Genomic DNA, 144,179 nt, shown 5'->3' on the forward strand with positions numbered 1-144,179 from the left:
TAAGTGACTTTAATACAACTCTCAAGGCTAATAGAAGATAAACTACCTAATCATAATTCCTGAATTCCTAATGATTTTCAGTGTCCCATATTTACCTGACAGAAAAATGATTTTCCTATGAAATACTTTGAATATTTGGCCAAAGAATGCTCTTGCCAACTTACTCTTCTTATACAATGCATGAGTTGTTTCAAAGAGTATTCGATTTGGTTAGTCTCTCAGTTGTGACCAACTCTTTGTGACCTCATGGGCAGTAGCCCAAAAGGCTTCCCTGTCCATGTGGGTTCTCCAGGCAAGAATACTGGAGTGGGTTGCCAGGCCCTCCTCCAGGGGATCTTCCCAAACCAGGGATCAAACCCAGTTCTCCCACATTTCAGGTGGATTCTTTACCAGCTAAGCCACCTGGGAAACCCAAGAACACTGGAGTGGGCAGCCTATCCCTTCTCCAGGGGATCTTCCCAACCCAGGAGTTGAACTGGAGTCTCCTATATTGCAGGCAGATTCCTTACCAGCTGAGGTACCCGGGAAGCCCATATTCAGTTCAGTTCAGTTCAGTTCAGTCGCTCAGTCGTGTCTGACTCTTTGCGGCCCCATGAATCACAGCACACCAGGCCTCCCTGTCCATCACCAACTCCTGGAGTTTACTCAGACTCACGTCCATCGAGTCCGTGATGCCATCCAGCCATCTCATCCTGGGTCGTCTCCTTCTCCACCTGCCCCCAATCCCTCCCAGCATCAGAGTCTTTTCCAACGAGTCAACTCTTCCCATGAGGTGTCCAAAGTACTGGAGCTTCAGCTTTAGCATCATTCCTTCCAAAGAAATCCCAGGGCTGATTTCCTTCAGAATGGACTGGTTGGATCTCCTTTCAGTCCAAGGGACTCTCAAGAGTCTTCTCCAATACCACAGTTCAAACGCATCCGTTCTTTGGTGCTCAGCCTTCTTCACAGTCCAACTCTCACATCCATACATGACCACTGGAAAAACCATAGCCTTGACTAGATGGACCTTTGTTGGCAAAGTAATGTCTCTGCTGTTGAATATACTATTTAGGTTGGTCATAACTTTTCTTCCAAGGAGTAAGCGTCTTTTAATTTCATGGCTGCAATCACCATCTGCAGTGATTTTGGAGCACCAAAAAAATAAAGTCTGTCACTGTTTCTAGAGTTTCCCCATCTATTTGCCGTGAAGTGATGGGGCCGGATGCCGTGGTCTTCGTTTTCTGAATGTTGAGCTTTAAGCCAACATTTTCACTCTCCTCTTTCACTTTCAGCAAGAGGCTCTTTAGCTTCTCTTCACTTTCTGCCATAAGGGTGATGTCATCTGCATATCTGAGGTTATTGATATTTCTCCCTGCAATCTTGATTCCAGCTTGTGTTTCTTCCAGCCCAGCGTTTCTCATGATGTACTCTGCATATAAGTTAAATAAGCAGGGTGACAATACACAGCCTTGACGTACTCCTTTTCCTATTTGGAACCAGTCTGTTGTTCCATGTCCACTTCTAACTGTTGCTTCCTGACCTGCATACAGATTTCTCGAGAGGCAGGTTAGGTGGTCTGGTATTCCCATCTCTTTCAGAATTTTCCACAGTTTATTGTGATCCACACAGTCAAAGGCTTTGGCATAGTCAATAAAGCAGAAATAGATGTTTTTCTGGAACTCTCTTGTTTTTTTGATGATCCAGCGGATGTTAGCAATTTGATCTCTGGTTCCTCTGCCTTTTCTAAAACCAGCTTGTACATCAGGGAGTTCACGGTTCACGTATTGCTGAAGCCTGGCTTGCAGAATTTTGAGCATTACTTTACTAGCATGTGAGATGAGTGCAATTGTGCGGTAGTTTGAGCATTCTTTAGCATTGCCTTTCTTTGGGATTGGAATGAAAACTGACCTTTTCCAGTCCTGTGGCCACTGCTGAGTTTTCCAAATTTGCTGGCATATTGAGTGCAGCACTTTCACAGCATCATCTTTCAGGATTTGAAACAGCTCCACTGGAATTCCATCACCTCCACTAGCTTTGTTCGTAGTGATGCTTTCTAAGGCCCACTTGACTTCACATTCCAAGATGTCTGGCTCTAGATTAGTGATCATATCATCATGATTATCTGGGTCATGAAGATCTTTTTTGTACAGTTCTTCTGTGTATTCTTGCCACCTCTTCTTAATATCTTCTGCTTCTGTTAGGTCTCTACCATTTCTGTCCTTTATTGAGCCCTTCTTTGCATGAAATGTTTCCTTAGTGTCTCTAATTTTCTTGAAGAGATCTCTAGTCTTTCCCATTCTGTTGGTTTCCTCTATTTCTTTGCATTGATAGCTGAAGAAGGCTTTCTTATCTCTCCTTGCTATTCTTTGGAACACTGCATTCAGATGCTTATATCTTTCCTTTTCTCCTTTGCTTTTCCTCTCTCTTCTTTTCACAGCTATTTGTAAGGCCTCCCCAGACAGCCATTTTGCTTTTTTGCATTTCTTTTCCATGGGGATGGTCTTGATCCCTGTCTCCTGTACAATGTCACGAACCTCATTCCGTAGTTCATCAGGCACTCTATCTATCAGATCTAGGCCCTTAAATCTATTTCTCACTTCCACTGTATAATCATAAGGGATCTGATTTAGGTCATACCTGAATGGTCTAGCGGTTTTCCCTACTTTCTTCAATTGAAGTCTGAATTTGGCAATAGGGAGTTCATGATCTGAGCCATAGTAAGCCCATGTTAGCAACCCTAAAAAGCTTGAAGAGTCAAGGAATTGATTCTTTCCTAGAGCCTCCAGAAAAAGCACAGTCTACTGACAATTTGATGTCAGTGCAGTAATATACATTTTGGACTTCTTATCTTAGGAACTATGAGGTCATAAATTTCTGCTGTTTTAAGCCACAAAGTCTGTAGTAATTTATTACTGAAAACTAATGCAACTGTTATCATTACTTGATAGTTGAGAGTTAAAACCAGACAAACAAGACAAATAATACATGCATTTTAGAGGAAAAATTCATATATATTCTGTAATTTGAGTGGAGATATTTCTTTATTATGTTTTAGACTTGCAACAAGATCTGTTTCTTAGCTTACAAAACAAGCTAGAAGTGCTATCATGGGTATTTAGAATGGCAGATGGAAAAGAAAGGATACCATTTATGATGACAACCAAAAAGATAAAACATGGGCATAATCTTAGCAATCAACAGTCAAATACTTTCTAGAAACAAGTCAATGGAAAGACACAACATGGTCTTGTATAGGAAATCTCAAGAGCATAAATCTATCAATGTTTCCATAGTTAATTTATACTTCAAATGTGATCTCAACAAACATGCCAAGAGTTTTCCCTCCTACCAGGAAAAAAATTTATTTAAAAGTTTATATGTTACAAAAGAATTTTAATACTGCTGACAGAAAATTACCAAATGAATTAAATTAATAATAAATATCAATTTAAATTTTGCTTGTACTTCTTTTTAAAAGATATGGTATCAAAAGATATTGTGATTTTTAGTGGCTATAGAAGACGACATAATTCACCACACTATCTTTTGTCATGTATATACATCAATCACTAAAATAAAAACTTATCACTATTTGAATGAATAGAACAAATTATTTGAGCATCATTAAGTGATCAAGCATATGGAAGTACACAGAAGATACTAGTGATAACTATAAAAATTTCAGGTTATAGAAATCAACTGCCAGGAGTTAAACTTGTGCTACAAATACAAAAGTTCAGAGTAAAATGAACTTTTTAATGATAAATGTATCTTGGAATGTTGACTGAGGAGGGAAAGATGAATGAGAACAGAAAGTAACAATTATTAAAGCATTCTTGTCACTTGTAAAATTCAAAGCCTTTCATTGATGAGGATATCCAGCCTGCCTTGTTAGGTAAAAAATTATTAATGCAATAATAAATTTACATTAATTTATAAATGTAAATTTATAAACTTACACATGGTCCTAGGGAGAATACCAATACAAACACCTGTACAAGTTGGTTGTACAGGCAGTCATCTTGATTGAAAAACATTGTTAAGATTCTCAGAAAAGCATCACCAAAAAGTTCATTTGAAAATTATTTGCCTTTAATTTCTAATTTGTTTTCTTGTTTTCTTTATTTGCAGTCACCGTGCTGTGTATTTTCCAAAGGTAAAATATGTCATCCCCGTAAATCATGCCACTCATCTTTTAAGTACTTGCAAAATTCTCAATGTATCAACTTCCTCCTCAGGTAACAAAAGATACATTTCCCTTCCTCATACTTTTTAAATAACAATGAAGGCTTTAATCTCTACCCATAAATTCCATAGATACATAAATATTTATAATGACCTTGGTATTTGAAGATACCACTGTATATGACAGTAATTTGTATATATCTAATCATTTACTGCAAATCTAATTCCCAGGTGGCGATAGTGGTAAAGAATCTGCCTGCAATGTAGGAGACCTGGGTTTGATCCCTGGGTTGGGGAGATCCCCTGGAGAAGGAAATGGCAACCCACTCCAGTATTCTTTCCTGGATGATTTCACGGACAGAGGAGCCTGGAGGGTTATAATCCATGGGGTCGCAAAAAGTTGGACACAAATGAGCGACTGAGCACTACAGTTCCAACCTACAGCTCAAAACTTACAAAGAGTGGTCAAATTAGTTTTCACTTGTCAGAAATTAGGACTTCAGAGACTTCCCTGGTGGTCCAGTGGTTAGGATTTTGCCTTCCAATGCAGGGGGTGCAGATTTTATCCCTGGTGGAGGAGCTGAGATCCCACTTGCCTCATGCTCAAGAACCAAAACAAAAACAGAAGCAATATTGTAATAAATTCAATAAAAACTTTAAAAATGGTCCACGTCAAAAAATATATATATGTTTTAGGAAAAAAAGGAATTAAGACTTCAGTTGAATATTGCCCTTCAGATTCCTTAATTTCTAAGACTCCATTATTTCTAGCAATGATTGAGTGCTCAGATTTTAAAACTTTGGTCTAGAGCACTGAGCATAAACATAGCTCTAATTTTAAAAATAATGGGGTCATGCATAGATCTATACAAAATAAGTAACATCAAGTTCAATTAAAATGAATATGAATATCATATATAAAAACAAAATTGTCATAGATTGTTTGATTAAACCCAATAAACATATAAACTGAATTATTAAACATCATAAATAAGCCTAGAAATATGGTGTTTCTACTAGTTTAAAATATATTGAAATTAACTGATGATGTATACAGTTTCGATCCCTGGGACAGGATGATTCCCTGGAGGAGGAAATGGCAACCCACTCTAGTATTCTTGTCTGGAAAAAATCCCATGGACAGAAGATCCTGGTGTGCCACAGTCCATTGGGTCACAAAGAGTAGGACATGACTGAGCAATTAAACACATAGGTAATGTCATATTTTGTCACAAGGAAGCCAAGCAGGGGTAGCAAGTTTTCTATAGAAGTTGACACATTTTTCCAGGGGAAATTAAAATACAAAATCCAAGTTGTTTTACTTTGATCTGTCTGGTACCTTGATTGTGGTGATGGTACCACAGATGTTTGCATTTGTCCAACTCATCAGATCCTATATATTAAATATGTGCCATTCTTTGTATCAATTATACCCCCAATAAAGCTAGTTTTAAAAAATCCAACTCGATTTGGTAGCTATGTTAGTGCCCAAAAACTTGTGCATTCTTTAGTGACAACTCACCTTCTGCTTTCTTCATGTATGTATGTGTTATTTACCCACAACATGGGCCTCTTCTCTTGAATTCTTACAACCATTGCAGTGAGCACCACACATATTGTCACCAATCGTCTGCACTAACATATTGTTCTATATTTTTTCAAATGCCAGTCTTTTCTCTTCCACAACCCAGGGACAACTTTTCACATTCCTCATAGCACTTAGTTCTATATATTGGATATGCAGTTCATACTGAATGAATAATCATTGAGTAACTGATTCGGTTTTCTAATGGCTCAATTCTTTAGAACAGTGGTTCTCAACTTTATCTTCAAATCTAACAATCTGGGGAGATTTTAAAAGTGACCCTATTCAGGATATACCCAGATCAATTAAATCATGACCTCTGTGGGTAGATCCCAAGCATCAGTATTTTTTCAAGACAAAATTTTAGGCTAACTATTTTTTTTAACCACAACAATAAATTCCAATATGTACACAATCTTTAGGGGAACAGTGGTGTGCCCTAAGAATATTATTTCAAGTTACAGTATTTTTAATGTTCGGAAGCCACAGAAAAACAGATTCAGGTACAAGGGATTGTAGGCCCTCATTTCATTCCTTAAAAACCTCTTTGGTACTGTACTTAAGCCATCCAAAAGAAAAACACAATTAAGAAATTAAGTAAGCAGAAATCATAATATGTTCATATAGATGAGGTTCTCTTTCACATTGTGAATCCTGTTTATTAATTCAATTGTGACATCTGAATTGTGCATATTCTTATGTTAACTATTCTGCTTCTCCTCCTTGCCAGGAACTCTCTTAAACCAGATTCTTAAGACCCAGTGTTTATGGGATACCTACTACTGTATGTGAACAGTAATCTCTAAAAATATCAAAACTAGTTTCCTATTTTGGACACCGAAGGAAGGTTAATAACATTAAGTTTCTTGGTTTTTTTTCCTCCTACACCTGAAAGGCAGAATTTCAAGGAGCATGTAACAGTCATTAATACTAGGTACACTTTGAGTCATGAGTTTCTGAGTCTTTAAAATTTGTTCTGAACTGCCTGAAAGCTATTATTTTTTAAGAGAGCAAACTCATTTTAAAAATCATTCAGTGGTAGATGATTATCAAAATGCCAGTCTTTTTTATCATCTTCCAAATAGGTCATGTATTAACTATGTTAACTTTGTGGTAAGGAGGGAGAGTAAAAGGGGAAAGGCTGACTCTGTTTTATAAAATAAATAATATAAAAAGAGACTGTAAGAAATTATCCCAAATATTTACTATTTTTATTTATGAGTGGTAAAATCTTAAATGACTTTTTATGTAATGTTCTTTCAAATGTATTTTCAGAATGTTTACTATGTGATCATAATTATAACCATGAAGTTAATTTCTGGCTTTATCATAGGAGTTTGAGCAAGGAGTACTCAACTGGGGGAATTTGTTTCCATCTGTTCTACTGATCTTACTTTTTTCTTGGAAAATGTTCAACAAAACACTAATATTTATTAAACCCCTATTATGTAACTACAATTTTAAGAATTGACTTACCAGACTCAGTTGCTGCTATGAAAAATGCCTAGTTGTCTTGTGAAAATCTTGTCTGGTATATATATTTTTCATTTGTTGTCACTGAATTTTAGAATACCTAATATAAGACTTTTTAACAAAATATAGTAATTCCTCTTCCCAAGTTTGAATACCTTTTTACTAACTTCCCTTCTGCAAAGTTGCCTGTTCAGCAAAATACCAGGAAATACAGGTAAAGACACAGGTAATACAGGTATTAAGACAAGTAAGTGTATAATCCTTAAGCTATTTATTAGTTTTATGAACCTTATAATGATAAATAAAAATTTCATCATACTTAAAGTACATTTTACAAAATCAAAAATCTAGTGCTGAATAGGTCTCTTAACACCATTTACTATAACCTCACTGCTTTACACATTTCTAATTGCTAGTATTAATGGGACACTTACTACATGCTAAATATTGTTATAAAGTGCTTTCCATGCATTAAATATATTTAATTCTCACAACAGTAAATATTATCTTATCTTTGTTTTACGGATAAGGAAACTGAGAACTGGATTAAACAGAAACTAGTAAAATTCAGTTACCTAGCAAATAAATGCTGTTGCTGCTGCAATGTTTATTATGGTAATCATTAATTCATGTCCAACTCTTTGTGACCCTATGGAAATACACATTTAGATAATGAAAGAATGGGATACAAACTTGTTTTCTCTCTTCCTAAAACAGACTCCCAGAATTTTAAGAGTGGGAGGGGCTTTTAGATTATTTAGTGTGTCCTCTTATTTTTCAGATGAGATAGCTGAATTACAGAGAGGATAAATGCTTTTACTGTTCTTCACATCACCCACGTGCATATAGGCACTAGTTGTAATAATGCAAATATTGTCCCATACAGTGGTAGATGCTGTTGAGAGATCTCACACAACTTCTGTCCCAGAGGCGTTCTCTGCTCTCCAGCTGCCGTAGGTGTTGACTACTGTATCCATAGCCACTCTTTTCAAGAAGATTGCCTGTAATCTATGGGATTCACCTTGCTGGGAAGTCTCATCATCTCGTCAGTGCTAATGACTGCCTGATTCACAGTTAGAAAAGGGTTGTCTGGAACCCCACCCCTGTTGATCGGGAAAGGCTGGACTTTACCGGAGACCACAGTTTTTCTTAGCTCTTTGCCCTTCCCAGAAATCCCTCCTTCACAGCTTTTCCCTGAAGGGCACGTCCTTAATGATCCACATGCAATAATCTGTACCTCAGCTTCTGTTTTTAAGGAACCTGACCCAAGACACGTGTATATATATGCCTATATATAGGTATATATACTATTTACATGTAAACAGCTCACACACTGAAGGAAAGAGTACATAATTAACTTAAAATTCACATATTTTGCTCACATAGTTAAATATATGAATATAAGAAGAAACTGGAGAAGATGTGGCATATATATGTATATATATATATATATAATGGATAATATATGGAATATTATCCAGCCAAGAGAACAGATTTCCTTTTGTATGTGACCCCATGGATAGATCTTGATGACATCATGCTAAGTCAGACAAAGAAAAACAAGCTTCTATGATATCACATGTGGAATCTAAAAAAGTCAAACCTATGAAAACAGTGAAATAGAGGTTACCAAGGGATATAAGGTGAAAAAATAAGATAGACGTTATTTTTAAGGGTACAAACTTACAATGAGTAGTAAATACGCCCTGGAGTTCTGTACAGAGTATACTGAATACAGACAATATTATATTATAATCATCAAACTTGCTAAAAGATTAGAACTTAATTATTCCAGCCACTAAAAAGAAAATATAATTATGTAACATAATTTCTGTACGATAGCAATCATATTCAATATTACAATATACAAATCAGATTAACATGCTGTACACCTTAAATTTACATAATCACATATTAAATATGTCTTAATTAAAAAAGAAGAAATTGGCAAATTAACTGTAGGGACTAAGGAAATGAGAAAACAATGCCAATAAATTGGCACTCAAATGCTCCTTTTCCCGGAAATTAATGTTTCTAAATTAAATTATTATATTGAAGAATAATTCAACAAAACAACTCATTCATAAACATACAACGTATTTATGAGATATTAGTTAAGGTTAAAGCCTGCAATGCAGGAGACCCGGGTTCAATCCCTGGGTCGGGAAGATCCCCTGGAGAAGGAAATGGCAACCCGCTCTAGTATTCTTGCCTGGAGAATCCCATGGACGGAGAAGCCTGGTAGGCTACAGTCCAGGGGATTGCAAAGAGTCAGACACGACTGAACGACTTCACTTTCACCTTCTTTCAAACTGCATCTAGGTCTATGCCCCTCAATTTCTTCGTGAGGATGCAGAGATGATCATTTTATTAAAGGTCACCCTGACAGTTTTCAATAGAACAGGTCCTTGAAAACTTGCACTTTTGATTAAATTATACTGATTCTTTCCTATGACATAAAAGAGGGGAAAAAATATTATAAACACTCTAGAATTAGCAATTCAATCCAGCAAAATTCATTTATAGAAACACTGTATGTGCTCAGCAAATACTAGGCCTTGCAGAATAACAAAGATTTTAACTCCAGGTACTGAGTATTATATGCCAGGTATTATAAGTTTTGTGTACATTATACTTTTCAGTCACCAAAGCAAGCCTATGGTATTAAAATCTATATTTTACAGAAGAGAAATCTGAAGCTCAGAGGCATTTTGCAGAACTGACATTTCCCAAAGACTATGCTCTTAACAGTAAACTATAGGTATTTGGCAATTAGGAATTATAAGTCATAGAGAGCTGGGCCATAAGAGATCAGCTATAGGTGGCTCAGAGGTTACAGCATCTGCCTCCAATGCAGGAGACCCGGGTTCAATCCCTGGGTCAGGAAGATCCCCTGGAGGAGGAAATGGCAACCCACTCCAGTATTCTTGCCTGGAGAATCCCATGGACGGAGGAGCCTGGTAGGCTACAGTCCATGGGGTCACAAAGAGTCAGACACGACTGAGCGACTTCACCTTCACAAGGATGCTATTTATCTTTGTAGTAACTAGTTAGTTTTGAGTGATCAGCACAAAAATGCCCAAAAAAGGCATCATCCAGTTCCTACTGTGTCTGAGAGGAGGACTGGTTAGGGAAGGAGGAAGCTTTGCTTTCTTTATTCATATTATAGCCAATTTGATTAGAGTATATTGGTCTTATAGCCAACCTACTTAGGGTGTACTAGTCCAAATCCAAGAAGAGAAGATTAATTTCAAGACGAAAAACAACATTCCCTAAACAGGATATACTTTTTAAAAGCGGTGGTCACTGAAATACTTAGTTACAAGTTCCTTTAGGATAGTTGGAACTGATTAACCTATATACACAGAAACAAGTGATTTGCCCTATTGACATAAATCTAGCTAGGTGGCTCACTGGTAAAGAACCTGCCTGCCAATGCAGGAGTCAGGAGACACAGGTCTGATCCCTAAGTAGGGGGAATGGAGGAGGAAATGGCAACTGACTCCAGTGACTCCAGTATTCTTGCGTGGAAAATCCCATGAGAGGAGCTTGGGGTCTACAGTCCATAGGGTCCCCAAGAGTAGACAAGATTGAGCAGCTGAGCACACAATATATACACACTTAGATATACGAATAAGCTGGCATATATTTATTGATAAAATTCATAGGGATAGGTCACAAAAGACCAACAATGACCATGCTGGGTATAAATACAGAAAAAGAAAAATTATGAGAGGTGAAGGAGCAAAGATGGTTGCAAACAACTGTTTTGGAAGATCAAGGTTATTCTGTCATTCTGATATATGTGCATGGTATTTCATGATTCAAAGGATCCAGATACTTTTTCAATAGGGGTACTAATATTTAACAAGTAAGGTAACTTCCAACTAACTGTGTACCTAGTGATCATTTAGTTTGTTGACTGAAAAAAGACACACAACAAGAGATCTGTGAGTTCAGTTTTATTGGAGGAATTTTGAGGACTGTAGCCCAAGATACAGCCTCTCAGACAGCTCTAAGGAACTGTTCCAAAGAGATAAGGGGTGAGGGGAAGGGTGGGGTTCAGTATATATAAGATTTGGTGAAGAAGGGATACACGCAATCAAGCACACATCTCAGTAGAAAGTTGCTGCTAGTCAGAAGGAGCAGAAGTCTCCATTAATTATTTCAGTGCTTTTCTAGATATGAGAAGATGCAAGAAAATGGGCTTATAAAATTTTCTCCTGAAAATATCTATCTGAAGGCCTGTTCTTCCAGCCTCACTAGAACACAAAGGGTGTTATTCCTGATCTCCGCCCTGAACTCCTTTCAGAATGCATTGAAGGTCAGTGACTGCTGTGGCTGGTGACTTCATCCTTGCAGAACTAGATGGTGAGGGACATTTTTTTGTTGTTGTCAAGCCATGCCTACAGGATGTGAGGGCTATCTGGTTGCGACATCTGTCACCCCATTGATCGCCAGGGTTGATTCGGCTGATCTGGCTGGCTAGGCGGGTGTCCCCTTCCTCCCTCACCACTCCATGTGCGTCCCTCCCGAAGCTGCGCGCTCGGTCGAAGAGGACGACCATCCCCGATAGAGGAGGACCGGTCTTCGGTCAAGGGTATACGAGTAGCTGCGCTCCCCTGCTAGAACCTCCAAACAAGCTCTCAAGCTATGTCTACAAACACAAAATAAGAAAAATTATATTAAGCGTTAATGAGTGAAAACATAGCTCCGTTTCTTTTACCATTTTCTATCCACTTCTTGGGCTCACCTGGTGGCTCAGTATCTGTCGGTTCTACATATATGCTACTTGCGGTATCTGTCTGCCACTGCAGGAGACATGGGTTTGATCTCCCTGGGTCAGGAAGATCCCTTGAAGAAGGAAATGTCAACCCCACTTCAGTATTCTTGGCTAGGAAATCCCATGGCGTAGGAGCCTGGCAGGCTGCAGTCAGCGGAGTTGCAAAAGAGTTGGACACGACCTAGCAACTAAACAAAAATCCACTTCTTACGGTAATCTCTCACAGAAATACCTATATCTTAGTTAGTCAAACCATCTGTCACAAAAATAAAGTGCAGTCCCATAGGTGAAAGTGTTAGCGGCAATTTTGTCCAGACATATAGGGAAAGAAGCATATAAAATAGGAGGGAACTAACACTTAACAAATTTTTACTACATGGCATGCAATTTACACACGTTTTCTCATCTTAGCACTATTAAATAAAATATTATTTTTCCTAATTACTTAGTATATTTACAAGCTGTCATTAAATAATGTGACTGTTGACCAGGCATTGGTCTGTTCTAGTGTATTTTTGCATATGACTCAAGAAATCTAGTGTAAACATGAAAATGCACCAAAATTATTGAATTATGTACAACTTTGTGCAATCTATAGGCTAATGTAAGCAGGCAGAAATGTCTGCTGGTGCTACATATAAGCTACTTGTGATTTACTGATTTATACTTCCTCATTTATTAAAATTCAATACATGAAATCCTTACATTTTAGAGACAGAAAACCTGAAATTATTTGTTCAGCTCTTTTCTTTTCTGAGATGTGGAAACATGCTTAGAATTACTAACTAAGCTTTCATAGACAAATAGAATAAAATGATGATAATTTAATATGTAATGTAGATCAATGGTATGCTGAATTTCATATAGCCAGAAAATAAATATTAATATCAGGAGAACTTAAAGCTTAGAAATACCAATAAGTTATGGAGTCTCTTTCCATTCTATTTTGAAAGACATTGTGATTTACAAAGATAAGACTGCATTTACAAAGATAAGACTAAATTATTCACCAAAATAAGGTTCAAGCAATTACTAATGAATATATTTTATATCTCTGTAAGAAAGTATTGTATTCTCTATAGTTCACAAAAAATGATAAACAGAGATTTATTCTTACAGAAAAAAATAGTAATCTTGAAAACTCTAATGTTATAATGAGCATAGTTTGGTTAAGCACGGTCAAAATACTGATTTACAAAAATGTGGATAAATTTAGCAGGATATGCACTTCAAAGAATAAGTGTACAGTAGTTAAATGTGAAATAGCTATTTATAAAAGTTGCGTGGGGAATCACAAGATAATGTGAAAAGTTCAGTTAGATAACCAGCAATGAAATTTGAGACTGCTGGTATTATGACAAATCCGGTTTCCAACCTTGTTGACAGATTTACTTGCACAACCAGAATTTGTCAGAGCAGGAAATAGGTATAATGCATATATACCTCTCTAACGTCGTTCTCTCCACTTGTCTTCTTCCCACAGATAAAGCAGGTAACTTCATCCTGCCCCGAAGATCAACAGTAAGTGACAATATCTTTATTTTTAAAGTGAACATTTTACTGTGGCAAAGTACTTAATGCCTTGTCAGTGAAAAAATGATACCTAGTAAATGACTCTGTGGTTTTCAAGACTGTTGATAACCTATATTGAGAGTAATGATCTTAAGCTATTCTATTCTTTTTAAGCTAAGAAAGTAACATATAGCTCTAATATTAACAAAAAGCACTTTTATCTAATATAATAAATTAGTTTTTACCTTTCATTCTAAATAAGCAATATAATTAATTCCTATGCCTGTGATTTTTGGAAACAATTATACCAGAACTTCCTTTAATGCAAAAATGAAAAACTATGGTTATATGTGTGTTCATACTTCCAAGATAATAACTTAAGGAACATGTTTGAGTCAGTTCTAATGAGGTGGATGAACCTAAAGCCTATTATATAGAGTGAAGTAAGTCAGAAAAAGAAAAGCAGATGTTGTATATTAATGCATACATATGGAATCTAGAAAGATGGTACTGATGAACTTATTTGCAGGACAGCAGTGGAGACGCAGATACAAACAGACTTGGGAGGAGAGGGAGGGAGGAATTGAAAGAGTAAAATTGAAACACATACATTACCATATGTAAAATAGATAGCCAGGGGGAATTTGCTGTATGATACAGGGAAGTCAAACTCCTTGCTCTGTGACAACCTAGGGGGTGGGGTGGAGTGAGAGGTAGGAAGGAGGTTCCAGAGGAAGGGGATAGATGTATACCTATGGCTGATCATGTTGATGTATGTCAGAAACTAACACAATATTGTAAAGCAATTATCCTCCAATTAAAAATTTTTTATAAATGAATAAAATAATTTTACTAGTATTAACATATATGGACATTTTATAATATACACATTATTAAAATAAGTATGGGAAGCTATTGCTAATAGTTTTAAATCCACCAAAACAAAGTAATAGCACCAATCTTGAAACAAAAATATTCTAAAGATTACCAACCTAAGATAAAATATCCCCTATGAAATGCAGTCAAATAAAAAAAAAAAAAATAGAAACTTTCCCAACAAAAGTCAACCTTTTCAGGCATTTGCTTTTATATAAGTGATTTAAGTATAATATCAGTTGCATTTATTTTATATAAGGAGGCAATTTCTATATAAAACTTTATATTCCTTGGCAAATAAGAAGTAATCCTAGATAAGCAGATATCAAGAAACCACATACCTGCCTCTGATGACCCGTGAGCAGCTATTCACTTCACAGAGGAAAGGTTTCACTTTAAAAACATTCTAATTTAATGCTTTTCTCCTCTGTGGCTAACTAGCATCCAGGAAGCTTAAGGAAGACATACTATTGCCAGAGAAGGTTTCGTAGTCCCACTTCTGCTATTTAAAACCAAAACCTACAATGTCTACCTATATGATTCACACTCTGGAGAAGAATCAAAGGAAATTAAACTGATTTCAAGTTTCAAGCCTGGGAGCTACTCTACAGTGATAGGGCTTCTGAATTGAGGTCAGATTTGTAAGAAGAAGAGATAAATTGTGAGGAGGAGTGTCAGAACTCTTGAGTAATGTTTAAATACCCATAGTGCTAAGAATTCTAGTAACGTTTTTCAGTAAATTCAAGCAAAGAGAAGAGAATTCATCTTTGGGAAGAACAAATAATTGCTTTCTGGGAACTGTCAATGTAGCTGTTGTTATTTAGATATCTTTGTAGATATCTTATATGATGAAGTCTAAAAGGTTTGCAAACTCTCATAGGCTGCTTTCCATTTCACATGTAAGTGGTGAGATGAAAGAATGTGTTATAATGAAGATTAAATATTATATTAAACTATATTTGAAAAATAATGCATCCTATAGTTTTCTGATGTCTTCCCTGGTGTCTCGGTTGGTAAAGAGTCTGCCTGCAGTGCAGGAGACCCGGATTCAACCCCTGGGTTGGGAGGATTCCTTGTAGAAGAAAATGGCAACCCACTCCAGTATTCTTGCCTGGAAAATTCCATGGACAGAGGAGCCTGGTGGGCTACAGTCTATGCTGTCACAAAGAGCTGGACATGACTGAGTGACTAATACTTTCACTTCACGTAGTTTTCTGAGCTGTAGTTAGGTATATAAGTGTGTCTATAACTATAATGGAGAAGAAAATGGCAACCCACTCCAGTACTCTTGCCTGGAAAATTCCATGGATGAAGGAGCCTGGTAGGCTACAGTCCATGGGATCGCAAAGAGTCGGACACTACTGAGCAACTTCACTCACTCACTCACACATTATGTACACATGTGTTAATACTTTTAATGGCATTTTTTTCTAGTCCCCATAATTCTTTAAAACATTTCCATTCTCTTTTTTCCGGAGCAAGAGCTTTGAGCCCCAAATATCTAGTTTTATCCCCCAGTTCTGCTTGCAAGTTTATGTCACTTCATTATTGAATCTCTGATGCTGGGACTGCCCATCTGTAAGCCAGGGTATTGAGTAGATTATTGTGAGTTTAAAGTGGGCCCATAAAGAAAAACCCAGTACTTCACAAGAAAGTTGTGCGTGCATGCTCAGTTGTGTCCAACTCTTTGGCAACCCCATGTACTGCAGCCCCTCTGTCCAAGGATTTTCTAGGCAAGAATGCTGGAACCGAAGTGGGTTGCCATTTCTTTCTCCAGGGACTCTTCCTGACCCAGGGATTGAACCCATGTCTCTTGCATCTCCCGCATTGACAGGAAGATTCTTTACCACTGTGCCACCTGGGAAGTCACCATATAATGGCATCATTATACATGGCTCACTTAGGGCAAGGGGTTTCCTACCTGTTCATAATAGCATATAGATTGCACAAGGTAGTACATTATTCAATAATTTTGGTTTATTTTCATACTTATACTAGCTTTCCTGGGTCATATAGCAAAAATATACTAGAACAGACTTAATCCCAGAATCCTTTTCATTTGCTGCCACTCCTTAGGTTTCATTTCCTTAGGAAACAGCATTGAGAGGAAGTAGTTATACTAATTCGTACATAACCCTAGGGGGTGAGATGGAATAGGTGTATGAATGTAATAGCAATGTAGAATAATCCACACATTTCTTTACATCTGATGAAGGTTATGTTCCCCTGATGCTATCCTGCTGATACATAGCCCCAGGGCAGGTGGCTAGTTCTGTTGCTACAGAATTTTGCAATAATGGGGAAGCAATGATTATCTTGAGGCAAGAGCAAAAATTAAAAGGCTTGGCTATCACTACACACTCAGGCCAGCTATTGCCTCAGGATGTGACCTCTTCCTCCACTTCACACCCATCACACACACATACACACACACATCAACACATACACACTAGAGGTCATGAGAGACTTACTTCTCCCCAGATTTTCTTCCTATCTTCTTTATATTTCTTGAAAGTCATAATTCTATTTTGCTTCTGTCATTCCTTCCATATCCATGTTGGAGTGAAACAAGAAGCCTGCCTATTTTGACATCCTGACTGGAATAGAAACCTGGAAGTTTGCTTTGTAAACAGACCCTTTTATGAACTCTCTTCTTAAGAACAAAGCACATTCTCCTTAGTTTATAATATGAAAATTCTTATTTCCACAAGATGGACTTTTAAGGCAATGTTTGCTTGCATAATTTTTATAAATGTCCTTTTTATCTTCTAATAAGCAATGATATCATGTCATTAGAGAAAATAATATTTTCTTTTTCAAGTGAGTGTTTCAAACTTAGCAAAGAGCCTGACATCAAGGTGAGAAAGAAATAAGATGTTACAGTTTAACTGTATTGTATACATTTTCACTTCAAAAAGACTTGTTCTGCTCTTAGTCATTAGATATTAGGGCTTCCCAGGTAGTGCTAGTGGTAAAGAATCCACCTGCTATTGCAGGAGATGTCAAGAGATGCAGGTTCAACTCCTGAGTCAGGAAGATCCCCTGGAGGAGGCATGGCAACCCACTCCAGTATTCTTGCCTGGAGAATTCCCATGAGCAGACAAACCTGGCAGGCTACAGTCCACACGGTCACAAAAAGTCAGACATGACTGAAGCAACTTAGCATGCACACGTAAACCATCAACACTTGGAATTAGAAATATTTCAAGTCCTGTATTTGGCTTTTCTCTAGTCACACTTAGGAGAGATGACTAATCACCTGAAAAGGAAAATGATGAAAAGCAGAAGGAAAATCATGTAAGGAAAGCTGCAATGACTTCTACACAGCAAAATAACTTTTTAAGGGAAATGAGTGAAAAGGAATCTAAAGTTTGTTACTAAGTAAATAGCAGCTGAAACACATAACTACACACATTTAGAAATCGTCTGCATGCAAGCAGAGAACAGAAAGAAGCAGATATTTTCCCTAGTTCTTTCCATTGATTTCAGTGTGACTGTACCAAACATGATTGCAAATAAATCATATCTAATCTGTACCTTCTATTTAAGGAGGCCACTGAAGAAGAGAGGTGGAATGGAGCTAAAAGCATTGGTCTTATAGTTGCTGATGGACCTTTATTATATTTACATCATCTGACATACTTATTTCCAGAGCCCTGTGCTATGCTGGATTTTTTCCTCTCCCAGAATGGGTCAACAGCAAAAGAAAAAGAAAACCTTTCCCTCCACTTTTGCACACATTTGGAAAGGTTCAACAAGTTCATATTCTAGGTGCTTGAATCATGAGCTACCCTAATGATATGCTGAGGGTCAGAGAGTGAATGAGAATCATATTTTGTTAACTTGAATACGTCCAGTAGATTCTAGCCTGCTGTCATGGATAGTGTGCAAAACTTGATGACTGTCTGTTAAAGAAAAAAATAATTACTGAGTGTCACTGGCTTGCAGAAAAAGAAAGACCCGTTTTTCTCTTTGGCTTTCAATTCTCCTCGAGGCCCACTTGAGCCATTGCCCAAGAAATGTACATGTCCAGGGACACTAACCTAAGAAAGAGTCCTCTGGAGACTTAGCTTCTGAAGCTCCACCACTAAGCACATAAAGAGGGATCTGTCTTTAGCCATAAGGCATTTAAAAGAATGAAAATGGTAGTCTGTCCTTTCTACACTCACAGTCAAATTATAGAAGAAAAAGTCAAAAGTACATGAAAAAATTGAGAGAAATAAGATCTTGCAGATGGGTCAGAGAAAATGAATATATAATCCAAACTTTACGTGATAAGTTTTAAAGGCTCCCATCCAGTGGCAAGATCAGTGTTTTTGGACTTAACTTGTGAGTTTCTTTGGGAAGAGGCGCTTAGAAATGTTTTCTGAAGGATGTGGCTAGAATCCAGGGTTGAGGATTAATATAATCTAAGGCGTTAACGGCATATGATTAAAGGATAAATAAAGAAGCCTGGCTAGAGTTAAGGAAAATGAAAAAAAGATTATCTAATGAATGATGTCACAGGTTGGATCCTCTAGGAACAATATCTGAGAGATGGAAAGTTTATCAGGAAATGAACTTGAGATCAATTTCTTTGGGAGGGAGTCAGGGGAAAGCAAAGTTAGGCAGAGGTGTGATGTAGTCTCATTGGAGGCTTCAGCCAGTCGACTACTTCTGAGTAGTTCAGAAGTTGGGATAATGTTTCAGAGTTGTCTCTGCTTGGAGCAAAGAGGTCAGGCGTTTATATCCCACACCTGACAGCCATAGGATGAAGGTGAATTAGGAAGAGAGCATGACCTTGGGCCAGGAGGCTGCCTTCAGCAAAGCCAATCCCTGAAGAGCCTGAGAGATGAGAGATTTCTGCTGGGAGAGCAAGCATCTTAAATAATAATAAAAATAGTAATGATAATGCTAGAAGGGGGGGTACATGTTGTTATTTTTTATGTTTCCAGATTGCTTTGATGTTATTTATCTTCTCAAACATCACAAAATCCCTATGAGGTGACCCTATGTCACCATATTCTAACTTGATATAATGAATATTTTCAATTTTATATAACTAGTTAAAGATGAGCTGGGTATAACAGTATTACCAATGATAACAACAAAATCCCAGGCTTGTCAACATTTATAGCGCTCGCTTTCCTTCATGACAATACCAGGCACCAAAGTTTAGATTTGCTCAATAAAGGGCCAGGTGTCCCTGAAAAATTCAAATGGCTCTTTTTAATATTAAATTTGTGTATCTGCTTTATACAGAAATAAGTTCATTTTTCTTTCCCTATTTTTCCTTTTCTGTCTTCATATTTTCATTCCTTTCACCTACCTCTTCCTTTTACCCACCTAAAATCTAAACAAAATCAACCTTTTTCTATTGCTGTGAGTGAAATTTTAATGGTATAGAAGAGCTTACAATTTCAAAACACTGTATAAACACTTCTATAATTTGTATCCTTCATAGAACCCTTATAGGAATAAGCTATCAGTTTTATAATTTCCAATCCAATTACATCCCTTTTCATTCTAGTTATTAAACAGACAAAAATACTTCATTAAAATGCCAACAAAGTGCTCTATTATCCCAACACAGTTACATAAATGAGGGCTATTATAATGGCCTATGTTTTGAAGTCAAAAAGGATATCCTAAGAAAATATTTGCACTCTCCAAGACTTAGAAGTTTTATATTTGAAAGACAACAGAAAATGATTGACTTAATTGTTAACATTCTCTAATTTTTTTTCTAATTTTCTCAAATGTGTTCAGTCATTTATTGGCTATTTATCAGCTGCAAAAAGATTTATATTAATAGTAATGTAGGACTATTTCTGTCAAGGCAGAATGCTTAACATTCTTACCCAGAACTCCACGCCCCCCAACAGTATGATACTGTTTAGTGGGAAATGGTTATTGAGGTTAAAAAAAATCCCAAGTAGCCTCAATCTGGCAATGAGTCTGTCAGAAGGTTACTTAACATCTCTGTGCTTCATTTCTTCACTTACAGAAAAAGCCTAAACCATTAGCTTCACCAGGTGACAAAAAGAGCAACTAAGACAATAAATCTGACAAAAGTCAGAGGCACTTTTCCAAGAGTGCCTTCGCAATAATTACTAGAATTATAGTGATATAGACTGGTTTAGATGGTAAAGAATCCTCCTGCAATGCAGGAGACCCAGTGTTTGATCCCTGGGCCTAGAAGATCCCCTGGAGAAGGGGGTGGCTACCCACTCCAGTATTCTTGCCTGGAGAGTTTCACGGACAGAGGAGCTTGGCAGGCTACAGTTCATGGGGTCGCAAAAAGAGTCAAACATGGCTGAGCAACTAACACTTTCACACTCTTCACTTCACAGACTCGTTATAGGAAATGCACAGAAGAAAATAACACCTTATCACATGAGGATGAATTCATTCTTTTGTATTTTTGTTTAATTTTATTTCCTGTTTGCCTAGCTTTTTGTCTGATCATTTATTTTGTAAGAGAATGGTCTGAGGTTCTATTTTTGCTGCTGTCCTCCAGGTGAATCATAATGTCTGCATTCCCAAACTCCTGAGCATCAAGTTCCCCCATATCACTATGCAATACAATTTCTCCTGTTACCCTATATTAAAACTAGTCCCAGGACATCCCTGCTGGTCAACGGCTAAGACTCAGTGCTCTCAACACAGGGGGCCCAGGTTCAATCCCTCGTCAGGAAACTAGGTGCCACAGGCCACAATCAGGAGTTTGCATGCTGCAACTAAGACCCAGAACAGGCAAATAAATAAATGTTAAGAAAAAAACTGACCCCAGAGAAACCTGTGTCATAGAGCTTTTGTCATCTATCCATGAGAAAAGCCAAGGTATATTGCAATATGGATGATGAGTGGCAATCAGTAAACGCTTAACGTAGATATGCAGCTTCAGATTTCCAATGACTACATGTTATGGGCCTTGGAATGCACTTGAAAGTAATCTGACCCTCAATATACATGAGAAAGTATGTTAGTCTGCTCAGGCTGCTATTACAAAATACTATAGATTGGGTGGCTTGAGCAACAGAAATTTATTTTCTCACAATTCTCACCTGAGACCAAGGTGCCAGTATGGTCAGTTTCTGGTGAGACTTCTCTTCCTGACTTGCAGAGAGCCACCTTCATGGCCCACTCACATGGGCTTTTCTCTGGGTTCGTGGAGACAAGAGAGAGAGACAGAGAGAGGGCTTGAATGTCTCTTCTGAACACTAATTCTGTGAATTAGAACCCATTCTTATAACCTCATTTAATCTTAATTACTTATTTAGGGGCCCTAATATAAATATAGCCACACTGAGGGGTTAGAGCTTCAATATATAAATTTTGGAAGGGCCCATACTTTTTCACAGAAGGCTAAGCACCTCCCACATACCATTTGATGTTCCATTTTTTTCAAAAAAACTTAACTTCAAAATATAAACATTTCCCTTGTTACAAAATCATCATAAAATAACTTTTATGTCTAATATGCTTAAGCAAGAGAATGTGTTTGAATTTATTTAGACATTTTACCCCTGTGATATTGAATATTTAATTCATTACAATATTTACCTTTATAAATATTAATGTGATGAAAAAATATGCCTAAAGCTTTACCAGTATATATTATTATTTCCTGGGGATTCCAATAAGTTGAATTAGTGAGGCCAATGATGTGAATATATTAAAGGTGTTCACAGGATTGGGTTGGTATTAATAAGACCTTGAAATGTAAGAACTATACCTTTTGTTTTTAGATCCAGAAAGAGAATGTTGCCTTTTTGGAATTTAAGACATTGTAATAAAGAGGAAGATTTGAATGGGAATGAATAGGGACACTGGGCAGAGTTGAAGAGAGCTGTTGAAATTACCAAAGAAAAGCATTTACTCCTTAATGGATTTACCCAGGGCTCTAGGAAATGCAAGCATAGGAGCCAGAGCTCTGACAGGGAAGAAGTGGCATATGTTCACTGGTAATTTGAGGAGATGTTAATTGGGGTTATAAAGGATTAAGCAAGGTGTAAGGAAACCAGCAAGGGCTAGTCGTTCTTTCTTTTTTTTTAATGTCCTCTCCCTCCTGAAACTCCTGAACCTCCCACCCAGCTCCCTCCCCATCTCACCCCTCTAGGCTGCTGCAGAGCCCCAGTTTGAGTTCCCTGAGCCATATTGCAAATGTCCATTGCTTATCTATTTACATATGGTAGTGTACGTTTCCATGTTACTCTTTCCATACCTTCCACCCTCCCCCTCCTCCTCCCCACCCCCTCTACCGTGTCCATAAGTCTGTCCTCTACGTCTGTGTCTCCACTGCGTGCTTTGTGCTAAGTCGCTCCAGTCATGTCCGACCCTTTGCAACTCCATAGGCTGTAGCCCACCTGGCTCCTCTGTCCAGGCAAGAATACTGGAGTGGGTTTCCATGCCCTCCTCCAGCTGTGTCTCCACCACTGCCCTGCCCTGCAAATAAGTTCCCCCAGACCATCTTTTTAGATTCCACATATATGTGTGTGTTGTTTTATCACAGTCAGGAAGTGTGAAGAAGCCATTCCTAGCACCTGGAGAATAATTATATGGAAAAACTGTGGAACTAGGGTAGAATTGGATTTCCCTTGTGGCTCAGTGATGAAGAATCCGCTTGCCAATGTAGGAGACACGGGTTGGATTCCGGGGTTGGGAAGATGCTCTAGAGAAAGAAATGACAACCCACTCCAATATTCTTGCCTGAGAAATCCTATGGACAGAGGAGCCTGGCGGGCTACAGCCCCTGGGGTCACAAGAGTCAGATACAACTTAGCGACAACAACAGGGTAGAATTACTTATCATCACCATTCATGGTGATCTTCAAGGGTTTCAATCCAGTGCTTCAATCTGTTCTTTACTGTCCCCATTGGAGGCTCAGGTCTGGGGTCAAATCCATTATCATTCTACTGACTCCTGGTGACACGTCCTCTTTTTTTCCATGTCCACTGATGAATCTGGTGTAACTGAGATCCCTGCTTTGTGTGTTTTGTTTTTTCCCCTGTGTTCCTCAGAAGCTCATGCACTAAACATTCCAACGCAGATCTTTGTTCCTTTGTTTTGTTTTCCCAGCGATGGCATTATTCACGGTGGTTTTGTTCCTGGCGGCTGTGTGGCTTCCATTCTTTCCTGCAAAGGGACAGGTATGGTCAAGGGTAAAAATCTTTTCACAACAAGCCATGCAACTTTGAGGGATCAGTGTTTGAGAGTAAAAAAGACCAGAGTGTCTGGTACATTGCAAAGTACTTCTAAGTTGCTCACTGTTCTTCAGTCTAAGGCTGTGGCAACCAGTATGGTAGCTTCTAGCCACGTGAGGATATGCAACACTGGAAATATGGATAGTGTGAATTGAGACCTGCATAAATACAATACAGTATGATGTAGTGAAAAAAAAATGGAGCTAAAAATCTCATTAATAATTTTAATATCGATCACATAATAAACACTGTAATATATTCATCAAGTGATATATATTATACTTAGCAATTCAATGTTTATTTTTTCTTTTTTTATATTAAAATCATATGTGATGCCTTAATTATATTTCTGGTGACAGCACTGGTTTGTGAATTTTAAAGCTAATGATACTTCTCCTGTCTGAAGATCTTTTCTGATTTTACTTTTATTTAATACATTTCAAAGTGACTCCCACAGAAAATTAGCAACATATTTATATGATCTCAAATTAGCAAAACTTCTTCCCACACATCACCACATTTAATTTCCATAATTATCCTGTGAGAATAATTTTAAATTAAAAGGCAAGAAAATTTACTAAAGATATTAAGTATTTTGATTTTGCCCATAATTTTACAATTAGTATACATTAGGTAAGATGTTCTAATTATTTCTAATATGCTGCCTCATTTTAATAATCTCCCAAACAGGATCAGTCATGTTCTCCAATGATTGGTGTGGAAATGCCCATATAAGGTGTTGACCTCCTGATCAGAGAACCTCTGAATGTGAGGAGCTTTGGGCACTGCTGTCTGTTCCTACACCCTCCTTTGACTCCAGGCACACAAGATTAGCTAGGATCACAGGTTTCTGACATTTCATTTAACCTCATTTGGCATTTACAAATATAGCTATTGTGTTATTATAATCAAAATTTCAATTCAAATACAATACATTCATCAGCTAGGGTTTCATTCAAGTTGTTTGCTGTGTTCCCAATTTCTTCCCTGAAGATTCCTTCCATGGCCCTTTCTAGTCCCCTGTTATGTGTCCAGTCCAGGTCCCAGTCTTTATTTATAAAAGTATTTAAAAGGGAGATATAATTTGGGTCCTTTGCACCAGCAAATGTCTCTTGATCAGATACTCTACACACCCTCTGCCCAGAGCATTTTCTCCAGATGCCTAGAAAACACAATTTATCTTTCAATATCCCAGTCCACACCATATTTTGTGAAATCTTTTCTAAGCTCAATCAAGAAGAATTAATCCCTCCTCCCTTTATATCTAGTAGATCCCTCCTATCATTTCAGTTATCAGGTCATAATTATCTATTTATGTCATATTGCCTCTCCAATATAAACTCTTTAAGGGTAAATAGATACTACCTTTTATCCACTGTACTTTCAACACTTTTCATATCACCTGTCACTTAATAAAAACTTTATCAATGCTCATTTTTAAAACAAACCAATGAAAAACATGTCTTCTTCAATAGAATTTATCTGCAAAGCAAGATAGGGTAAAAAGCAGAAAATAATGACTTTTCAGAAACAAAATTTTGGTATGCTTTGAAATGAAACTACATTTTTCAGAATCAAAAGGACATATCCAGTGAGCTATTTTACAATCTGATGTATTTAGGTTACTGCAAAAGTAATTGTGGTTTTGCATTGTTGAACTTTACTATTTGATATTGGAATACACTCTTAAATAAATATGGTTAGGTATACATCATTTTAATATGCATTTATCAATTTTTTTGCTAAAGACATTGCTTGCTGTATATTTTGTATTTATTTTAGACTAGGGAAATGATGTTAGGCAAAAAGCAAATTTGAGCAATTTTCTTATTTGAGTTCAGAATGGGTTGGAAAGCAATGGAAATAACTGTCATCATCAACAATGCATTTAGCCCAGGAACTTCCAAGAATGTACAGTGCAGTGATGGTTCAAGAAGTTTTGCAAAGGAGACAGGAGCCTTGAAGATGAGCACAGTGGCCAGCTATCAGAAGCTGATTGACCAATTGAGAGCATCATCAAAGCTGGCCTCTTAAAACTACATGAGAATTTGCCAAAGAACTCAACATTGACCCTTCTATGGTCATTCAGCATTTGAAGCAAATTGCAAAGATGAAAAAGCTCAGTTAATGGGTGCCTCTTGAGCTGACTGAAAATAAAAAATATCATCCTTTTGAAGTGTCATCTTCTCTTATTCTATGCAACAACAAACCATTTCTCAACAGAATTGTGACATGTAAAAAAAGTGGATTTTCTACAACAACTGGCAATGACCAGCTCAGTGTTCGGACTGAGAAGAAGCTCCAAAGCACTTCCCACAACCAAACTTGCACTCCAAAAAGGTCATGGTCACTGCCTGGTGGTCTGCTGACCATCTGATACACTGCTGCTGCTGCTGCCAAGTCGCTTCACTCGTGTCCGACTCTGTGCGAGCCCATAGACGGCAGCCCACCAGCCTCCCCCGTCCCTGGGATTCTCCAGGCAAGAACACTGGAGTGGGTTGCCATTTCCTTCTCCAATGCATGAAAGTGAAAAGTGAAAGTGAAGCCACTCAGTCATGTCCAACTTAGCAACCAGTGGACCGCAGCCTACCAGCCTCCTCCACCCATGGGATTTTCCAGGCAAGAGTACTGGAGTGGGTTGACATTGCCTTCTCCCATCTGATACACTACAGCTTTCTGAATCCCAGCAAAACCATTACATCTGAGAAGTATGCTCAGCAAATCCATAAGATGTACTGAAAACTACAACACCTGTGGCTGACACTGGGCAACAGAAAGAACCCAATTCTTCCCCACAACAACACGTGACCACATGTTGCACTACCAAAACTTCAAAAGTTGAACAAATTGAGCTATGAAGTTTTGCCCCATCTGCCATATTCACCTGACCTATCGTCAACCAACTACAATTTCAAGCATCAAGACAGCTTTATGCAGGGAAAATTCATCTGCAACCAGAAACAGGCAGAAAATGCTTTCCAAGGGTTCACTGAATCCCAAAGCAAGTATTTTTATGCTACAGGAATAAACAAACTTATGTCTTGTTGGCAAAAATGTGTTGATTGCAATGGTTCCTATTTTGATTAATAAAGATGTGTTTGAGCCTAGTTATGATGATTTAAAATTCACAGTCCGAAACCACAATTACTTTTATACAGAGATTGGTATTTCATATCGGCTGCTGCTGCTGCTGCTAAGTCAGTTCAGTTGCATCCTTGCTATTTAGGAATCGATAGCTGGGAAAGCGCCCAGTCTGGGAGTACCACACATTCAATATTGGTCCCTGTCTTTAGGAACATACAAACAGGCAGGAGAAATGGACACATAACAAGATCATGGCAATAAAGTGTGGTGAGACCCATGTTCACAGTATTTGTAGAACTTTGAGGAGACTTAGCACTGGGGAAGGGAGAGAATAACTTATCCCAGGGTGTCAGGGAAAATCAACAAAAGGCCCTGTCTGGGCTTAATGCTTCAAAATTTTGCTCATGTACATATACCATCAGACTCTTCTGTAAATTTAAGTCAACAAATTGCTCAGACTTTCTGAGAACTATTTACACACCCTACTGTACCTCCAGACTCAAGCCTTCCCAACATACATGCAAAGATACACCAAAAATATCAGCACCTGACTTAATATCCTGTTAATTATATTTCTGTTACTAAAAGGAACAAAGTCAGCAATAGTTCCTTAATTGGAATGGCATTGCTCCCTCCAAATTGCTTTGGAGATTTTTTTATAATATTGTTAAACTGTCTTTTGAGAGACCCCATACAGTCTGTCACATAATAGGTAGAATTATTTACTGGAGTATTGAGTGCACTTGGACTCTGCCTAAACATACTTTCTCTAAATACATACAATGTGGCAGTTCAAGGTTCCCCAAACATCTAAAACAAGGGTGCCCAACCTCCAGGATCTAATGCCTGATGATCTGAGGTGGAGCTGATGTAATTAACAATAGAACTAAAGTGCACAATAAAGTTAATATGCTTGAATCATCCTGAAACCATCTCCTGCTCCCAGGTCCATGGAAAAATTAAAGAAACCGGTCCCTGGTGCCAAAAAGGTTGGGAACCACTGGTCTAAAAAGAGCCACCTACCTGCACCCTATCACTCCCTTTCCACAGCCTGATTGAGTGTGAATGAGAATGTTTAATGGCTCCAATCTTGTAACTTTGTCATTGTGTTTTCATTCATATGTCTAGAAAACTCACACTGAGATGTCTCTTCATTCTAGAAAGTGGCATTTATAGCCCCGAGGTGTCTTTATTTTTTGATTGCACCACGCAACGTATGGAATCTTAGTTCCCTGACCAGTGATAGAACCCGTGCCTCCTGAAGCAGAAGCACAGGGTCACTGGACCACCAGGGAATTTCCATCGAGGCATTTTTAATCATCACGGCAGGAATTACAGCCCGACTCTTAAAATTCAACATTATTTCTTTCTTAAAAATTATAGTTTGGGCTCAGATTCATTGGCAGTGCTTAATAATACTGACTTGAACTGAACATGTCTGAAAATAATCTTTTTTCTCTTAACTTATGCATTCTTCTATGCAGTTTCAAAACTTTTAAAAACTAATCCTAAACTGACTTTCCTTCAGGATCAACGTTTTGCTGATTTGTCAACCACCCTGAAAAATGTCCAAACTGAGATTGTAAACAAACACAATGACCTAAGGAGAGGAGTCTCTCCATCTCCCAGTAACATGCTGAAGATGGTAAGAAGCAGTCACATAAAGAAAGTGGCTTGAGCTGGCTGTGGTAAGAGCTGGCACCTAGTAAATTACATCTCTTAAGAACTTTCAAGCTTTGGAAGTTCTGGCTCTGCTTTGTTATTTCATTTGAGCTGTGTTATGGACAGGGAAGAAATTCTTCTTCTTTTAAATTCCATATACTATTTTCTGCTTAAAAATCATACTTCCTCCTTCTATATTCTATTCATAACAATAGTTTAAATCTGTCAGAATCTATAATCTATCATGCATATTTCAGAGTTTACCATATTTGAAAGTGGAATTTCTCCCCTAAAAAGAAAAAAATGCATCTGCATACATACGTATACAATCAGTATGAAGTTTCAGGGTGCCCATGGAACCCCTGAAGCCTCTCCATGAACCCTGCCGCTGAGGTTAGTATGTTCCTTCTGACCTTAATAAGCTGACTTGTAGATACTTTCACTAGGTTTTTTCTGCTGTTTTTTTATAAAAACAGCTTTCTCATAACTTCTCTGGCCTGTGTGCTCCCTTCCTTCTATTGCCTCTGTGTACAGTCATAACTACAATACCATCACCCGCACCATCCTCATGATTAATGTCCACTCCACCTGGGCTGTAATTTATGACCGAGACCTTTTCTAGAAGATATGTTATTAGTAGAAGAAATCCAAGTTTTGTTAACTTTAAGGAAGAGAACATAAAAATATCTTACCACTGCAAATGTTACCACTCCCTCCCCACAAAAATGGCCAAACATCTTCTGAGGTGCCCTCTTGCCACTCTGAAAGGGCCTATGCAAATAAGGGGCCTTCATTAGCTCACTGTCTCATTAGTCTTCTAAATTTTGCTTTATTATAGTGAAGCAACTTGTCTAGTTTTAAGGGCTATTTAAATTGTGGAGGGCAGAAGTAAAAGCAAATCTTTAGATATCAGTGAGAGATGTCTTTCTGCTCAGTATTTCTTCTAACCTAGGGTTAATGGGTTATTACATTTTGATCTAGGGTAAATAACAGCCCACTTTTCTAAGTCCAGTACTGAAGGCCACATGTCTCCCAGACGTACTTTCTTAAAAAAAAAAAAAAAGAGAAACTAAGAGTAAAGTATGCCAGCTCAGTACTACAGGAGAAATAATCTCAGCATCTCCGTGTGTTGATCAATATTTAGAGAGGATCATTACTAAAAACTGAGGTGTGTCTACTGTGCCATCAAAAACAGACCATTAACTCTCTTAGATTTTTTGATTACTTAGGGCAGATGTATGATTCTGTGGAGCAGAAAAAGACACATGAAAAAGATATCCATGACTATCATGATAAGCAGAAGATGCACATAGAGAAATTTTGTGCTCATATAGACTAGTCCACTATTCTAATCATAAAACTTATTCTCCTTTGTAATTTAAGTCATTGAATGCATCTTTTTTTTTCTCTTCTTGTTTTAGCAATGGAACAGCAAGGCAGCAGAAAATGCCCAAAATTGGGCAAACAAGTGCCTTTTCAAACACAGTAACAAAAAGGATAGAATAGTAGGTATGTAATTTAATATTTTTGTTGAGTCCATGAACAAGCAAGACCATAAGGGCTATTTTTGACCTTACATTAAGAGAGCTTTGTGAATAAATGTTGCTTATAGTGCTGCCTTTTTCAATTTAAAAACTCTCTGCAGGAGAAAGAACTCTGAGAAGTACCACATTGTGCTTATTGTGTGTTTTATATTTTACAAAAACTGGCTCACACAATATTGTATTTGTGCCTCTTAACCATCCCCTAAGTAAAGCAGTCATGAGTCATCTCTTCCTCTGTTTTATAGAATAGAAAACTGTCAGAGAGAAATCAGTTGTTATTTTTAAACCTATTTATATTTGTACTTATAACATATGTTTGATTAAATCATTTTGGTGACAGAATGTCAAGTCTTTTGTATATTCTGGGTGATTGCCATACAATCATTGCTATATAGATTAAAAAATAACCTGTTAGACATGACTTCTGCATCAGGAAACATAGAAACAATGAGATAAAATATCTTATTATTAAATATTGGATAAAATATTTACTGAAATTATCAAAAATGACATAGATTTAGGCAAACCCAATTTGAAAGAAGCAAATGACTCATCTGTCTTAAATGTAGAACTGTCATTGTTACTTGTATTTTTTTACTATAATTTAGTGAAATCAGGAAGAGGGATGACTATATTCAGTAGAAGATTGGAACAAATTTTCTTGAAGATCTCAATCTACTGTTAAAATCTTAGCTTATTTCTTTCCTTCTTAAAGGATTTATCCAAGAGTAATTTAGTTTGCACTCCCTTAAAGTAGCACATAGACATTACATTTAAAGCCACCTAATTTGAAATATTCAACTTGAAAAATATATTGAGATATATATATATTGAAAATATCTTGAAATACTTCTGTTGTGCTAAAGGCACTTCTTTCCTTATTCTTTCAGAATTTGGCCTGTGATGCTCTTATTTGCTTATTAAGGGGAGATTCATAATCTTTGAAAATATTGTCTTTTCTAGTGCCATTTGCTTTATATTGGGGTTTTTAATTAAAGGCTGAGTGCTAGCTTTTTTTCAAAGTTCATACAGAATAGAAATCATAAACATTTATTTAGGGTCCTATGTATAAATCAGTCTTTGATGAATGTGGGCAAGCATCAGAGAGAAATTGAGTTAGTTTCTGCCTTTAGCCCACAAAGCAGAGTATGCATTAATGCATATGCTTGTGAAAATTTAAAGTGTAAACAAATGAATCTAGGGAGAACAGATACTAAAGAAAAAAAAAACTTGATGTACTCAAAATCGTGCACGTTGAGGCCATTCTCAAGGTGTTAAGTACATCTGACTTCTTTCCAGCTTATAGCTGATGAGAAACTCCCTCATGGATTAACAGCTATGAGTGCTGCGAAGGACAGGGACTTTGAATGTTTTATGGTTTTCCCCATGAATGATCTGTTTCTTCTCAGGTACAAGGAACTGTGGTGAGAATCTCTTTATGTCAAGTTACCCTTCCACATGGTCTAATGCAATCCAAAACTGGTATGATGAGGTCCATGATTTTGCCTTTGAAGTAGGGCCGACGAGTCCCCAAGCAGTAGTTGGACATTTCACCCAGGTAAGGGAACAGATAAAAACATTCTGACATCAGTACTTTAAAAAGGTCTCCAAATTTTGACTTATTCCAATGTTGAACTGAAAGGAAGATCTCAAATGGATAAAGAGTAGTTTTACTATATTGTGGGTATTTCAGCCGTGAGCTGTCATTTGTCAAAAGCCTGCACACTTTGAATGGGGAAATATACCCTGTATTTTTCTTACAGCCTAAATGGATTAAATAGTGAATGTACATGGAAATGTAGTATTTTAAAAGATTTTTAGGGAATTTCTTGGCAGTCCAGCAGTTAGCACTCAGCACTTACACTGCCGTGGCCTGGCTTCCATCCCTGGATGGGGAACAAAGATCCTGTAAGCTGCATGGAGTGGCTAAAATAAAATAAAAATAAAAGGTCAGTACTTCTACTCAATAATTTAACTAAATATATTCATAAGGTATGTAGAAATACAATATATCAGTAACATTCTTTTCAGTTTTATATTTCTTATTATAGTTTTTTCAATAGATTTTCTTCTCTAATGTACTCTCCCAACTTCACTTATGTGCTCATAGGTTGTTTGGTACTCATCTTTCCTTATTGGATGTGGAGTTGCCTACTGTCCCAAACAAAGTCTAAAGTACCTCTATGTTTGCCAATACTGTCCTGCGTAAGTATATACTTTCAAGTTTGTTGTCAATACATAATGCCATCAGCAATCTAATATTTTAACATTGTTATCTAAAGGACAAACCAGACTTTTAAAAAAGAATTTTTCAGTAGAGGGGAGGAGGGATAAAACTTTAGAACAGTTTTTTAAATTTGAGGCACAACCAATCTCTCCCTGTCTCTTGATGGGATATGTTTACCTCTTGCCAGCATGTGCAGGTGCACAGCCTTACCAATTCCATCAAGTTTCAGTACAGTTCAGTTCAGTCGCTCAGTCGTGTCCGACTCTTTGCGGCCCCATGAATCGCAGCACGCCAGGCCTCCCTGTCCATCACCAACTCCCGGAGTTCACTCAGACTCACGTCCATAGAGTCAGTGATGCCATCCAGCCATCTCATCTTCGGTCGTCCCCTTCTCCTCCTGCCCCCAGTCTCTCCCAGCGTCAGAGTCTTTTCCAATGAGTCAACTCTTCACATGAGGTGGCCAAAGTACTGGAGTTTCAGCTTTAGCATCATTCCTTCCAGAGAAATCTCAGGGCTGATCTCCTTCAGAATGGACTGGTTGGATCTCCTTGCAAGGGACTCTCAAGAGTCTTCTCCAACACCACAGTTCAAAAGCATCAATTCTTCAATGTAACCACACTGAAATGCACTCTGTAAATTTTAGAGCCTATTATTAGCCCATTTCGGCTCAGGCTGTTAGAGTAGGGTCAAGAAAGTAAGTGCACATGTGAATTATTCTTACTTTGCATTGGGATCTGAGTACACTTGGGGAATGTTAGTTTTTCAGTCATTTGACATGATTTAAAACACTGAAAGATATTTAGTCCCATATGATGATGGATGCTTCCCTTTGAACATAAATTAAACTTAAAAGATGAAAAATGCTTGACATTTTGTATTTCAAATTTCAGTGGTAATATTGTTGGCAGACAACATGTCCCTTACCAAAAGGGGACACCTTGTGGTAGCTGCCCCAATCACTGTGACAACGGACTATGCAGTAAGTTTGAAACCATTAACTTGTTAATATAAATGACCTGACATGGCTAAGCATTAGAAGATATTCTGAATGTAACCAACTTAAGCAATGCCTTCCTCCAAAAGGCAAAATTAAAATTATTCAGCAGAGTGCCTTTAAGCAAAAAGTTTACACTGTTGAGAATTCTTACTTGCAATGAAGTTGGTTACTATACATAACCTAAAGAAACATTTACCACCAACGTATATTTGTAGCTGTGTTGAACCTGTGACATATTGGCATATCTGAAAAACTTTCTGTGGAAATTAATCATTACAACTGAATATGAACTTTCTTTTCATTAAAGTTAATGACTTTATAGCAACCATGGAATTTTAAAAAGAGAAATATGTACAAATATAAAGATGTGATACCACAGAATATGACTTAACCTGGAAAGGCATATTGAAAATTATAATTCCTTATATGTTAATGAGTTCATCATACTAAATTCCTCATTTTTCCCATAGGGTAATTTAATCATCAAATTTAGTTTAATGAACACTTGTATTTTTATCTGCTAATAACTTTTATATTGTTTTAAAATGTCAATCAAACCTGCTTATAGCGTTATTTGCTCACATAAACTTCAAATATATCTTGGTAAAAGGAGTGAAATTAATGTCATATAATGTCTTATTCCGTGTTGCTGTTAATAGAGGTATAGCATTGGTATTTTTGTTTAGTTGGTGTATGTTATTATAATTATTATTCACAATGCAATTAACCCATTAATTGAGATTTCTACCTTTTAAATGCATTCACCTAACTGAATTACAGCACTCTCTCTGGAAGAATTGCTCAGCCATAATTCAGAATAGTGATGATATCAAAGCTTTGTATAAATTAACTACAGAAGAAAATAATTACACCTGGGTGAATACTATTTGTTGAGGAGCTTGGAATTTGTCCTAGTAGTAATGAGCAACCAATTGAAAGATTTCAAATGGAAGAATGATGAAATCAGAATTGTGTTTTACAAAGAGCTCCTGGCAATAGCATGCAGAAACAATTGGATGGGAATCCAGCTTGGAGACTGTTGAAAAACATGGGTTTAAAAGCAAATATCTTTACTGCATGAGGGCAAAATGAATGAAGAGAAATGGACAGTGATAGGAAATAGGAAGAATGTAGAAGAGCCAGTGTTTCTTACCTGTGCTTGTTGCATGCCGATGAAAAATAGGGGGAAAACATTGTTAATCAACTATACTTCAGTTTAAAAAGAAAGAGAGAGAAACTAGAAATATAGAAGGGAATGAGTTCAGGTTAATTCCTAGTGCCTGGATTAAATTATGCCACTTCTCTGAGTCTGGGTGAAAGGAGGGGAGAGGTGGGAAGCAATACTATAAAACTGCCAAGTTTGTAGTTAGGATAATGTACTTGGCTTGAGATGTGTTGAGTCTGTGGCCACTGAGGGACAGCTGAATGGAAATACCCAACAATCATGGTGTAATTTCCTTTTGTTTTTGCAATTTTGCACCCACATCTTCTTAAAATGATTTCTTATTCTTGAAAGAAAGACTAGTAGAATTAGAATCTACAGCAACAGAGTCCAATATAACTTTTTGCCTTCATGGAAATGTTAAATAATTGTACTATCTCTTAAAGTAGCCCTTGGCCACATTGGTTATTGAGCACTTGGAATGTAAGTAGTATCACTGAGGACCCAAAATTTATATTTTATTTTATTTTAATTCAATTAGGTTTAAATGTAAGCAATCACCTGCCTAGTGCTGATCATTTCGGACAGTGCAGTTCTAGAGAGATTCATTTAAATTCACCATACTCTGTTTTCTGAGGAAGGAAAAGAGGCCAATTCATTTTAGAAACATTTCAAAAGATTAAAATTTTAAAATAAATGATGAGCTAATTGATTAGTTTAACTAAGAGACCTTATGTGTCCTTCAAGCTATGAAGTGCTTGTCACAGGGTAATGATGCCAACATGTTTGCTCAATTTTCTCTTTCTCACTCGCATTGAATTTACTGTTTGTGTTGCTGCTGTGGAGGAAAACGATAATGAAGTGATTACTTTCTTTGCTTTTATTCCAGCCAATAGTTGTGAGTATGAAGATACCTATTCTAACTGTGCATCTTTAAAGGAAACATGGACCTGTGCCTCTGATTTTGTGAAGACCAATTGCAAGGCTGCCTGCAACTGTCAAGGCAAAATTTATTAAATTCCCAGTACTGACCAAGCAGGGCTACATGATGGAAGGCTGCATCATCTACTCAGATTTGATATTTACTAACAAGGAAATTACAGACATGTTAGCTACAAATTTGATTTCAAGTAGTAATGAGTCTTTTTCTCCTGGATCTGCTTTTTATTTTACAGAATTTTTTTTTCATACAAAAAAAAATTTAATGTAACTTAATCTATGATAACAACTTTGGATTTTGATATAGACTGGGTGATGTAAATTTAACTGAATTTAATCAAGTTGAAGATTCTGAAAGCTGTATTCTCTTACAAATATGAGCACTAGAAATTTGAACTGAAATTGAGAATCATGTATAAAATAAACAAGCTATAAGGATATTTTGTATGGCACAGGGCATGTAGCCAATCTTCTATAATAACTATAAATGGAGTATAACCTTTAAAATTGCAAATCACTATGTTGTACACCTGAAACATATAATATTGTACATCAATTATACCTCAAAAAAACCTGAGGAAGAGGTAAAGAGTTATATCAGAAAACTTGGGATTCCCAAAGCCTGGGAGATGGGATAGAGGAAGCCCTGATTTAGAACTCACTTTTCAGCTCCTCCAGGTAATGCCCAGACCAGCTTGCCTGCCAGTCTAGGGGCGTTCTCCCAGGCGCCGAGGCTTCCCGCTTCTCCTCCATCTCTCAGATCCTGGCTTGGGGCCCTTGGCTTGAGGGTAACCCCATGCTGGGAATGTGAAAGAAAGAAAGAAATTGAAAATCATATTTCTAGAACAAGATGTATGAAAAGGTCAAAATGTAATATCATTGTCTCATGAATCCTGAACTACAGTCCTCGTTCCCAGTCGCACTTTATAGCTAAACATCTTCAAAGATACATATGCTATCTTTAATTCTTCCTCTCCCAGCCACCCTCTTCCCACTGATGTCTCCCATTTTTACAATTAAATTCAAATCATTCTTCCTAAGGTAGCCTCCATCTTCATTTTGCCAAAATCAGTGAAGACTTTTGGGTCTTCATCTGCATAAATTGCACAGTAGACTATGACCACGCCTTCCTTTTAAAGTCTCTCTTCTTTTAGACAAATCTTCTTTAAAGAAAAATTCAAAATAATATATTTTGAATATACCTTCCTTTTGAATATATCTCCCTTTTGAATATACCTTCCTTCAGGAGGGAGAACTTTGTCCACTCGCTATTGAGTCTGTGCTGAACTTAGGGACTCACTTCCAAAGCGGAAGGTATGAACAGTGGGAAAATCTGGCAAATAACGTCTTAACTAAGTGATCAAAATTCCACATCATTACTGACTCAGTAATGAGCCATGTGGAAACACATACCACCGTATATGATATAATTAGAAGAGATATCACTTCTGTGGTGCTCTTTGCAACCCTAGTCTTATTATGCAATAAAACATCAAGCAAACCTAAGTAGAAAATACCCTGATCAGGACTCAAAGCTGTCAAAATCATGAGCAATAAGGAAATTCTGAGAAAACATTACAGACCAGAGGAGAATAAGGAGACAGAACAACTAAATACAATGTGGTACCTTGTATCAGATCCTGGAGCAGAAGGAGGACATTAATGGAAAATTGATGAAATCTGAAAAATATCCACGGTATTTTTAACAACAGTGTTGATTTCTTAGTCTTGATCAATGTACCGGAGAGATGTAAAATGTTAATATTAGGGGAAACTGTAACTGGGTAGAGAATGTGTGGGAATTCTCTGTACTATATTAGCTAAATTTCTGTAAACCTAAAAATACTCCAAAATAAAAACTTTAGTTACTCAGTCGTGTCAAACTCTTTGCGGCCCCATGGACTGTAGCCTGCCAAGCTTCTCTGTCCGTGGGATTCTCTAGGCAAGAATACTGGAGTGGGTAGCCATTCCCTTCTCCAGGGGATCTTCCCAACCCAGAGACTGAACATGAGTCTCCTATATTGCAGGCAGATTCTTTGCTATCTGAGCCCTAATAAAAGGTGCATTACAAAATTCTTTATTCCTTGGTTCCATGACACTTCATACTTTCCCTCCAGATAATCTGGTTTTTCTTTCTTGGACTTCCCCCGCCCTGCCACCCCACTCCCATCGCCCCTTGCTTCTACCACCAACCATCAGGTTTCAGTTCCTCTATTCCATTGCTAAACGATTTTTTTTTCCCCATGGGCCTTTCAGATACTGCAGATGATTGGAATGTCAAATCAGACTCACTGGTTTATCCAGTGTCAAGCTTCACTTATTATTTCAAGGATAGGCATGGCCATAAATCCAAGGGGCAGCAGGGAGACCTCAAGGTCACTAAGGCAGTCCCCTGATGCTGCTTAGCAGCACATTTCTTTATCTCTAAAGTAATAAACTTCCAGATTAATCAACTTTCAAAACCTTTTTATAGACGTCTCAAATACTTAGGAAAATATTCATACTCTTAAACTGATATGTAAGAAGCTAAACAATCTTCTTTATACTTGCTTTCTAATTGTTAATTCATTCTGCTCTCCACCTTATTTCTTATGCTCCAAGTACAATGGTCTCATTAAATTCTCTTAAGCATCTCAAGCTCTTTCTGACCTTAAGGCACTTTATATGCTATTAGCTTTGTCTAGAAGTCACCACTTGATTATTTGCCAGAACAGCTCCTTCCTATGAAATGTCATTTCATCCAAGAGATTTCTTGGTGTAAATAATCTGAAGAATGCCCCTCATTTTCTCACACAAGTCCCTGCATTTTCCATAGTAATCACTAGAATGTGTCGTCATTAAATCCTGTGTTCAACAAATATTTGTTGAAACAGTTATGGCTCAGGTATTTAATAAGATACTTTGAAACAAAGTGATAAACTAGACAGATTAAGCTCCAAACTTCATGGATTTCACATTCAAATAGGAGAGAGAGACAGAAAACTATTTTGCAATTAGACACTTAATATAATGCTGGAAGTGATAAGTGCAATGAACTAAAATGGGCAAGAGAATAGAGTATCATGAAGACTGGCTCTAGGGGAAAATGTTTATTTAAATAGGATAGTCAGGTAGGTCCTCTCTGAGATAATAGCACTGGGTTGAAAAGTAATAGAAGTGAGAGAACCACCAATAAAATGATTTGATTGAGAAAACTTTCGAGCAAGGAGAATGGGAAGTACAAAGGTGTTGACCGAGGAAAAAACTTGGCATATTTGAGAAAAGGCAGGGAGCCTAGAATAGCTAGAGCAGAATGAGCAAGGCAAAGATTATTTTTAAAAAGGGGTCAGAGGACTTCTCTGGCAGGCCAGTAATTAAGACTCTACAGTTCACTGCAAGGGGCATGGGTTCGATCCCTGGTCAGGGGACTAAGATCACACATGTTGCACAGGGTGGCCAAAATTAAATAAAAAGGGGGTCAGAGATAGAAACTCAGTCAAAGGGTGCCTTCTGGGGCAAGTAAATAATTGATATTTTATTACAAGATGGCAGGCTATGAGAGTATACTGAAGACAGTGAGATGATGAAATACATGTTGTAAGTGGACCAGAGTAGAAGCAAGAAATGAGTTAAGAGATTATTGACTAAATGAGATTAAGTTAAATTACACTAGATTATAGATGTATATTATACCTCCATGTGTGTCTACCATGTATATTGTACAATTTCAAGATAGGTTTATTTAAATCATGACAGAAACCCCAAGAGAACTATTCCCAACTCAGGTTATTATTACCCTATGCCAAAGCCAGACAAAGACATCACAAGAAAAGAAAACTGCAGTCTATTATTGTTCATGAATATAAGTGTAACATATAAGATCATTCACCATGAGAAAATGAGGTTATCCCAGGAATAAAAGGTTGTTTCAACATTTAAAAGTCAATTAATGTGCAATACCATATTAAGAAAATAAATATATCATATGATCATCACAAAAGATGCCCCAAATACACTTGACAAAATTCAGCAAACTTTAATGAAAACAATTTTCAGAAAACCAACAATAAGCAGGTAACTTCCTCACTTCAAAGAGGAACACCTTACAAAGTCCTCTAACTTTATACTGAGTAATGAATGCTTTCTCATTATATCATTTTATGGGTGAAAACATCATTATAGTGCTTTTTGATCTGAGGTCTACTGTCAAGAACAGAGCAAGGTTATCAGCTTGCCCCACTCTTTCCATGTTTTAAGTTTACAGCTAATGTAAACTTAGAAGGTAAAGGGAAGAAATGAAAGGCATGTGGATTAGAAAGGTAGAAACTGACTTTCTTTGCACATTAATCTTTTTTGTAAAGATCCACAGGAATATATTACAAAGAATTAATAAGGGAGTTTAGCAAGGCCACATGGTAATGGGAGGGAGAGCATCTTACATGGAGAGGAACAGAATAAGAATTGAATAGATTTCTCATCAGAATCCATGCAAGAACCAAGTCCTCCCAACTCTCAGGCACTTTTAACACTGTTCCTTTCAAAGCTGCTAACTTATGGTTTCACAGGAATATTTAGAAGTGCTTTGTACTGTCTCAGTAACAGAGATGTGCTTTCTATTCTGCACTCAAACAAGTAGAGACTTAACACTGGAAAGCTCTATTCTGTTCTGGATTTGCCCTTATACCAAATTAATCATCAACACTGCTTTATCATCTCCTCACATCCCAACCTTTTGTTCTATTTCTACTGCTCTAAAAAGAGAAATTGTCACCACACTTCTGTGTTCCCTGTTCCTTCTCAGCTCTGTAAATCACCTGGCACAGTGATATCAGGTAGCTTTCACAAAATAATATTGAATCATCTAATTTCCCCCATCTCTAAACATCAGCTTTCCTGTGTTATACAAAGAAGCTACTCTACTTAGACTTCTATACGTTTCCCCCAACAGAGGGCTTCCCTGATGGCTCAGTTGGTAAAGAATCTGCCTGCAGTGCAGGAGACCCCAGTTTGATTCCTGGGTTGGGAACATCCCCTGGAGAAGGGAAAGGCTACCCACTCCAGTATTCTGGCCTGGAGAATTCCATGGACTGTATAGGCCATGAGGTCACAAAGAGTCTTACATGACTGAACGACTTTCACTTCCCCCAATATTTTCAACAGCCTATCATTCTGATAAATATGACTTTTGATGCATATTTAAATTTCTGTTCTTCCAACCAAGTGTTACAAACTTTTCTTCTTTCTGATCAAGTGATATATATTTTTCAAAGCAGCTCAGATGTCACTTCCACCATCTATCTTTTACCCAGATAATTTCAAGGCACAGAACTCCCGATTACCATATATATTCTTTGTCCCAATCACTTGACACCAAACTATACCACCTGGTAATGTGTATCTTTCACTCAATACTATAAGTCTCAGAAAAAAAGATCATGATGTGTCCTTCTCTCTGCACTCCCTAAGTATCTAGGTCAATATTTATTCACTCTACAAATATTTGCACTACCACCTAGGTAACTGATCCTGTGTGTTAAGCTTTGGAAATACAGCAATAACCAAGACAGACATCATGTCTCAATACATGCTTACTGACAGTATCTATCAATGCAACACTCAAGCTGCTCTCGTTCTGATATCATCTATGGGAACAAATAATAATTACAGGTATAGTGTCTCCAAGAATGAAAAACAGGCTATTCACAGTAATTATAGATTATCACTAGATAACAATGTGTTGCTTTGCACTAAAAAAAGAACCAGGACTTCCCTGGTGATCCAGTGGTTAAGAATCTGCCTTCCAATGCAGGGGACGTGGGTTCCATCCCTGGTCCAGGAAGATTTCACATGCCACAGGGCAGCTAGGCCCCTGCACCAAAACTACTGAAACTCATGGACCTAGAGTCTGTGCTCCGCAACAAGGGAAGTTCAGCATTAAGAAGTTCATGCACCCCAGTGAAGAATAGTCCCCCTTCCTTGAAATTAGAGAAAGCTATAAGCAGCAAGGAAGACCCAGTGCAGCCAAAAAAAATTAATAAATAAAATATTTTTATTTTTATTTTTTTAATTTTAATTTTTACTTTATTTTACTTTACAATACTGTATTGGTTTTGCCATACATTGACATGAATCTGCCACAGGTGTACATGAGTTCCCAATCCTGAACCCCCCTCCCACCTCCCACCCCATATCATCTCTCTGGATCATCCCCGTGCACCAGCCTCAAGCCTCCTGTATCCTGTATCGAACATAGATTGGCAATTCGTTTCTTACATGATAGTATACATGTTTCAATGTCATTCTCCCAAATTATCCCACCCTCTCCCTCTCCCACAGAGTCCAAAAGTCCATTCTATACAAAAGAACCAAAGTTCTGAGCAGTTTTATTTATTAAAAGTTGAGCAGCTATTTTGTGGCTATAAGTATTTGAAATGTTAAATTAGTAATTAAAGTAAGATACAAATGAAAACAGCTTCCTGGGTGGTACTAGTGTTAAAGAGCCTGCCTGCCAATGCAGGAAATATAAGAGACGTGGGTTCGAGCCCTGGGTTGGGAAGATTCCTGGAGGAGGGCATGGCAACCCTCTCCAGTATCCTCATCTGGAGAGTCCCATGGACAGAGGAGCCTGGCAGGCTGCAGTCCATAAGGATGCACAGAATCGGACACGACTGAAGAGACTTGGCACACACACACACAAATGAAAACGTGGCGATAGTAGTGAAAACAGAGAACCGTGGATGGATTTCTGGGTAACTGTCAGGAGTTACCTGTGACTGCACGTAGCCGTAAGAGTAAAGTAGTCTAGGGAAACTTCTAAATTCCAAGATCCTTTTGGTTAGCGGTACTTGAACTAAAACAGTGGTAAAGGAGAAGGAAAATAGCACCTGCGTATTGGCCACCTGGAATGTTTACATTGCCGAGGGAAAAAGGCTCTCAGCATCAGGGCATGTGGCAGTCATAGCTGTAGTTGTTCCTACAGGAGTCTAAGGGTGGGAATGGGAAATGGCAAGCCTCTTTGTATGGAGTACAGAGAGCTACTGTGTGATGGATCTTAACCTTCTAGTCAAAGCTATGATTTTCCCAGTGGTCATGTATGGATGTGAGAGTTGGACTATAAAGAAAGCTGAGTGCAGAATTGATGCTTTTGAACTGTGGTGTTGGAGAAGACTCTTGAGAGTCCCTTGGACTGCAAGGAGATCCAACCAGTCCATCCTAAAGGAAATCAGTCCTGATTATTCATTGGAAGAACTGATGCTGAAGTTGAAACTTCAATACTTTGGGTACCTGGTGTGAAGAACTGACTCATTTGAAAAGACCCTGATGCTGGGAAAGATTGAAGGCAGGAGGAGAAGGGGATGACAGAGGATGAGATGGTTGGATGGCATCACTGATTCAATGGATATGAGTTTGAGTAAACTCTGGGAGTTGGTGATGGACAGGGAGGCCTGGCGTGTTGCAGTCCACGGGGTTGCAAAGAGTCAGACACGACTGAGCAACTGAACTGAACTGAACTGAACTGAAGATAAGGAGCTGATTCATCCCTTTAAGTCTTGAAAACTAAGCATAGAAGTAAATCATCTATCACTCATCATCCCTCAGTGACGATAGGCATGTCTTCAACCAGTGACTGCTGAACTTGAAGCCTGCAGCCTTGGATCAGGACTTCTGGGCATTTTCCCAAGACTTGAATTTCTAGATCACAAAATTGTTGTGGAAGGGAAGAAGAGGAGTGAGACCACGACATGTTCGTGAGCAAACCATCAAAATGCCAATTTTATCTGAGTGCATTGTTGGCAGTACACTGGTATTGGACAGCAAACTCAAGTATCTATGGACTTTTCCAATCAGCCCTTTCAGTTCAGTTCAGTTCAGTCTGACTCTTTGCGACCTAGATTCTGTTAATTCAGGAGATCCTGTTTGGAAAGGAGTGACTCCTTTCTCAGCCACCTTCTGGGCATTTTGAATCCTCATATCTCCATCCTCCTCCTCCTCCTACTGTTCTGTTTAGGTGTGTGAACAGACATTTATTTTTCCTCATCAAGTGATGGTAATGATGGTAAATGTGTAGGGTTTTCACGGTGCGTCCCTGGAAGGAGTCCACGGAGTTGAGCGAATAATTCAATTGGCCTGTAACTGCGCTGAGGTCATAAAACCTGGTGACGTCGCCCCCACGTGGCTGGTGCGGTATTTTACAATAGCGGCAGGAGGGGCGAGCCAGCGGGTGTCTGGCTGCCGCTCTGCAACAGAAGATCTCGGCTCTCCAACCAGGGTAAGAATTAGAGTGGACTGGAAAAGTGGAAATGCCCAGGGCTAGGAAGTGGGATGAGTTCGAAGGGGTGAGGGGTCTTCTCATCCTCCACGCCTCTTCTCAAGGTGGTACATGAGCTGTTTCAGTTCAAACAGATCAAAGTGTGGTCAGTTTTGTTGCTCGGCGCCTAGCACAGAGGAACCTAACTGGGCTATGGTCCATAGGGTCGCAAGGAGCTGGACAAGACTGAAATGACTTACACAGCACACACCTAGGCACCAAAGATTCGACATCCTCTCCAGGGTGTCCTGTTGAAATTCTTTACCTATCTGAAAAGTAAATCGTTCAATGTATGTGGAACTCTCCGAGACAAAGCAGAAGGCTGAAGTCATTTCTAACTCTGGCTTTTCATGAGATCAAACTAAGAGCTTTGGTTTTTTATTTATATTTTGAATGAACAGTTATTAGAAACTGTCTATTATAAACAATTAGAATTATGGCTGTGGACTTTTCTAGAGTTTATGTAATCTGCTGGCTTTCAGGAAAAGATATGAATAAATATAGGTGGGACCCTTCTCCCAGATCCACTCAATACATGCCCAACTGTATATAGAAATTACTTTCTAGAGAGTGTATGGGTTGGAGGTACAAATAAGGAGTTGGGAGTCTTCCAAATATATTTTACATGTTATATTTGTATTTTGAAGCCTTCAAAATATCACAGTATACTGTGATATTCCAAGAAAATTAGTCAACCAACAGTTAACTGAGCTTTTTTAAGAAGGCCACGTCTTTGTTAATGTGCGAAGGAAATTCCAGGACGTCAAAACACAATCTGATCTCAGAAGGAGATCATGATCTTACTGGGTAAGCTCCAATAAGTGCAGTAAATTATGAGAGAAAATATCAACTAAATCATTGAGTCAAATTTTAAGTTTGTGACAGAAATTGTTGATACTACCTATCTCTTCTTCCGGCTTCCCTGGTGGCTCAGATGGTAAAGAATCTGCCTGCAATGCAGGAGACTCAGTTTTGATCCCTGGGTCGAGAGGATCCCATGAAGAAGGGACTGGCTACCCAGTCAATATTTTTCCTTGGAGAATTCCATGGACAAAGGAGCCTGGTGGGTTATAGTCCATGGGGAAACAAAGAGTCAGACACAGCTGAACAACTAATACTTCCACACACACACACCTCTTCTTCATGTCTTTATTTTAAATGTTCTCTCTTCCCTTGCTCTAGGATTATGAAGCCATACACCATGCTCTTCCTGCAGACACTGTAGAAGAACCATGTCACCCTGGTCTTAAAACATACGAAAGGGCACAGTGCTTTTCCATTTGTAAGTATTGAAGGAAAATAATGGGATCCATGAATGTGGGTTTAAAGGAATAAAATAGCAACTTTTCTTTAAATATACTCTCACAAAAAGTGTCATTGCTTTCACTGATGCAACAAAAACGATTATAGGCTGGGTGAGTAAGGGAGTGGGGAGAGGAAGCAGGCAAAGAAGAGTATGTGGCATCTTTTGTCTATTGAATTATGGAATTATGGGTTACCTAATACAAACCTATAACATGATTAAGCTATACAAAATCATCAGGCTCATGTCTATGTCTTTCAATGAGTGATGAGGATACAACATCCCAGATGTTAGATCATTTTCCTACAGTTAGCCAGAAAGTCTCCAGTGGCGCTGAGCCTTGAATATAAGAATATATGATTAGATTATAATGATTTTTTCCTCTGACACCTGGAAGTAAATGCAGGTTTCATAAACACTTCTAAAACCAGCAATTCAGACAGCATGCATTTTTGAGAGAGAGTATGATCTCAACAGATTACTACTCATTGCAAAGGATAATAATAAAAATATTAATCATTTCCATTTATTGAGTATTCTATACCAGGCATTGTATTAGATGTTTTGTGTATATTATGCCAATAAGTGTCCAAAACAAACCTATGATATGATAATCCACAGTTTATAGAAAAGAAAACTAAAGCTCAGAAAAGATTTCCCAGAACTGATGTTTTCCAAAGACTATCCAATAAACTATAGAAATTTGGTAACTGGGAAGTAAAAGCCATGGAAAGCTGAGCCATGGATGTTCAGCTATAGGTAAGAGCTGGGTTACTGCCACAGTGATTAACCGGTCTTCAGTGCTTATTATAGAAACACTCAGCCAAAAGGCAGCATCTATCCCCAAGAAAAAGAAATGCAAAAAAGCAAAATGGCTGTCTGAGGAGGCCTTACAAATAGCTGTGAAAAGAAGAGAAGTGAAAAGCAAAGGAGAAAAGGAAACATATTCCCATTTGAATGCAGAGTTCCAAAGAATAGCAAGGAGAGATAAGAAAGCCTTCCTCAGCAATCAATGCAAAGAAATAGAGGGAAAAAATAGAATAGGAAAGACTAGAGATCTCATCAAGAAAATTAGAGATACCAAGGGAACATTTCATGCAAAGATGGGCTCAATAAAGGACAGAAATGGTATGGACCTAACAGAAGCAGAAGATATTAAGAAGAGGCTGCAAGAATACACAGAAGAACTGTACAAAAAAGATCTTCATGACCCGGATAATCACGATGGTGTGATCATTCGCCTAGAGCCAGACATCCTGGAATGTGAAGTCAAGTGGGGCCTTAGGAAGTATCACTACAAACAAAGCTAGTGGAGGTGACGGAATTCCAGTTGAGCTATTTCAAATCCTGAAAGATGATGCTATGAAAGTGCTTCACTCAATATGTCAGCAAATTTGGAGAACTCAGCAGTGGCCACAGGACTGGAAAAGGTCAGTTTTCATTCCAATCCCAAAGACAGGCAATGCCAGAGAATGCTCAAACTACCACACAATTGTACTCATCTCACATGCTAGTAAAGTAATGCTCAAAATTCCGCAAGCCAGGCTTCAGCAAGATGCGAACCGTGAACTTCCTGATGTTCAAGCTGGTTTTACAAAAGGCAGAGGAATCAGAGATCAAATTGCCATCATCCGCTGGATCATGGAAAAAGCAAGAGAGTTCTAGAAAAACATCTATTTCTGCTTTATTGACAATGCCAAAGCCTTTGACTGTGTGGATCACAATAAACTGTGGAAAATTCTTCAAGAGACGGGAATACCAGACCACCTGACCTGCCTCTTGAGAAACCTGTTTGCAGGTCAAGAAGCAACAGTTAGAACTGGAAACGGAACAACAGACGGGTTCCAAATAGGAAAAGGAGTACAGCAAGGCTGTATATTGTCAACCTGATTATTTAACTTCTATGCAGAGTACATCATGAGAAACGCTGGACTGGAAGAAGCACAAGCTGGAATCAAGATTGCTGGGAGAAATATCAATAACCTCAGATATGCAGATGACACCACCCTTATGGCAGAAAGTGAAGAGGAGCTAAACAGCCTCTTGATGAAAGTGAAAGAGGAGAGTGAAAAAGTTGGCTTAAAGCTCAACATTCAGAAAACATGGCACCTGGTATCTGGTCCCATCACTTCATGGCAAATAGATTGGGAAACAGTGGAAACAGAGGCAAAATTTATTCTTCTGGGCTCCAAAATCACTGCAGACGGTGATTGCAGCCATGAAATTAAAAGACACTTACTCCTTGGAAGGAAAGTTATAACCAACCTAGACAGCATATTAAAAAGCAGAGACATTACTTTGCCAACAAAGGTCCATCTAGTTAAGGCTATGGTTTTTCCAGTGGTCATGTATGGATGTGAGAGTTGAACTATAAAGAAAGCTGAGCGCCAAAGTATTGATGCTTTTGAACTGTGGTGTTGGAGAAAACTCTTGAGAGTCCCTTAGACTGCAAGGAGATCCAACCAGTCCATCCTAAAGGAAATCAGTCCTGGGTGTTCACTGGAAAGACTGATGTTGAAGCTGAAACTCCAATATTTTGGCCACCTGATGCAACGAGCTGACTCATTTGAAAAGACCCTGACCCTGGGAAAGATTGAAGGCAGGAGGAGAAGGGGACGACAGAGGATGTGATGGTTAGATGTCATCACTGACTCAATGGACATGAGTTTGGTAAACTCTGGAAGTTGGTGATAGACAGGGAAGCCTGGAGTGGTGCAGTAGGGATCACAAAGAGTCAGACATGACTGAGCGACTGAACTGAACTGATATTTTAGTATGCATAGGGGCTTTCCTGGTGGCTCAGAGGTTAAAGCGTCTGCCTGCAATGCAGGAGACCCAGGTTCGATCCCTGGGTTGGAAAGATCTCTTGGAGAAGGAAATGACAACCCACTCTAGTATTCTTGCCAGGAGAATCCCATGGACAGAGAAGCCTGGTGGGCTACAGTCCATGGGATCGCACAGAGTCAGACACCACTGAGCGACTTCACTTACTTACTTCCTTAAGAAGAGTGAGAATACGCTTTACTTGTGTGCATGCTCAGTTGCTCAGTCATATCGGATTCTTTGTGATCCTATAGACGGTACCTTGTCAAACTGCTCTGTCCATGGGATTCTCCAGGCAAGAATACTAGAGTGGATTGCCATTTCCTCCTTCATGGGATCTTCCCTACCCCTACCTGCATTTCTGCATTGGCAGGCAGATTCTTTACCACTGAGCCACCTGGGAAGCCCTGTTCTTTACTTACTCATGTTAAAAGCTAAGTGAAAGCTAAATAATGTCAAAAAACATCAGATAACTGTCAATGAAATTGGAAGCCATTGGCATAAAAAAAAAATTCTGTTTTGGAAATGTATTGATTTAGATTTACTTGCAAACCAGAATGTTCTAAAACAGAAACAGATGTAATAGATATTGTGCCCTAATATCCTCTGCACCCTTTTCTTCCTACAGACAAAGCAGACTCTTCATCCTGCTCTGAAAACCAACAGTAAGGCAAAACTCATTTATTTAAATGTGAACATTTTGTCAATCATTTTTATTTTGCCAGGGGTAAAATTATATGTTTAATAAATGTGTCCTTGATTTTCAAGCTTAATGGATAAGTGTTTATTGAAAGGATGATTTGGGGTCAATTCTACTCTTACTATGTCAAGTTGAAACAAGTGAATTTTTTACATCTGATTCTAAAATACATAATATAAGTTTCCATTTTTTTTGGAAACTTTTTCCCAAAAGTTTCCAACTTTTGAATATACAAGTTTCAATTTTTTACTTTGAAACAACTATACTAAAACTATATTCCCTAGAAAAATGTAAAATATGACAATTTGTTTATATTATATACCCTTCCGTGTTAGTGATTTTTATTACGAACATATACGTTTATATATTAACATAGAGGTTGTTAAAATAAAGTATCTCCATTAGACTGCAAAATGATTGATTTTTCCCAGTTGAAACTATATTTTCCTTTCAATGTGCATTGCTTGGACATCATAATTGGATGAAGGTTAATTTCTAACATTACTTTAGAACTTTTCATTGGCATAAGTCAATCAACTCTTCTAAGCCTCAACCCTTTCATTGGTAAAATACTGCCATACCCACCAAGGTATGAGAGTGAAATTAGACAGTGCATTTTACCATGAACTATCCATAAATGTTCATTCCCCTCCCTCTGAATATCATACTATTGAGAAGAAAGGCAATACACGGAGTAAGTATCAATTGTCTACTCTTTACAAATTAATAAGACCTAAGAAGTACTGGCTTCCCTGGTAGCTCAGCTGGTAAAGAGTCCACCTGCAATGCAGGAGACGCCAGTTCAATTCCTGGGTCGGGAAGATCCCCTGGAAAAGTAATAGGCTACCCACTCCGGTATTCAGGCCTGGAGAACTCCATGGACTGTATAGTTCATGGGGTCGCAAAGAGTCGGACATGACTGAATGACTTTCACAAGTACTGCAGATAAATAATTGAGAATTTTCTTTCCCTCCAAGAATTTGGGAATACCAATTTCATAGGAAGAGAGCTAATCGAGGTATCATTCCTTAATTTATAAACAGAGCAGTTTATATGACTAATAGTGGAGAGGTGTAAGGCTCGGAGAACCACACTCTGAAAAGGAGACTCAGGGACAGCCTCTAGTGGACTGACAAAGTTTATTATCCAATTGTGTAGTTTTGTAATTTTCAGGAAATAGAGCATAAGGCTGGCGTGCACGTAGCCATTCCAGGTAAACATTAAAGCATTCAAGCATAAAATACAGTTCCCACCGCCCAAGCCATAACACAGCTTTGGCGAGACTCTAAAGGGAGTCTTATCATGAAACAACAGTCCTTGCTCTCAGAAACAGGTGGTCAGAAGGAAGCCTTCGAATGCCTCAAGGCCAGGTGTATTGACCCTTGTCATGCGTTCCTAGCCTTGGGCACTCAGTGAACACTCATAACCCTTTGTTATGCTCGTCCCAGCTTCCAACCTTCGTCATGAGTGGAGCAAATACATTTTCAGTATTTGCTTAAAGCCTTCCAGCTCCTCCACATTTCCTCCCTTTTTTCTCAAGAACAAAGACTGCTGCAGCCATGGTTACTCCCGCTTTTTGGGCGGCGGTGGCTCGAGCACATGACATTCGGAATCCTGTAAGAACAATAACAAACAATAAACAGATCAGCGCATAAGAAGCCATCGTATGGGGAACCCAATTTTTTGGATTTAAAAAGTACTAGCAGATAGTGTATTATAGAAGTCAGTGTTCTATAACACAGGGGGATGCTGCTGAAGGTAGACGTGATTTGTTGCTTCAGTTTCTCTATATCTAGACTAGTGTTTGATTTCGAACCTAAAAGATGTAACTTTATTTGTTCCCAAGGATATTCAGTGGCATTGTATGGCATATTGGTCAAACAGAAAGTAGTGAAATTCCAGTGACACCGCAACGTCAACTGTATCTGTAAAGCATGCAGATCATCCCCCACATACATAAGGGCGGCTTGTAGGTCATCTAAGCATGTTTGTATTTGTTGATCTATCTGAGCTTGCCGGGCCCAGAGATCATGAGAATCCTTCTCCCAAGCAGTAATGAAATCATGATTTTGAGTAGAATTACACAATGCCATTCCAGGAACTGTACCAACAGTTACAACTGAAATAATACCCGCTATGGCACCTATAATCCAGCCAATAAAGCGTTCGCTTCTTTTTAGGGATTCTCTCAGAACAGAAGACAACAACATGGAATCTGACCAAGGTTCAGAAATCTTAACTGGAACCCGCAGATCAGTCTTTTGCCGGACTAAAAAAACAGTGTCTTTAGTAACATTAATTGACACACTATGATTTAAACAAGTTACAAATGACACTCAGTACAGGACAGAATTGAGCCATTACTCCTAAATTGTCTAATAGCAGAAAGATAGGGTGCATTTACACAAGCGCGAACATAACTAGTATAATTATACTCAATAGTATAATTTTGTGGGATGGAAACATGTGCATAAGCATATGAGACCCTAAACCGAGACAAAGAAGCAGGAATTTTCTAAAGATGCCAGTGTTCAGACCCCAGGACTGGACTGATTATCCGGGGTCTGGGAGGTGAAAGACCTCTGTTGTACCAGTTCAAAGTTTATCGCGTTGATGCCAAAGTCCTGTTTGTGTTCTGTTAAAACGTGGTGCTGAAACATTATACCATTGGCAGGTGTTATTATTTTTTTGTGATTCTGAGCAATTCACAAAGAGTCCATGAGGCCCCCAATCAACAAAAGTCATGTTAGCGTGAACAGAAACTTTTCCAAACCTTTCTCTACAGGTGGACCAGTCCATTCCCAGCACAGATGATCTTTTCTTCCAAGATACGTTGTCACAAGGAGGCTCAGAAGGCTTAAATAGATAGTGAGTGAAGTTGGCTATTTGTCCATGGTAGGTAGTTTCTGTCCAATTAAAAACAAAGCTCATGGTAGCGAACATTCCAAGACGGAAAGAGCCATTTGAGAAAGAGTAAGCCCACCATTGTGGATATAGGCGGAGACACAAAGGGAGGGCCCCGAAACAGATGGGGAGCACTGGATACATAAGTGTTAAGTTAACTGTCTTTCCTTCTTCTTCTTTTATTTGTGGTCCTAGATCCGACCAGGGGGCAGGAAAATGTAAGCTATCATTTGTGAAAACCACAGGAGATGATTCTGTCCAATCCACCACTTGTAAAAGAGGTGGGTTGGGGATATAGGCCCAATAGGTGTAATTACTGCTTACCCCAGAAGCACAGGTTAAAACGGCCATCATGGCCAGCAACAGTTTTTCCGGTGTTACCTCACTATTGGTCATCAACAGAGTATCTTCAGCTCGTCCGGACAGATTTTTCATTTGTGCCCAGGTCAGAAAAGGTGCATTGCGTCGGGGACGTTTCATTTTCTTGCCGTCTTTCAGTGTCATCTGTTGCAATTTCCGTTTTAGTGCTGTTACTGGTCGGGGGATGTGGAGCAAGACCTGCCCGTCTTCTGACTCTTCTGAGTGGGACCCACTGTTCGGTTCCATCATCTAAAATGACAAGACAATATCCCTTGCCTAGGAACTTAAGTGTTCCTGGCCGCCATTGATCAAGACATTTAGCCCAAACAGCAGTTTGTTCAGGCATACGCGAGGGTGAATCAGAAAAATGTCGCTCTGCTCATGTTTCCTGACTGTGTAGAGGCAAATTAAAATAATTGATTGTTAAAAGGGCTATAGGCAAAATGGCTTTAGGTCCATAGGGGTCCCTTAGCTTATTCCCCCTGTTTTGTTTATTAAGAACGAACTTGAGTGTATGGTGGGCCCATTCAATGTTGGCTTGGCCTTGAGGGTTGTACGGGATGCCAGTAAGATGGCAAATAGCCCACTGATGCATGAAATCACGAAAAGCATTGGCTGTAAAAGCAGGACCATTGTCTGTTTTGATGGAGGCAGGGATCCCCATCACTGAAAAACATTGTAGAAGGGCTGTGACGGCAGCTTTAGTAGTCTTGGCGATGGAAGGAACTGCCCAAATGAAGCAGGAAAAGGTATCTATGACTACAAATAACAATTTAAAAGGGGGCAGTTTGTAATGTGTAAAATCAGCTTGCCATAATTCATTTGTTTGTAAGCCTCTAGTCCCTTGGGGACTAGTGGTCAAATGAAAGGGGGCACATGCCCATCCTGCCTTATTTTTATTTATAAAATAATTAGGTGTATTTATGAGAGGGTGTTTAGAAACAATATTGTTGATGATAAAAGAAGTATTTTGTAAGAAATTTTATAATTTTTTTTTAGGTGGGTTGGCCAATAACTTTTTTGGATAATTAGTAAGGGCTATTTGAATGGTAGCAGACACCTGGAGAGTATTATTAATTTTTGTTTTTGTCAAAGGTAGGTAAATCTGAGTAGGGTTATATCTAGCTATAGCGCACAAATGAGAGCGTGTAAGAAAAATGATTTTTTTATCAAGTCTATATAGGAAATAATGTATTTAGTCTGTTTGGAATGGAGATATATTTTATAGGGTGATTATTTTGTACTATAATGCAGTAGGAGATATCTTAGTATCAAAGATATATATTTGAAAAGGGGAATTGTAATTAATATGGTAAACAAATGTTTGTTGAATTTTTTGTCTTATTAATTGTAATTTTTTTTAGCTTTAGGGGTAAGTTGTTGGGGACTATTTAAATTACAGGAACTTTTTAATAATTTGAATAAGTTTTGTAAAGTATATGTGAGAATTTTTAAGGTAGGTCATAGTCAATTAATATCTTTAAGAAGTTTTTGGAAATCATTAAGTGTTTGTAAAATATCTTTTTTAATGGAAAGTTTTTGTGGCTTTATAGTGGAGCGGTCTATAAGATATCTAAGATATTTAAAAGGGGAATGGTGTTGTAATTTGTCTTTTGTTATTAGTAGCCCATGATTAGTTACATTAGTTATGACCTCATTATATAATAAACTTAATTGAGATTTTGAGGGAGAAGCCAATAAAATGTCATCTATGTAATGAATGAGATATGTCTTAGGGAATTGTTGTCTGATGGGCTGTAAAATTTTATCAACAACAAATTGACAGACCATAGGGGAGTTTATTATATCTTGGGGCAGGACTTCTTATTGATATCGTTGAGCAGGGGATTGATTATTAATAGAAGGTATTGAGAAGGCAAAACGTCGTCTGTTGTTTGGATGTAAAGGTATAGTGAAAAAGCAATCTTGTAAATTAATAATCATAATAGCCCAGTCTTTAGGGACCATAGCAGGGCTTGGGAGTCTTGGTTGTGATGTCTCCATAGGAATCATTATAGTGTTAATATTTTTTAAATTTGTTAGCTTTTTTTATTTATTTGATTTTTTTTAATGACAAAAATTGGTGAGTGTTATGGTGATTGAGTGGTTTCTATTTTATTTTGTTGTAGTAGTTTAGCCACCAAAGTATGTAAAGCGGACTGTTTTTTTTTTTTTGATAGGGGCCACTGAGCTGTCTAGATAGGGTTATCAGACTTTTATTTTAACTTTAGTGGCTTTATCTCAGTGACCCTTAAGAAAAAGGTTTATTTAATTGTATAGTCGTTTGAGCTTGTTGTAGAAAGTTGTTTTTTTTTTTTTCTTTTTCACAAATTTAATGGTAATGGGGCAATGTATGGTTTAATGTAAGTGACTAATTGATCAGGGCCTAGGGCTTGTAAGTAAGATAAACTAACTTAAGTTTGAGCTGTATTTGTAGTTTTTATTTTCACTAACTGGTGTGAGGCTAAAATTGTAGGCCAATTTGAAGGCCATTTTTTTGTTTTTATGATGGAAATATTTGTCCCAGTGTCTAACATTTTTTTTAAAGTTTTTTTTTTTTTAATTTTAACATGGGCCTATTGATTTTTTTTATAACAGTAGAAAGGGCTGTAGTAACACTGGTATTTTTAAAGCCACCTGTTTTGGTGTTTGTTTTTTTATTAAGTTGGGGGCACATAAGGTAATAGCAATAGCTGAGCAAATCTGTCACCTTTTTGTAAATAGAAGTTATGAGTCACATGTAACATTATTGTAATTTTATCTGTGTAATTTTTATCAATGATCTCACTATGTACAATTATCTCACGCATGGTGGTGTTGTTTTGTCTCAACAGGAGGCCTACAGTATTTTTTTGGTATAGGACCAAAATAACATTTTTATAGGATTATTTATCATTAATAATTTTATATCTCGGGGAGCAGAAATGTCTATACACGTGTTATGTCTGGTAGCTGCTGTTAATTTAGTAATATTTGGTCGTCTTTTTTGTTTAACGGGGCTAGAGGAGAGCCCCTGTTTTAGTTTTTAGAAGGAGGTGTCTGAATGGGTAAAGTATTATCTTGTTTATCAAATTTGGAGTGGCATTTATTTAGTCAATGATTTTTTTTTAATATCTTGGGCAGAGCCCGGGGGGCTTTGTTTTAATAGCCCTTTTTTTGTCAGGAGAGAGACCTGTTTGTCGAGGCAAGTGATACTGTTTTTGCATGTGTCTTGGCTTGTCGTAGTTAAAACATTTAACTTTAGACTTTTGGAAAATAGTTAAGGTTTTTAAAGCGGCTATTTTAGCTTTATGTTGAATCGTCTCTACATTTTTGTAGGCTTTTAAGTATTTTATAACTCTTTTTTGTTTTTTAATAGGTCTGATAATAGCCTGACAATTTTTATTAGCATTATCAAAAGCCAGTTGTTTTAAAATGATTTTTTGCAAAGATGTATCTTTAAGACTGTAATCAATGGCCTCTTTTAATTTATCAATAAATTGAGCATATTTTTTAGTTGGTCTCTGTAATATTTTTATAAAAGACCTATCAGAGGTGGAACTGTCGATTTTAGCCCATGTTTTGATAGCTATTTTTTTAATCTAGTATAACATGGGCGGCTGTACAAATTGTAATTGTGCAGCAGTTTTAGCCATAGCTCTGGTGTCGGTGAGAATTTTAAAATTTAGCCTAGCAGGATTTTTTTTGTTTTGTTGTTTTTGTAAGATTAATTTGGCTTTATCTGTGACCCACATTTGCCATTGTAGTAGTTGTTGTGGAGTCATAAGTATTTTAGCAACTGTAAAAAAATGTATATGAAGCCATTGATTTGCCCAGCCCTTAAGAAATTTTGTATAGTAGGGTGAGGTAGGTCTATATAACATACACATCTTTTTGAATTGCGTGAGCAAACCAAAATCAGGTGATTGTCAGTGATTATGTCTAGGTTGAGGATTATTAAGTTGGACCGGAAAAGCCCACGCACAGAGGCATGTCCCGAGGAGGAATGTTAGGAAATAGGGGAGCAGTAGCAGCAGCGGACAGCGTTGCAGCGGGTGGAAGGGCCGGTGTTAAAGGCTTGTTAATATGAGCTCCCGAAAAGCAAGGTAAAGGCGGATCAGGGGCTTCTGGCAAAGTTGATTGTTTAACTGCTTTCAGCGCCTGTGACTCTTGTTTGTCTGTAATCTGTTCTAGCATGACATTTTTTTAATTTAAAACCTCTGATAGATCTTTTTTTTTAATTTACATTTATGTAGGGATCGGACAGTTTTAACCTCAAATCTTTTTTTGAGCCATCTAATTGTTTTATAACAGCCCGTAAAAGAGACTAAGTTACCCACCATTGTGGGGGAATCTTTATCTCCTGTCTATAAGTTTTTAAAACATTATTTTTTATTTTGGTCTAAGTTTGTAAATCTATGGTGTTGTTTTTTTTTTTTTTTGGAAACCATGGATTATATTTAACCACTGTCTGGTAACAGCTAGTTAACTGTTTTTTTAGGCAGATTAACCCCGTATTGTTTTAAGAAATGATGTATGAGATGAACAAAAGGAATTTTATTTGTCTGATGTCCCATTTTGTTTACTTTGCTTTTGTAGGAGTGTGGCCCTTTTTTAAAATTAGTCTGTTGTTTTGAGCCCCACGTTGGGCGCCAGTTGTAAGGCTCAGAGAACCGCACTCTGAAAAGGACACTCAGGGACAGCCTCTCGTGGACTGACAAAGTTTATTATCCAATTGTGTAGTTTTGTAATTTTCAGGAAATAGAGCATAAGGCTGGCTTGCACGTAGCCATTCCAGATAAACATTAAAGCATTCAAGCATAAAATACAGTTCCCACCGCCCAAGCCATAACATAGCTTTGGCGAGACTCTAAAGGGAGTCTTATCATGAAACAACAGTCCTTGCTCTCAGAAACAGGTGGTCAGAAGGAAGCCTTCGAATGCCTCAAGGCCAGGTGTATTGACCCTTCGTCATCCGTTCCCAGCCTTGGGCACTCAGTAAACGCTCATAACCCTTTGTTATGCTCGTCCCAGCTTCCAACCTTCGTCATAAGTAGAGCAAATATATTTTCAATATTTGTTTAAGGCTTCTAGCTCTTCCACAGAGAGGGAATATGAGTTCTTCCTAAACTTAGTTCTCGTTGCTTCATCTAAAGGACCAAGGATTTTTTGGCACATTGAGGAAGAAATGGACGCATGATGAAATGATGGTGATAAAGTGTAGTTTTTTGACACCTGGGCAACCCAGTCCTAAGTGTGATTTTAAAAGTTAATAAAAGATACTAAACCACCTTTCTACCTTATCATGGATTCAGCAGATTTGAACAGCCTGGACTTTCAGTACATTTGTTCTATTTGCATTTTTTCTATACTGGGAAATTTGATAATATAGACAAGTCTAAGGAAAAAAATAAACAGCACTTCTAATGCCTCTGTTGGAGAAATAACTGCTAATAAAGTATTTGTACATTTATTTCTGTGTAGTCACAACCCTGAAATCTTGATTAGAGTTGCTTGTAAATAAAAGGAACAAATATCTAGTTTTCATAGAGAAGAGGAAAACTAAAAGATGGTATACACTGAAAATAAGCTTTCCCCAAAATTGAACTGAATAATCAATTGTTGCTATTGTTCTGTTGCTCAGTTGTGTCTGACTCCTTGCAACCGTGTGAACTGTAGCACACCAGGCTTTTCTGTCCTTCACCATCTCCTGAAGCTTGCTCATATCCATTGAATCACTTATGCCCTCCAACCATCTTATCCTCTGTCATCCCCTTCTCCTCTTGCCTGCAATAATCAATGCAGGATCATAATTATCTGTGAAGAAATTGGTTTTTTTCCCCATATTTTCTTTCCGATGAGTTCAGGAGCAATAGAACTGGGCAGAAAGAAAGACAGTATGTCCCTTGCCTTTACAGGTGTAATTCAAAGGCAACTGTCACGTTCTTTAGCTTATTGTTTCTATCAGAGATGGGGTGGTTCCACTATGATTCCTCCGGCACCGTCTGGTAGTTCTCTCTTGTTATATTACTTATGAATTTGGGAATCACCGCTCAGTTGAAATAACCAATATCATTACCTTCGTTCTTCCGTCTTTGTCAGAGGTCCCTGTACTACACGTTTTGATGCAGATCTGTGTTCTCTTTGACTTACTTCCTAGCAATGGCTTTACTCCCAGTGGTGCTGTTTCTGACCGCTGTGCTGCTGCCATCTTTCCCCACCGAAGGAAAGGTAAGGTTCAAGTCAAAAATCTCTCCAGAACTCTTTGGGATGAGAAAAAGTGAGAAGTGGAGAGTGGAAAAAGTGAGTGTCTGGTACATCACAGAGTACCCACCCATAGCTCAAAGAACTTAATTATCTAGATGAAAGCTTAAGGATGCTATCAGTCACACAAGGCTGTTGTGAAGACTTGAAATGTGACTTTTCCATAACAAGCCAAAATATGGACCAAATGTCAAAGATTTAGTATTTAAAAATATATATATTTCAGTATTTTTATATTGGGTACATGATGAAATGATCTGGAAAATTAATGTAGTAGGTCTTTGGGGTTGTTGTAAAGACATGAACAGGTGGCTGTGCACATAGAAATCTATTCTCTCACAGTTCTGAAGGCCAGAATTGTGACATCCAGGTATCAGCAGGGCCGTGCTCCCTCTGGAGGATCAGAGAGGAAGTCTGTTTGGTGTCTCTCTCCTAGCTTCTGGGGTTCCTACCAGTCCTTGGTGTCCTTGGCTTGTGGCTACATCACTGCCATCTCTGCCTCTGTCTTCACATCGCCTTCTCCTCTCTGTGTCTCTAATAAAGACACATGTCATTGGATTCATTTTTCACTCAGTATTGGTCCCTGTCCTTTGGAACATAATAAGCAGATGGGAGAAATGGACGCATGATGAGATGGTGGTGATAAAATGCAGTCAGACCCATGTTCATAGTGTTTTCAGAGCTTTGAGGGGACTCAGTGCCAAAGAATGTTCTAATTACTACCCAACTGCACTCATCTCAGTTCAGTTCAGTTCAGTCGCTCAGTCGTGTCCAACTCTTTGCGACCCCATGAACGAGGAGGCACGCCAGGCCTCCCTGTCCAACTCCAACTCCCAGAGCCTACCCCAAACTCATGTCCATTGAGTCGATGATGCATTAAAAAGCATGAGTCTCTGCTTTTTAATATGCTGTCTAGGTTGGTCGTAACTTTCATCTCACATGCTAGCAAAGTAATGCTCAAAATTCTCCAAGCCAGGCTTCAACAGTACATGAACCAAGAACTTCCAGATGTTCAATCTGGATTTAGAAAAGGCAGAGGAACCAGAGATCAAATTGCCAACATCCACTGGATCATCAAAAAAAGCAACCAATTTCAGAAAAACATCTGCTTTGTTGACTACATCAAAGCCTTAGACTGTGTGGATCACAACGAACTGTGGAAAATTCTTCAAGATATGGGAATACCAGACCACCTTACCTGCCTCCTGAGAAATGTGTATACAGGTCAACAAACAACAGTTAAACATGGAACAGACTGGTTCCAAATTGGGGAAGGAGTATGTCAAGGCTGTATATTGTCACCCTGCTTATTTAGCTTATATGCAGAGTACATCATGCAAAATGCTGGGCTGGATGAAGCACAAACTGGAATCAAGATTTCCAGGGGAAATATCAATAACTTCAGAAATGCAGATGACACCACCCTTATGGCAGAAAGTGAAGAATTACTAAAGAGCCTCTTGATGAAAGTGAAAGAGGAGAGTGAAAAGTTGGCTTAAAACTCAACATTCAAAAAACTAAGATTATGGCATCTGGTCCCATCACTTCATGTCAAATAGGTGAGAAACAATTGAAACAGTGATAAACTTTTTTTTTTGGAGGAGGGGGGAGTGGTTCCAAAATCACTGCAGATGGTGACTGCAACCATGAAATTAAGAGATGCTTGCTCCTTGGAAGGAAAGCTATGACAAAGCATACTAAAAAGCTAGACAGCATACTAAAAAGCAGAGACATTACTTTGCCAACAAAGGTCCGCCTAGTCAAAGCTATGGTTTTTCCAGTAGTCATGCATGTATGTGAGAGTTGGACTATAAAGAAAGCTGAGTGCCAAAGATTGATGCTTTTGAACTGTGGTGTTGGAGAAGACTCTTGAGAGTCCCTTGGACTGCAAGGAGATCCAACTAGTCCATCCTGAAGGAGATCAGTCCTGGGTGTTCATTGGAAGGACTGATGCTGAAACTGAAGCTCCAATACTTTGGGTACCTGATGTGAAGAACTGACTCATTTGAAAAAACCCTGGTGCTGGGAAAGATTGAAGGCAGGAAGAGAAGGGGACAACAGAGGATGAGATGGTTGAATGGCATCAACGACTCAATGAACATGAGTTTGAGTGAACTCCAGGAGCTGGTGATGGACAGGGAGGCCTGGTGTGCTGCAGTCCATGCAGTCTCAAAGAGTCGGACACGACTGAGTGACTGAACTGAACTGATGGGACTCAGTACTAGAGGAGCAGAGAATAACTTATCCCAAGGTGTCAAGGGAAAATAAACAAAGTACCCCATCTGTTCAGACTTACACTTCAAAATTTTACCCATGCTCATGTAATACCAGCCTTTTTTGTAAATTTAGGCTATCCAATTGTTAGACCTTGTGGGAACAATTCACACACCCTACTCCATCTCCAGGTTTAGGACTCAACCCACCCCCAGCACTCACACACAATGATACACCAAGAATATCTGCACCTGGTTTAATACCCTATCAATTATATTTCTGTTACTAAAAGGAACAAAGCCAGGAATGCTACACTGATTGGAAGGTTTTGCTTCCTCCAAATGGCCTTAGAGATTTTTTTTAATGGGGTCTTTTGAGTGATTCCATAAAATCTACCTATAACAGAATCATTTTACTAGAATATTGAATGCACTTTGACTGACCCTAAACATTATTGATCTAAAGACATTTATTGACTTTATTGACTATGCCAAAGCCTTTGACTGTGTGGATCACAATAAACTGTGGACAATTCTTAAAGAGATGGAAATACCAGACCACCTGACCTGCCTCTTGAGAAACCTATATGCAGGTCAGGAAGAAACAGTTAGAACTGGACATGGAACAACAGACTGGTTCCAAACAGGAAAAGGAGTACATCAAGGCTGTATACTGTCACCCTGCTTATTTAACTTATATGCAGAGTACATCATGAGAAATGCTGGGCTGGAAGAAGCACAAGCTGGAAGATTGCTGGGAGAAATATCAATAACTTCAGATATGCAGATGACACCACCCTTATGGCAGAAAGTGAAGAGGAACTAAAAAGCCTCTTGATGAAAGTGAAAGTGGAGAGTGAAAAAGTTGGCTTAAAACTCAACATTCAGAAAACTAAGATCATGGCATCTGGTCCCATCACTTCATGGCAGATAAATGGGGAAACAGTGGAAACAGTGTCAAACTATTTTGGGGGGCTCCAAAATCACTGCAGATGTTGATTGCAGCCATGAAATTAAAAGACGCTTACTCCTTGGAAGGAAAATTATGACCAACCTAGACAGCATATTAAAAAGCAGAGACATTACTTTGCCAACAAAGGTCCGTCTAGTCAAGACTATGGTTTTTCCTGTGGTCATGTATGGATGTGAGAGTTGGGCTATAAGAAAGCTGAGCGCTGAATAATTGATGCTTTTGAAATGTGGTGTTGGAGAAGACTCTTGAGAGTCCCTTGGACTGCAAGGAGATCCAACCAGTCCATTATGAAGGAGATCAGCCCTGGGATTTCTTTGGAAGGAATGATGCTAAAGCTGAAACCCCAGTACTTTGGCCACCTCATGTGAAGAGCTGACTCATTGGAAAAGACTCTTATGCTGGGAGGGATTGGGGGCAGGAGGAGAAGGGGACGACAGAGGATGAGATGGCTGGATGGCATCACCGACTTGATGGACATGAGTTTGAGTGAACTCCAGGAGTTGGTGATGGACAGGGAGGCCTGGCGTGCTGTGATTCATGGAGTTGCAAAGAGTTGGACACGACTGAGCGACTGCACTGAACTGAAAGACATTCCTTCTCTAAGAACTGATACCATATCAGGTCAAACTTACCCTTAAAGTCCAGGGTGAGTCTTGAGTCCCGCTCTTATCCCCCTACTGCAGCATGCAAATAAATCTGCCTTAATGTTCTTGTTGTATGCTTTTGTAGGCAAATTATAAAATATTATAAAGCACTATCACTCGTATATTGAGAAAAATCACTTTGAGAGTTCCCCTGAAACTCAAAATTGGCATTTGTGGTTCAAAAGAGTTTTCAATTTGTCATGCCATGAATTAGATCCCCATTCTCAAAGCTTCAAGCTATCTCTTTCCTATTTGTCATTACTTTGACTCAGTTCATTGACAGTGCTTACCAATTCACAGTGTCCTGAATGGAACATTTTGTAAAGTAATCCCTGGTTCCTTAAATTAACTTATTGCCTCTTAAATGCAATTTTTAAAAAATGTTTTTAAAAATAACCTTACTTTTCTTTTCCTTTAGGATCCATCCTTTACTGCTTTGATAACCACTCAAACTCAAGTCCAAAGAGAAATTGTAAATAAACACAATGAACTAAGGAAATCAGTCTCTCCACCTGCCAGCAACATGCTAAAGATGGTAAGAAGCAGGAATATAAAGAAAGTAGTGTGAGCCACAGTTGGTAAGAGTAAGCAGCTGGTAACTGGCCTGTCTTAAAAATTTTGTGGCTTACAAATTTCCGTCTCTATTTTTTTATTTCATTTAGCTGTGTCATGGGCAGGGCAGAAATGAGTTTCCGTTTATAATGGTTGAATAGCTTGTCAAAGTAATAAGACAATGAAATTGGGAGGCAGCCCTAGAAGCCAAATCTTCAGACATCAAATGTGAAGTCATTACATTTTTTTTGTTCACTATCTTCCTCAGTCGAAAATGAACAAATCTATCTTTCAGGATCAATGCCTTTTAGGGTGAATATTATAACACCCCATTTTCCAGGAAATAGTCCATAAAAACTATCACCTCCCATATGGACACAGTGGGCTTCAAATGGAATTGGCAATAACCTGCGTCTGCTTATTACCATTGAAATGTAGTTACGCTCCCTCGCATGTTAATTAGTATTAAGAGTAGCACCATTACTAAAAGATCTTAGGTGTGCCTGCTATGCTATCATAGTCAGACAATATTGTATTATCTTAGGTGTTTCTTTCGTTAAATATATCACCTGGGGACTTATCTTTGTATGGTAGCTGGCACTGGGGCAGATAAAGACACACATATGCAAATAAAAAGATATTTTAATACCAATGACAATTAGATAATGTTATAACTTAGATGATAATATAACTTTTTGGCCAACCTAGCATATCTACAGAAGTTTTAAAGTAGTGCAAAATCAGCCTACCAATCAGATTTTAAAGCGTGTACTTCATTGGAGTTGAATCTTTGTGCATTTTGTTTTTCTTGGGACGTTTAGGAATGGAGCAGAGAAGCGACAGCAAATGCCCAGAAGTGGGCAAACAAGTGCACTTTAGAACACAGCGATCCAAATGAACGAAAGACCAGTACGTAAATCAATAAATGTTTTCTGAATAAATGAGTAAAGAAAATACTGGACGCATAAGATAGACCACTCTGTGGCAGTGTACTAAGAAGACTTTGTGAATAAATATATGGCTGTATGTTTAAAATAAAGTGTCTGTATATAGAGAGATACATACTAGTACACAAGAAAGTACTATATTGTGTTTGTTGGTTGTTTCCATTATACAGATTTATTTCTTAAGCAGCATCTCATTTGTTCCTCTTGACCAGCTCATGGTAAAGAGGCCATGCATAATCATTTTTCCAATTTTCAAGACTAAAAAATAAGGATGTGAAGGAATGTATTATGAAAAACATAACAGGAAAGAGTGTCATACGTTGAAAAATTAACCAGGCTTCCTAATTTCTCACCCTTTGCCTTTTTTGTGTAGCTGTTTGGTGTTTTGAAATCCATTTATTTTGCATTCCCAGAATGTATTAAAATATGTTGAATTGTTCCTAAATTTTACACTAAAAATATATAAGCTTTTTAAAATCAGGATTGATATTTTGGGTGTGTTGATTCATTTTATACATTTCTGATAACAAACTGTCAAATATTTCATATAGACTATGTGCCTATAATGTATAGAATAATAGACTCAAAAAAAAAGACATATCAAGGATCATAAAAACCATGGAAGAAAAAAAACTTGTATGCATAAACATTACATAAAATATTTTACATTATCAAGCATGATATGTACATAGACAAGCCCAGTTTAAAAGCAGTGAATAGCTTACCTGTTATTTCAGCAGAATTATTATTGTTTATATTATTGGATGCAAGCATTATGATGAAATTACAAGAAGTGACTGCATTCAGTAGAATATTGGAACAAATGGCCTTAAAAATCCAAGTTTACTGTTAGATTCTTAGTTTCTGTCTTTCCCTATTAAAGGAGATATTCACAAACGTTTTATACTCTCTTTAAGGAGCACACAGACATTGTATTTCAAGTCACCAAAGTGTAAATATTAAATGAGGGCTAAAAAAGGTAGGGAAAATTTTCTGGACTACAAGGCACTTATTTCTTTGTCAAATTCTTTTTTGTGGTAAGGACACATTTTTTTCCATTTTTAAAAAAGATATTATGATAGTAAAGACTCAACATGCGATCTACTCTCTTAAGAAATGTTTAAATGTGTAATACAGTATTGGCAACTACAGATTCCTTGTTGTCCATCAGATATCTAGAACTTATTCATCTAGTTTCCCTGAAAGTTTATGCCCATTGTTTAGTAACTCCCCATTCTCCCTTCCCCCAAGCCCAGCAACCACCGTGCCACTGTTAGATTCTATGAGATACTTCACAAGGATGGAATCAGGCACTAGTTGTCTTTCTGTGACTAGGTAATTTCACTTAGCGTAATGTTCTCAGGGCTGATCCGTGCTGTTTGCATGTTGTAGAATTTCCTTCTTTTCTAAGGATGAATGATATTCCACTGTATGTATAGACCACGTTTTGTTTATCTATTCATCTGTTGATGAACCCTTACGTTTTTCCCACATCTTAGCTGTCATGAATAGTACTGCAATGAACATAATAGTGCAAATATCTCCTGGAGATCCTGATTTCAGTTCCTGTGGATAAATACTCAAACTCAGGACTGCTGGATCATTTGATAGTTCTACTTTTAATTTTTTGAGGAAGCTCCATACTATTTCTCACAGCAACTGTACCATTTTGCATTCTCACCAGCAGGATATACAAGGATTCCAGTTTATCCACATCCTTGCTATCACGTGCTGTCTTTTTGTTTGTTTGTTTTAATAACATCTTGAACAGGGGTAAGGTTATATATTTCACTCTGGTTTTGATCTGCATTTTCCTGATGATTACTGACTTTTGAGTCCCTTTGCATATGCCTGTTGGCCATTTGTACATTATCTTTGGAAAAATGCCTCTTCAAGTCCATTGTGGTCAGAAAAGATTCTCAATCATTTCCTCAGGAAGCTCTCAGGGGGAAAAAAAATAAAGGACTTCTGGACATTCCATCCACTTCTCTCTCTCCCCAGGGAAAGGCTGGCCACTAGGGTATTTTGTTTGCTCACTCTGTGTTGAACCAGGAAGGAAAGTTATGGCAACCGCCAGCCCAAATCTCTGTCTCTATTCTTACTAGCCCCAGACCGTAAATTTATGCTAGGTCTTGTGAGCATTCCAAAACAGGCAAATCAGGAGGCAGTTGCTCAGGCAGCCTCTGGAAAATGTGTGGCATCAGATAAGCAAACCAACTTCTTCCCTCCCCAGGGAGAAGCAGGCAGTTGAGGTCTTTGCTTATCCTGTGCTGAGCTGTAGAAAAGGGTTATGATATCTCTCAATCCAAATTGCCACCTCTGTTCTCCCCTAGGGAGCAAGAAAATGCTCTAGGACTGACAAGGAAGGTGCCAGTTCTTTGGGTAACCCCAGAGGAATTGGAGCACTGTACACATTGGTCAACTCTACCTCCCAGAGTAGAGCTCAGAGCTAAGATTTTTCATCTGTTTGCTCTGGCGCTGACCCAGGAGGAGTTATGGGATCTATCAGCCCAGTCACCATCTCCCTTTGGACCTGACTGTTAGAACTCCAACACTAGCAAAACAGAAGCCAGCCCTATGGGGAGTCCCCTTGGAACATTTGGGTTGCCAGAAGCATGAACAAACTCCTTCCCTCCCCTGGGAGAAACTAGAAGCTAGGGAGTCTCTTCTGATCATATGGCACTGTGCTGAGGGTAGGGACTCTTGCAAGAGGGTTTTCCAATTTCCCTACAGATGTCAGGGAGTCTAGTTGTATATCCTTCAGAGGATGAAGCCTTCAAATTTGTTTCTTAATTTCTCATGAGGGCAATCAGTTCATGAATTGTTGCTGAGTCAGTGTGTCTGTTGGGGCTAGGAGAGGCCAAAGCTTCCTGTCCCAACATTCTGCTGATGTCACCTTCTGCAAAGTCCTTTCTGCCTAACTCCCTGAGGAGGGTTTGGCTTTGAGACATTATGATTTATTGATTAAGGAAAGATCAACAAGTTTTGAAAGTTGTCTTCCTCCTGATATCAGTTGCCTCTTGATTAGAGGTCTTAAAGGCTATCTGTTGGGGACTTCCTGGTGGTTAACACTCACAGCTTCCAATGTAGGGGGCTTGGGTTCAACCCCTGTTTGGAGAACTAAATTCCCACATGCCCACAGCCAAAAATAAAAAACTGCCTATAAACTTTTTTTCTCTGAAGTTTACACAAATCATAGTCATAAATCTTTATTCTAGCTCTTATATGTGAACAATCACTACTGATACTGAGGGTGAGTAAGAGGAAAGAAATAATAGAAGTTGTTTGCTGCCTTACTCAAGCTTATAATACAAAGCCGAAAGTACACACATTATACACATAAAGGATTTAGCGTGAAAAAGAAGGCATCTTTGACAGTCCAGAAGGGGGAGGATTTGTTTTGTTTTCATTTTTATCGAAATAAAGTTGATTTACAATGTTGTCTTAGTTTCAGATGTACAGTAAGGTGATTCAAATATACATATATATATAAATATATGTATTCTTTTTTCTACATTCTCTTCTAAGTTATTACAAGATATTGAGTATCGTTCCCTGTGCTATGCAGTGGGTCCTTGTTAGAATAAAGTGCTCTTGACCTATTCAAAGGTTGCACGCTGTGACCAGTCTCAGTGGGCTAGGTAGATCTGTCTTCTCTTTAGCTTTGTAATTGATTAGGAATGGAAGCGCTTTTTTAATGTATTGCAGTTAGAACATATAGGCAGAGTTTGAAGGGTAACATTCTTGTGTTCGTATAGTTGACTTCCCTTGTCTTGGCATGCTTTGTGCTTGTCTTCATGATGATCTGTTCCTCCTTAGGTACAAAATGTGGTGAAAATCTGTACATGTCAAGTGACCCTATGGCCTGGTCAGATGCAATCCAAAGCTGGTTTGACGAGCACCACAATTTTGTCTATGGTTCAGGACCAAAGAGTGCCAGTGCAATTGTTGGACATTATACTCAGGTAAGCAGAACAAATGAAAAATTTTGGCCACAAATGCTCTAACAGAGAAAGCTTCTCCAAATGATGACCAACTCCAATGTTCAGTTTAGAAGAGCTTGAATATAATAGAATCCTGGCATCTGGCTGGTATTTTATTTCAAACCATTTTTACCATGGTCTGCAAAATTCTTAGCAGGGAAGTACATTCTGTGACTTGTCCAGCATTAGAAATGGATAAGGTAGTGAATATACATGGAATTTAATATTTGTAAAGTTTGTGACTTTGTTTCAGTGGTTTAAATATTTCCATAAGGCTTTCCATAAGAACGAGTCGCTGTTTTATATTTGCTGTTATTTGCACTTCAATATTTACCCCTCTTCTTTAATGTACTCTCATGTATTCTCTTACGGATTTGTAGCTTGTCTGGTATTCATCTTTCCGTGTTGGATGTGGAATTGCCTACTGTCCCAATCAAGAGAGTCTAAAATACTACTATGTTTGCCAATACTGTCCTGCGTAAGTATACACTTTAAACTTTATACCAATAATTCATTGGCAATTTAATATTTTAAAATACTCTTATATTTAACCAATCAAAATAAAAGGCCTGTTTCAATAAAGGGAAGGGATAAATTTCTGGAAATGCTTTTTAAAATGAGGTACATTCAGCTTACCAGAGAAGAGATTGAGTTCTCAGTCCCTGAAACACTTTCCTCAGTTATGAGCTGATGTCTTTTCTCTCAATCCCCTTTCCCTAGAGCTCAAGGTTATTCCCTGAGCACCAAATCTCTAGATTTGGTGTCAATAATTCTTGCTAATTTCACATCTTAGGAAAGTGGAAGCTTGTTGGCTAAGCAAGAGGTAGTAGTGGAGTAGAAGATAAAGGATAGTAAAGTGTGTCAGCCTTTTCTGCTAAAATATTCCAACTCCTACCTATCTTAAAAGCCATGCACGTTATCATCATTAGAAATGATTCATTCTTTGGGATCTCAAAGGTTTTTCAAGAGATCTTTAATACATTTCAGAGTCCAAAAAAAGGTGACAGCTTAAGCTTTTGTTTCTTAGAAGTTTTCACAAAAAACTCCATTATGAACAATCCTTAACGTCTTTATTTATAGCAGGAAACATGCTTTTCAGTAAGCAAAATGTTTGAAGTTATCCAGAACAAAGCCTACAAATACATTGAAGACCTAACCTTAAGATATCTGTTAGTCTTGATTTCTTTTAAAACTTGGAATTCTTTACTACTACATGCAGGGGGTCCCCAAAACCAAGCCTCCTACAGGATTTACTTAATACTGTAGGTGGCTCAGTTGGTAAAGACTCTGCCTGCAATGCGGGAGACCACCTGCAATGCAGGAGACCTGGGTTCAATCCCTGGGACGAGAAGATCCCCTGGAGAAGGAAATGGCAACCCACTCCTGTATTATTGCCTGGAAAATCCCATGGACGGAGGAGTCTGCGGAGTTACAGTCCATGGGGGGTCACCAGAGTCAGACACGATTTAGTGATTAAGCCACCATAGGTGACCAGGCACATGGACTTCCTGTTTGAGGAGTATGGCCTCCAAAGTCATTTTCCTGCAAACAGCTATTGGAGTTTAGTATTAACAGAATTGGTAGGTCATTTGGAGAAGGACAATTGAGGCCTAAGAAGATGCTGAACTGATCCCTTCCCCTGGAGACAGTGAATCTGCACCCACATACAGAGCAGGTCCTCCTGAAGAAGACGTGCGGGCTGATGGAACAGCTACTGTACATAGAAGGACCACACAGAAATGGGGGGGAAGATGGACAATATATCCAAACTCACTGCCTGGCTGTGAGAGACGAGGCATTTGGAGCCAGGCATTTGAAGTGAGAGTTGACGTGAATCATGAGGAAAAGCAGGTGTGAGAGAACCTCGGGAACACTTTTGTATCTGTGTCATCATTTCTCCAAGGGCAGCCACCACGCATACTGCTGTGTTCTGTGCAGGGAGCCTGAGACGCAGATACATTGCCTTGGGCCCTTGACCCGCTTGACACTGCTGAGATTTGGATTCCCGTGTATTTTCCAATGAATTACATAAACAGTCAATAGGATAATGATCATCAGTGAATTACAAATTTGTCACTGTAATTGATTATACCCAGGATATTGGTATTTATTGAAACTTTTAAAACTAATGTTCTTTTTTTAGCAAATATAAACATCTCTCACATACCACCTCTGGAAACTCACAAGCCTTCCCTAGCTTTTCAGGCCCACAGACATACACATCATAAATCACTTAAGTATCAGAACATCATCTAGAAATTTAAAATATGTATATTTAATGTGATATATATATGGGAGATTTGTTGTCCCTAGTTGATAGTAGAGAAATTATGGTATTTATCCCCTTTTAAATATAAAATTGTATTGTAACATTGAGTATTCTTTTTCATACTGCAACCCCCTACCACCAGGACCTTCTCCTGTCTCTGTAAGGGATATATTTACTCCTAGTCAGCTCATTGAGGTGAGCAGCCTTACCAGTTTGACTGAGACTTCTCTGGTGGCTCAGATGGTAAAGAATCTGCCTGCAATGCAGGAGACCTCGGTTCAGTCCCTGGGTTGGGAAGATTCCCTGGAGAAGGGAAAGGCTACCCACTCTAGTATTTTTGCCTGGGAAATCCCATGGGCAGAGGAGCCTAGCAAGATACCGTCCATGGGGTAACAAAGAGTTAGACACAACTTAGCTACTAAACAACAACTGGGAGATTAAAACAGTGTTGCCACAAAAATGTACTCTGAAAGCTTTAAACTAATTATGCCAACTTAGTTGCTCAGCCTGAAGAATTAGAGTCAAGGAGATGGGTCAATGTGTATGAAGCGTCTCCTTAATTTGGATGTTGTCTAAATTATCTACATGTTGGGAATTGTAATGTTTCAGTTTTGTTAACATAACTAAAAACATTTAATAATCTATCATACCTTGAGTGATTGATGTTGCTCTTGGCAACCAAACAGCAAAGTGAAAAATATTTAACACTGTGTGTTTTAAATTGCAGTGGTAATAACGTGAGTAAAAAGAATACCCCTTACCAACAAGGAGCACCTTGTGGCAGTTGCCCCGATAACTGTGACAATGGATTATGCAGTAAGTGTGAAATGATTAACTTGTATTATAGTCAGGAATTTATATTTAGGGACTTCTCTGGTGGTCTCATGGTTAAGACTCCATGCTTCAATGCAGGAAACATGGGTTTGATCCCTGGTTAAGGAACTAAGATCCCACATGCCACACAAAGTGGTCCCAAAAAATTTTTTTTAGTTAAAAAAAAAGAATTGGTATTTAATTTTCTTTTTATGGATTAAGAAATCTCCTAACAAATTTAAATAATGTCTTTATGCAAAAGACAAAATGATTACTCAACAGAGTATAAGTAAAGATTTTACACACTTCAATAACCTTCGTATTTTTTGCAATGAAAAGAGTACAGACATACCTCACTACAAGAAAGAGATAACTCTACAGAAAGTCACACACATTTGGGGGTTTGTCAGTGCACATAAAAACTATTTTACACCATCCTGTGGTCTATTAAGTGTAAAATAGTATTATGTCTAAAACCAATGTACTTCAGTTAACATAAATAGTACTTTCAGAAAAATGACTCTAATAGATTAGCTTGATGCAGGGTCACCACAAACCTTCAATTTTTAAAAAACAAAACAATATCTGCAGAGCACAATAAAGTGAAATGAAATAAAATGAGGTGTGCCTATATTACCACATGTAGGATGAAATGGAACATCTAGAATTCATTTGTTTTTGTGACTGTGGAGAGCTCATTAACAGCTATACATCCATGCTTCTGATAGTTTGTTTTATCAACATTAATACCATTACACCAAAGATTGCATTTTGAAAGAGCAAAATGTATAAATTTAAGGATGTGAGACCACATTACAGCTCAGTCTACACAAACAAAATATTTCTTTTTGTGCAAATGAGTCCCTCATGATGATTTAGCATTTTTTTCTATAGTATAATTGGAAGCATGGTGATTAGCATAATAAATAATCACAGTCCTATAATTTAATCATGATTGTATGCACAATTTTAATGATAAAATCCAACCTGTACTTTGATATTGGTTCATAGAGTCCATGAACATTGTTGAAAGGGAAGGACTAAAATAAATGTTATAAATGTCATTTCTAAAGTTGTTATGATCTGAAACAAAAATAGCTGTTGGCTTTTTATAGTTGGGAAACTTTTATTAAAATTATTACAAACAGTAGAGTTGACATTCTCTGAGGTTTTTACCTTCAAATGAGTTCATCTATAGTCCACAGTCCTTCTTACTGAATTACAGAACTAGAATTCAGAATATTGATGATGTCAGAACTGTAAATCAACTAGAGGAAAAATATCAACTTAAAAAAATGTGGAATATCTCTACCTCTAGTGAATGCTAAGGAGCTGGGAATTTCTCCTATTAGCAATAAGCACACAATTCGAAGGTTTTCAACAAGAGTAACAAGGTCAGAATAATGTTTTATAAAGAGCTTTCTAGCAATGGTGTGTAGAAACTATTGGATGGAGTTCAGTTAGAAAACTGTTGAAAAACATGAATTAAAAAGAAATTGAGGGACTTGCCTGGTAGCCCAGTGGCTAAAGACTCCAACCTCCCAATGCGGGGGGCCTGGGTTCGATCCCTGACCAGGGAATTAGATCCTACATGCCACAACTAAGACTCAGTGAAGCCAAATAAAGAAATTGAATGTCTTGACGGCGTTACTGGCAAAGTGAATGAGGAACAATGGACAGGGCTAAGAGACAAGACTTAGAACAGCCAGTGCTCATTACCAGACTAGCTTACCAGTAGCTGCTGGTCTCAAGTGGGCTTTGAACACCGTGGCTAGTACGATTAAGGGGCCAAATTTTTAATTTCACCTAATTTAGAATAATTTAAGTTTAAATAGCTCTGTGTGGCTGGTATGTCCCATAGTAGAGTCTGCAGGTATTTTCATTTCACACTCTTCGCTAAGGAAGCAAAGTAGGTCAATTCATTTCAGAAGAATATCACCAAGTTCAAAATGAAAAGTGGTGGGTTGATCAGTGCACTCAGCTAAGGCACCTCGTATGTCCCTGAAGAAGTGAAAGGCCCTTCATGGTGTAAGTGACCCTGACTTGCTTATCCTGTCTTACTCCCTTGTGTGTGCACTTTGAATGTGTGGATTGCTTTGTTGCTACTGAGGAAAACGATAATGGCGTTAACTCGTCTGTTTTGTTACAGCCAATACTTGCGAGTATGAAGATCTCCTCAGTAACTGTGATTCCTTGAAGAAAACAGCTGGCTGTCAACACGAATTGCTCAAGGAAAAATGCAAGGCCACTTGCCTGTGTGAAGGCAAAATTTACTGAAATGCCCGATTTGCTTTGTGTGGGACTAAATGGAGAAAAGCTGCACCATTTAGTTGACACATGCGAGGAGGGAGACTGTTAGATACACATTTGATTCCCAACAGTAATGAACCTTTTTTCTCCTGGATGTTTACAGAGATCTCTTTCATATAGCAATTTACAAAAATAGCATAGTCTTCAATGACAACTTTGGACTGATACAAACTTGTCACGTTACCTTTAATTAACCGAATCAAATTGAAGATTTTGAAAGCTGTACAACCACAGGATTTAGTCTGGATTAAAATAGTTACGTTTCCTGAAACAACATGCCAAAAAAAAGAAGACTATAACATTGTCACTCCTTAGAATGAATTCAAAACTTGACATCTACCTAATTTTTCCAACCTCTTCTTTAAACAAAAGCAAACAACTTAAAGAATAAAGAACTTATCTAAGCAAACATGTGGATGTGCTTTAAATAACTAAAATATAAAATCATATTTTATAATATTTATACATAACCCTAGTTAGACTCAGCCCAGATAAACAATAAGACAAAGCAAAATTTCTGAAAACAGCTGCCTATAAAATTAAATTTTAACAATAATTATAGCAAAATGAATCAGTTATATTCTCATTTGCTTTTTGTTTTTTGACTTTGACCTCCTCCTAACTGGCTTGGTAGGACTTCCCTGGTCACTCAGACGGTAAAGCGTCCACTTACAATGTGGGAGATGCAGGTTCCATCCCTGGGTCAGGAAGATCCTGTGAAGAAGGCAATGGCACCCCACTCCAGTACTCTTGCCTGGAAAAATCCCATGGACAGAGCAGCGTGGTAGGCTACAGTCCATGGGGTTGCAAAGAGTTGGACATGACTGAGCAGCTTCACTTTCACTTAACTGATTTGGTATCCTATTTTTTGTGTTAAAAAAAAAAAAGTCAGTACAAAAATACACATGTATTTGTTGGCCAAAACGTTTGTTTGGGTTTTCTGTACTATGTAATGAACTTTTTGGCCAACCCAATACCTTCACATTTGTGGGAAAATGTACATGCAATGTATGAAAAGTGTACAGAAACTAAAGGGACTGGTTCTGGTGGGCGCAGAAGTGGGTGGGAGGGATGGGGAGTGTCAAAATGATAGGAATAAATGTGTGGGGGGAGTGACTTCTTCATTTGTATAGCTTTATTTTGTGATTTTTGTTAATATTTCACACACTCTTTAACATAAAATATAATCAACAGGATGGAAAGAAAATCCAAAATGTAATAGAAATAAGAATAAATTATATTGATTATAAAATAATCACCATAAAGTGTGAAGAAGAATCAATTCAACTAATGTTTGAATGCTATATTTGGACTATATGTCTTCTATATGTTTATACAAACAAATATTCTGGTGAATAAAATTTTGCTTTTAACCTAGACCCGTGGATTAGTAGTTCTGAAAGTACTGTGTACCCTGTGCTGTGCTGGGCTTAGTCACTCAGTCGTGTCCGACTCTTTGCGACCCTATGGACTATAGCCTACCAGGCTCCTCTGTCCATGGGGATTCTCCAGAAAAGAATACTGGAGTGGGTTGCCACGCCCTCATTCAGGGGATCCTCCCAACCCAGGGATCGAACCCAAGTCTCCCGCATTGCAGGCAGATTCCTTACCGAGCCACCAGAGAAGCCCAAGAATATTGGAGTGGGCAGCCTATGCCTTCTCCAAGGGAACTTCCCAACCCAGGAATCAAATCAGGGTCTCCTTCATTGCAAGCGGATTCTTTAGCAGCTGAGCTACCAGGAAGCCCACTATGTACCCTACAAACACAATTACAAAGAATGGAAGCCAGGTTTCTCACTGCTGGAGAAAGGATCTACACACAGAAATAAAATAACGGATCAAATCCTGTGTTGTACTGGAATTGAGGTATTGGTGTGAATTTGTAGTTTTTCACATAGAGAGAGAGAAATGCTAGAGAAATATCAGTGATAGAAGCAGAAGGAATCCCTCCCCTTCTGAAATCTGAATGGTTGATTTCTGAAACTGGAAAAGAACATAATGGTCCCCAGAGCCACTAGGGATACAAACCATACTTTGGTATGCTAATTTTGGATGATCAGTTCAGTTCAGTCACTCAGTCGTGTCCGACTCTCTGAGACCCCATGGACTGCAGCATGCCAGGCCTCCCTGTACATCACCAACTCCCAGAGTTTACTCAAACTCATGTCCATTGAGTCGGTGATGCCAAGCAGCCATCTCTTCCTCTGTTGTCCCCTTCTCCTCCTGCCTTCAAGCTTTCCCAGCATCAGGATCTTTTCCAATGAGTCAGCTCTTCGTATCAGGTGGCCAAAGTATTGGAGTTGCAGCTTCAGCATCAGTCCTTCCAATCAACATTCAGGAATGATTTCCTTTAGGCTGGACTGGTTAGATCTCCTTGCAGTCTAAGGGACTCTCAAGAGTCTTCTCCAACACCACAGTTCAAAAGCATCAATTCTTCTGTGCTCAGCTTTCTTATAGTCCAACTCTCACATCCATACATGACTACTGGAAAAACCATAGCTTGACTAGACGGACCTTTGTTGGCAAAGTAATGTCTCTGCTTTTTAATATGCTGTTTAGATTGGTCATAACTTTTCTTCCAAGGAGTAAGTGTCTTTTTAATTCATGGCTGCAGTCACCATCTGCAGTGATTTTGGAGCCCAAAAAATAAAGTCTGCCTCTGTTTCCACTGTTTCCCCATCTATTTGCCATGAAGTTATGGGACTGAATGCCATGATCTTTGTTTTCTGAATGCTGAGCTTTAAGCCAACTTTTTCACTCTCCTCTTTCATCAAGAGGCTGTTTAGTTCCTCTTCACTTTCTGCCATAAGGGTGGTGTCATCTGCATATCTGAGGTTATTGATATTTCTCCCAGCAGTCTTGATTCCAGCTTGTGCTTCTTCCAGTCCAGCATTTCTCATGATGTACTCTGCATAGAAGTTAAATAAGCAGGGTGACAATATATAGCCTTGACGTACTCCTTTTCCTATTTGTAACCAGTCTGTTGTTCCATGTCCAGTTCTGACTGTTGCTTCCTGACCTGCATACAGATTTCTCAGGAGGCAGGTCAGATGGTCTGGTATTCCCATCTCTTTCAGAATTTTCCACAGTTTATTGTGATCCACACAGTCAAAGGCTTTGCCATAGTCAGTAAAGCAGAAATACGTGATTTCTGGAACTCTCTTGCTTTTTCCATGATCCAGCAGATGTTGGCAATTTGGTCTCTGGTTCCTCTGCCTTTTCAAAAACCAGCTTGAGCATCTGGAAGATCACAGTTCACGTATTGCTGAAGCCCGGCTTGGAGAATTTTGAGCATTACTCAAAGCTCAAAATGTGAGATGAGTGCAATTGTGCGGTAGTTTGAGCATTGCTTGGCATTGCCTTTCTTGGGGATTGGAATGAAAGTTGAACTTTTCCAGTCCTGTGGCCACTGCTGAGTTTTCCAAATTTGCTGGCATATTGAGTGCAACGTCTTACAGCATCATCTTTCAGGATTTGAAATAGCTCAACTGGGATTCCATCACCTCCACTAGCTTTGTTTGTAGTGATGCTTCCTACGGCCCACTTGACTTCACATTCCAGGATGTCTGGCTCTAGCCGAGTGATCACACCATCATGATTATCTGGGTTGTGAACATCTTTTTTGTACAGTTCTGTGTATTCTTGCCCCCTCTTCTTAATATCTTCTGCTTCTGTGAGGTCCTCCATTTCTGTCCTTTATTGGATGATAATTATCCATAAAATGTAACAGCAAAGGGACAAATGCAGTCTTAATCACGTTTCAGTGAAACACATGGTACCTTTGAATTTAAAAAGTTCCAGAAAAAATGGTTTCAGACTGGCCACATGAAATACTCATCCTTCTCTCTGGAACACAAAGCTGGTGGTAACTTATGAGCGGCCATCGGAGGGCTCAGTGGAGTCCAGAAAACAAACTCATCTTTGAGATCTGAAGCTACTGTAAACATGCTCAGTGAGAGTCCCCAGACATCGGAATCCTTAGAGTCACAGATCTGTGAGAGAAGCTGGTGCAGAAGCACAGAGAGAGAGCAGGCGCCAGCGTCTGTCAGCACAAGCAAGAAAACCCCTGGGAGACCCCGGATCTTTGGGGTTAAAAGAAGGCTCTTTCAATGACAGGAAGAAGGGAACGCTCCCTCTCCCCATCACACACATACATGTACAAACACACATGAAAACAATTAATGGAGGTTGTTTTAAAACCAAAACCGCTAGTACTGGGAAGTACAATTACAAAATGCACTTCGATCTGTATATAGAATATTTAAATGTCACCAGATACTGATTTCTCTTTTCAAATTGAGATAATTTTTTTCTTTTTTAAGTGAAATAACGCATGGAAAATACTTAGCAGTAAGAGAGACTAATCGTGCTCAAGAAACTCTAATTTACTTCTCTGTGTCTCCTTCATGCTACTGAAGTTAATAATGAGTCTACATTCCAGGTGATATGCTGATTGGCTTATAGTCATTTTTGCACTTTATCCTCCTAATAGGCCTTTGTCTCCATTCTGCAGGAAAGTGAACAGGGACAGGAGAATTTTTGGGTCTGCATATAGACAACCATGCAACATCAGAGCACAGACTCAACCCTCAGGCTTGTATGCAATACGCAATGCTGTTTCCTGATCTAGACTAACACTAATTGACAGTTCAGATTAAAAAATGCACTCAGACTGAGGATTTAATATGAAATAAAACAAATGTTTGTACAACGTTCCTAAATTTCTTTGTCCTGTATTCTCAGAGATGTGTTTACCTTTGACAATCAGACATTTAAGACGTGTAGTTCAATTGTAGTCAGACATGGAATACCTTCATAGAATTGTATAAAATTACGTCATGACTCAGTCCTATTGACCTTCATTTTATTATTTTAAAAACCGGTTCTATAAACCATAAAATTACTACAGAAATGTTCTTTGTGAGACTGACATAGATTTGTTCAGACACCAAAGGTTTCTTTACCAAGAAGGATGTATTGCCAAAGAAATCATTAACATACTTCCTGCTAAAACTGTACGTGAAAGAACACTGTCTGCTCTCTAATTTAACAAAATGAAAGAAAAAAATAATTGTCATCTCCACCTCTTCTGTAAATATGGCCCACCACTACTGTTTTTGGGGGGAGGAAGAAATAGAAGCTTGGCCTCAGCGGATGAGGCAGGAAGGCTGAGGAGCGCCTCTGCACCCGGGAACTCAGTGGATGAGGAATCCAGCATCGTCCTTTGCATTGCAAGTTCCTGTCCGTGTAGAGCGGGCTTCTGATGGGACTGGCATTTCGTGGTGGAGCGCAAGGACGCTGGGATTCGAGGGCTTCTCTAGTTTCAGCTCGCTGCCTCAGTAGTTGTGGCAGCCTGACTGTAGAGCGTTGGCTTAGTAGCTCCTCCCCACGAGAGATCTTCCCCCACCAGGAGTCGAACACTTGTCCTCTGCTTGCAAGTCGGGTTCTCAAGCCCTGCTGCTGCTGCTGCTGCTGCTGCTTCTAAATCGCTTCAGTCGTGTCCGACTCTGTGCAACCCCATAGCCGGCAGCCCACCAGGCTCCCCCGTCCCTGGGATTCTCCAGGCAAGAACACTGGAGTGGGTTGCCATTGCCTTCTGCAATGCATGAAAGCGAAAAGTGAAAGTGAAGTCGCTCAGCCGTGTCCTACTCTTAGCGACCCCATGGACTGCAGCCTACCAGGCTCCTCCGTCCATGGGATTTTCCAGGCAAGAGTACTGGAGTGGGGTGCCATTGCCTTCTCCACTCAAGCCCTGAGTCACCAGAAAGACCCACAGCACCTTTCTTGAGGGCCAATGTTCCCTAAAGGTCTGCAGGCCTTGAGAATGAACATGAAGTGGTTCAGAGCACCAGCTTTGAAGCTGCAGCTGCAGGAAATGTCCACGAGGTGGCAACCTTCTCTCATTTACTACTAGAATTCCTAGAGCCAGCCGAATCCTGAACAAAGTCGTGTTCCTCAGTTGCAGATTAGAGGCCGGTGTGCCAGGTAACGGGTCTCATTCCTTCCTCCAGCCCGCAGCAAATGCCAAGCCATGCCGATAGTGCGATGCAAAGGGTACTGTTTCTTCCTCCTTAGCAAGGAAACCACCAAAGAAGAAGGCTGGCACTGGCAACCACACCATGAGGGGCTGGGTGACCAGCTGGCATTTCAGCTCTCTCTTTGCCCATGGGGACCACTGCTTTCTGGGTCCACGCTACTTGGTTGAGCTGTTGGAGGACCCGTCTAGATCTGGAGGTCGCAGTCCCATGCACACGAGACCAAGTACTCCAGCTCAAAAAGGGGCTCTTCCCCTGGACCCCTTCCCTGGGCCCCTCAGCTCCACCTCACTCCAACCTTGGGCTCCAAGGAGGTAACACCAGCCTAGGTTATTGAGGCCTGAGGGGAAAACCCTTGGTATTTCTCCTCTGTTCTTTTTTAAATTTTGTTTCTATTTTTTATTAAAGTAGTGTGGATTTACAATGATGTGCATGTATCAAGCCAGGGCAGTCTGATCCAGTTACCCAATACATCAATCTCTCCCAGCCAGATTTTTCCCATGTTGGTATTACAGAGTGCTGAGTAGAAATCCCTGTGCTAGACGGAAGGGCCTTGCTGATTCACTTTTCAGATCTATTACTGGGTAAACCTGAGGCCCAGCCTCCTTGTTTCTTCTTCCCCTGCCCCATTTTTTCTTTTCAGAAACCAGAAGCTTTTTGTCTGTGTCCTGGAGTCTGTTTTTCATTTTCCAGATGGGTTCCTTGGAATCAGTTTTTACATTCTATCTGTAAGCCATACCCTAGGATCCTTCTCATTCTTGCTCCGTCTGCCCTCACTCAGCATGACCATATTCAGAGTCATCCATGTTGCTGGAAAAGGCATTATATTATTCATCTGGATGCCTGAGGCATACTACCTTATGTAGATAAATATATAAAACATCTTCTTTTATGCCTCTGATGGTGCCCGTTTTGGTTGCTTCCACGTCTTGGTTTTTATAAAGCATCCCGCATGAAGGCGAGGATGCAAGTGTCTCTTGCAATGAGGATTTCTCTATGCGTATAGGCCGAGACACAGCATTGCCGAATCCTGAAGCAAGCCTGTTTGGGGGGGTTCAGACACTTCCCTACTGTTCTCCATCCTGGCTATTACCAGTTTACTGCTACTGCTGCTAAGTCGCTTCAGTCGTGTCCGACTCTGTGCGACCCCATAGACGGCAGCACACCAGGCTCCCCCATCCCTGGGATTCTCCAGACAAGAACACTGGAGTGGGTTGCCATTGCCTTCTCCAATGCATGAAAGTGAAAAGTGAAAGTGAAGCTGCTCAGTCGTGTCCGACTCTTAGCGACCCCATGGACTGCAGCCTACCAGGCTCCTCCATCCATGGCATTTTCCAGGCATTCCCTCATATCCCTAAACAGAATTCTATTCCCTCTATGCTCTCATGCTGGGTATAATTGCTAGACTTTTGTGTGATGGCAATTGTGACCTTTAGGAATGATACCTCATTGTAGTTTCGATATGCAATTAAAGAGCCACATGGAGCATCTTTTCCATTGCTTTGAAACAGCAGAACAAAAGCCCTGTGCCTTAACTTGACCTGTGGAAACCAGATTATGGAAGGACAGCGCTTTGAAAATATTTTTGCACTCCCTAGGGCAGCACGGTTCTTTCTTTCCGTCTCACTTTATAAGTTTCTCTTTGCCTGGGCTGCATCTTTCTTACTGTCCCAGGGTCGTCTCTGTGCACACGGGCTTCCCATGCACTGGCATGTCTCAGAGGGGTGCATGCGCCTTAGGGCTCATGGGCTTCTCTAGCTTCAGCTTTCTGGCGCAGAGCTGCAGCTGCCTGGCCATAGAGCGTGGGCTCAGCCGATGCGGCGCAAGGGCTTAGAAGCTCCCCACTGCTGGGATCTTCCTGACCAGCAGTGGAACACTTCGTCCTCTGCGTAGTGAGTTAGGCTCTTAAGTCCTGGGTTACCAGAAAGACCCGCAGGACCTTTCTAGAAAGCCGGTGTTCCTTAAAGCTCTGCAGGCCTTGGTAACGAAGGTGAAGTGTTCCCTGGCACCAGCTTTAAAGCTGCAGTTCCAAGAAATGTCCACGAGGCTGTTGCTGCTACTGCTAAGTCGCTTCAGTCGTGTCCGACTCTGTGCGACCCCATAGACGGCAGCCCACCAGGCTCCCCCATCCCTGGGATTCTCCAGGCAAGAACACTGGAGTGGGTTGCCATTGCCTTCTGCAATGCGTGAAAGGGAAAAGTGAAAGTGAAGTCGCTCAGTCGTGTCTGACTCTTAGTGACCCCAGGGACTGCAGCCCACCAGGCTCCTCCGCCCATGGGAGTTTCCAGGCAAGAGCACTGGAGTGGGGCGCCATTGCCTTCTCCAATGCATGAAAGGGAAAAGTGAAAGTGAAGTCGCTCAGTCGTGTCCGACTCTTAGCGACCCCATGGATTGCAGCCCACCAGGCTCCTCCGCCCATGGGAGTTTCCAGGCAAGAGCACTGGAGTGGGCGCCATTGCCTTCCCTTTTTCCTTTACCACTAGGATCCCTAGGGCCAGTAGAACCCTGGAGGAAGTCCTGTTCCGCAGTAGTACATTAGAGTCGAATGTTCATTGCTTCTTTCTCCTTTGCCTTCTGCTAGTCCAGGACAAATGGTAAGCCATGCCCCAGCTGCGATGCTGAGGGTGCTATTCTTCCTCCTCAGCTGGGAAAACACCAAGGAAGAAGGCTGCTGCTGGCAACCCCACCACTGAGAGATTTGGTGGCCGGCTGCCATTTCAACGCTCTCTCCTCCCACAGGGACCACCTCGGGACTGTGTTTTCTGGGTGCACGATGTGTAGTTGAGCTGTCAGAGGAGCCGTCTAGGTCTAGAATCCCAGTCCCATGAACAGGAGACCACGCGCTCCAGCTTCCCAGGGGCTCCTTTGCTGACGCCCCCTCCCCAGTTCCCTCAGCCCCACCACTCTCCAGCCTTAGGCTCCAAGCACCTCAAGCTCCAGGGATGTGACACCAGGCAGGGTTATCAAGGCCTGAAGGGAATCCCCTTGGTGTTTCATCTGTGTTCTTTTTAAATTCAACTTTTGCTTGATTTAAATACGGAAGATTTATGATATTGTGTATGCTTCAAGCTACAGCAACAGGATCCAGTTACACAGGTCCATAAATCTACTGTCGAGTGCGTCCTTTTCCCACATAAGAATTACAGAGGGCCGATGAGACTCTTGCGTGCAAGAGTAGGTCCTTGCTGATTCACTTTTCATGTCTATAACTAGGCATTCGTGAAGTCCCGCCTCCTCTTTCTCCCATCTAAGGCCCCATCTTTTCTTTCTGGAATCCAGAAGATTGTTGTCTGTGTCCTGGAGTCTCATTTTGTTTTCTATTTCAAAATGAGTTCAGTGGAATCGATTTTTATATTCTACCCATAAGTCATCTCCTAGGATCCTCCTTCTTCTCTGACTGCCCTCACACAGTATGACCATCTCCAGGTCCATCCATGATGCTGGACAAGGCATTATGTCATTCACCTGGATGCCTGAGTAATCCTGCCCTGTGTCAATAGATATATTAATCATTTTCTTTTATCCGTGGCTCTGACGGTGCCCATATTGATTGCTTCCACATCTTGATTATTGTAAACACCCTGCATGAAGGATGGGATGCAAGTGTCTCTTCTAAGGAGGATTTATGTCTGCATATAAAGCCCAGGAGTGGCATTTCTGGATCCTGAATCAACTCTGTTCTGGGGGCTTAAGGCACTTCCCAACTGTTCTCCATCCTGGCTGTTACCATTTTGAAGGTGAAGTCGCTCAGTCATGTCCAACTCTTTGCGACCCCGTGGGCTGTAGCCTACCAGGCTCCTCCGTCCATGGAGTTCTCCAGGCAAGAATACTGGAGTGGGTTGCCATTTCTTTCTCCAGGGGATCTTCCCGACCCAGGGATCGAACCCAGGTCTCCCGCATTGGAGGCAGACGCTTTAACCTCTGAGCCACCACATTCCCTCAAATCGGGTAGGAGAGTCCTCTTTTGTCCAAGCCCTCAAGCCACGTGTCGTTCCTAGACTTAGATGATGGTAATTGTGATCTGCGAGGAGTGATACCTCCTCCTAGTTTGAATATGCAGTTCGATAATAATGACTCACGTGAAGCATCTTTTCTCGTTCTTCTAAATACAAACAGCAAAACAAAAGCCCTGTGTGTTAACCTGACCACCAGAGACCAAGTTTTGGAAGGATGGCCATTTTGAAAACTTTTCCCACTACCTATCCCAAGAATATCTTACTCTCTGTCATTTTCATTTATAGGTTTGTGTTGCCCCTGGGCTGTGTCTTTCTTACTTTATTAGGGCTGTTTCTGTTTGTGTAGAGCAGACTTCTCACGGCAAGGGTATTTCTTGGGGCGCTCAGACCCTAGGATTCGAGGGCTTCGCTAGTTTCCGCTCTCTGGCTCAGGAGTTGCGGCTGCTTGGCTGTAGAGCGCTGGCTTAGTTCCTGTGGCACAAGGGCTTAGGAGCTCCTCCCCACGGGAGATCCACCCCCACCGGGAGTCGAACACTTGTCCTCTGCATAGCAATTTGGGTTGTTAAGCACTGGGTTACCAGAAAGACCCACAAGATATTTCTTGAGGACCAGTGATCCCTAACCCTAACCCTAACCCTAACCTTAACCCTAACCCTAACCCATTCTTAAAGGTCTGCAGGCCTTGTGAAAGAAGAGGAAATGGTCCCAAGCGGCAGCGTTAAAGCGGCAGTTGCAGAAAGTGTCCACAAGGCGGCAGCACTTTTCCATTTCCCTCGGCAATTCCTAGGTTCCGCAGAGTCCTGGAGAAAGTCGAGTTGCTCAGTTGGAGATTAGATTCGAATGTGCTAGGTCTCGGTTCTCATTACTTCTTCCCCTTTACCCTTCTGCCACCCCGAGACAAATGCCAAGCCCTGGGGCTTGGACCTCCAGATCTAGACAGGTTTTCCAACAGTCTCCGGAGGAGACTGCCTTTCGGAGGGATGGCGGCACTGAAAAACTTACCCCACTGCGTATCGCAGGACATGTGTTTACTTTCTCTCTCACTTTGATTTATCGATTTATTTTTGGCCCGGCTGCGTCTTCTTCGGTGCCTCCGGGCTTTCTCTGTGCGGAGCAGGCTTCATACTGCAGAGGCTCCTCTTGCTGGGGAGCACAGGCTCCGGGTTTCACTGGCCTCACTAGTTTCAGCTTTCTGGCTTAGAAGTTGCAGCTTGCTGGCTGTAGAGCGTGGGCTCAAAAAATGCTGCACAAGGGCTGAGAGGCTCGGCTTGGGCGAATCTTCCCCGAACCAGAATGAAACCCTTGTTCCCTTCATGGCAAGTCGGATTCTCAACCACTGGACCACCACGGAAGCCCCACCGGACATTTTTTGAAGGCAGGTATGCTTTAGAGCCAGGCTGGCCTTGTGCAAGTGGCCGCGAGCTTTAAAGTCGCAGTTGCGAGAAATGTCCACAAGGCGGTAGCACTTCTCCATTTCGCTCTTTGAATTCCTCTGGCCAGTTGAGCCCTTGAGAAAGGCTGTTGATTACAGTGGGCTGTGTCAGGCCACGGGTTTCATTACTTCTTCCCGCTTAGCCTTCAGCCCCATCAACCAAAAATGCCAGGCTCTGCCCCAGCTGCAACGCTGAGGGTGCTGTCCTTCGTCCTCTAGGTGGGGGCCTCCAGGAAGGAGGCTGCTGGTGGCAAGACCACCGTGGGGGAAGGGGTGACCCATTGACTATTCAATGCTCTCTCAGCCCTTAGGGCCCACAGTTTTGGGGGGTGCCCTAGGGGTGGCTAGAGTCCATGGGGTCGCTAGGAGTCAGACATGACTGAGCGACTTCACTTTCACTTTTCACTTTCATGCACTGGAGAAGGAAATGGCAACCCACTCCAGTATTCTTGCCTGGAGAATCCCAGGGACGGGGGAGCCTGGTGGGCTGCCATCTATGGGTCGCACAGAGTCGGACATGACTGGAGCGACTTAGCAGCAGCAGCAGGGATGGGCTATCAGAGGGCCCACCTGGATCTGGAGGTCGAGGTCCCATTCACAGGACCAGGTGCTCCAGGTCCCAAAGGGGCTCCTTTGCTGGCAACTCCTCCCCAGGTCCCTCAGCTCCACCACAGTCCAGCCTGAAGGCTGTTCAGACTCCAAGCACGTGACACCAGCCCTGGTCACCGAGGCCTGAGGGGAACACCGTTTGTCCTTTCTCTCTGTTCTTTGTAAATTTTTCAGTTCGGTTCCGTTCAGTCACTCAGCTGTGTCCGACTCCTTGAGACACCATGAACTGCAGCACGCCAGGCCTCCCTGTCCATCACCAACTCCTGGAGTTTACTCAAAATCATGTCCATTGAGTCGGTGACGCCATCCAGCCATCTCATCCTGTCATCCACTTCTCCTCCTGTCTTCAATCTTTCCCAGCATCAGGGTCTTTTCAAATGAATCAGTCCTTTGCATCAGGTGGCCTAAGTATTGGAGTTTCAGCTTCGACATCAATCCTTCTAATGAATAATCAGGACTGATTTCCTTTAGAATGGACTGGTTGGATCTCCTTGCAGTCCAAGAGACTCTCAAGAGTCTTCTCCAACACCACAGTTCAAAAGCATCAGTTCTTCGGTGCTCAGCTTTCTTTATAGTCCAACTCTCACATCCATACATTACTGGAAAAACCATAGCTTTGACTAGATGGACTTCTGTTGGCAAAGTAATGTCTCTGCTTTTTAATATGCTGTTTAGGTTGGTCATAACTTTTCTTCCAAGGAGTGAGTGTCTTTTTAATTCATGGCTTCAGTCACCATCTGCAGTGATTTTGGAGCCTCCCAAAATAAAGTCTGCCTGTTTCCATTGCTTCCCCATCTATTTGCCATGAAGTGATGGGACCAGATGCCATGATCTTTGTTTTCTGAATGTTGAGTTTTAAGCCAACTTTTTCACTCTCTTAACTAAAATTTAAGCTTTATTTGATATTAAAATAGAGTGGATTTACCACATTTGTTTTGGTGTACAGCAACTTGATTCAGTTACCCATGAACGTATATCTACTCTTGTGTGATTCTTTTCCCATGTAGGTATTACAGAGTGCCGAGTAGACTTCCATGTGCTAGACAGTATGTCTGTGCTGATTCACTTTTTGTATGTGTTACTGGGCATATGTTAATTTCAGTTTCCTCATTTCTCCCTACTCCATCGCTTCTTTTAGGCAACCATAATTTTGTTTTTTGAGTCTTTGAGTGTCTTTCTGTTTTCAAAATGAGTTCATTTGCATTGATTTTTAGATTCTACTTAAAAACTGTATTCAAATCTCTCTCTTTCTCTGACTTCCTTCACCCATTATGACCATCTCCAGGTCCATTCATGTTGCTGAGAGTGGCATTATTCATTTTTCTTAATGGCTGACTATATTGCCTTATATATGTATATACGTGTATAACTTCTTTTTAATCTGTTCATCTGAAGATGGAGATTGTAATTGCTCCCACATCTAGGCTATTGTAAAACGTGCTGCAGTGAAGGTTGTGGTGCAAGTCTCTTTTCTAATTATGTTTTTTTTTCCACATACAGGCCCAGGAGTGGCATCTCAGTTCCTGCAGAAGGCCTCTTTCTAGTTGATTAAGGAACCTCCATGCTGTTTTATGGGGCTTCCCTAGCAGCTCAGAGGGTTAAAAATAGACCTGGATTTAATCCCTGGATTGGGAAAATCCCCTGGAGAAGAGAATGGCAACCCATTCCAGTATTCTTGCCTGGAGAACTCCATGGACAGAGGAGCCTGGCAGGCTACACCCCATAGGGTCCCAACAAGTTGGACACGACGGAGTGACTAACACATACTTTTCTCCATCCTGCCTGTTGTCGATTTACATTCCCTGAAACACTGTAAGAGGGATCCCTTTCTCCACGCCCTCTCTGGCATTTATTTTTTCTAGGCTTTAGGATGATGGGCATTCTTGCTGGTGGGAGGTGCTACCCTACTGCAGTTTGATTTGCTTTTGTTTAATCACGGGTCAGTCCTAAAGTCCTGAATATTCATTGAAAGGACTGATGCTGAAGCTGAAGCCCCAATACTTTGGCCACCTGATGCGAGGAACTGACTGATTGGAAAAGATCCTGATTCTGAGAAAGATTGAAGGCAGAAGAAGAAAGGGACAACAGAGGATGAGATGCTTGGATGGCATCACCAACTCAATGGACATGAGTTTGAGCAAGCTCCAGGAGTTGGTGATGGACAGGGAAGCCTGACATGCCGCAGTCCATGTGGTCACAAAGAATAGGACACGACTGAGCGACTGAACTGAATCATGAGCCATACTGATCATCTTTTCACATGCTTTAAAAAACAAACACAGAAAGAAAAACCTTGTGAGTTAAAATGACCTTCTGACACTGGCTGTTTTAAGGACAGCCTCTTTAAATTCTTTTCCGATTACCTACCACAGGACGTTCTCCAGGGCGGGTGGTCTTTACAGCCCGGCAGGTGCCTTCTTGAACATGACGTGTCCCTAAGGCCCCATCTTTATAGTTGTAGTTACAAAAAATGTCCACAAGGCGGCAGCACATTTTCATTTCCCACTGAGATTCCCAGGTCAACATGAGCCCTAGACACAGTCGTGTTCAAGGGTTGTAGATATTTTTGGAATGTGCCTCATCTAGGAGCTCATTGCCTTTGCCCCCTTTGACTTCACTCCCTGCCCAAACAAACCCAAAGCCCTGCCCAAACCTCGAGGCGTGGGGTGCTGTCCTACTTAGGTGGGGACCTGAGGAAGACGGCTGCCCGTGGGAACTGCAGTGCTGGGGTTCACGGAGGCCAGGCCACTTTCCAAGGCCCATCACCCTCTCAGGGCGCCAGGCGTGGCTGAGCTGCAGGGGCCCACCTGGAGGGCCCACCTGGAGGTTGGGGTGCCATGCACAGGGGACCAGGCACCCCAGGTCAAAATGGGGCTCATTTGCTGGTGCCTCCCCCAGTCCCCTCAGTTCCACCACACCCCAGCCTTAGGCTCCAAAGCTCTTCAGGCCCCAGGGATGTGACACCAAGTCACGAAGCTGAGGGCAATGCCCTTGGCATTTCTTTTCTGTTCTTCTTAAATTTAATATTTATTTTATATTAAAACAGAATGGGTTTTTAATGTTGAGTTTGTTTTCAGTGTACAACAACCTGATTCAGTGACACGTACATAATTTTATGTTTCAGATTCTTTTCTCATTTTTGTTGTTACAGAGTGTTGAGTAGAGTCTGGCTTGTTATTTAGGAAGACCTTGCTTTTTGTCCATCCTATGTACACTAGTTTGCATTTGCTAAAAACGCTGGACTGGAAGAAACACAAGCTGGAATCAAGATTGCCGGGAGAAATATCAATAACCTCAGATATGCAGATGACACCACCCTTATGGTGAAAGTGAACAGGAACTAAAAAGTCTCTTGATGAAAGTGAAAGAGGAGAGTGAAAATGTTGGCTTAAAGCTCAACATTCAGAAAAGGAAGATCATGGCATCCAGTCCCATCACTTCGTGGGAAATAGATGGGGAAACAGTGGAAACAGTGTCAGACTTTATTTTTTGGGGGCTCCAAAATCACTGGAGATGGTGATTGCAGCCATGAAATTAAAAGATGCTTACTCCTTGGAAGAAAAGTTATGACCAACCTAGATAGCATATTCAAAAGCAGAGACATTACTCTGCCGACTAAGGTCCATCTAGTCAAGCTATGGTTTTTCCAGTAGTCATGTATGGATGTGAGAGTTGGACTGTGAAGAAGGCTGAGCGCCGAAGAATTGATGCTTTTGAACTGTGGTGTTGGAGAAGACTCTTGAGAGTCCCTTGGACTGCAAGGAGATCCAACCAGTCCATTCTGAAGGAGATCAGCCCTGAGATTTCTTTGGAAGGAATGATGCTGAAGCTGAAGCTCCAGTACTTTGGCCACCTGATGTGAAGAGTTGACTCATTGGAAAAGACTTTGATGCTGGGAGGGATTGGGGGCAGGAGGAGAAGGGGACGACAGAGGATGAGATGGCTGGATGGCATCACTGACTTGATGGACATGAGTCTGAGTGAACTCCGGGAGTTGGTGATGGACAGGGAGGCCTGGCGTGCTGCGATTCATGGGGTCGCAAAGAGTCAGACATGACTCAGCAACTGAACTGAACTGAACCCCAAACTGCCAATCCTTCCCTCTCCCACGCCCCTTCCCCCTCAGCAACCAGAAGACTGTTCTCTATTTGAGGAACTTTTTGTAACTGTGGAGGTCATAAAATATATAGGGTTAGTGGGCTAAATAGCACCTCTGTCTCATATTCTTCATTTTTAAAAAATACACTGTGGGCATAGACCTCTTATCATCAAATGGGATGCTATAGCTAATAAAAATCGTTCATTTGCAAAGATGGAAAGTCATGTGAAATGTGGCTTGGTGAAACTAAAAAGAACATCTTTTCTCTATCTAAAGACCTTGTTCCTTTTTATAGTGGAAAAAGATGTTATCCATCAGCCATATATACATATATATTCATTTCTTCCTTCTTGTTCAAATGGGAAAACTGTCTTACTCCATCCAAGGCCAACCACGGCATCTGTTCTCTGGTTCCCAATTCATTTCGGGCACTTGATAAACTTTTTCTTTTTCATTTTTTTCCTTTGCAAGGAAATTTCAAATTGTTTTGTTTGGCTTCATTGCCATACCACAGGGGATACAGGATCTTAAATACTCAACCAGGCATCAGACCCATGCCCCCTGCATTGGAAGCATGAGGTCTCACCACTAGACCACCAGGGAGGTCCCTCCAATTGTATTTATTGATTCCTTTCCTTTTGCTTTCCCATTTTCTCCCTAACCCACTCCATTCTTTCTGTTACTACCGCTACGTCTCTGAAATCCTAGTCATTAAGGTCAGTAATACCTGAAAGACTTAGTAAGACAGCATCAACACCTATTAGCCAAAGAAAAAGAGCAACAGTCAGATAGACTGCATTCTAATCTGAGCCCTGGGATTTTTCTAAATGCTATTAGACTTTGGGGGTCATTTATTAATATTTTCTCCATTTTCCCATTTTACGATAGCAGTAATAAACAAACCTACCTTGTTGGACAGTGTGAAGGATTCTAAGTAGCCTGTGTAAAGAGCCTGGCAGCTATCAGATACCAGTGGTTGTTCAAAAGGCCACTAAAAGCCATCTTTCTTACTGGAAAAATACATTAGGGCCTGAAGCCGAGTGAGCTGAGGCACCTTGATAAAACACAGTCAGGAAAGGACCAAGTTTTGGAAGAAAAAAAAAAAGGTAGTCATGCTTTCGGGGAGGCTCTTCAGTTCTCACCTTATCTTTGGAAAGCAGCTTGCTCAGCACCAGGCCTGGTTACTCGACCTGCCTTTCATTTTGGCTGTCCCCTCCCTTGTGCCCAACTGCCAAGGCCCTCATCAGGCGGGATCTCCCTGGAACGCAGATGCGAAGGTCTCTCCCACCCACCTCCTTCTCTTTTATTGGTTTTGTTTTTTAAATTTTGTACAGTGGAATAGCAGCTGCTGCATTTTATTAAGAGTGAATTTAGGGAAACCTATTTGGGACCTAATCTTTTCTTGGCAAGACTATGGAGGGGTGAAAATTTCTCAGTATCCAACTTCTTCTCCACGTTAAGCATGTAGCCAAGCCTAATATCCCCCGTGATAAAACATATCCGTATCACTCACTCTGTGATATAACAGAGAAGAAGCACATTTCACCTCTGGAGTAATTAGCCCTAAAATCCATAACCCCATCTAATCACAAGAAAGCATCTGGCAAATCCCATTCTGCAAAACACCTGACCAGGATTCTTCGAAAACATCAGGATCATCAGAAACAGGGAGAAACTGAGAAACTCTTGTAGATGAAAAGAGTTTAGAAAGACACGATGACTACAGGCAACGTGGGACCATGGATTGAACTTTGGAACAGAAAAGACACTAGCAAAGAAAAGTCTGGGGCTGACAGTGTTGTGACGTTAGAACTGTGGGCTTCCCAGGCAGCTCAGCTGGTAAAGAATCTACTTGCAGGGCAGGAGACCCCAGTTTGATTCCTGAGTTGGGAAGATCCCCTGGAGAAGGGGTAGGCTACCCACTCCAGTATTCATGGGCTTCCTTGGTGGCTCAGATGGTAAAGAATCCACCTGCAATGCAGGAGACCTGGGTTTGATCCCTGGGTTGGGAAGATCCCCTGGAGGGGGGCATGGCAACCCAGTCCAGTATTCTTGCCTGGAGAATCCCCATGGACAGGGGAGTATCAGTATTGTCCCAGTGTTAACTGCCTGATTTTATGATTATGTTAGATGACAACTTTAGAAGAAACCGCATGAAACATAATAAGGAACTCTTTTGTCTTACAATAGAGATAAACCTAAAATTTTTATTCTAAACCCAAAATTATTCAAAATAGAAACTTTTAAAATCTCTTCTGATTCCTAATGTTGATAAGATATAAACACTTTAGTAGTTTTATCATTTAAATAGTATGTTTTTATTTTTCCAGCTTATCCTTGGTGTACTTGTACTTATACCAAGGTTCAAAATTTCCCCCCAAATTGCCCTATACATTTTCCACTTTGTTAGTTTTTTAATAACCTAGATTTCTCATCTCTTTTTTATTTATAAAGTACCTGCATATATTCTCTCTTACCTAGTCTTTACAACTTCTTGAGATGGAAAAGAGTCCTCAGCCACATTAAAGATGAGAAAAATTATGACAAAGGCAGTTTGAGACTCACTTTATATGGTATCTGAGTTAGTGACAGAGTTCTGTCAAGAACCTGAATTGGTGCAACACTTTAAAAAAATTATGAGCAAAGGATCTGAGCAGACATTTAAGATATGCAAATGGTCAAAGCACATGAAAAGATGCTCAACATCATCAGTTATCAGGGAAATGCAAATCAAAACCACAAGGACATAGCACCTCATACCCACTGGAATGAATGGCTGGGTCAAAAATTCAGACAACAGCAAGTGTTGACGAGGGCATGGAGAAACAGAATCTCCATACGCTTCTGGTGGGAGCATAAAATGGTGCAACCACTTGGTTGTGCTTAGTCACGTCCAACTCTTTGTGACTCCGTGGACTGTAGCCCTCCAGGCTCCTCTGTCGGTGGAATTTGCCAGGCGAGAATACTGGAGTGGGTTCAAAAAGTAGTTCCTCAAATGATTAGTCATAGTTATCATGTGACTTAGAAACTCCACCCCTCTATATATACCCCAAAGAAATAAAAACATACTAATATATCTACAACAAAAACTTGTACATGAATGTCCATAGCAGCATTTCTTGTATTAGACAAACGTTGGTCTGAAAATTCTGAAAGTAGCAAGAAGTGACCTCCTTAAAAAGGGCATGTCAACTACGTTTCAACTCCTGAAGGGTGTGCACACCCATTGCGTGCCGTGCACCTTTTATGCCATCTTTGGTCCTTCTAAGCTTCATACATTGGGCTTGACTTCACTTTTCTTTGAGCCACAGAGATCCTGATAAGAAGCCCTCGCTGATCAGAATAATGAGAGAGCAAACTGCAGTATTAAGGTCACAGCTGCGGTTCTACACACCGTAATTTAAACGCAGTTTGTGAAATGAGGTTGTCTCTGTTGCCCTTCTGCATACCATTTGGACTGCCTTCTGAGCTTTTTGCCCCCTTCAAGTCTGTCTTGGACTCAATTCATCTAAATGGTGTTTATCAATTGTCCACTGTATGCTGGGCATGGCACTGACTCCAGATAACAAGTGATGTGCAGCAAAGATACAGCCCTGGTCCTCAAAGTGCAACAAGCCAGCCAGGGGGACAGCCATTTTTTAAAATGCCATCTAAATAACACACACCACATAACACAGCACACACAACCAACTAATTGTAAGAAGTGCTGTGAAAGAAGAGATCATGATTCGATGAGAGATGATTGTGAGAAGTTGCGTAAAAATGGGAGTGAAGGAAGAAACATTTTAAGAACTACAAATGATGTGCGTGAGGTATGGGGAAAGAGTGTGTGGAGAGAATGCTCCAGATGCCTAGAGAGAACAGCTTGAGTGAAACGCCGAAGTACTTCCCCCAGATCACAGGTGGCCGAGCTTATTTCAGTGCAAAAGGCATTGAAATAATCAGAAGGGCAACGAATCTGAACTTCTCAGTGTCTAATAAATATTCCAATATTTCTAATTTTTTGGAATAGTTTAAAACCACATGGATTTCTGATATTGTTTAGATCTCCATGCAATGCATAATTTGTTACTTGATGGATTTTTTTATGAGGGACGATCATTTTCTTTTAATTTTTGTATGTTTTTTTGGCAATCCTGTGTGGCTTTGGGGGTCCTAGTTCCCCAACCAGGGATTGAACCTGGGGAAACCCAATCAGGGATTCCCCCTGCAGTAGAAGCATGGAGTCCTCACCACTGAACTATCAGGGAATTCTCTGTTACTGGTGTTTTACAACCTCATGTAGAGTTTATCAGCATGAGTACTTTGCGTTTATTGTCTCTTGGAATCATCTTGAGCACCCTTTGGGCCACTGCAAAACCAGAAATCAAAGTGGGAAATATACCTATGTGTTCCCAAAGTTAAACCTGTGAACCTACTCCTATAGAGCCTCCTGGGAAGGAACAGTGGAAATAGCCATTTTCAAAAATGTAGAAAATAAACTTATGATTCACTTCAGTTCAGTTCAGTTGCTCAGTCGTGTCCGACTCTTTGCAAACCCATGAATTGCAGCACGCCAGGCCTCCCTGTCCATCACCAACTCCCGGAGTTCATTCAGACTTGCGTCCATCAAGTCAGTGATGCCATCCCGCCATCTCATCCTCTGTCATCCCCTTCTTCTCCTGCCCCCAATCCCTCCCAGGATCAAAGTCTTTTCCAATGAGTCAACTCTTCGCATCAGGTGGACAAAGTACTGGAGTTGCAGCTTTAGCATCAGTCCTTCCAAAGAAATCCCAGGGCTGATCTCCTTCAGAATGGACTGGTTGGATCTCCTTGCAGTCCAAGGGACTCTCAAGAGTCTTTTCCAACACCACAGTTCAAAAGCATCAGTTCTTCGGTGCTCAGCCTTCTTCACAGTCCAACTCTCACATCCATACATGACCACAGGAAAAACCATAGCCTTGACTAGACGGACCTTAGTCGGCAAAGTAATGTCTCTGCTTTTGAATATGCTATCTAGGTTGTTCATAACTTTTCTTCCAAGGAGTAAGCGTCTTTTAGTTTCATGGCTGCAGTCACCATCTGCAGTGATTTTGGAGCCCCAAAAAATAAAGTCTGACACTGTTTCCACTGTTTCCCCAGCTATTTCCCATGAAGTGATGGGACCAGAGGGAGAAAGTAGAGGAGAGGAATAAATTGGGAGATTGGGGTTGACATATACACACTACTATTATAAAATGGATGAATAATATAAACCTGCTGTACAGCAAGGGGAACTCTAACGAATACTCTGTAACAATCTATATGGGAAATGAATCTAAAAAAAGAATGCGTGTGTGTGTGTGTGTGTGTGTGTGTGTGTGTGTATAAAACAATCACTTTGAATCTGTTGTTTAGTCGCTCAGTCATGTCCAGCTCTTTGTGACCCCATGGACCGTAGCACATCAGGCTTCCCTGTCCTTCACTATCTCCTGGAGTCTGCTCAAACTCATGTCCATTGATCAGTGATGCCATCCAACCACCTCATCCCTGTCACCCACTTCTCCTCCTGCCCTCAATCTTTCCCAACATCAGAGTTTTTTTCCAATGAGTCAGTTCTTCACAGCAGGTAGCCAAAGTTTTGGAGCTTCAGCTTTAGCATCCGTCCTTCCAATGAATCCAGAACACCTGACCTGCCTCTTGAGAAATCTGTATATAGGTCATGAAGCAACAGTTAGAACTGGACATGAAACAACAGACTGGCTCCAAATAGGACAAGGAATATGTCAAGGCTGTATATGCAGTTCAGTTCAGTCGCTCAGTCGTGTCCGACTCTTTGCGACCCCATGAATCGCAGCACGCCAGGCCTCCCTGTCCATCACCATCTCCCAGAGTTCACTCAGACTCACGTCCATCGAGTCCGTGATGCCATCCAACCATCTCATCCTCTGTCGTCCCCTTCTTCTCCTGCCCCCAATCCCTCCCAGCATCAAAGTCTTTTCCAATGAGTCAACTCTTCACATCAGGTGGTCAAAGTACTGGAGTTTCAGCTTTAGCATCATTCTCTCCAAAGAAATCCCAGGGCTGATCTCCTTCAGGATGGACTGGTTGGATCTCCTTGCAGTCCAAGGGACTCTCAAGAGTCTTCTCCAACACCACAGTTCAAAAGCATCAATTCTTTGGTGCTCAGCCTCTTCACAGTCCAACTCTCACATCCATACATGACCACAGGAAAAACCATAGCCTTGACTAGATGGACCTTAGTCAGCAAAGTAATGTCTCTACTTTTGAATATGCTATCTAGGTTGTTCATAACTTTTCTTCCAAGGAGTAAGTGTCTTTTAATTTCATGGCTGCAATCACCATCTGCAGTGATTCTGGAGCCAAAAAATAAAGTCTGACACTGTTTCCACTGTTTCCCCATCTATTTCCCATGAAGTGATGGGACCAGATGCCATGATCTTCGTTTTCTGAATGTTGAGCTTTAAGCCAGCTTTTTCACTTTCCTCTTTCACTTTCGTCAAGAGGCCTTTTAGCTCCTCTTCACTTTCTGCCATAAGGGTGGTGTCATCTGCATATCTGAGGTTACTGTTATTTCTTCCAGCAATCTTGATTCCAGCTTGTGTTTCCTCCAGTCCAGTGTTTCTCATCATGTGTACTCTGCATAGAATTTAAATAATCAGGTTGACAATATACAGCCTTGACGTACTCCTTTTCCTATTTGGAACCAGTCTGTTGTTCCATGTCCACTTCTAACTGTTGCTTCTTGACCTGCATATAGATTTCTCAAGAGGCAGGTCAGGTGGTCTGGTATTCCCATCTCTTTCAGAATTTTCCACAGTTTATTGTGATCCACACAGTCAAAGGCTTTGGCATAGTCAATAAAGCAGAAATAGATGTTTTTCTGGAACTCTCTTGCTTTTTCCATGATCCAGTGGATGTTGGCAATTTGATCTCTGGTTCCTCTGCCTTTTCTAAAACCAACTTGAACATCAGGGATTTCACAGTTCATGTATTGCTGAAGCCTGGCTTGGACAATTTTGAGCATTGCTTTACTAGCATGTGAGATGAGTTTGAGCATTCTTTGGCATTGCCTTTCCTTGGAATTGGAATGAAAAGTGACCTTTTCCAGTCCTGTGGCCACTGCTGAGTTTTCCAAATTTGCTGGCATATTGAGTGCAGCACTTTCACAGCATCATCTTCCAGGATTTGAAATAGCTCAATTGGAATTCCATCACCTCCACTAGCTTTGTTCATAGTGATGCTTTCTAAGGCCCACATGACTTCACATTCCAAGATGTCTCGCTCTAGATTAGTGATCACATCATCATGATTATCTGGGTCATGAAGATCTTTTTTGTACAGTTCTTCCATGTGTTCTTGCCACCTCTTCTTAATATCTTCTGCTTCTGTTAGGTCCAGACCATTTCTGTCCTTTATCGAGGACATCTTTGCATGAAATGTTCCCTTGGTATCTCTAATTTTCTTGAAGAGATCTCTAGTCTCTCCCATTCTGTTCTTTTCCTCTATTTCTTTGCATTGATCACTGAAGAAGGCTTTCTTATCTCTTCTCGCTATTCTTTGGAACTCTGCATTCAGATGCTTATATCTTTCCTTTTCTCCTTTGCTTTTTGCCTCTCTTCTTTTCACAGCTCTTTGTAAGGCCTCCCCAGACAGCCATTTTGCTTTTTTGCATTTCTTTTCCATGGGGATGGTCTTGATCCCTGTCTCCTGTACAATGTCACGAACCTCATTCCATAGTTCATCAGGCACTCTATCTATCAGATCTAGACCCTTAAATCTATTTCTCACTTCCACTGTATAATCATAAGGGATTTCATTTAGGTCATACCTGAATGGTCTAGCGGTTTTCCCTACTTTCTTCAATTCGAGTCTGAATTTAGTATTATCACCCTCCTTATTTAACTTATATGCAGAGTACATCATGAGAAACGCTGGGCTGGAAGAAGCACAAGTTGGAATAGAGATTGACAGAAGTATCAATAACCTCAGATATGCAGATGACACCACCCTTATGGCAGAAAATGAAGAAGAACTAAAGAGCCTCTTGATGAAAATGAAAGAGGAGAGTGAAAAAGTTGGCTTAAAGCTCAACATTCAGAAAACTAAGATCATGGCATCTGGTCCCATCACTTCATGGGATATAGATGGGGAAACAGTGGAAACAGAGGCAGACTTTATTTTGAGGGGGCTCCAAAATCACTGCTGATGGTGACTTCAGCCATGACATTAAAAGATGCTTACTTCTTGGAAGGAAAGTTAGACCAACCTAGACATCATATTAAAAAGCAGAGACATTACTTTGCCAAAAAGGTCTATCTAGTCAAGGCTATGGTTTTTCTAGTAGTCATGTATGGATGTGAGAGTTGGACTATAAAAAAAGCTGAGCACCAAAGAATTGATGCTTTTGAACTGTGGTGTTGGAGAAGACTCTTGAGGATCGCTTGGACTGCAAGGAGATCCAACCAGTCCATCCTAAAGGAAATCAGTCCTGAATATTCGCTGGAAGGACTGATGCTGAAGCTGAAACTCCAATACTTGGCCACCTGATGCGGAGAGCTGATTCACTGGAAAGGACCCTGCTGCTGGACAAGATTGAAGGCAAGAGAAATGGGTGACAGGGGATGAGGTGATTGGATGGTATCACTGTACATGAGTTTGAGTAACCTCTGGGAGTTGGTGATGGACAGGGAGGCCCGGAGCGCTACAGTCCATGGGGTCACAAAGAGTCAGACACAACTGAGTGACTGAACTGAACTGAACTCATCTTCTAATGAATATTCAGGGTTGATTTCCTTTAGGATTGACTGGTTTGATCTCCTTCTCCAAGGGACTTATATATACTTTGATGTATATAAATAAATAAATATATATATATAAAACTTAATCATTTTGGTGTACAGCATTTTTAATTTTAAAATATAATAGAAAGAAAAAAGTTTAGACACTTGTGTGCAAAGGATCATTTCTGTCAGCTGGCTACTGTCGATCTATACTGTATTTTCTTCAAACCAGCATTTATAGCAATCTGATTACAGAGCATAATTTTCTCCAGTGGATGGGCGTTTTCACCCGTCTTGCCCCTTTTTTTTCTTGCAGCGTCACTGGAGTGCCTTGAGCCTGTAGCCTAATTCCACACGCAGAGCAGCCCCTCTGTCCTTATCAGCCTCCCACAGCCTGTGAAGCCCTCAGTATGCCTCTGTCCTTTGCCACAAACATGAGGGTCAAGTTCCCCCTCATGGCCATTGGCCTGGAAGTTGTCATGATTGTTTTATTTGCATTTTTTGTTCAGTATGAAACGAGTAAGAACACTTCCACGAATCCCAACAGCACCGAGTTACCTGCCATGGACATGGACAAAACCATGGAATCGTATCCTCGTGAGTGAGCCGTCTGCTTCTTGTTGTACATTTTTGGGTTCTCAGAATGTGAGGTCTGTGGCTATTGTAACCTGTAGCACTCTACATTGGAGCCCCTTGTAGAATTATGTGACAGTTCTGAGTGCTAAGGGTATATAAGTTTATGCTGGGACATTTGATCGATGTAGTTCATGTGTTTGGATAGAATCTGTATGTATGAAACTATCAGAACAAGAAGCTGAAAATTGAATTAATTGATCATTTTTTACCTTCTTTTTCTTTTTTTTAATTAAAAATTTTTTACTGGAGTATAGTTGCTTTACAATATTGTGCTAGTTTCTGTTGTGAGGCAAAGTGAATCAGTGATATGTATACATATATCCCCTCTTTTCTAGATTTCCTTCCCATTTAGGTAAATGACTCTGCTTTTTCTTTGATTACTAGTTCTGCAAGGTATAAAAATATCCCTCCCCCACCGAAAAAAAAAAAAAACAAACTTAGAGTTAACTTTGGAGGGGAAACTAGAAACAAAATGTGATGGGGAAAGGGAACCTGGATTTCATGTGAGAGTCCTAAGGCATAAGAAGGGGTATTAAGGATGATACAGGATATAAATGATATTGTTGTTCTTTAGTCGCTAAGTCATGTCCGACTCTTCTGTGACCCCATGGACCACAACTCGCCAGGCTCCTCTGTCCATGGGATTTCCTAGACAAGAATACTGGAGTGGGTTGCCATTTCCTTCTCCAGGGTAATTTCCCACCAGAGGGAAGGAACCCACGTCTCCTGCATTGGCAGGCAGATTCTTTACCACTAAGCCACCAGGGAAGCCCCGGAGATGCTGTACTGAGGGTTTTATAATATTTCGAAAGGAAGACTGTTTGTTCCTCTGAGATGAGAATAGAACTGTGAGCACCCAGCGTAGTTTAAAAGCAGAACCCTTCCCTGGGAATGGCGACTGAAAGAAAGAAGGGATTTAGTTTCAAGTTTGGAAGAACAGGTTATGAAATAGTTAGTATAACAATAATAATCACCATTTACTGACTGCCTATGATGAGCCAGGCATACTCCTCACCTTGTTAACCAGGGGGAGAGGTAGTAACATAATCCTATTATATAGACTGGTTTTTTAATGAGGTACAAATAATTTATTATTTATTAAATGTTAAATTGTATTAAATTATTCTAATAGCAATATTTATTATAGTTCTAGAGCCTATCTCTAAGCTTTTCAAAAACAATGTGACATTTGTTCTTTTATTGCTACATTTTTTGAGGGAATATATATATAATGGGGAGTATTCCTGAGTAGAAATTATGACCTAGAGTTGCTGAGCCAAAATGCACCATCTCAAGTAAAGGACACAGTTAGGGCTGTAAGTCAGAGGCTCCGGGCCCACATCTAGTTCTCTTTACACAGATGTCCAAAGCGATTCTGGTTGCAAGAATTTTACAATTTGCAAGTTCAAGAACACAAAAACAGAAAAGAATTCTGTTCAACTCTGTGCACTTTTGTACATTTCACTTCATTTCATCTTCTATCCTTCTGGCTGTAACTTGAAAGTATTGCTAACAGGATTTTCTGTTATATCAGCTATATCATACAAGAAACAAAAGAGGAATCAAAAAAAAATGATCTCAAGGGCAGGATGCTTTTTTCTTTTACAGAGGAAACATCAAGTCACAATTGTCAATAATAATAATAAGTAACAGTCAATGTACTTTGAAACAGCCAACACACACACACACCACACCACAATCTCTTCCTCACCATAAGGGCAGTGAGGCTGGGACACAGGCAGTTGTCAGGATAATGGAGGGAGGATTCAAGCAATAGAGGCCCCTGGGGGCCCAGAAGAAAGGCAGTAAGCAGAACACAAAGTGATATTTTACAGGGAAAACAGTCTTCTTGCATTCAAAATGCTCTCCACAGCCCAGTCTATAGACAGTCCAAAGTTCTGCTTTCTAACAGGTCCACGGATACAGAGAACAGGCTTGTGGTTGCCGAGCAGGAAGAGGGGTCAGGGAGGGATAGCCTGGGAGTTTGGCATTAGCAGGTGCAAACTATTATATAGAGAATGGACAAAGTCCTAGTCATCTAGCACAGGGAAGTATGTTCAATATCCTGTAATAAACCATAAAGCCAAAGGGGAAAGAGTTGTCTCTTCAGTAAGGTGGCTCTCAAGATGTAAAATTCCACCTAGTACTAATCTTCCAGTTCAGCTACCTTATCACTGGTTAAAATACTTTGTAGAACAGCCCTAGAAACGACATGATTTTACTGATTATATGTATATATTTTTTCCCCACATTTCAAAACAACCTATGTACACCAAACTTACGTAACAGCATAAGTCATTGGAGAGAAGTTTATGAAACATTCAGTAATTAAGAAGCAAAGTTCAAGTCAACAAATATTTGAGGGTGCCTGCCTAGCACCATGCATTGTGCCAAGCACAGGGATTCAAGACAGAAAAGGCTCAGTTCCCGTCTAAGAAGCTCACAGTGCATTACAAGAGTTCTCAATTGCAGTATGCTGAAAGTCATGAATTTTTCACAAATAAATCAATGTGTTAGTCACTCACTATGTTGTGTCTGACTCTTTTCTGACCATAGCCCAACAGGCTCCTCTGTCCATGGGATTCTCCAGGCAAGAATACTAGAGAGGGTTGCCATGCCTTTCTCCAAAGGATCTTCCTAACCCAGGGTTTGAACCCATGTCTCCAGCACTGCAGACAGATTCTTTGCCATCTGAGCCACCAGAGAAGATCTAAAAATAAATCAAGTGGGATATTAATTTATATTTGAAACAAATTCAATTGAATATAAGTTTATGCATCCCTCTCACTCACTGCATTTAGCTGTGCAATGCAGAGAAAGGGGTGAGGTCACACAGACCTGGCCTCTGAACCCATCCCAGGGCACAACCACAGAAGTGGGTGGCACACCCGATGTCACATGGCACGTAATGATGGACCCCAGAGAAACTCATTTGAGAAACTAGCTCTACTCCATATTTTTGGCTTTCATGGCGCCCAGCAAAGAGCTGACCGCTTTGTTGAGGCAGATAATTTGACAAGAACTGAGGCCTGACTGTGGCTGAGGCTGAGTGGTAAAGAATCCGCCTGCCAAAGCAGGAGACGCAGGAGACACAGGTTCAACCCCTGCAAGTGCCCTGGAGGAGGGAATGACAACCCACTCCAGTGTTCTTGTCTGGAAAAAGCCATGGACAGAGGAGTCTGGTGGGCTAGAGTCCACGGAATCTCAAAGAGCTGGACGCAACTGAGCGCGCATGCACATGACTATGACCTAATCCTTGCTCACGCGCAGAAAGACTAGAGAAAAGTAGGGTTTAAGAAGAAGGCTCTTTAAAGACTATCAGAAATTCTACAAACACAAGGTGTTTAATGCTTATGGGACATTAAACCACATCAAAGAATTCTTCATCCTCTGTTAAACATTAGAATCCATTAGCCTATCTTGTCACTTTGAGGGGATCATTTGTCCATGTGTGATCTTGTTACATTGCACACTGATCACACTTGAAGAATTACGGAAGATACAGCAACAGATTAGTACAATGATTTATTTTTAAAATCTCCATTTAAGAAGGTCCCTATATTTATTCAGATTTTATTTATTTATTTACTTATGTTTGGCCACGACAAGGCTTGCAGGACCTTAGTTCCCAACCAGGGACTGAATCCAGGTCACAGCAGTGAAAGTGTCAAGTTCTAACCACTGGACTGCCAGAGAATTCCTCCTTCAATTCATTTATTACAAAAGATTCAGCAATCTAGATATATGTTACAGGCAAAGGGTTACTACAAGTGCAGGAAAACAATTCCTAGGAAATTATTTGCTTGTATTCTAAATGATACCTGAAATTGTTACAATAACTGAGTTAACATGATGTGTTTTATAATCCAACAATAAGATACTGGCCTCTGGTATGCTGTCTTTGAGTTGAACAGTTTTGTTTACGTGAAAGAATTGGAAGCAGTGAGTTCAAATAGAACTGAAATCTTGGCTTCTAACTGCCTTCTCCACTGAGGGGCTTATTCCAGGTCGGGGCAAAGAAAGCATAAGGAAAGCCAAGTAGGTATACACTAACGGGGATGTGTCAGGAGAACACAGCATCCTACTTGAAAGAACACCAATTAGCTGAATTGAGGGGCAATGGCACCCACTCCAGTACTCTTGCCTGGAAAATCCCATGGACGGAGGAGCCTGATAGGCTGCAGTCCATGGGGTCGCTAAGAGTTGGACACGACTGAGTAACTTCACTTTCACTTTTCACTTTCATGCATTGGAAAAGGAAATAGCAACCCATTCCAGGGTTCTTTCCTGGAGAATCCCAAGGACGGCGGAGCCTGGTGGGCTGCCGCCTATGGGGTCGCACAGAGTCGGACACGATTGAAGCGACTTAGCAGCAGCAGAGAATTAAGAATAAGAACAGTGTGATGATGATAGAATATAACACACTGAAACAAAGGAAAAAGGCTTCAATGAGTCCACAGAAATATACCCTAAAGCAGGGTAAGGGGATCAGTTTGGAGTTCTTTATATACAAATGCCAAGTAATTAATACAAAATAAGTAATAGATATAAAAATTATAATTTTGAAATTAAAAAATGTAACAATTGACTCTAGAAAGGGTCACCAATGACTGCTAAAATTATTAGGTAAAAAGTGATTGGGCAACACGGGATGAAATGTATATCCGTAGGGAGCCATCTGGCAGAACAGTCCTAAGCAAGTGGTCCGATGTATCATCAGCAGTAGTAAGACAAATTATGTGCTACCTGATATGATGAAATGGCAATTGCACAACACCATCTGTATTAACAGTCTTGCCAAAATACATAGTCTGATTCCAGTTTTGGTGAAATAAACAAATGCAAACTGTGGTACATTCCACATTAAAGGCAAATCAATACCTCCAGTAAAAAGCATGGTGTGAAGTGAAGTGAAAGTCGCTCAGTCGTGTCTGACTGCTTGCAACCCCATGGACTATATAGTCCATGGAATTCTCCAGGCCAGAATACTGGATTGGGTAGCCTTTTGCTTCTCCAGGGGATCTTCCCAACCCAGGGATTGAAACCAGGTCTCCCTCATTGCAGGTGAATTCTTTACCAGCTGAGCCACAGGGGAAACCCAAAAAAGCATGGTGAGAGACTCTAAATTAAAAGAGTCTAAAGACATGTAATAAGGGCTTCTCAGGTGACTCAGTGGTAAAGAATCCACCTGCCAGGGCAGGAGACGCAGGAGACACAGGTTCGATCCCTAGATTGGGAAGATCCCCTGGAAGACAAAACAGCAACCCACTCCAGTATTGCTGGGATAATCCCCTGGACAGAGGAGCCTGGAGGGCTACAGTCCATGGGGTCACAAGAGTTGAGCAACTAAACATGCACACAGAGACACATAACAAACAAAACATATGAAACTTGAGTAGATGAAGGGGGTCAAAAAATCCTATAAAAGGACAATTTGGAAACAGTTAAATAAATTCAAATATAGATTCTAAATCGGATGTTACTGTATCCATGTTATAGTTTTAGATCTGAGGATAATACTGTGGTTATTTAAAACAATGCTTTTTTGCTTAGGAGATTCACGCTGAAGTGGTTTAGGGCAAAATGTCATACTTTTCAATGGTTTGAGAGATATATCTGGAAAGAGAGAACAAATACAGAAAATATTAGCAACTGATAAATCTAGCGAAATAGTACATAGCTCTTCATTGTACTATTTTTTCCAAATATTTGAAATACATAATAACAAAATATGTGAAAGTAGGGGAGGAAAAATACCACTGCTCGGATACTACTTTTCAGAAAAGATAAGTTCAGAATGAACCCCCGAATGGTTCAAAAGATTGGAACTCACTAAGAACCAATTGCTATCTGCATGCAAACAGCTTGCCAGCCCTCAGTCATTAAAAAAATAAACAAACAAAACAAAACCAGCCAACCCGCTTCTAATTGGAGAGTGAGTTGAACAGTTTTAACTACCTGATCCAGAAGAATCATTTCTCTGAATAAGAGCCCTAGAATCCCAAAGAGGCAAATTCTCAGTGACCCTCACCTGTGAGTCATTTATTCCTGCATAAACTAGGCATCTCCTGAAAAGCTGCAGTCGCCAAACTTTCTGCTGGGTCTCCAAGGAACAAGCCATTTAGAGATTCCTACCTTAACACTTGCACTCACTTCCCTCTGAAAGAATGCCTTACCGGCAGTACTCATTCAATAGTCTATCTGAATAGATGATAAACGGGCACAGACAAGCACATAAACAAATGAGATAAAACCAGAGGGGCATGCACGGTGTTACAGCTGTGCCCAGCAGCACTGTGCAGAGCGCCTGGTTCCTGGAAGTCATCTAGAAGTAGGCCAGGTAAAGAAGTGTTGGATGTGGAGGAATTCCCTAGAGGTCCAGTGGTTAGAACCCATTGCTCTCACTGCTGGGGCCCCAGGTTCAATCCCTGGTCAGGGAACTAAGATCCTACAAGCCACACAGAGTGCCCCCCCCCCCAAAAAAAAAGTTGAGTGTGGGGAGGAGAGGACATTCTAGGCAGCAGGCATGTGTGGGAGGTAGAGAGGAAAGAAGGCTCTGTTTCATTTTGTTTGTGGTTTGGCGTGGAAGGGGAGAGTTGAAATCATCAATTACATTTTAAAGTTATCGGGGCTTTAAAAGATATCCTGGTCCAATGGCTAAATGTGGTAGTAAAACACAGAATAAAATTACCAGACATTGCCAAATTTACTTTAGAGGCTAAAATTGCCTGCTATGGACAGAAACAGACAAATACTATATGACATCACTTATGTGTGGAATCTAGAAAATAATACAAATGAATCTGTATACAAAACAGATACAGACTCACAGACACAGAAAACAAACTTATGGCTACCAAAGGGGAGCAGAATGGACAAATTAAGAGTATGGAATTAACAGATATAAACTACTCTACCTAAAATAAATAAGCAACAAAGATTCACTATATAGCACAGGGAATATGACTCAATATCTTGTAAAAACCTATAATGGAATATAATCTGAAAAAAAAAGTGAATCACAGTGCCTTAAACCTAAAACCAACAAAATATTTCAAATCAATTATAGTTCAATTTTTAAAAATTGCCAGCTATTGAGAATATCTGATTTAGATGAGATATCAGAGTACTGTCGGAGTACTTCACAGAAGTTCCAACCAGTAAAGAAATACCTTTTTCCTTCCGTAAAGAATTCTGTAATGCAGCATAATTTAATTGCAGCATAAAACTGACTTCATGACCCTCTCCCTAGTGCTTACCCACAAATAAATTCCTAGAGCAGGATGAAAGATAATGCATAATCCTAACTGTTTATAAACCTTTTTATCCATAACTTTGATACAGAATCATTATCTGTTGAGTCAACTTTGTAAGCTCTCTTCAGCAATTTAAATAATAGATGAGGTTCTAGGGGTCTGCCCTGGTATCTCAGAGGTTAAAGCCTCTACCTGCAATGCGGGAGACCTGGGTTCCATCCCTGGGTCCGGAAGATCCCCTGGAGAAGGAAATGGCAACCCACTCCAGTATTTTTGCCTGGAGAATCCCATGGACGGAGGAGCCTGGTGGGCTACAGTCCACCGGGTCGCAGAGTCAGACACGACTGAGAGACTTCACTTTCTTGAGGTTCTTAGGCCCCCTTGTGGCGAAAAGCAGTAACAAGCATGAGATTACAGGAGAAAAAAAAAATCGGAGCACTGTCAATACCGGACATCCCTCCCTACTCTTGCCAGGAGAATCCCATGGAGGGAGGAGCCTGGTAGGCCACAGTCCATGGGGTCGCAAAGAGTCGCACACGACTGAGCGACTTCACTCCCTCCTACAGCACGTCCGGTTTTCCATCAGCTGTAAGAGCTACTCTGGGGACAACTAGGGAAATTTGAATATGATGTGTTAGATTATAATTATAAATTGTGATTATTCTGCCAGGAATGATGATGGTGTTGTGATTGTGTAGAAAAATGTCCTTAATTTTTAGGAATACATAAGTAAACCAGTCCATTCTGAAGGAGATCAGCCCTGGGATTTCTTTGGAAGGAATGATGCTAAAGCTGAAGCTCCAGTACTTTGGCCACCTCATGCGAAGAGTTGACTTATTGGAAAAGACTCTGATGCTGGGAGAGATTGGGGGCAGGAGGAGAAGGGGACGACAAAGGATGAGATGGCTGGATGGCATCACGGACTCTATGGGCATAAGTCTGAGTGAACTCCGGGAGTTGGTGATGGACAGGGAGGCCTGGCGTGCTGCGATTCATGGGGTCGCAAAGAGTCGGACAGGACTGAGCTACTGAACTGAACTGAAGTATTTAGGAGTGAAACGTCATGTCCGTTATTTACTTAAAAATATTTCAGAAAAAATAGGGGATGAAGCATGTACATAGCAAAATGCTAACAACTGTTAAATCCAGGTGATAAATAGATGTGCATCCATTATACTATTCTTCTACTTCTGTAGATATGAAAAATTTTATAAGAAAAATTAAAAACAAAGGGGGAAAATGTCTGATTTACCACGAAAGGAGGAGGAGGATGGAATCTGAAGAATTATTACTTCTAGTGTGAGACATTAAAAATTGGCTAAATTAGTTGGCTACTCCATATTTTTAAATCAGCAGACTCTAGGAGGAACAAGACACTCTAGGGGAAAAAAAGAAACACATTTTAGAAAAGTAGCTTGAAGGAATGAAAAAACCCAGTGAAGTCAGTAGACTGGGTTCTTACTTTTATTTTAGCTTTGTGAGTATAAGTAAATCATCTAATTTCTCTGGATCTGAGAGTCTGATCTAAAAACAAAGTAAAACAAACAAACAACAAAGACCTATTATACAGCACAAGGAACCCTTATAATAACCTATAATGGGAACACATCTGAGAAAGAATATAGATAGGTATGAATTACTTTGTTATATGTACATTTGAAATTAACACAATATTATAAATCAACTATGCATCAATAAAATAAATATCAGCAAAGGACGCAGTAGAGCTAGGAGAGACGTTAGACTTCATCGAATCCAAACTGTTCTTTAAAAGAGGAGAAGACTGAGTTTCAGAAAGGTCTAGTAAAATCATAGCAAGTCAGTAAGTCAGGCACATTCTCTGAGCTCCACTCCAATTTAGTCTATGACCTAAATCAAATGTTTACGTTAAAAAGTGGTAAAAACAATTTGTAAAAATATATATATATATGTATATTTATAAAGTCACCTGTATTTCCAAAACCAAACAATTTGACAGTTGCCTGTTGATAAGTCAGGTAAAATCCCAATTCAGAAGTTTTCTGGGTGGATATGCAATGAGATGAGGGTGGGCATTCAGAATGAGGGTATAAGTCAAATTGTTGCCAATATGCATTATCTCACTAGGAAAAAAAGACTACAGCATTCTCTTCTCTGAGACCTCCTTCACAGCTGCTAAGGAAAGAGAATCTTCCAAAATTTATTTTTTCCCTTCTGACCCTCCTCATACTGACTGTCTTGGGAGGTGGAGCCAATGAACAATAAAATAATCAAAAGACTTACTGCCTGGATGGGGTCGGAAAAAGGCTGATGCTGTGTGTGCCTGAATTAGGAAGTTTGGGTCTGGTTTTCTCATTGTCTTTATTCTTAACATTTGTTGGACTCATGCACAAATGAGACTAGCTTCTAAACCACCAAAAGACCCTTGTGATTCAATACATGATGCCAACCTCTGCCTGTCCCGGTATCTGTCATAGAATAAGACTATAGTGTGGGTTCCCACACTTTCAGCCAGCCCTTTTCAAATACTGGGAACCCTTGGAAACACAGCATCTTCATCCACTTCCAGGTGTGTGATCACTGTCACAGATTAGTGCATTGGATTTAACTTGCAAAGTTTGAAAAAAATGTGATATGCAAGTTATGTCAGAAAGAAAGTCAAGAAAGCTCTACAGAGAGAAGGGGAGCCCCCAGGAAGGTGCTATAGACTCTAAGAGCAGCATTAGCCTGAAGGAAGTTTACTGGGGCATGTTTTATGATCAATACCTGCAGCAGAAGGGATTAGGCAAAGAGACAAAGCCTCAGGTGGCCTCATAGGAAACTCTGAGACTGGGATTGTCTAGCTTCAAGTGGCTCTTTTCCCAAGGTGAGAGGATGCTGTTGTGAACCAATCATTGGGTTCAGGTGACCCAAGGGAAAGGCTGTGACTGGACAAGAGCATTCCTCAGAGAGAAGTGAGAGCTGTCACTCACAGCACTCCCTACAGCCCTGGAAAATGTGAAATAGAGCCTTTTCAGTATTGCAAATGAGAACGCCAAAGTGCCCTGAGGAGAAGTGACTTGCCCAAGGTCACACAGTCATGTGACACTGTTGGGGGAACCTCAGCCTCCATCTCCATCTCCAGGTCAAGAATTTGTTCCTCAAGAGGATACAGCCTTCCTTCCATTGGCTTAGAAAGTGCAAACAAAGACATCAACCCATATGGCTTAAATAATGATCTGTTAAGATTTCCATTTGAGACATAAAGATACCATCTCAATCATTTAGACCATAGTGCCTCATTCTCTATATGCAGGCTTTTGTGACAGATTCAGGGGTCAAAAGATGAGAAAGCCCTAAACCCTTCAATCAGGAAACTCACAAAGTAGTGCAGGTAATGGACCCCTCATCAAATAACCATCACTAGTATGATACGTGGTAAATAAATGGTAATGCAATGTAACAACTGCTAATGCTGAGGTTTGGGGAAGACTGGAAGAAATATTAATTTTCCCTGGGAGTACTGGGAAAGTCTGCAAGAACAGGTGATTCTGGTACTGTATTTAGCAAAGGTGTCCTCACGTGGAAAGTAACGGAAAGCTCTTCAGGGAGAGGATGGAAGACATATTGGTATGATAGTGCATAGTCTTCCAAGACAAGGCTCGAGCACTGAATCACTTGCCCAAGGTCGCCTCGCGGGTAAGTAGCCACGCTGGCCCTGCAGCCCAGCCTTTGGCTGTGCAGTTAACTTTCCTTTTGTAGTGTTTTCTGAAAAAGATGCAGCACTTAGTAAATGGAATATACTATGATGTCACACTTTCTCAGTGCTCCCCTTATGCAGATTTCTTTTTCTTTCTCCCCCTTGCAGACTTCCAAGATGTGCATGTTATGGTATTCGCTGGGTTCGGCTTCCTTATGACCTTCTTGCGGAAATATGGCTTCAGTGGTGTGGGCATCAACCTACTCATAGCTGCTCTGGGACTCCAATGGGGCACTTTTATACAGGGGCTCTTTCGTAGCCATGGACAGAGATTCCAAATAGAAATCAAAAAGTGAGCACCCATTCTTTCCAATCGTGTTTTCAGAGCAGTTGTTTCTCCTCTTAGTCCCCTGAAAGTCAGACTCTGAACTAGTTTGCAGATTGTCTCCCTTCCATGAAACAAATATCATTGGGATCCAAGGATCTAAATCAATGCCTTGCTTGACTGAGATGAGCCATATATTCATGTCTATATCCTCTCTGATTTGACTTCAAGGGTATGAGAAATTCCCTTCCATAAAATTATTATTCCTTTCATTTCAGCTAGAGAGAGCAAAAATCCTTCTTTAGTAATTTTTCTGAGACTGTTTTTGACATGTAAAGGCTCCAGAAAGTAATTCATTTATCAGATCAACAGAAATAAGGTAAAACCCTAAACGAAGTAAAGAACGGGCAGGCTAAAGGAAATGCAAGAGTAACTAAAAATTGCATGGTGAATGGAGGTGGGGGTGGGCAAGGAAGTGGGAGAGGATAAAAGTAGGTCTGGAAGAAGCACCTGACGGGAGGGAACAGATGGGGAGAGGGGGCTTGGACTCTGGACAAGGGGATGCTATATTCATTACAACTCACATGTTTGAGGTGTGCATTGTTTTTCAACGTCTTCTTTCTTCTTCCCTCAGCATGATACAAGCAGACTTCAGTACAGTCCCAGTTCTGATTTCTTTTGGAGCTGTCCTGGGAAAAACAAGTCCAATCCAGATGCTGATCATGACAATTTTAGAAATTACTGTGTTTGCTGCCAATGAATTTCTGGTTTTTGAGGTATTTTCGGTAAGGATTCAGTTGACACTTACCTAGCTTTGAACAGCACAACACACGTTAGATGCCCACCATAAATAAGCAGAGACAAACCTTGGTGGCCGCGACACCATAGCAAGTAATAATCATAGTCATCATTTGAGTAACTATTGTAAACTAGAAATTCTATAAACCTTACCTAATTGCATTGACACCACAACAGTGTTAGACAGGTATTATGATGCATTATTATGGTTCATTTATATACAATGAAACTGATGATCACAGATACTAAATGACCAACTTGCCTGAATCTGAATTTAAATCCAGAATTTCCTAGCTCTACAACTCTTTTTATGTAAATACACTTTCTATCAATGACCAATTCCTATTTATATTTCAACTACTAAGTGAATTGCCCTTTCAAAGTCTTTTATTAAAGCTTAGATCAAATGTCTTCCCCTCCATGAAAATCTGATTGATTCCCCCAAGGGAAATCGAATATGTCGGGCACTCTCCAGTATTCCATTTATTCTCGTTGTTGTTCACTCGCTAAGTTGTGTCCATCATTTGGGGACCTCATGGACTACAGCACACCAGGCTCCTCCATCCTCTACTGTCTTCCAGAGTTTACTCAAATTCATGTCCATTTACACTTCTATTGAACATGTAACTTGATAACAAATACTTTGGCAAATTTCTAGGTATCATGTGTTGGTGATTCAGTTGCAAACGTCTCTTCATAGGGTTTACCAGTCTAGTGGGGGAGACAGACATCCAACAAATTTTTGTACATTCAACCACCTACCCATAGAGTCACAAACACACACACAATTATTACTATAAATTGCAACACATACTATGAAAAATAAATAGAAGGGCTCTGAGGAAATATACCTAGAAGACCTAATTTATATTGTGGAATCAAGGAAGGTTTCTTTGAGGAAAGTGACAGCTAAACTGGACCTGCAAGGTATGTAAGAGTTTATCAAGCATGAAAATTTAAATAAATTAATAACTTTGCATCATTTTTCTACTTTCATAAGTACGCAGCAATGCCTTGGGTTTGGCACTCTGAACTTTCCCTCTAGAGACAAGAACTGTAGGAAAATGCATCATATCCACTCAGTGTTCTAAAGAGGGACTAAAATATATTTCTTCAAATGAGTCTTGGCCCTCAACTGGTTTTCATGGCATCATAGCAGAGTCAATGAATGCAAAAGTCATACTTGTTTTGTATCAGGTGCAATGCATATCGCACTGAGAATCTGTCTAACCTGAAAAAGTAACCTGAAATGTATCGAGTGCCCACTAAAGACCTAGGCCTTGAAAAACACGGTCCCATCTAAATCCCACCACAACTCTACTGGCTGGGTAACATTTCTCCATTTAACACAACTGGAGATTCAAAGAAGTAGAATAATTTGCCTAAAGTCACATCAGAGAAGTACCTGACCTAGGACTGAAAGTCAGTTCTGTGTTGCTCCAGTGCCTGTGCCTTTTTTTTACATGATCCTGTTTTATTCCCCTTTCTCTGACACATTCATTCTCTCTCTTGATCTTTTTTGTTTAATGCATGAAGCAGTCCTTAATGACCTCCCTCCTGTATTGAGTGTCACCTCTATTTACATGAATGCTTCCACCCCTCAGGCCTCTGATATTGGAGAATCGATGACCATCCATGCCTTTGGGGCTTACTTTGGTTTGGCTGTAGCAGGCATCTTGTATCGATCAGGATTGAAAGAAGGACATCCCAATGAAGAGTCGGTATACCACTCGGACTTGTTTGCGATGATTGGTGAGTTGGGATGAAGTTGCCTGATTCTTGTCTATTTGCTCAGACACAAGGGAATGCCTCTCTTGCCCCTTAACTCTTAGATAACAAAGCCTAAAAGTAAAGACAGCATGTCTGTGCCCAAGGTAAACGACTTCCTCTGGACTGTCTTTCATATTCAGAACGATTAGTAATATCTGTTTCTGTGATTTACTGCAGGGTCTCTTTTCCTGTGGATATTTTGGCCTAGCTTTAATTCTGCCACTGCTAGTGATGCAAAGAAACAGTACAGGGCCATCGTGAACACATACTTCTCTCTCGCTGCCTCCGTGGTCATAGCCTATGCATGTTCCAGCCTTCTCGAGAGCCAAGGCAAGCTCAATATGGTGAGTGCCATGTTAACCCCCATGGAAGTTTGCTCAGCGACCCTGATGGCTGCTCTGATGAGTAACTCATTTCTGCATCATTGCTGAGCTGCCCGAACAAATCACAACCCTGCAGACCTTAGAGGATAATCTGAAAATAACATTCCTTTATTTTTCAGATGTGTACTGTGACAAATTAAAAAAATATTATCAAGGAATTTACAGTTTTACAGGGAATATAGTCAGGTTTCCCAGGTGGCTTAGTGGGTAACGCAGCAGATGCAGGAGACAAAGTTCCAATCCCCCAGTTGGGAAGATCCCCTGGAGAAGGCATGGCAACCCACTCCAGTGTTCTTGCCTCAAAGAGTCCATGGACAGAGGAGCCTGGCCGGCCACAGTCCATGGAGTTGCAAGAGTCGGACATGACTGAAGCGACTGAGCATGCGCACAGGAATATAATCAAGCAAAAAATCAAAGATCTGAAACATGTTTCTTTATTGATAGAGCCAACTGTCCCCAGGTTCTCAGAAAATCTTTCTTAGAAACAGCACTTTCTGTAAGGGTAGAAAAAGAGTGGGAGAATGCAAGTTGATTCTATTTTTCTAACAGCAAATATTTCAAAGAAATAACAACTAAATGTACTGTGGGATCCTGAATAGTGGTTTAGTTGCTAAGTCGTGTCAGAGGAGCCTGGTAGGCTATAGTCCATGGGATTCTCCAGGCAAGAATACTGGAGTGGGTTGCCATTTCTTTCTCCAGGGATCCTGAATAGGATTCTGGAAAAGAAAAGGGATATTAGTGGGAATATTGGTAAAATTCAAATCAGGTCTTCAATAGTAGTACACCAATGCTAATTTCTTAGTTCTGTGATCATGTAAGATGTTAACATTGAGGGGAACTGGATGTGGTATATATGGAAATCCTCTGCAATATTTTTGCAACTTTTATGTGTCTATAATTATTTCACAATAAAACATTTTTTAAAATCCCCCATAATGGTTTTTTTTTAGTTTCTTGCCTATGAGCTAAAGAAATGTCAGTGAAGGAATAATCCTCAAATTGGCCACTCTTCTAAACTGAGAGAGAAAAAAGATATTGTATCAAAATATTTCTAAACATAGCTAAGAACATGTCTTTCAGTTCTCTACAAATTGTTTCATGAGAAAAAAAAAAACGAAAACAATTAAAAGAAGCAATCATGCATGGCTCAGTGGATCTCTTTCAAAAGTACTGACAACCTTTTTTCCTTTGGCAGAACAGCCAGAATATGTTTTCTGATGAATTCTGGTAAATGGAAACTGGTCCCTCTTTCCAGCATTCTCAAATGTTCTCAGAACAGTGACACTTGGTTAAAGCTGTTGGATGTGTAATACGTGCATTTCAATGCCTTTACATCCTGTCCTTGATTAGTGGAATATCATGGACTCAGCAAAGCACACAGCAGCCATAAGCCTGTTTCAGTTCACAGTAACCATAAATGCATTCCAAAGCTGCATAGAGAGGCAGAACACTGCCAGAATAACTGCTGCATATTCCCTCCCTCCCACAACTTCTCTTGATTCTGCCACATCCCTTCCCACCCTAGTCTTACTAACTTGATCTCTTGTGCACAACCGAGGAACCCTATAAGAAAGATGCTACAGGTCAACTGCTGGGAAGAAGGGCCTTCTGGAACTACAAAGAGCCTTCTTAAATAAGAATCCATAACCCTTCCAACCGAAGAATGTGTGTGGAATCCATCGAGCCCAAGATTGCTACAGACCTTCTGAACTCCTGCTCCTCTCACTCACATTTCTGTGCTCCACACAGGTTCACATTCAGAATGCAACTCTGGCTGGAGGGGTGGCTGTGGGCACGTGTGCGGACATGGAGATTCCCCCCTATTATGCTATGATCATTGGGAGCATCGCAGGAGTGGTCTCCGTGTTTGGGTTCAAGTTCCTGACTGTAAGTATTAACAGACACTCTCAGTCAAACTTTGGACCTGCCCCATCACCTTCTCATATCCCACCAGCAGAGAAACGCTATGAAAAGTCCTTTCTTAAGTGCCTTTTCTTGGAGCACTCAACATGTCAGTGTTCCAGTGGTTTCTACTCTTTCTTGCCTTCTTTTGTGGATATCGGTTACTTGTAAAAATATGAACTGAATGTTAAGTACTTGTATTACTTTTCTCAGTTTTTATTGTGATTGACATTTGTTGATGATGTTTGCTTTGCATAATTAAAGACTCTGAGCCCTTTTCAGAGGATTTAAGATCCCACCAGTAGGTAAGAATGAGCAGGACTTAAAATCACTTACCGTCACATCCATCTTCCTAAGACTGAAATGAGAAGTTTTGCCACCAGTGTACTCATATTCTTTGATGTAAGTGGGTTTCAGATGTAGATGGGAAACTGGTCTGGACATAAAAATTTTCCTGCATGTTCATTTACTTTAGTCACAGGGCTCTCTATAGCTAACAAAATAATAAGGCTTCCTCTTTTTACAATTTCAGCCATTTTTCACTACTAAACTGAAGATCCATGACACATGTGGGGTCCATAACCTACATGGCTTACCTGGTGTGATAGGAGGCCTTGCTGGCATCATCACCGTAGCCTTGGAGAAATCTGACTCGTGAGTGAAAGAATATATTTTCCTGTTACCCAAGGTCAAGTGCTGTTTCCTCTCACTCTTGGAGAAACCCAGTGATAAGAGTTTTTTCTTTAGCAATCCAGGCCACAGTTTGTAAGTACTATTTTTACTGAAGCCAAAGAGACATAACTGAGGACCAAAGAAACATTTCCCAATTTGCATTTTAATAATCTGAATAGACACATGAGAGTAAATAGGCTTGATTCTTGCTCAGTGGCCAGATTTGGGGTAGATTTCATGGTTAAGAGTCTAGTCCTTGGGTATACAGACTTAGCAACAACTTAATTTACTCAAGAGAAGTTGAGGGGGCAAACCTTGGAAAGTCCATTCACATATGTGGACAAAATTCACACATATCTCACACAGTAGATACAATACTTTGTCCTAGAGTCAAGCCTACTTACTCATATGTGTCTATTCAGATTATGAAAATGCAAATTGGGTTTATTGGTAAACATAGAACAAGGAGAAGTTAACATACTTAGGGGACAATTTTTCAAATCATAGCAGCCTAACTTTAATAATGCTGTTAATTTTGTCTAATCCAGCATGTTCCAAGTCTATTTTATCATGAAATACTTTTCATCAGAAACATCTTTTAATACCTTGTAAAAGATATTGGTAAATTCTGATAAAATTAACTGACAGCTTACAAAAGAAGAAAATCAAATGAGTATCATGATAGTGTGATCACTCACCTAGAGCCAGACATCTTGGAATGTGAAGCCAAGTGGGCCTTAGAAAGCATCACTATGAACAAAGATAGTGGAGGTGATAGAATTCCAGTTGAGCTATTTCAAATCCTGGAAGATAATGCTGTAAAAGTGCTGCACTCAATATGCCAGCAAATTTGGAAAACTCAGCAGTGGCCACAGGACTGGAAAAGGTCACTTTTCATCCCAATCCCAAAGAAAGGCAATGCCAAAGAATGCTCAAACTACCGCATAATTGCACTCATCTCACACGCTGGTAACGTAATGCTCAAAATTCTCCAAGCCAGGCTTCAGCAATACGTGAATCGTGAACTCCCTGGTGTTCAAGCTGGTTTTACAAAGGGCAGAGGAACTAGAGATCAAATCGCCAACATCTGTTGGATCATAAAAAAGCAAGAGAGTTCCAGAAAAACATCTATTTCTGCTTTATTGACTATGCCAAAGCCTTTGGCTGTGTGGATCACAATAAACTGTGGAAAATTCTTCAAGAGATGGGAATACCAGACCACCTGACCTGTCTCATGAGAAACCTATATGCAGGTCAAGAAAAAACAGTTAGAACCGGACATGGAACAACAGACTGGTTCCAAATAGGAAAAGGAGTACATCAAGGCTGTATATTGTCACCCTGTTTATTTAACTTCTATGCAGAGTACATCATGAGAAACGCTGGGCTGGAAGAAACACAAGCTGGAATCAAGATTGCCGGGAGAAATATCAATAATCTCAGATATGCAGATGACACCACCCTTATGGCAGAAAGTGAAGAGGAGCTAAAAAGCCTCTTGATGAAAATGAAAGAGGAGAGTGAAAGGTTGGCTTAAAGCTCAACATTCAGAAAACGAAGATCATGGCATCTGGTCCCATCACTTCATGGCAAATAGATGGGGAAACAGTGGAAACAGTGTCAGACTTTATTTTTTGGGGCTCCAAAATCACTGGAGATGGTGATTGCAGCCGTGAAATTAAAAGACGCTTACTCCTTGGAAGGAAAGTTATGACCAACCTGGACAGCATATTAAAAAGCAGAGATATTACTTTGCCAACAAAGGTCCATCTAGTCAAGGCTATAGTTTTTCCAGTGGTCATGTATGGATGTGAGAGTTGGACTGTGAAGAAAGCTGAGTGCCAAAGTATTGATGCTTTTGAACTGTGGTGTTGGAGAAGACTCTTGAGAGTCCCTTGGACTGAAAGGAGATCCAACCAGTTCATTCTAAAGGAGATCAGTCCTGGGTGTTCTTTGGAAGGAATGATGCTGAAGCTGAAACTCCAGTACTTTGGCCACCTCGTGAGAAGAGTTGACTCCTTGGAAAAGACTCTGATGCTGGGAGGGATTGGGAGCAGGAGAAGAAGGGGATGACAGAGGATGAGATGGCTGCATGTTATCACCGACTCGATGGACGTGAGTCTGAGTGAACTCCGGGAGATGGTGATGGACAGGGAGGCCTGGCATGCTGCCATTCATGGGGTTGCAAAGAGTTGAACACAACTGAGCGACTGAACTGAACTGAACTGAACTGAACTGAAATATATATTAAATATTCAACCTCACTAGTAATCAAAGAAATGCAAATTAAAACAAGTTATCCATTTTTCAGTATATAATATTGATAAAGATATTATAAATTATAATACTGAATGGTGGCTAAAGTAACAAAGTTCAGTTCAGTTCAGTCGCTCAGTCGTGTCCGACTCTTTGCAACCCCATGAACCGGAGCACGCCAGGCCTCCCTGTCCATCACCATCTCCCTGAGTTCACTCAGACTCACATCCATCGAGTCCGTGATGCCATCCAGCCATCTCATCCTTGGTCGTCCCCTTCTCCTCTTGCCCCCAATCCCTCCCAGCATCAGAGTCTTTTCCAATGAGTCAACTCCTCACATGAGGTGTCCAAAGTACTGGAGCTTCAGCTTTAGCATCATTCCTTCCAAAGAAGTCCCAGGGCTGATCTCCTTCAGAATGGACTGGTTGGATCTCCTTGCAGTCCAAGGGACTCTCAAGAGTCTTCTCCAGCACCACAATTCGAAAGCATCAAGTCTTCGGCGCTCAGCCTTCTTCATAGTCCAACTCTCACATCCATACATGACCACAGGAAAAACCATAGCCTTGACTAGACGGACCTTAGTCAGCAAAGTAATGTCTCTGCTTTTGAATATACTATCTAGGTTGGTCATAACTTTTCTTCCAAGGAGTAAGCGTCTTTTAATTTCATGGCTGCAATCACCATCTCCAGTGATTTTGGAGCCCAAAAAAATAAAGTCTGCCTCTGTTTCCACTGTTTCCCCGTCTATTTCCCATGAAGTGATGGGACCAGATGCCATGATCTTCGTTTTCTGAATGTTGAGCTTTAAGTCAACTTTTTCGCTCTCCTCTTTCACTTTCATCAAGAGGCTTTTGAGCTCCTCTTCACTTTCTGCCATAAGGGTGGTGTCATCTGCATATCTGAGATTATTGATATTTCTCCCGGCAATCTTGATTCCAGCTTGTGTTTCTTCCAGCCCAGCGTTTCTCATGATGTACTCTGCATAGAAGTTAAATAAGCAGGGTGACAGTGTACAGCCTTGACGTGCTCCTTTTCCTATTTGGAACCAGTCTGTTGTTCCATGTCCAGTTCTAACTGTTGCTTCCTGACCTGCATGCAGATTTCTCAAGAGGCAGGTCAGGTGGTCTGGTATTCCCATCTCTTGAAGAATTTTCCACAGTTTATTGTGATCCACACAGCCAAAGGCTTTGGCATAGTCAATAAAGCAGAAATAGATGTTTTTCTGGAACTCTCTTGCTTTTTCCATGATCCAGCGGATGTTGGCAATTTGATCTCTAGTTCCTCTGCCTTTTGTAAAACCAGCTTGAACATCAGGGAGTTCACAGTTCATGTATTGCTGAAGCCTGGCTTGGAGAATTTTGAGCATTACGTTACTAGCATGTGATATGAATGCAATTGTGCGGTAGTTTGAGCATTCTTTGGCATTGCCTTTCTTTGGGATTGGAATGAAAAGTGACCTTTTCCAGTCCTGTGGCCACTGCTGAGTTTTCCAAATTTGCTGGCATATTGAGTGCAGCACTTTCACAGCATCTGACTTCCCTGTAGCTCAAATGGTAATGAATCTGCCTGCGAGGCAGGAGACCTGGGTTGGGAAGTTCCTCTGGAGAAGGGAATGGCAATCCACTTCAGTATTCCTGCCTGGAGAATTCCTTGGATAGAAAAGCCTGGTGGGCTACAGTTAGTGGGGTTGCAAAGAGTCGCACACAACTGAGTGACTAACACAAAGTAACAAAATGGAGATATAAATTGTACAAGTTCCTATTTGGAAAAGGCCTAATTAACTATATAAACTTTTACAAATAATCCCATTTCTAGTTAAGTTTTATTTTAGGGAAATTATTGGACAAGTCCATAAGCATGTTCATAAGAGGATTTATTCTCACAGCATATTTAAAAATATGAAACATAAGTTGTAATCTAAATATTCAATCTATAGAACTGTAATTACAGTATATTTGTATAGTGTAATACTCTGTAGCAATAAAAGCTATGATCTAGATCTACATTTAGTGACATAAAAGAACATTAAGTTTTAATGTGAAAACCCAGTATCATGATATGATTACATTTTTATAAAAATAGTTGTTTATATTTTACATGTTTATACTGATAGGATTGGAGGGAAATTAAACTTTTCCCCTTCTTTTTCTTAAAGGTTTTGTATATTTTTACAATAATCATACATTTCTTGGGCAACTTTTCCATCAGTAGAAAGAGATTAAACCCTTTAAATCGAGAGAGAGAGAGAGAACGAAATCTGATACAGAAAGAAAGAAAAAATGAAGTTGCTCAGTCGTGTCTGACTCTTTGCAGCCCCGTGGACTGTAGCTTACCAGGCTCCTCCGTCCATAGAATTTTCCAGGCAAGAGTACTGGAGTGGGTTGCCATTTCCTTCTCCAGGGGAACTTCCCAACCCAGGGATCGAACCGAGGTCTCCTGCATTGCAGGCAGACACTTTATCATCTTAGCCACCTGGGAAGCCCTTCTGAGATACAGAGACACACTTTAATATCTCGTCCCTACACTATATGCTAAAATCAGCTTTTCTGATTTTTCGTTTCATCACAATTGCTTTTAGGGGGATGGGGTAAGGAGAGATGTCAGTTTCCATTTGTTTTGCTCATTGCTCCTTTCTCACTGCCTAGAAGGGAAGCTGGCACAGAGCAAGCACCCAATAAATATTTGTTGAATCTGATCTCCAATTACATTTTTAGAAATACTAAACTCTTTCTGAGGAAGATATTTTCATCATTTTTGAAGAGAAAGGTGGTTCTTGTATATGTGCTTATAAGAATTTGTGAACATTGATTAAGAGTTTCAAAGAAAATATATGAGATTAAAGAAAAATTGTAATAACTGTTTGCTGGTATGTCATGCCGCACTCTGGCCTGAAGGTGGCAAGCATGCACACCCTCGGGAGATGCGGGATTTTTTTGGCATCTTGGACAAACAATTCTGTATTTTTGGCCTCCTAGGACTGCAGCGGTCAGTCAAGTAGTTGCACTAGGTTCTTCCATTGCAACAGCACTTGTTGGAGGGCTAATCACAGGTGAGCATAAAAAATAAGCATTTCCCTCTACCTCATGCTCTCAGCATAATAGATCTTATTAAACATTGATAAACTTAAAATTTTTCTACACTTCTGACAGTAATCATGTAAGCTCCAGGGGATGACTTTATAACAGTATTTTAATTACTAAGCAAGTTGATTTTCCTTTTCCTCATAACATGACTTATTTTCTCCCCGCTTTCACAGGTGCAATTTTAAAGATACCTGTCTGGGCACAACCACCTGATGAGGACTGCTATGATGACTCTGTTTATTGGGAGGTACTGTGTAGTGTTCTAAGGATGCATATGATGACCATACTAGGCAAAGTTCTGCCCACCACATGTCTAGATGTCTGTGTGGCATCCTTAGGACGAAATTGGTTGAACTCCCCACTTATAGAGAGAAATTGAAACAATGTGCCCAGAAAGATAAAATCAGAAGCTATAATATCTTGCAAAGCAGAAACTAGATGAAGGAAAAACAGACGTTAGTTGACAAGTTCCCTTTCACTCCTCCAAGAGCAATAAAAAAAAAAAAAAAAGAAAAGCTCCTCATAAAAATATAGGAATCCTGGGCAGCCGTGTGAGATTTTACATCACACATAAGTAGACCAAGCAGGTGGGACATGCAGGGTTGAAGAATCTTGGTGAGGATTCAAGAAGTTCTGTGACTCACGAAACATTAGCTTCTTTCCATCCTCCAGTTTCTACCTCTTTAATTCATTGACATTTTCTTCCAAATTATTTCCTGCAAAGCCTAAGAGTGATAGATACTTGGATGCATTCAAATGGGATTTTCAAAGAGAGAACAGGTTTGCAAAACAGAATGTAGTCAGGATGGGTGGGATAAATATTTTTGTTCTTTTGTTTCTTCCCAACTCAAACAATTTTTATTCCCAGTTCTTTATATACTTGAATAAGAATTACAGAAAATATCTTTGTTTCAAAACTAACCTTTGATAAGCCCAGTGAAAGAAACTATAAAAAGTGCCTTAATCTTTTTTTTTTCCTTAAGGTTCCTATGAGAACAGAATATGACAACCGTATCCATGAACTTCTCGAATACCTCCCATTAGAACGTGAAGCCTAAAAGCCTGTGCCTCAGCTTCTTTTCCTATTATCTAGACTTGAAACAAAATGGCAGCATCCAATGAGTATATGGAATGGAATGGATAGATCCTGAGCCCCACATATCCAGTGTGAAAACATTTTAACAAAATCTGGAGCTGTCTCTTTACATCAGTGATTGTTTAATTGAAGAAATGTGACTCATACAACAGATGGTCAAATGGATTCTTGCCAGTGGGTAGTTACAGGGTGAATATTCTATGTATTTTCTTGTATTTTTTTCCACATGGAGGAGGATTTACAATGAAACCAGCACTTTCTAATCATGTCAGTTCCTTAATGTACATACTACATCTTCAATCCCAAAGATTATAACTGAAGCCAATGAAAATAATTTATGTAAGAAATAAGAAGGAAATGTATGTATGTAAACAGTAATATGATTTTTTTTTTTGACAGTGCTTTCTGGATTTTAAAAATGGTCTATTTTAGAAGAATTGTGTTTTATTTGGCAGACTTGCTGAGGATTTAAATTCAGGAGGCATTCTCTGAAATAGCTTTGAGGACTGCTCCAAAGAGTGGGAGCAGGGGAGGTTGCGGGGGGGGGTGGGGGGGGGGGCAGACAGGATACATAGGAGTTTTGCAACAAAGACCAGGTGATCAGAACATCAAAAAATTACTGATTAAAGAAAACCAGGTATTTCAAGTTAATGAATGTAACAAGTATGGGAAGATGCAAAAGTCTGAGCTCACTGAAATCATTCATTTGATTTGCACCTTAGCTCTCTAGGGTCAATTCTTGTTCTTTTCCTTCCTGAGTCCCCTCAAGGTGCACTGTTGAAGGTGCCTGCAGTGACTGGGGGCTTGATGGTGGGCATTCTGTGTTTTTATCCTGAGTGCCTTCAAGGCTCACCCTTGGGAACAGAGTTAATGGCTAATGGCTGCAACATCTTTCGCATTCTGATATGGCAGGCAATATTTTTCATTTACAGTTTGAATATTCTTATACTTCATTTCTTTTGCATGTTTACTATTTGAAACAAGAGCTCAAATGCTATCTATAAGTCTATTTTGTATAAAATGCCAGTGGATTAAATGTCATTATGAAATAAAATGTTTGTCTTTGGCTCTTTTTTCTTCTGTGGTTAGAATTCACTTTAGTAACAAGCACCTGCCCCCACACACACACACACACATACACCACACATTCTTCATATTTAGTCCATACTCAATTCAGAGAAATTGTTACTATGTAACAACTTAATGAAATTTGCCCATTCCAGTCCATTTTATTTCACTGATTCCTAAAATGTTGATGTTCAGTCTTGCCATCTCCTGTTTGACCACTTCCAATTTACCTTGATTCATGGACCTAACATTCCAGGTTCCTAAGCAGCACTGTTCTTTACAGCATCAGACTTTATTTTCACCACCAGACACATCCGCATCTGGGCGTTGTTTCCAGTTTGGCCTAGCTTCTTCATTCCTTCTGAAGCTATTTCTCTACTCTTCTCCAGTAGGATTTTGGACACCTACTAACCTGGGAAGTTCATCTTTTGGTGTCATATCTTTTTATCTTTTCATACTGTTCATGGGGTTCTCAAAGCAAGAATGCTGAAGTGGTTTGGCATTCCCTTCTCCAGTGGACCACATTTTGTCAGAACTCTCCACCATGACCCATCCGTCTTAGGTGGCCCTACATGGCATGGCTCATAGTTTCTTTGAATTAGATGAGGCTGTGAGCCATGTGATCAGTTTGGTTCATTTTCTGTGACTGTGGTTTTCATTCTGTCTTCCTCTGATGGATGAGGATTAAAGGCTTGTGGAAGCTTCTGGACAGAAGGGGCTGGCTGTGGGGAAACTGGGTCTTGTTCTGGTTCTGCTAATGGGTGGGGCTGTGTTACCTGCCTGTAGTTTGGCCTGAGGCCAAACTATGATAGGGGTAATGGCATTAATAGCAACCTCCTTCAAAAGTACTTTCACCAGCATGCCGCAGGTCCCAGGACTGTAGTATTCAGGGCCCCTGTCATCCCATGCCTCAAAAGAGACTCTTGGACATTCACACGCAAGTCTGGATCAGTCTTTTGTGGGGTCACTGCTTGTTTCTCCTGGGTCCTGGTGTGCAAAAGGTTTGGTTTGTGCCATCCAAGAGTCTGCTTCCCCAGTCCTGTGGAAGTTTTGTAATCAAATCCCACTGGCCTCCAAAGTCAAATTCCCTGGGAGTTCTCAGTCCCTTTGCTGGATCCGCAGGCTGGGAAACCTGTTGTAGGCCCTACAACTTTTGCAACAGTGCAAGAACTTCTTTGGTATAATTGTTCTGCAGTTTATGGGTCGTCTGCTCAATGGTTCTGTGGTGGTGTTAATGGTGACCTCCTCCAAGAGGACTTATGCTGCACGCCACACCTCCCAGGTCTTTTGCAGCCAGAGCCCCTGTCCCTGCGGCAGGCCACTGCTGACCCCTGCCTCCACAGGAGACCCTCAAACACTCAAAGGCAGGTCTGGCTCAGTCTCTTGTGGAGGTCACTGTTCCTTTCCCTGGATTCTGATGCACACAAGGGCTTTGTTTGCACCCTCCCAGCATCTCTGGCAGGTATGAGGTTTAATTCTAAATGCAATTTCTCCCATCCTACCGTCTTGTTCGGGCTTCTCCTTTGCCCTTGGACGTGGGGTATCTTTTCTTGGTGGGATCCAATGTTCTCCTGTTGATGGCTGTTCACCAGCTAGTTGCGATTTTGGTGTTCTTGTGGAAGTTGAGTGCACGTCCTTCTACTCCACCATCTTGACAACTGTGGTTTACTTATTATATAGTCACTATTTTTTAAAAAATCAAGTTAATGTCTCATGTTATAGCATAAGTTTTTAAAAACTGAGTTTGGTAAAGGTAACCAACATAGTCATGTAAAATTATTTCTAGAGAAATAACATGAAAATTTTTTTCTCTCTGTTAACTCTGAAGATTTTTCTTCTGTTTCAGGAGTCCTGAATTCTTGCCAGGATGTGCTTAAGCATCAAGGAGGCCTTTTCATAGTTAATAGGACTTCAGAACTGAAAAGCTACAATAACAGTGAATTATTTAATGTATTATCCCTCTGGAAAAGCTGTATTTAAAATATTTTACAGACAAATAGGTGACTTTTTTTCAAACCTACTTCAATTTCTCTTTCAAATGGGCTTTTTGAAATGTGCTTACTTATAAAAGCCCACTGTCCCCTCTCCTGCTGACCATCACAAAGAATCATCTTCATCACCAGGATGTCCCAAGACCTCCTTGTTTCTGCTGATCATAAGGCAACATTCAGAGGGTTTCCAGAGAGTTCATTTGGATATGCAAGTCAATATGTTTCAAAAAAAAACACCCACAAACATTTATTCTAAAGTGGCTATTTGAGGGACTTCCCTGGAAGTTCAGTGGTTAAGACTCTGTACTTCCAATGCAGGGGAAAGGGTTCACGCCCTGATTGGGGAACTAAGATCTCACATGCCCTGTGGTGTGGCCATAAATAAATAAAGTGGCAGCACATATAGTAAAATTGAAATGATACAGAGATTAGCATGGCCCCTGCACAAGAATGAAATGCATTTCATGAAGTAGTCAATATTTTTTAAAAAAAGATACAAATGATTCTGTATAAAATAAACTAAAAGGATATATTGTATAACACAAAGAATGTGGCCAATATTTTATAATAACTATAAGTGGAGTATAACCTTTAACAATTATGAATCACTATATTGTGATTATATAATATTCTACATCAACTTACAGGCTTACGTAATACTCTGCATCAGCTATACTTCAGTAAAGTTGTTTCTTGATATTTTTGTAGGTTTTTTAAATCAGCATAAATCCAAATGTCACCTTTCCATATATTTTATTGTTATTCTCCTGGGATGAAATCTATTAAAGGATGGCCAAATATTTTCAGAAAATGGATATTTTGCTGAATCAGTTCAGTTCAGTTCAGTCGCTCAGTCATATCCAACTCTTTGCGACCCCATGAACCACAGCACGCCAGGCCTACCTATCAATCACCAACTCCCAGAGTTCACCCAAACCCATGTCCACTGAGTCGATGATGCCATCCAACCATCTCATCCTCTGTCGTTCCCTTCTCCTCCTGCCCTCAATCTTTCCCAGCATCAGAGTCTTTTCAAATGAGCCAGCTGTTCACATCAGGTGGCCAAAGTAGGAGAGTTTCAGCTTCAACTTCAGTCCTTCCAGTGAACACCCAGGACTGATCTCCTTCAGGATGGACTGGTTGGATCTCCTTGCAGTCCAAGGGACTCTCAAGAGTCTTCTCCAACACCACAGTGCAAAAGCATCAATTCTTTGGCACTCAGCTTTCTTCACAGTCCAACTCTCACATCCATACATGACCACAGGAAAAACCATAGCCTTGACTAGACGGACCTTAGTCAGCAAAGTAATGTCTCTGCTTTTGAATATGCTATCTAGGTTGGTCATAACTTTTCTTCCAAGGAGTAAGCGTCTTTTAATTTCATGGCTGCAATCACCATCCACAGTGATTTTGGAGCCCAAAAGAATAAAGTCTGTCTCTGTTTCCACTGTTTCCCCATCTATTTGCCATGAAGTGATGGGACCAGATGCCATGATCTTCGTTTTCTGAATGTTGAGCTTTAAGCCAACTTTTTCACTCTCCTCTTTCACTTTCATCAACAGACTCTTTGGTTCTTCTTCACTTTTTGCCATAAGGGTGGTGTCATCTGCATATCTGAGGTTATTGATATTTCTCCCGGCAATCTCTATTCCAGCTTGTGCTTCTTCCAGCCCAGCATTTCTCATGATGTACTCTGCATATAAGTTAAATAAGCAGGGTGACAATATACAGCCTTGACGTACTCCTTTTCCTATTTGGAAGCAGTCTGTTGTTCCATGTCCAGTTCTAACTGTTTCTTCCTGATCTGCATACAGATTTCTCAAGATGCAGGTCAGGTGGTCTGGTATCCCCGTCTCCTTCAGAATTTTTGGCAATTTTGCTCAATACCTTTTTGAAATAACTAGACTTTGCACAAGTTTTTATTTTAAAATAACCTCAAGCTTTCAGAAAAAGTTATAGGTAGAGTACAAAGAGCTGTTTTTTTCCTGAAGCTTTTATGTTTCTAGGTTGCATAAACCATGAATACTTTAGAATGTATTTCTTATTAACAAATAATCTCTCAACCAGAATAAAACCATCGAAACCTAGAAATTAAAATCGTTAAATTATGACCACTGTTAGTTCAGGCTGCCATGACAAAATACCAGAGATTGGGAAGCTTAAACAACAGAAAGTTATTTTCTCACTGCTCTGGAAACTGGAAGTCCAAGATCAACGTGTTGGTCAATTTGGTTTCCTGTGAGAACCTTCTTCCTGGCTTGTAGATACCTGCTTTCGTGTGTTCACGTGGCTTTTTTAAAGTGTATGAACACACAGAAAGAAACAGAAAACTCTTTGTCTTCATAAAAAAAAACCAATCTTGTCAGATAAAGACCCCACCCTTATGATCCACTTTAACCTTATCTCCTAAAAATTCTATCTCCAAATACAGTCATATTGGGAAGAGGGTTGGGGGAGTGGCTAGGGATTCATGAATTTGAGAAACACAATTCAGTCTATAGAAACTGTCAAGTCCTGAAACACCATTCAGGTTTCACCAAATGTCCCAGGGATGCCCTATACAGCAGAAGGATCCAGTTCTGAATCACATTTTTGCTTTTAGTTGTCATTTCTCTCTAATCTCTTCCCTGGTGGCTCAGAGGGTAAAGCGTCTGCCTGCAATGCAGGAGACCTGGGTTTGATCCCTGGGTCAGGAAGATCCCCTGGAGAAGGAAATGGCAACCCGCTCGAGTACTCTTCCCTGGAAAATCCCATGGACAGAGAAGCCTGGTAGACTACAGTCCATGGGATCACAAAGAGTTGGACACAACTGAGCGACTTCACTTTCTAATCTCTAACAGTTCCTCATTCTGCCTTTGATTTTTATGACCTTGATACTTTGGAAAATTACAGGCTAGTTATTTTGTAGAACAAAATAAAAAGGTCAGAGGTCTTCCCATCATTTTCTTAACTAACGTACAGTAGAAGTTCTATTTACTGACATCCATTTTACTCAACTGATCGAATTAAGCAAACTCTCTGTTCTATTACTGTAATCCTATTATTCGAACAAATAAGCGTTACCAGTTTACTTAATAATTGAACAATGCAGTTTTAGCAACTTGTCAATAAGGAGTCTTTCTAAAACACCCAATTCAAAACTTATTCATGTTTTATAAATACGTTTAATGTGGCCAGTAATTTCTATGGTAAATTTCTATTTTGAATTTATTAGAAAGTGAAAAGTTTGGGAGTCCCTAAGACCACACTCAGTTTCAATAATTTGTTAGAAAGAGTTACACAATTCAGAAAAACCATTATCCTGTGGCTCCCATTTATTACAGCAAAAGGATTCAGATTAAAATCAGGCAAAAGAAGCAGCACATAAGAAGTCTAGGAAAGTTCCAGACAGTCTTCCAGTTGTCTGTTCCCAGTGGAGTCAAGTGAACTGGACTTACTAGTAGCAATGACTAGTGGCAACATGCATGAAGTACTGGCAACAAGATCACCCAGCCTTGATTTCCAGAGTTTTTATTCAGGCTTGGTCACATACACAAGACTGACCACCCATGTGGTCTTCACCCTCCAGAGACTGAGCTGTTACCACACCGCCCAAGACCACATCATAAACCACATTATTAGCAGAGACTGTCCAGGTGGCCCAAGGTTTCCAGGTAAACAAATACACCCTTATCAAGCAGGACATTTCAAGCTGTAGGGCTTACCTCCCAGAAGCTCAGAGCAAATAACAGACCTCAAGCAATTATATGTTATCAGTTTACTTAACGCTTGCTTGAATGATGTGTTTTTATAGCACCTTTCAAAAATATCTGATTCAATGTTCACTTGTTTTAGAAATGCAATAAATGAAAGTGGCGATTTCTAGGTTGGATGTATTAGAAAGACTGTAAAGACAAGTCACTAAAACAACAATAAAAAAAAGAAATAAACTGCACTTGTATCAGACAAGAGCAACACATAAAATAAAGACAACGATAAAGACTGGAAAGTAAACAGCACAAAAATCTAGAAAGATTCTTCATTCAGAGCTCTTGTCTAGCTACTTTACATTACTTAAAGCATGTGAAGTTGAACATCTTAGACAATGTACTTTTTGTGTAATTTATGCCAGGAAGAAGATAGGAAATTTCGATCAGCAGACAAAGGCAAGCCCTTGACCTTACAACAAAAGGTTGGTGAATAAATGCATGTGCATGGGTCATTATTCTCTAATTCTTTTTTGAGTTTTAAGCAAGTTTTTCAATAATATGCCAGACATTAGATAACAGAGATTTGACCATGTTGAATTTTACCTAAACCCTGTGATGCTGGAAATAGGGAATTTTAAAGGAATCTTATCATTTTGTGTTCCAGAAAACAAAACAGTTTACAGAAGAAAAAGAAAAAAAAAAAAAAAGCCTTTCACATATATTTAGATAAGACTCACAAAGTCCTTTGTTTACCTATAACAAGGGCAGGCACAAATTTCTATGTTCTGCCTAAATTATTTCCTGAACAATTGGTTTCACTGATCAATCAGGACAAAATACTTGTTAGAAAGACTGGTTAAGTTTCTCTCCTTCCAGAGCCCTGAGCTTTAGCCCACCCCCATCCCCAGCACGAGCCTTTAATTTATCAATCTATATTGTCTAGTGACATTACACCACTCTTTATAGTATAAAAACTATAACTTACAACAGTGTATGTCCATTCCTTCTTTCCTGGTATTTATGTTACTGCTCTTATACATTTTACTTTACACATTAGAAATCTCAGAGTACATGGTCATTATTTTTGTTTAAAAATTTAGTTATCTTTTAAGGCACTTAAATAGTAAGAAAATTTTTATATATTTACCTGAACAGTCACCATTTCCATTGCTCTTCATTCCTCTATGTATTTTATTTCCATCTGATATAACTTTCTTTTTGCTTGAAAGATTTTCTTTAACATTTCTTGTAGTGCAGTACTTCTGGTGATGAACTCTTGTATCTTTTTTTCTTTTCAGTTGATCTAAACCAAAAATACTAACAATAAAAAATACCCCCCAAATAGTTCACTTATTTCTCCTACTCCCTACTCCCTGCTTCTGGCAACCATCAGCCTGTTCTCTATACCTATAAGCATAGTTTTAAAATATATATATACATTAGATTTCACACAAGGAGAGATTATGTGTTATTTACCTTCCTCTGACTGTTATCACTTAGCATGATACCCTTGAGTTCTATCTATGTTGTCACAAATTACAAGATGTCTTTCTTGTTTATGCCTCAACAATATTCCATTGCAATACATATACCATAATTTTTTATCAACAGGCATAAGATTATAGTTAATAAGATAACACAGGTGATAAAATCAATTTATATTTTTAAAAGAGATAATCCAAAAGAATGGAGAAAAACGGGGAAAAAAGAGCAACATGTAAGATAAAAAATAGTTCACATCAAATATAAATGGTCTAAGGACTCAAAAGACTGAGATTGTCAGATTAAATAAACAATACAAAACCCAAATATATGCTGTCTTTAAGAAACACACTTTAAATATAAGGACAAGAATGGGCTTAAAAGTAAAAGAATGAGAAAAAGATATTCCATACTAACACTGGTCATAAGAAAGCTGGAAGAGTTGTATTAATATTGGACACAGTAGATTCAAGAAAACAAAATACAGCCAAGTATTTAAAAAGGTAATTTCATAATAATAAAACAATCAAGAGGATATAACCATTCTAAATATGCTTGCCCCTCATAACAAAACTTTAAAATACATGAAGCAAAAATGGATACAACTGCAAAGAATTATAGGTAAATTCACAATTATAATTTAAAAATAAAATTACCCCTCTCTGAATAGTTAATAGACACAGACAGAAAATCCCTAGTTTTCTCATTCAAATCTCAGGACATAAGGTTGAATATTTCCAGTAATTTTCTTTACACACTCAGAAGTAGAGCCTATAAAAAAACATTTGATTGCTGGTCAACTTATCATTGGGGCTTCCTCGGTGGCTCAGTGGTTAACAATCTGCCTGCAATGCAGGAGATGCAGGAGACGTGAGTTTGATCCCTGGGTCAGGAAGATCCCTGGAGGAGGGCATGGCAACTCACTCCAGTATTCTTGCCTGGAGAATCCCTTGGACAGAGGAGCCTGGCAGGCTACAGTCCACAGGGTTGCAAAGAGTCAGACAAAACTGAAGCGACCTAGCACACAATCACACAGCTTATCATCATTTCCAGGTGCTATATTAATCAGAGCCAGATATGTGAATCAGCATTGTGAAGCAGCAATATTCTGGAGAGATTAATAGCTCTGGAGTCAGAGAAACTTGAATTCTCTCACATACCAACAATGTAACCTTGGGCAAATGGGTTAACTTCTTAGAGTCTCAGTTTTCTCATTTGTAATCAAACAATTTGAAAGAATCAACTCCCATTTGGTCTGATCAGAACTCTTTTTTTGTCTGTCCTTCTATCCTGTTTTAGAGAAAGAGCTTAGTAGATGGGAACACTGTTGAGTGTGGAGATCATGCAAAAGATGTCTCTGAAACCAACTGTCACTTTTTATGCAAAGAAATATTGCCCTTTGTTCTGTGCTTGCAGCTGTCTCTTTTAGACTGCTCACATGTTTAAGACTTGCCTCAAGGTTTTTATAATGCCCACCAGACAGAATTATCTAGGATTGTGTTCTAGCAAGCCAAAGTCATGTTAAGCAAAGGAGTTAAGCAGTTGTGTACAAAACATTTTAGTATCATCGCATGAAGTTGTATGGTGTAAATCATTGAAACAGGAGTAGACCTCAATTCTAATTGTAACTCTATCAGGAAGAAGTACATAACCCTTACCAAACTGACTTTCTGGGTCTTCATTGCATTACCTATACAACAACAGAATTTGATACACATAGTCACTCAGTTTCCCCAAATTCTATGTTACTAGAAATGACTCTAGAAACAAAATGTTCAGAAGACTTCAATCATTCATTTACTCCTACATTTACTGACCAATTTAATTTCAGTAAGTTACCAAGAACTGTTCTAGACATAGTAGGGGTTAGGGGATGGAGGAAATGGTATGTGGAAGAGTCCTTGCTTTCAAGAATTTTTAATTCCTTGGAGAAAAAGAATAATAAACATAAAAGTAAATATATAATATAAAGTTAACTAGTAAAAATTTAAGGAAATACTAATATCAAGAAGGAAATATTTAGAGGGAGGCAACATGGGTGTACCTGTGCCTGATTCTTGTTGATGTATGACAGAAAACCACAAAATTCTGTAAAGCAATTATCCTTCAATTAAAAAAAAGTTTTTTTAAAGTAATATTTAAAAGATTGTTCAATCCAGTCTACTATGAAGAATATAGTCATTTTAATACAAAAAGGAAGGATATTTCTTTATTGATCAAGGCAGTTAGAATGAGCTATATCCCAGATGCATGCTTAAAAGTCAGTAGCATAAAAAGTTGGCAAAGGTGACAGCAAAATGAAAAACTCAATTCTTACAGAAGGGGAATACAGACATAAACAAGTGAGAATGCTTGTCAGAGAACAAAAGAGGGGGAAATGAGAAATGCCAGATTTAAAACTTTAAGTTATGTCTGGAGTTGTGTATCTGTTACTTCTTAACTAGTTACAACTATTCAACCATGTGTGTATTATTACTAATCTTCCTCAGTTTAAAACAAAGAAGCCCCAGTCATGGCTCAGACATAAAGAATCTGCCTGCAATGTGGGAGACCTGGGTTCAATCCCTGGGTTGGGAAGAGCCCCTGGAGAAGGGAATGGCTTCCCACTCCAGTATTGTTGCCTGAAGAATTCCATGGACAGAGGAGCCTGGAGGGGTCGCAAAGAGTTGGACATGACCGAGCAACTAACACTTTCACTTCAAGGCTCTAAGAGGTTGAGTAACTTGTTCAAGGTATGTGTTAGGATTTGCATGCAGTACTCATTAAGTTAAAAATCAGTGTTCTTTTCATGAAACACTTTTAGGAGAGTGAAAAGGTATGAGCTTCTCATTGCATACTCGGTTGCTTAGCTGTGCCTGACTCTTTGCAACCCTGTGTACTATATAACCCATCAGGCTCCACTGTCCATGAGATTGTTCAGGCAAATACTGGAGTGGGTTGCCATTTCCTGCTCCAGGGTATCTTCCCAACCCAGGGATCGAACCCATGTCTCTTGCACTGGCAGGTGATATTTTACCACTGAGCCATCAACCTTGAAATTCTTGATGTGACATTGTTATCTGACCAACCAGAAACAAATCATGGTGTATATTACTAAGCAATACCAGTAGTTGTATTATAAAGTGTAGAATTCACATTGAGGATTAAACAAGCTGTATTTCTCTGAAAATTTAAGACTAATCCCTGTTTTGTATGCATACTTAGTCGTCACTCACCCAAAGCCAGACATCCTGGAACGTGAAGTCAAGTGGGCCTTAGGAAGCATCACTATCAACAAAACAAGTGGAGGTGATGGAATTCCAGTTGAACTATTTCAAATCCTAAAAGATGGTGCTGTTAAAGTGCTGCACTCAATATGCCAGCAAACTGGGAAAACTCAGCAGTGGCCACAGGACTGGAAAAGGTCAGTTTTCATTCCAATCTCAAAGAAAGGCAATGCCAAAGAACACTCAAACTACCGCACAATTGCACTCATCTCACATGCTAGCAAAGAAGTACTCAAAATTCTCCACACCAGGCTTCAACATTACATGAACCATGAACTTCCAGATGTTCAAGCTGGATTTAGAAAAGGCAGAGGAACCAGAGATCAAATTGCCAACATCCGCTGGATCATCGAAAAAGCAAGAGAATACCAGAAACACATCTACTTCAGCTTTGTTGACTATGACAAAGCCTTTGACTGTGTGGATCACAACAAACTGTGGAAAATTCTTGAAGTGATGGGAATACCAGACCTCCTCACCTCCTCCAGAGAAATCTGTATGCAGGTCAAGAAGCAACAGTTAGAACTGGACATGGAACAACTGACTGGTTCCAAATTGGGGAAGGAGTATGTCAAAGCTGTATATTGTCACTCTGCTTATTTAGCTTATATGCAGAGTACATCATGTGAAATGCCAGGCTGGGTGAAGAACAAGCTGGAATTAAGATGGCCAGGAGAAATATCAATAACTTCAGCTATGCAGATGACACCACCATTATGGCAGAAAGCAAAGAAGAACTAGAGTCCCTTGATGAAAGTGAAAGAGGAGAGTGAAAAAGCTGGCTTAAAACTCAACATTCAAAAAAGAAAGATCATGGCATCCAGTCCCATGATTTCATGGCATCCAGTCTCATGATTTCATGGCATCCAGTCTCATGACTTCATGGCATCCAGTCCCATGATTTCATGGCAAATAGATGGGCAAACAATGGAAATGTTAGGTAGGTAAAATAGGGAAAAGGAGTCCAAAATGGCGGTGGCTAAAAGACAAGGAACAGAAAAACCCGCGAAAATAAAACGAAAGAAGGTCCGAAGACCAAAGTGAGGACCTCAGGCAAAACAAACAACACTCTTGGCTGGCCCAATTTACATAGGACAGGCCCAGGGAGAGATAAACATATATATAGAAGAGCCAAAACTAGCTCTCTATCTCTCTCCCGTGCGCTGGGGCGCTCCTCTCCTCATATCTTTGGATCGACGTGCCCCCACGCCTCAAAGATGGATTTTCCTGCTATCTTCTAAATAAAATAGAGCTGTAACACTGATTTGTCTAAGAGCTATAACATGGTCCATTCGAGACCTGAGAGCTATAACACGGTCTATCCAAGATCTGAGAGCTGTGACACGCGAAGGGGGCTTTAATGTCCATCACTCCAAATCGTTGCTGTGATGAGACAAAGAACCGAAAAATATACACTCACGTGACAGAAATAGTGAGATACTTTATTTTCTCTCGCTCCAAAATCACCACAAATTGTGACTGCAGCCATGAAATTAAAAGATGCTTGCTCCTTGGAAGAAAAACTATAACCAACCTAGACAGCATATTAAAAAACAAAGACATTATTTTGCCAACAAAGTTCTGTCTAGTCAAAGATATTTTTCCAGTAGTCATGTATGGATGTGAGAGTTGGACTATAAAGAAAACTGAACACTGAAGAGTTGATGTTTTTGAACTGTGGTGTTGAAGAAAACTCTTGTGAGTCCCTTGGACTGCAAGGAAATCAAACCAGTCAATACTAAAAAAAATCAGTCCTGAATATTCATTGGAAGGACTGATGCTGAAGCTGAAGTTCCAATACTTTGGCGACCTGATGGGAAGAACTGACTCATTGGAAAAGACCCTGATGTTAGGCATGATTGAAGGCAGGAGGAGAAGGAGACGACAGAGGATGAGATGGTTGGATGGCATCACCGACTCAATGGACATGAGTTTGAGCAAGCTGCAGGAGTTGGTGATGGACAGGGAAGCCTGGCATGCTACAGTCCATGGGATCGCAAAGAATCAGATGCCTGAGTGACTGAACTCAACTTAGTTGTCCAACTTAGTGTCCAACTCTTTTCAACCCCATGGACAATAGTCTGCCAGGCTCCTCTGTCCATGGGATGTTCTGGGCAAGAATACTGGAGTGGATTGCCATTTCCTTCTCCCAAGAAGCCCTGTTTTATATGAAAAGAAAATCCCTCCAGGCTTTAAGGCTTAATTCAGGGTAATTATAAAGCTAGACAGTTGACTATAGTATAGCTCAAATATTATTAGCAGTGTTACCAAGTCCAAACTCACTCTGCTCACCACATGACAGGCCAATGAATCCAAAAGACAAGGTGTTAAGGCAAGAAATATGACTTTATTCAGAGAGCAAGCTGACAGAGAAGATGGCAAACACTTCAAAATGACTATCTTGTCAGGACCTGGATATCAGGGTTTTTTGTGGATCAGAGAAGAGGGGGAGAAGTGAGAAAACAAAGTAAAAAGACAATTTAATTCTTGCAATTATGCCCTAGAATGACAAGCCTCAGGCAGGGGGATGTGTTAGTATCTTTTCCTTATAGACATTCACAGGTGGGCAGGGTCACATTGTCTTCCTGTGGGCTAAACAAAGGCACTTTAGTTTCAGGGTCAGGCAGAGGGAGCAGGGTTATGTATGGTTATATACACAACCATATGTATGGTTATGTATGGTTATATACATAACTATATGTATACGTGACCATATATATGAGGCAGGCCATTATGTATGGTTGTAATAACAAAAGGCAAAACAAGAGTTAAAGTCACTGCAGGGAATCAACTTTAACCCTTCCTGGTTACCATTCCCCACTGTCAACACCCATCCCATAATCTTGTGGGGAAAGGGGGTGATGACCATTCTGCTTGTCAAATGGATCTTTCCGGGAGTGTCTGCCATAGGTGCCAGTATTTCAAATGTTGAGATTTGTCTTCTTTTTGTTCCTCTTTGAAAAGTGTCCACTTTACACCTGTAGACTTAGAAATATTTAACATCAAACTCAAGAGGCAGCATATTAAATTAAGAAATTTAGTGCTTTTCTACTTATGGGGAGATGCAGGAGTCAGGGCTCATTAAAATGACTTCTTTGGTATGTACCTCAGCTGTCTGAGACCTATAATCCTGTATTTTCAGCGTTTCCTCAGGATTCACTATTAGGATTGACTATGTTAGGAGAAGCACACTGATTGAAACCTTCTACCCTGGCCAGGCACCATAGTAACTATTTGCATAAGTTGTTTTATGACAGGAGGTCCTGGCAAGGAACATGGAACTAATAAGTCTCCACCAACTGGAAGAGTTCAGGAAAGGTCAAAAGGAGACACCACAGGTCCGACCACCTCCCAGAATCCTTCTCTCTGGCATCCATCTTGGCTGAACAAGGCTTGCACCACCAGGAAGGACTCTGAGTCAGGATGATTGGCTAAAGACAACCCAGAAACCAATCCCATCACCATAAAACCTGATCAGCAGAGCTGTTCTCCTGGGTTCCCCTACCCTACTGCTCTCCTCTGGATGCCCTTTCCCAATAAAATCTCTTGCTTTGTCAGCACATGTGTCTCCTCAGACAATTCATTTCTGAGTGTTAGGCAAGAGCCCAGTTTCGGACCCTGGAAGGGGTCCTCCTTCCTGCAACAACTACAATCTGATTCCCCTTCCTTGGGGCTCACTGGCTCATGTTGAAGGGCTGTAATTGCTGATTTGTTTCTCAGGGTTCCCCTTTTGGTTATGGATTTGACCTATATGTTTGACCAAAATGTTTAGGAAACATTTCATGATCAACTTTTGTCCCATGGTACTGGGAGGTTCATCCCAGACCAGGCAAACATTCTTGATATGTCACTCCAGGTGTTAAATTTTGGACCAATCCCTATCAATAATGAAAATTCTCTGGATTCTGTCTAACTATTAATATAATCCAGGAGACATTTTCCCTTGTTGCCTCTTCCCATACCAGAATCACACTATTACAATTATTTCCTCAAAACGTTTAGCCACAGAAGTTTTGTTGGAGGCTTGATTTACACATTGGTTACTACAAGAGATAACAATCTTATGAATTAGACAGAATATAAGCAATGCAGTCAATAACACTGACAATGACATAGTTCAGCAAGGAGACACAAAGCGTGATTTGAAGACAAAGAATGAACGTAAACTATGTTTATTCTTATTAATGGTTGCCATCTAGTCACAATAACTGAGAGTCCAAAGGAGGCATACCTGCTTGAATGAGCTATTTGCAGTTTCACTGTACTGGTTGTGCGTTTTAGACATGCATGGCTTAATCTTTGAGATAAGCATATGTTACCGGCAAGATCAACCAGGCAGAGAGAAAAAGATAAATATTTTAATTTTGCTTACAAAAGGTACAATTTACCAAGTTATATTAAGTCATAATTAATTTAAGAAGGTTTTCATTACACTTGGAAAACACAAGTTTAAACCAGTAATCCTTTTATACAGAAACCATAAAAATTACATATTTTTTTGTTAACAGCTTTATGAAGTCATCAGATTTCTCATTAGAATTCTTCAATTTCTTACTCAGTTCTGCATGTGGTCTGAAAGTCATAAACTTGCATTTATCCCAAAGTCCTTTTTATAGATCTTGAGGAGAAGACATTTTTGCAATATTAGAGTGAAACGGTAACTGTCTCCAAAAGACTTAAAATAGACAATGATTACAATTCAATTGACAAAGCCATCCTGTTACTGCTGTGACATACAACGCTTTCAGAAAGTAACTGGAATTATGAGGGATGATATTCGACCAGGAGTAGAATTCTCTAATATTAATAATCTTAATACCAGATTATTAAGGACTCCATATAATCTCTAGATTATCTGTACCATTTATCACATAATATAACTTAAAATTGGTTACTCATTTGACAACACCTCCCTTACAGTTTCATATACCAAGTGAACCTAATTAGTTTAGTATCTCCCTTTGGGGTGACTCAGGAGACTTCTAAAACACCCCAAAGTTAGTTAAAAGTCAGAGGAACTGTATTATAATTTGATTTGGGAAGCTTTGTCAAAGGAACACCAAAAAACATTTTAAAATACAACAGGACCATAGATTCCTGTGAAACATCTCCAAAGTGACAAGAGATTTCAAAGGTAAATACAGATTACTTAAAAGTAAGTAAACTTAAAATCTGTTATCAAAGTCAGTTTAGCAGCTTCAGAAAACTTGTCTTTTACCAGAGAAAAAAGCCAAATTTACGTTTTGTACCAGCTTAAAGCTTCATTTACTCAATTAAACTTGTTTTAAACTTAGTCAACCCTGACTGATCATATACCAAACCCATTTGGGGGTCCATTTTCCATAAACCTTTCATTACTTAATTTGCTTTAACTTTTAAATTGTAGAATATCTGGAGAGGTCCTAAAACATATGTTTCATAGTAAACAAAGGTTTACTCAAAAACTCCTCTAATCTCATTTGTACTTTCTTTTCTCAAATGTTTCTTTACATTGAGTTACTTTCCTTACTGACAAATTTGCTTATTTAGCTTATATTAAACCTAGGCATATTAAACCTAAGGCATGGACATGAGAGCTGGACCATAAAGAAGGCTGAGCATCAAAGAATTGATGCTTTTGAACTGTGGTGCTGGAGAAAACTCTTGAGAGTCCCTTGGACTGCAAGGAGATCAGACTGATCAATCCTAAAGGAAATCAACACTTAATATTCATTGGAAGGACTGATGCTAAAGCTGAAGCTCCAATACTTTGGCCACCTGATGTTCTAAGAGTTGACTCATTGAAAAATACCCTAATGCTGGGAAAGATTGAAGACAGGAGGAGAAGAGGACAATAGAGAATGAGACAGTTGGATGGCATTGCTGAGACAATGGACATGAGTTTGAGCAAGCTCCGGGAGATGGTAAAGGACAGGGAAGCCTGGTGTGCTGCAGTCCATGGGGTCACAAACAGTCAGACACGACTGAGTGACTGAACAACAACAAAACCTAGGCACAATGAAAGTATTGCACTTAATGTTATATTTAAAGTTGATAACTCAAGACATGCCTATCAGATCAGTTAACTTAAACATTAATACCAGGTACTAATTTAATATTGAATATTTCCCATTTCACACGAACCTGAAATTTATTTAGCCTAATTTCTCTTGTGTTTAGAATTGTTTGATTTATAAGCACTAAATTTTGTTTAAGCCAATTAAATAGGGCCAATTTTGTTTAAGCCAATTAAATACAGATCAACTTCAGCAATGGTATCAAAAGACAAAGACATGTACAGATACACAAACAGTGAGGCCTCAGTTCTTTCAAGATTTCAGTCCTGAATCAGGTATAACAATATAAAACCCATCAGTTTACAAAAGAGGTTGGATTAAAAATTGGGTTTCTCACAAATGGAACAAATCAAGCTCTCTCGACTAGACAGCTAAATATTTGTAGAAAAAGCATTCATGATGTCTATTTGCTTTGGATAAGACACTTTTTATTTTTCCCATTTTAAAATTTGCATTCCAAAAGATAGCAGAGATAGACCAGATAGGACTTTTGTATCTCAAAGATATAAGCAAGTTCTTCCTAGGATGACTTTGTTTTCCTCCTTTCTCCCTCAAAGAATTGGGTGGCCACCCCAATGAAACCTAAGGACTGACACACCCATCCACCCCTGTTGGAAAGCTTCACCCCTCCTTCTCTAGCCTAGGGGGGAAGGCCTCCTGCTAGTAAGGTAGTACCAGTAGAAAACCTACAGAAAGTACTTCTCATTTTAGATGGAGCAGAAAGTACAAGAGGTCTGTCTGTCACCAAAAAGTAAACAAACCAAACAGAACCACACTAGCAGGAAGTCACAAGAAAAAGAAGTAAATGGCTAAGAGATGCCCAGAAATCCAAAAACCAAATGGCAAGAATGTCTCAAACAGAACTCTGAATCCCACCTAAGCCTGTGACATTTCTCCAAAAGGTTGCAGTTTTCCTTCCTTGGGAGAGATCCCCAAACTGGAGCTAAAGTTCTCCATGGTCAAAGTTATCCAGGGCTCCTATAGAGGAAATTATGACTGGATGTCTAAAGTTCAAGGGAGCCCCCAAAGCCTATTCTTTATCAGAGTGTTCCTCTCCTTTGCAAAGGATTTCTAAAAGCAAGACTGTAAAACTGTGAGTCATTCAAGGGCCATTGCTCTTCTGATCTTAACATAATTAATATGGGCCTCAAAAAGCTTTCCTCCGGATAGATGAAATATTTCCCATTTTTATAAGTTTGATAACACCAAAACACAAAAGACATAGGCAAATTTCAATAAAAATGGCACAAACACATTGCATCAATGCACCAATGAACTGGCTCCCAGCTCAGGTAAATAAATTCACCCTACAAAACAAATGAACTCATTCCAACTAGGTACCTCACCCCACAAGAACTAGTTCCCCAGAGAACTGGTTCCCATTCAGGTAGAGTTCAGCAACTCCTCCCCCTCCAACAAGGAGGCTTGTCTAACAAACTGGCTTGTCCCATAAAGGAAAAGCCCAAATTGTGGGGAAAATATGTTCCCGGTGTGCCACCAGACCAACTTACTCTACAAAATTAAGTCTGTCAACTCACAACACAAAAGGACACACAAAGGCACAAACGAACCATCTGAACCAGCTATTGGATCGGGTAGGCTTACCCTGTGAACAAAATCGAGTTTGTTGACTCGTAGTTTTTTTGGTTCCTTGTCTCAACTGCCAAGCACTGGAAAGCCAGTGTCACTTCAGGGAATCTTGAAGGAAAGATCCATAGCACAAAAATGGTCCCACCAGCTGCTTAGCTCCTTGGTCTGGAGCCCGTTACCCACAAACAGCAAGGCTCCTGGCTGGCTAAGCCAAATTTGTTACAGAGTCAAGCTCACTCTGCTTGCCACATGATAAGCCAATGAATCTGAGAGACAAGGTGTTGAGAAAGGAATATGATTTTATTCAGAGAGCCAGTTGATCAAGAAGATGGCAGAATAAAGTCTCAAAATAACCATTTTGTCAGGACCTGGATGTCAGGATCAGGATGAAGAGAGGTGAGGAAACAAAGTAGAAAGACCATTTAATTCTTGCAAATATCTGGCAAGCCACAGGGAGCAGGATGTTAGTTTCTTTTCCTTACTGTCATTTACAGGTAGGCAGAGTCCCATTGTCTCCCTGTGAGCTAAAAAAAGACACTTTAGTTTGAGTCAGACAAAGGTGGCAGAGTTCTCCTATGTATGATTATAATAATGAACGAGAAAAACAAGGGTTAAAGTCATAGCACAGATTCAAAATGACCTCTTCCGGGACACAGAAACACTTAAAAAAAATTTTTTTTTTTTTTACAGCTACCTTATATTTGTGACTTGCACTGAGAACTACTGCTGATTCTGTCTAGTTCCACTCACAAAAATTTCCATTTTTTAAAATAATACTTCTACTTAAAGATGGTGAGTGGATTTGAATCCTTTCATACTTCCAATTCTCAGCCTGATTCTTATTTTTATCTTAAATATTAAAATCGTCATGACCGAAGCTTCCAAGCAACATCTTCCTCCAGGACCCAGTTCAGTTCAGTTCAGTTCAGTCGCTCAGTCGTGTCCGACTCTTTGAGGCCCCATGAATCCCAGCACGCCAGGCCTCCCTGTCCATCACCAACTCCTGGAGTTCACTCAGACTCACGTCCATCGTGTCAGTGATGCCATCCAGCCATCTCATCCTCTGTCGTCCCCTTCTGACCTTTATCAATTATTGGAAATCTACACATCCTTAATCTGAAGAGGACATATCAAACCATGCTGGAGGTAAAGAAAAAAATAATTTTTCATTTCATGTTTATAATTTCCTCAATCATTTTACCTTTGTGGGTTTACTAGCTTGTATGTATTTAAAACTGCTTCATATAATGTATAATGAGGTAATTAGATAAGATTCAAAATTAATAGAGCTGCTTTAGTTTTCAGTTTCTTTTAAATTTGTATATGTAAAAATATTAGTCAATACATTTCTATTACTTAAGGTGACATTTTTATCCTAAAATATTTATGACACAGGATTTTTATCTCAACTATTTCAATCTATGTATTTCATATACACCCTACTATGAAGGAACTGATCTGTGATCATAGAGACTTTCAGTTAACTACTCAAAACAGTATGCACAAAAGATACAACCAAGAGCTTGCATGGCCCCAGAAACTGAGACTTGGGATTTAGTTTTGAGCTTGCATTAATTAGCTGTGCAAATTTATGTAAGAAGTTGGCCTCTGTTTCCCCATCTTTAAAATTACAGGACTAGATCAAATGCTTGGACAATTTTCTCCAATTTTCACTTCACAGATTTTATAGTTCTTGACTATGGGTAAGATGGAAGGAAAGAAAGAAGGAGGGAGGAAATTTATAGTTGGCGTTTGTCTGTCAATTTCAACTTTTAAGTTCTAAAGGGCAGATAATTGAAATTGAGTTCTGCTATATTCTATGACTTCCTAGCTTGAAAATCGTCACACAATATATATTGAAGAGAAGAAACCTCAATGGGCAACTTAATAATACCAGTTTGTGTTGTAGTTTTTAGTTTACAAATGACTGCAAGGATTCCACTCTCTTTGTACAACCACTCTAGGAGGAAAATAGGGAGTTATTTTTATCTCAATTTACTGCAGCCATGAAATTAAAAGACGCTTACTCCTTGGAATAAAACTTATGAACAACCTAGATAGCATATTGAAAAGCAGAGACATTACTTTGCCAACTAAGGTCCGTCTAGTCAAGGCTATGGTTTTTCCTGTGGTCATGTATGGATGTGAGAGTTGGACTGTGAAGAAAGCAGAGCACCAAAGAATTGATGCTTTTGAATTGTGGTGTTGGAGAAGACTCTTGAGAGTCCCTTGGACTACAAGGAGATCCAACCAGTCCATCCTAAAGGAGATCAGCCCTGGGATTTCTTTGGAGGGAATGATGCTGAAGCTGAAACTCCAGTACTTTGGCCACCTAATGCGAAGAATTGACTCATTGGAAAAGACTCTGATGCTGGGAGGGATTGGAGGCAGGAGGAGAAGGGGACGACAGAAGATGAGATGGCTGGATGGCATCACGGACTCGATGGACGTGAGTCTGAGTGAACTCCGGGAGATGGTGATGGACAGGGAGGCCTGGCATGCTGCAATTCATGGGGTCGCAAAGAGTCAGACATGACTGAGCAACTGAAATGAACTGAACTCAAAACAGCTTGATGAAAATGAAAGAGGAGTGTGAAAAAGTTGGCTTAAAGCTCAACATTCAGAAAACTAAGATCATGGCATCTGGTCCCATCACTCCATGGGAAATAGATGGGGAAACAGTGGAAACAGTGTCAGACTTTATTTTTTGGGGCTCCAAAATCACTGCAGTTGGTGATTGCAGCCACGAAATTAAAAGACGCTTACTCCTTAGAAGGAAAGCTATGACCAACCTGGATAGCCTATTCAAAAGCAGAGACATTACTTTGCCAACAAAGGTCTGTCTAGTCAAGGCTATGGTTTTTCCAGTAGTCATGTATGGATGTGCGAGTTGGACTGTGAAGAAAGCTGAGTGCTGAAGAATTGATGCTTTTGCACTGTGGTGTTGGAGAAGACTCTTGAGAGTCCCTTGGACTACAAGGAGATCCAACCAGTCCATCCTAAAGGAAATCAGTCCTGAATGTTCATTGGAAGGATTGATGCTGAAGTTGAAACTCCAATACTTTGGCCATCTGATGCAAAGAACTGTATCATTTGAAAAGATCCTGATGCTGAGAAAGATTGAAGGTGAGAGGAGAAGGGGATGACAGAGGATGGGGTATTTGGATGGCATCACCAACTCAAAGGACGTGAGTCTGAGTAAACTATGGGAGTTGGTGATGGACAGGGAGGCCTGGCATGCAGCAGTCCATGGGGTTGCAAAGTCAGACACGACTGAGTGACTGAACTGAACTGACCTGAACTCAAAATAATTGACTTTATTTACTAACTAAAGAATGAGGACTTGAATTTTTTAATCTTCTAAAACTACTTTATGGCTTTTTCTCCTACATTCAAAGGTCATATAACACAAAGGTTATGAACAATTCCTCAGAACAATTTCTTTCAATAAAATTCTTCATCTAATCACGTATACCACAATCACGTTTACTTGCTTCCTCAATACCCCTGTCTTTGCTTACATATTAACCAGCCTAATTTCTGTACTACTTGGTCTTCCATTTTTTTTCTCATTCCCACTGCTGTACTCCTGCTTTGTGCTCATTTCACCTATGAAATGTCTTCTCCCCACATCTCCCTATGCTGGCTACCATTTCTCTTCCTTAAAATTTACCTAAGTTTTGTTCTTTGCTGGAACATGCCATATCCTCTTTTTTGTTTTTCTTTTAACTGCTGGATAATTGTTTTACAATGCTGAGTTGGTTTCTGCCATACAACTCTGTTCATCAGTC

General features: G+C 39.9%; 3 protein-coding genes, 1 non-coding gene and 1 pseudogene across 4 annotated transcripts; all 5 read left to right on the top strand.

The window, feature by feature from the left end:
- The first annotated feature begins 13,436 nt into the window (after positions 1-13,436).
- On the top strand, positions 13,437-35,272 carry LOC128056486 (cysteine-rich secretory protein 3-like). The gene is made up of 7 exons (XM_052649261.1): positions 13,437-13,526; positions 28,192-28,308; positions 29,747-29,834; positions 31,279-31,427; positions 31,980-32,074; positions 32,987-33,075; positions 35,145-35,272. Exons 1-7 carry the CDS (start codon positions 13,437-13,439, stop codon positions 35,270-35,272), a joined length of 756 nt encoding a protein of 251 aa, XP_052505221.1.
- Positions 35,273-47,572: 12,300 nt separating this feature from the next.
- TRNAC-GCA (transfer RNA cysteine (anticodon GCA)) lies at positions 47,573-47,644 on the top strand. The gene has a single exon. It is a non-coding gene; the product is annotated as a tRNA-Cys (tRNA).
- Positions 47,645-55,365: 7,721 nt separating this feature from the next.
- LOC128056447 (cysteine-rich secretory protein 2-like) lies at positions 55,366-72,485 on the top strand. Its single transcript, XM_052649218.1, has 8 exons — positions 55,366-55,402; positions 57,711-57,781; positions 62,063-62,179; positions 63,018-63,105; positions 66,963-67,108; positions 67,507-67,604; positions 70,123-70,211; positions 72,358-72,485. The coding sequence occupies exons 1-8, from the start codon at positions 55,366-55,368 to the stop codon at positions 72,483-72,485; spliced, it is 774 nt and encodes a 257-aa protein (XP_052505178.1).
- A 25,336-nt stretch (positions 72,486-97,821) lies between these two features.
- On the top strand, positions 97,822-121,208 carry RHAG (Rh associated glycoprotein). The gene is made up of 10 exons (XM_052649373.1): positions 97,822-98,008; positions 109,130-109,313; positions 109,921-110,071; positions 111,689-111,836; positions 112,032-112,198; positions 113,987-114,124; positions 114,672-114,793; positions 120,043-120,116; positions 120,324-120,397; positions 121,134-121,208. The coding sequence occupies exons 1-10, from the start codon at positions 97,822-97,824 to the stop codon at positions 121,206-121,208; spliced, it is 1,320 nt and encodes a 439-aa protein (XP_052505333.1).
- Positions 121,209-124,695: 3,487 nt separating this feature from the next.
- On the top strand, positions 124,696-124,789 carry LOC128057039 (uncharacterized; annotated as a pseudogene).
- Positions 124,790-144,179: the final 19,390 nt, after the last annotated feature.

Source organism: Budorcas taxicolor, chromosome 11, assembly GCF_023091745.1.
Source record: "Budorcas taxicolor isolate Tak-1 chromosome 11, Takin1.1, whole genome shotgun sequence".
NCBI classification, from domain to species: domain Eukaryota; kingdom Metazoa; phylum Chordata; class Mammalia; order Artiodactyla; family Bovidae; genus Budorcas; species Budorcas taxicolor.

What these genes read in the sequence shown, in the direction of transcription:
- LOC128056486 (XM_052649261.1), top strand. Translation starts at nt 13,437, where the DNA reads ATGCATATATACCTCTCTAACGTCGTTCTCTCCACTTGTCTTCTTCCC. An exon ending in CAAAAAGGATAGAATAGTAG is followed by an intron (nt 29,835 to 31,278) that starts GTATGTAATTTA and finishes GTTTCTTCTCAG; the next exon opens with GTACAAGGAACTGTGGTGAG. An exon ending in CTGTGACAACGGACTATGCA is followed by an intron (nt 33,076 to 35,144) that starts GTAAGTTTGAAA and finishes CTTTTATTCCAG; the next exon opens with CCAATAGTTGTGAGTATGAA.
- RHAG (XM_052649373.1), top strand. Translation starts at nt 97,822, where the DNA reads ATGCCTCTGTCCTTTGCCACAAACATGAGGGTCAAGTTCCCCCTCATG. An exon ending in TGTTGGAGGGCTAATCACAG is followed by an intron (nt 120,117 to 120,323) that starts GTGAGCATAAAA and finishes CCGCTTTCACAG; the next exon opens with GTGCAATTTTAAAGATACCT. An exon ending in ATGACTCTGTTTATTGGGAG is followed by an intron (nt 120,398 to 121,133) that starts GTACTGTGTAGT and finishes TTTTTCCTTAAG; the next exon opens with GTTCCTATGAGAACAGAATA.
- LOC128056447 (XM_052649218.1), top strand. Translation starts at nt 55,366, where the DNA reads ATGAAGCCATTGATTTGCCCAGCCCTTAAGAAATTTT. An exon ending in CTTTCCCCACCGAAGGAAAG is followed by an intron (nt 57,782 to 62,062) that starts GTAAGGTTCAAG and finishes CTTTTCCTTTAG; the next exon opens with GATCCATCCTTTACTGCTTT. An exon ending in GTTTGCCAATACTGTCCTGC is followed by an intron (nt 67,605 to 70,122) that starts GTAAGTATACAC and finishes TTTAAATTGCAG; the next exon opens with TGGTAATAACGTGAGTAAAA.